This window comes from Oryza sativa, chromosome 3 (assembly GCF_034140825.1).
Source record: "Oryza sativa Japonica Group chromosome 3, ASM3414082v1".
Lineage (NCBI taxonomy): Eukaryota > Viridiplantae > Streptophyta > Magnoliopsida > Poales > Poaceae > Oryza > Oryza sativa.
The window spans coordinates 8193391-8334459 of record NC_089037.1 but is presented as its reverse complement, the minus strand read 5'-3'; the positions used below and the strand labels follow the sequence as shown (position 1 = coordinate 8334459).

General features: G+C 45.2%; 11 protein-coding genes and 2 long non-coding RNA genes across 16 annotated transcripts; 9 read left to right on the top strand and 4 right to left on the bottom strand.

The window, feature by feature from the left end:
- The first annotated feature begins 23564 nt into the window (after positions 1–23564).
- On the top strand, positions 23565–28906 carry LOC4332296 (imidazole glycerol phosphate synthase hisHF, chloroplastic). Its single transcript, XM_015772739.3, has 17 exons — positions 23565–23741; positions 23872–24153; positions 24321–24490; positions 24573–24687; positions 24894–24949; positions 25037–25075; positions 25154–25252; positions 25484–25546; positions 25625–25687; positions 25769–25851; positions 26213–26321; positions 26390–26443; positions 26867–26954; positions 27026–27063; positions 27360–27465; positions 28127–28293; positions 28578–28906. The coding sequence occupies exons 1-17, from the start codon at positions 23627–23629 to the stop codon at positions 28635–28637; spliced, it is 1707 nt and encodes a 568-aa protein (XP_015628225.1). The 5' UTR covers positions 23565–23626; the 3' UTR covers positions 28638–28906.
- A 2038-nt stretch (positions 28907–30944) lies between these two features.
- On the top strand, positions 30945–33231 carry LOC4332295 (uncharacterized). 3 transcript variants are annotated; one of them, XR_010740220.1, is made up of 4 exons: positions 30945–31305; positions 31588–31680; positions 32531–32637; positions 33006–33231. It is a non-coding gene; the product is annotated as an uncharacterized lncRNA (long non-coding RNA). The 3 variants fall into 3 exon arrangements; XR_010740219.1 differs by having other exon boundaries at positions 32999–33231; XR_001544080.3 differs by lacking the exon at positions 33006–33231 and having other exon boundaries at positions 32531–32779.
- An 8588-nt stretch (positions 33232–41819) lies between these two features.
- On the top strand, positions 41820–42747 carry LOC4332294 (uncharacterized). Its single transcript, XM_015773583.3, has 2 exons — positions 41820–42270; positions 42361–42747. Exons 1-2 carry the CDS (start codon positions 41975–41977, stop codon positions 42647–42649), a joined length of 585 nt encoding a protein of 194 aa, XP_015629069.1. The 5' UTR covers positions 41820–41974; the 3' UTR covers positions 42650–42747.
- A 17486-nt stretch (positions 42748–60233) lies between these two features.
- Positions 60234–65464, top strand: LOC4332293 (phosphoenolpyruvate carboxykinase (ATP)). Its single transcript, XM_015775203.3, has 13 exons — positions 60234–60306; positions 60461–60728; positions 62145–62350; positions 62451–62604; positions 62719–62803; positions 62895–62995; positions 63240–63538; positions 63787–63960; positions 64052–64117; positions 64216–64394; positions 64506–64675; positions 64760–64928; positions 65032–65464. Exons 2-13 carry the CDS (start codon positions 60484–60486, stop codon positions 65173–65175), a joined length of 1992 nt encoding a protein of 663 aa, XP_015630689.1. The 5' UTR covers positions 60234–60306; positions 60461–60483; the 3' UTR covers positions 65176–65464.
- Positions 65465–66629: 1165 nt separating this feature from the next.
- On the bottom strand, positions 66630–71990 carry LOC4332292 (uncharacterized). The gene is made up of 5 exons (XM_015775201.3): positions 71514–71990; positions 68869–70400; positions 68679–68755; positions 68211–68322; positions 66630–67428 (listed from the first exon to the last, which is right to left on the bottom strand). Exons 2-5 carry the CDS (start codon positions 70259–70261, stop codon positions 66914–66916), a joined length of 2097 nt encoding a protein of 698 aa, XP_015630687.1. The 5' UTR covers positions 70262–70400; positions 71514–71990; the 3' UTR covers positions 66630–66913.
- A 457-nt stretch (positions 71991–72447) lies between these two features.
- On the top strand, positions 72448–76648 carry LOC4332290 (protein CHAPERONE-LIKE PROTEIN OF POR1, chloroplastic). The gene is made up of 5 exons (XM_015772765.3): positions 72448–72607; positions 73055–73249; positions 73346–73446; positions 73884–74328; positions 76198–76648. Exons 2-5 carry the CDS (start codon positions 73098–73100, stop codon positions 76346–76348), a joined length of 849 nt encoding a protein of 282 aa, XP_015628251.1. The 5' UTR covers positions 72448–72607; positions 73055–73097; the 3' UTR covers positions 76349–76648.
- Positions 76649–82194: 5546 nt separating this feature from the next.
- LOC4332289 (beta-galactosidase 6-like) lies at positions 82195–88291 on the top strand. The gene is made up of 16 exons (NM_001402125.1): positions 82195–82848; positions 82998–83093; positions 83656–83768; positions 83860–84163; positions 84282–84476; positions 84606–84693; positions 84980–85098; positions 85290–85457; positions 85565–85782; positions 85903–86009; positions 86138–86247; positions 86348–86455; positions 86605–86712; positions 86889–87100; positions 87398–87734; positions 87813–88291. The coding sequence occupies exons 1-16, from the start codon at positions 82369–82371 to the stop codon at positions 87918–87920; spliced, it is 2871 nt and encodes a 956-aa protein (NP_001389054.1). The 5' UTR covers positions 82195–82368; the 3' UTR covers positions 87921–88291.
- Positions 88292–89188: 897 nt separating this feature from the next.
- On the bottom strand, positions 89189–92499 carry LOC4332288 (protein FAR1-RELATED SEQUENCE 6). Its single transcript, XM_015776772.3, has one exon. It carries the CDS (start codon positions 92465–92467, stop codon positions 89441–89443), a length of 3027 nt encoding a protein of 1008 aa, XP_015632258.1. The 5' UTR covers positions 92468–92499; the 3' UTR covers positions 89189–89440.
- A 2925-nt stretch (positions 92500–95424) lies between these two features.
- On the bottom strand, positions 95425–97350 carry LOC136355758 (uncharacterized). The gene is made up of 2 exons (XR_010740101.1): positions 97175–97350; positions 95425–96170 (listed from the first exon to the last, which is right to left on the bottom strand). It is a non-coding gene; the product is annotated as an uncharacterized lncRNA (long non-coding RNA).
- Positions 97351–97669: 319 nt separating this feature from the next.
- Positions 97670–102048, top strand: LOC4332287 (probable E3 ubiquitin-protein ligase LOG2). The gene is made up of 3 exons (XM_015776899.3): positions 97670–98594; positions 100714–101215; positions 101462–102048. Exons 1-3 carry the CDS (start codon positions 98026–98028, stop codon positions 101681–101683), a joined length of 1293 nt encoding a protein of 430 aa, XP_015632385.1. The 5' UTR covers positions 97670–98025; the 3' UTR covers positions 101684–102048.
- Positions 102049–102636: 588 nt separating this feature from the next.
- Positions 102637–106608, top strand: LOC4332286 (chorismate synthase 2, chloroplastic). The gene is made up of 13 exons (XM_015777592.3): positions 102637–102829; positions 103342–103492; positions 103650–103726; positions 103831–103889; positions 104070–104153; positions 104310–104402; positions 104604–104684; positions 104773–104904; positions 105118–105220; positions 105329–105423; positions 105564–105629; positions 105896–105980; positions 106219–106608. Exons 1-13 carry the CDS (start codon positions 102694–102696, stop codon positions 106371–106373), a joined length of 1317 nt encoding a protein of 438 aa, XP_015633078.1. The 5' UTR covers positions 102637–102693; the 3' UTR covers positions 106374–106608.
- A 2847-nt stretch (positions 106609–109455) lies between these two features.
- On the top strand, positions 109456–118521 carry TPR3 (protein TPR3-like). 2 transcript variants are annotated; one of them, NM_001402124.1, is given in 27 exon segments: positions 109456–109744; positions 109832–110034; positions 110132–110311; positions 110400–110513; positions 110643–110801; positions 111491–111668; positions 111753–111873; positions 111977–112092; positions 112226–112379; positions 112467–112576; positions 112670–112739; positions 112807–112880; positions 113020–113115; positions 113204–113299; positions 113387–113514; positions 113605–113839; positions 113946–114110; positions 114187–114288; positions 114394–114540; positions 115766–115876; positions 116009–116185; positions 116258–116386; positions 116477–116572; positions 116655–116843; positions 116919–117085; positions 117642–117910; positions 118241–118521. In NM_001402124.1, coding segments are annotated over 25 exon segments (3402 nt in total). In that variant the 5' UTR covers positions 109456–109744; positions 109832–109954; the 3' UTR covers positions 117850–117910; positions 118241–118521.
- An 11111-nt stretch (positions 118522–129632) lies between these two features.
- On the bottom strand, positions 129633–131744 carry LOC4332284 (patatin-like protein 6). Its single transcript, XM_015772654.2, has 2 exons — positions 130270–131744; positions 129633–130184 (listed from the first exon to the last, which is right to left on the bottom strand). Exons 1-2 carry the CDS (start codon positions 131380–131382, stop codon positions 129888–129890), a joined length of 1410 nt encoding a protein of 469 aa, XP_015628140.1. The 5' UTR covers positions 131383–131744; the 3' UTR covers positions 129633–129887.
- Positions 131745–141069: the final 9325 nt, after the last annotated feature.

Sequence of the window (141069 nt, the reverse complement as noted above, 5' to 3'; positions counted from 1 at the left end):
ACCCCGAATGACATCCTTCCCGCCGTTGTTGGAGCGGGGAGGCGCTTGGCCTTGCTGACGCCTTGGCTTTGGGCATTTATCCGCAAAGTGTCCGGGCTCGAAGCAGTTGAAGCACAGCCGCTGCGGACCTGAAGCGTCCCTGCGGCCTTGAACGGGCTGCCCAGCTGGCGTAGGAGGACGGGGCGCACGAGTCCCTTGCTGATTCTGCTGTTGCTGCGGCTGTGGGACGCGCACCACGAATTGAGGTCGGGGCGCTGGGCGAGGTTGCTGCTGCTGTTGTTGCTGCTGCGAGGAGGATCCCCCTGGGTAGGGATTGGTGTAGCGGACCCTCTGGTTAGCACCCTGCTGATTGCGGAAATTCGCCAAGCGGCGCTTGTGCGATTCCAGCTCCTTGTGCTTGGCTTCCAAGCGGATGCTCTTGTCCACCAGTCGTTGAAAATCAGGATAGTCCCCAGAGACTAGACGAACGGACAGCTCAGGGTCCATTCCTGCCAAGAACTTCTCTTGCTTCTCCTCATCTTCCCGCACATCCTCCGGAGCGTACCGGGCCAGATTGTTGAACTCGTGCAAATACTCCATCACGGAGCGGTTGCCTTGCTTCAACTCTCGGAATTCCCTTTTCTTAAGAGCCACGACTCCGGCGGGCACATGGGTTCTCCGGAAAGCGGCGGTGAAGTGGGCCCAAGTGATCGGCTGTCCCGCTGGCTGCGTAGCCTGGAAGTGGTCCCACCATAGGGATGCGGGCCCCTGCAGCTGATGGGCGGCGAAGATGACTTTCTCTTCATCACTGCACTGCACAGTGTCCAGCTTCTTCCCCACGGCATGCAACCAATCCAACGCATCCACAGGGTTGTTGGAGCTAGAAAAGGTGGGTGGGCGGATGCGGAGGAATTCGGCGAGTTTGGAGTGTTGGGGAGGGGGTGGTGGAGCATTCTGTTGTGGTGGATTTTGGAGGTGGTGGAGGAAAGCAGTCATCATGTTGGCTTGTTGGGCGAGGATCTGGGTGAGAATGGCGTTGGTGTCTGGTGGTGGTGGTGGAGGTGGATTGCCTTGGTGGTTGGGGTTGCTGCCTTCGGGTTGGTTGCCTTCACCGGTGTTAACATTTCTCCTGGTCGTCACCATCTGAAAACCCCACACAGCACCAGCAAACAGAGAAGGAGCTAACAATTAAAACTAACCACCCACGACTACCATTATTCTTAAATTTATCACTGCTATTAAATTGGTTCATTAAAGTTCAAGTTGCTTAGGCAAATAAAATAAGACAGGCTCCGACATAGTTACACCACACACCGGCGTAACCATGCCCCACACGACTCAAAAAGACAAACGAGGAAAAACACACGCGCAAGCCTACTAACTGCTCGTCTACCGCTGCGACGGGCCAGGACGGAAGGTGAGCAACAGCGCACCCTCCGAGCTACCAACGCCGGAGGCTTCCCCCTCCTGGGGAACCACGGGCGCAGGCTCGGCACGAGGGGTCTCGACGAAACAAGTCCACGCCAGGGACTGACGAACAAGCTCGGGCCTGGAGGTGCTCTTGCGGGCGGTGATCTTCTGGCTGCGGCAGACGCGGCGACGCTTGGGACGGCTGTCCTCTCCCTGGGCGATCTTGAGCTGATGCAGCTGCGCCTCCAACGCGTCGAGGTCCTTCTTGAGCTGCAGATTCTCCTGACGCAGCTCCAGGATCTTCAGGTTGTTCTCCACCATGCCACGACGCACCATCTGATGGAAGTCGATACGAGCCGCGTCGTACGCCTCCACCATGCGTGCCAGATGCACGACGGTAGCGTCATCCTCCGAGCTGGCGTCTCGGAAGGTGGCGTAGTCGCGGGCTCCTCCGCGACGAGGGTGGTAGCGGTAGGGCGAGTGCTGCAACTCGTCCGGGTAGCGCTGGTGAAGAGTGCCGATGGCGAGGAGAGCGGCGTTCTGGCAAGCGGCGGGGAAGGAATCCCCACCCGCGGTGACTGCCAGCGAAGTCCGCTCGGGAGAGCCGGAGAGGATCACTGCAGTGACCTCCCAACCAGCGTGAGGCTCTGCATCCTCACCCTCCTGCTCCGGGAGCGGCCTGGCCTGGTAATCCACTCCATGTGGATACCCCAAGACCACGCACATGCCTCGCAGCTCCAAGACGAAGCCAGTCATGTCCACACCACGACGGGTGACGCTGCCGGCCATCTACAAACAAAAACAAAAAGGAAAACAACATTTAAAAGATCAGATTTTGACGATAAATGAAGCAGCAAGACAAAGAGAGAATAGCGGGTTTTCACAAATAATAAAGGATTTTTATTTTTTTGAAAATATAGCTAAGGCTTGGGATCTACGGCTCGTCCTAGGGTCAAGGGAGGCTCTGATACCAACTTGTCACGACCGGAAATCACCCAACAGGCGTTCCCGACGTGCGTGTATTATTCCTTGTCCCAGGAGGCAAGGTACACCAAAAGTTGATACAATACAGAGTTTAACAAGCGGAAGCGTATATAAAATTATTACACGGGCAACGAAGGCCCAGCACACTCAAAGACAACGAAAGACAGCGGAAGACTAGGGCGACGACCACAGGCGCTTGACGGCAGGCACGAGCTAGACACCAAAGCCTTCATCTTCCAGGAACTCCTCATCTGGGCTTGGGAAAATTAAGCAAGACTGAGTACAACCACCGTACTCAACAAGACACACCCACAAATGCAGAATAAATGCAAGGGAGTACAAGGGAATTATAATATAAAGGGTTAGGGTTGCAGTAAACAGCATTTAAAGACATTTAGTTGCTCAAAGCTACTTTGTAAACACGATCCTAGAACTATCCAATATTATTAATCAAGGCCGTGAACCCACACGAACCTGCCTTAACCCAAGGCCTATGATGATTCAGACCGAACTGGCAACCCGACCCTGGGTCCCAGCTCGTCCTAAGCCAACCCAGGCCAACCATTCCACATTTTAGTTGTTAAGCAAGTTTTAAGAATTAAAACACTAACTTGGGTACATTGCTCGGCTTGCCCATAACCGAGGGCTCGGCTATTCGAATAGATTATACTCTGATCAGAGGTGTACATCTTTACCCACAAGACACATCTTCCTCACGTGTAACCACGTGCCACATACCACCACGGTATACGGACGGAAGACGTGACATAGTTTCCAACCCATCCTAGCCTTAGACAAGAGTACCGACCCAATCCCGCCTACGGCCGGAACCCCCGGGACAGGCAGACGGAACTGAGCCCCTCGCAGCAGGGCACCAACCCTGTGCTTTTTGACATCTCGACTACCGGGCCGCAGCTCGTGTAGCCTTCATTTGCCCTGGAGAATGTCCATCGACCCCCGACTTCATCCATCTCCAATCCGTGTACTTTTGTTTATGACTAGACTGAGCCACAAACTAAGCCTTACCCACTAGACATGTGGAAGTACGGTAGTGCTTTGCAACAGAGGCCCGAAGACCGGTCCTTATACGGCCGAGGTGCTACCATCAAAACCATGCACCCCGAGCCCAGCCTAAAACCATTTTAGGGGATTTTGAATAGAGGGGGCGGTGTGAAGCCAATTCCACAGTAAGCCAACAATTCCAGAGTGTCCAGGTGATATGAATATTTCCCAAGTCTAAAGTTATAAAACCACCTAAGGTTACCTAATTAAAGCGAAGCATCTACCTAAAATTATACTAGGGATACCATGAGTAGAGTGTCCACTAGTTGAGGTTTTGTTTGTCTAGGGTGAACAAGGTAGTAATAACAACAATAACAATAATAATATGGTCATAACAAAGGTAAATAGGCATGGCTAAATAAAACAGTGATAACGCGGGAATTTAAATAAAGCGATAATGCAATAATTTAAATCAACATAATTTTATAAAATGGGATTCAATATGATCAAGATGATGTGTCTTGCCTTGCTCGTTTTCCCAATCGACGGCTTCGACTTCCACGAAGAGCGGATCTTCCGAAGCTGCAGCGTCTACACGACCAACGGAAAAGAAAAAGGCTTTAACACTAAATAACTCCACATAACAGCAGAAACAAAGCACAAAAATGGGTTCTTTACATCTTAAGGAAAAATTAGAGACTTGAACGGTCCAATTCCGAGTTCAAATGGCCAAGATATGGCCATTTGAAGTTTATATGCTCTTTAAATGGATATTTGCGAATTTCTTCATTTAATTTTCAATTAAAAATCCTATTTATTGCGTCAGCCGAGGGAGCGGGGCGCGCTGTCGCGACCGGGAAAATTGCCTTTTCCCGAACGCTAGTGTATTAATCCCCGTCCCAGGAAAAGCCGGGGTACACCACACAAACATGATATAAAAGACACATCTTTATTATATCGACAATATTTACATTATTACAAAGGCGCTTCAGGCCTGACAATCAAAAATAAACAGCAGCGGACTAGCGGGCCTACGGCTCCATCTTCACAGGCGCTCAACTGGGGTATAAGCCAGGACTCCACCTAAGACATCTTCTCCAAAGCTTCTCTTACTGAAGAGGGGAAGGATTGAGCAAGAATGAGTACAACCACAGTACTCAGCAAGCCACACCGGCGGATGCATAATTAATGCAAGGGAGGTACAAGGGAATAATAATATAGGGATTAAGTTTTGCAGTAAACAGCATTTAAAAGTCACTTAGTTGCCCAAAGCCATTTTGTAAAGACGATCCTAGAGCTACACAGTATTATTAAACAAGGCCGTGAACCCTCACGAACCTGCCTTAACCCAAGGCCTACGATGATTTGGACCGAACTGGCAACCCGACCTGGGTCCCAGCTCGTCCCAAGCCAACCCAGGCCAACCATTCCATATTTTAGTTGTTGAGCAAATTTTAAGAATTAAAACACTGACTTGGGTACATTGCTAGGCTTGCCCATATCCGAGGGCTCGGCTATTCGAATAGATTTACTCTGATCAGAGGTGTACATCTTTACCCACAAGACACATCTTCCTCACGTGCAAACACGTGCCACATACCACCACGGTATACGGACGGAAGACGTGACATAGTTCCCAACCCATCCTAGCCATAAACAAGAGTACCGACCCAATCCCACCTACGGCCGGGATACCCGGGACAGGCAGGCAGAACTGAGCCCCTAGCAGCAGGGCACCAACCCTCTGCCATATGACATCTCGACTACCGGGCCGCAGCTCGTGTAGCCTTCATTTGTCCTGGAGAATGTCCATCGACACCCGACTTCATCCATCTCCAATCCGTGTACTTTTGTTTATGACTAGACTGAGCCACAAACTAAGCCTTACCCATTAGACATGTGGAAGTACGGTAGTGCTTTGCAACAGAGGCCCGAGCTTAATCCTTATAGTGGCCGGGGTGCTACTTCCCACAACTGGCATGCACCCAAACCCCACCGAAAACAGGTTTTAGGGGTTTTGAAAGAGGAAGAGAGGTGTGTGTCCAATTCCAACATAAGCCAACCATTCCATAGTGTCCAAATGATATGAGAATTCCCAAAGTCTAAAGTTGTAAAACCACCTAATGTTGTCCTATTAATCAGCGAAGCATCTACCTAAATTCATACTAGTGGAACCATAAATAGAGTGTCCACTAGTTGGGGTTTTGTTTATTCTAGGGTGAACAAGGTAATAATAACAATAGCAATAATAATGTCATAACAAAGGTAAATAGGCATGGCTAAATAAAACAGTGATAACGCGGGAATTTAAATAAAGCGATAATGCAATAATTTAAATCAACATAATTTTACAAACTGGGATTCAATATGTTCAAGGATGATGTGACTTGCCTTGCTCGCTTTCCCAAACACCGGCTTCAACTTCCACGAAGAGCGGATCTTCCGAAGCTGCAGCGTCTACACGACCAACGGAAAAGAAAAGGCTTTTACTCTAATAAACTCCATACAACAAGCAGGAACAAAGCACAAAAATGGGTTCTTGACTTCTTAAGGAAAAATTAGAGACTTGAACGGTCCAATTCCGAGTTCAAATGGCCAAGATAAAGCCATTTGAAGTTTATATGCTCTTTAAATGGATATTTACGAATTTCTTCATTTAAATTTTAATTAAAAACCCATTTATTGCGTCAGCCGAGGGAGGGGGCGCGCGGACCGGGTCCACGGGAGTGGGGCCCACGCGTCAGCCCCACGGTCCACGGTGGACCGGGTGCACGCGGCCGGGCGCGGGCGGCTGACGGCCGGGCCCACTTGGCAGCCGCGAGGGCGCGCCGAAGGCGGCCTCGCCGGCACGGCCGACGGGAGGAGGACGCGCACCCGCGCCCCGATGGTCGCCGCCGGCGACCACCGGTGCGGCGGAGCGGCGCCCGAGAGAGCGGAGAGAAGGGGGAAAGCGAACGGCGGTCTTCGGCTCACCCCGGGACAACGACGACGACGAGAACGGCGGCCGGAGCGGAGGAAAGCGGCGGCGCGGTTCGGGATGACGAGGGCGACGGTGCTCCGGCGGTCGGCGGGCGAAGCGGAGCGGCGGACGGGGTCGGCAACCACTCGGCGAAGCCGAAGGAGGTGGCGCCGAGTCGGGAGGAGGACCGGAGCGACGACGGCGGCGAAACGGAGCTCGGCGGCGACGGCGGAGAGAGAGGAGCACGGCGCGGGCACGAAACCGACGGCGAGAGCGAGCGGCGAGCGGCGGAAACGGAAGAGCGAAGCACGAGGGACGATTTTATAGCAACGGGAGGGGGAGAGCGCGGCCGGGGAGAGAGGAAACCGCGCGCGGAGATCTCGGGCGCCATTGAAGACGCCGGCGAACTTCGCGGGATGAATCCGGACGAATCCGAGGGAGAGAGAGAGGGAAAAGAGGGGGAAACGGGAGAGGGAAACGCGGGGAGTGATTCCCCTCTCTTTAATGCGCGCGGGGACGGCGGGATGCGGCGCAATCCGCGGCGGCGGCGGCGCTAGGGCACGGGCGCGGCGGCGGGCGCGGCGGGAGGAAGGCGATGACAGGTGGGCCCCACCCGTCAGCGAGAGTGGCGGGCGGGCCCGCCTGTCAGCGGCGCGCGCGCGCGGGGGAGCTGATGGGCCGCGGGGGAAGAGAGAGAGAGGGAGGGACTGGGCCGAGCCGGCCCAAGAAGGAAGGGGGGGAAAAGAGGACTTCTTTTAGGGTTTTTCTTTTTATAAAACCTTTTCAACTTTGTTTATTTCTTCTCAATTATTATTTGTGCTCTGAAAATTCCACTAAAATTTGAGGGCTCCTTTTAGACCAAGGAGAATTTAACAAAAATTCTCCGGGTCACATTTGAATTTTTCTTGTACGTATTTTAGTGTTTGCCAATTTCTTTTCGAATTTTAATTAATTCTATTATTCCTTTTAGAAGATGATTTTTATTTCGGGATGAATTTATCAGGACGTGACACGCGCGGACCGGGTCCACGGGAAGTGGGGCCCACGCGTCAGCCGCTCGGTCCACGGTGGACCGGGCGCACGCGGCTGGCGGCGGTCGGCGCCGTGGGTCCCGCGCGTCAGCCGCACCCGCGGGCGCGGGCGGCTGACGGCCGGGCCCACTTGGCAGCCGCGAGGGCGCGCCCGAGGGCGGCCTCGCCGGCGCGGCCGACGGGAGCGGCGCGCCCGCGCCCCGATGGTCACCGCCGGCGACCACCGGCGCGGCGGAGCGGCGCCCGAGAGAGAGGAGGGAAGGGGGAAGGCGAACGGCGGTCTTCGGCTCACCCCGGGACAACGACGACGACGAGAACGGCGGCCGGAGCGGAGGAAGACGGCGGCGCGGGTCGGGATGACGATGATGACGGTGCTCCGGCGGTCGGCGGACGGAGCGGAGCGGCGGACGGGGTCGGCGGCAACACGGCGAAGCGGACGGAGGTGGCGCCGAGTCAGGAGGAGGACCGGAGCGACGACGGCGGCGGAACGGAGCTCGGCGGCGATGGCGGAGAGAGCGGAGCACGGCGCGAGCACGACTCCGACGGCGAGAGCGAGCGGCGAGCGGCGGAAACGGAAGAGCGGAGCTCGGGCAACGATTTTATAGCGTCGGAAGGGAGAGAAGGCGGCCGGGGAGGAAGGAAACCGGCCGCGGAGATTTCGGCCGCCATAGATGCGCCGGCGATGAATGCGGGAAGGAAATCGGACGAATCCGAGGGAGAGAGAGAGGGGAAAACGGGGGAAACGGGAGAGGGAATCACGGGGAGTGATTCCCCCCTCATTAAGGCGCGCGGGGAAGGCGGGATGCGGCGCAATCCGCGGCGGCGGCGGCGCTAGGGCACGGGCGCGGCGGCGGGCGCGGCGGGAGGAAGGCGATGACAGGTGGGCCCCACCCGTCAGCGAGAGCGGCGGGCGGGCCCGCCTGTCAGCGGCGCGCGCGCGCGGGGAGGCCGATGGGCCGCGGGGGAGGAGAGAGAGAGAGGGAGGGAGAAGTGGGCCGAGCCGGCCCAAGAAGGAAAAAGGGGGGAAAAAAGAACTTCTTTTAGGATTTTCTTTTTATAAAACCTTTTTCCACTTTGTTTATTTCTTTTCAATTATTATTTGTGCTCTGAAAATTCCACTAAAATTTGTTTAAGCATTTTAGGCTTTTAGGAAATATACAAAAATCCTCCAAGCCTCATTTGACTTTTATCTTTGCACATTTTAATTGTTGGAGGCTTTCTCATGAATTTTAATTATTCTTTGCACTATTTCGAGGATAGATTTTAGAGTCGTTTTGGGACGCGACATCAATCCACTTCATCTCAACCACTGGATTTTCTCTAGCCATAATCACCGAGTTATACCAATCCAATTGAGTGAAAGTCCTGAAGCGAGGATTCTGTGACTCCTCAGGCTGTGTCTCTGGATCAATCAAACAATCTCTTCTACACTTGGCAAGTTGATGAAGGTAGTTGGACTTGGGTCTTCTAATGTGGTGCAAAGGAGTGGTGTCAAAACCAAGAGTCTTGTAGAGCCGAACGGGATTCTCACGAGATCCTACAGGGAAATCATGAGATGCCCTTCCAGCCCCAGAACTGCGACCACCACCTCTCCCCCGTCCTCTTGTATTAGGTGCATCACTTCCTTGACTACTGTCAACATCCCTAATCTGAACAGTTAGGTTGCTTGATTGCCTTGTAAACCTGGGAGAAGTACGAGTGCCACTGCCACTGCCGCCCTCAACAACTTTCTCTTTACCCAAACGACCACGAGGGAACCGAATAGGAGGACTCTCATCACCGGACACATCTTGAGAGGCTTTCTGTCTTTTCTCACGAGTCATAGTGCTTACTGCAACAGGAATCAACAATTTGGAGTGCAGTAGTTAGGCAAAAATTAAGAGAAGTAAGAATGACAGGCTGGCTGGACAGCGCCCAGAGGTTCCGGGTGCAAGAACACCGGAACTTCCGGCCGGCAAAAAAGAAGAACAGAGGACTCAAAAAAAAGCCAGTGCATGTGAACAAATCCTATAGATCGGTGATCTACAAGGTAGCAGAAACAAGACTATCCAAGTGGTTTTCTCCCTAGGTTCACAGATTTAGAGATCGGGATAAAAACACAATGAACCGAGAGAGGGAATCAAGAAGTGCTACCTTGAGAGAAGAAACTGCGAATCGATCACAGAAAGAACCTCCCAGCCACCAATGTGGATGAATCCACGAAGAAGAAACGAATTTGATTGGATGAAAGTGAAAATCGCCACTAGAAGCACTGTGGCGGCGGCTAGGGCTGGCGTCGGGGAGAGAGAAGAAATGAGGAGAGAGAATAGGGCTTCTAACTCCCCTTGAGTATATATATTCCCCGACACCCGGAGGTTCCGGACAGGGAGGCCCGGAACTTCCGGCCTGACAGATAAAGGGCAGTCAGGCCCAAAAACAAGGAAAAGATGAGATTTCAACGAGGGGAAATAGGGAACTATGGACAAGCAGAGACTTATGATGCATATGACCAGCCAACAATCAACATTACATAACAATGGTCAATATACACCACAAGAAGGGGATAAAAACCAAATTTTCGCAATAAAAGGCACACAAAGGATTTTGCAAAAATTTTCACAAAAGGGTTTTTGGATAAAGGGGGGAATGTTTGAGCTTTATTCCTGGTATCAAGACCATCTTCAACCAAGAAGTGATCTCAAGACATAAAAGCTCATTGTTTTTTAATTTACATTTTAGTGACACTTTGGCTATGAATTAGCCAACTACCCATCACTTAATGTTGTGAGAATCTAAGATATTGAGCTCACTCCTAAGCTCGCAAAATCTTTTCTCATCTAAAGGCTTGGTGAAAATGTCGGCTAATTGACTCTCGGTTCTCACATGGGTAAGGCATATGTCTCCTTTGGTTTCATGATCTCTCAAGAAGTGGTGGCGAATATCTATGCGCTTGGTTCTTGAGTGTTGAACGAGATTGTTGGCTATTTTGATGGCACTCTTATTATCACATAGGAGTGGGATCTTCGTGAAGTTGTAGCCAAAGTCTTTTAGGGTTTGTTTCATCCAAAGGAGTTGGGCACAACAAGAACCGGCGGCGACATATTCGGCTTCGGCGGTGGATAATGCAATGGAATTTTACTTCTTGGAGGACCAGGAAACAAGGGACCGCCCAAGAAATTGGCAAGTCCCGGTTGTGCTTTTTCTATCAACCTTACACCCGGCGTAATCCGAATCGGAATAGCCCAAAAGCTCAAAGTCACAACCCTTAGGATACCACAAGCCAAGATTAGGAGTATGAACTAAATATCTTAGAATTCTCTTGACGGCAATCAAATGGCACTCTTTAGGCTCCGCTTGAAAGCGAGCACACATGCAAACACTAAGCATGATATCGGGACGAGATGCACATAAGTAAAGCAAGGATCCTATTATGGAGCGATATACCTTTTGGTCCACACATTTACCATTTTCATCAAGATCAAGGTGACCATTGGTAGGCATGGGAGTCTTGATGGGTTTGGCATCTTCCATCCCAAACTTCTTAACAATGTCCTTCACGTACTTGGTTTGAGAGATGAAGGTACCTTCTTGTGCTTGCTTGACTTGTAGCCCGAGAAAGAAGGTTAGCTCACCCATCATAGACATCTCGAACCTTTTAGTCATGATACTACTAAATTCTTCACAAAAAGAGGCATTAGTAGAACCAAATATTATGTCATCGACATAAATTTGGCAAATGAATAAATTATTTTCAAACTTTTTAGTGAAGAGAGTAGTGTCCGCCTTCCCAATTTCAAAACCATTTTTCAAAAGAAAATCTCGGAGACATTCATACCAAGCTCTAGGGGCTTGTTTGAGCCCGTAGAGCGCCTTGTGGAGCTTGTACACATGGTTTGGCAACTTTGGATCCTCGAACCCCGGTGGTTGCTCCACAAAGACTAACTCCGAGATGGGTCCATTGAGAAAGGCGCTTTTGACATCCATTTGATATAACCTGAAATCATGGTGAGCGGCATAGGCTAAAAGCATTCAGATTGACTCAAGACGAGCAACAAGTGCGAAGGTTTCACCAAAATCGAGACCCTCGACTTGGGTGAACCCTTGCGCAACTAACCGGGCTTTGTTCCTTACAACCACTCCATGTTCATCTTGCTTGTTGCGGAAGATCCACTTGGTGCCGATGACATTTTGGTCGGGTCTCTCCACCAACGTCCATACTTGGTTGCGAATGAAGTTATTCAACTCCTCTTGCATAGCCATCACCCAATCCGGATCACCAAGTTCATCTTCAACCCTGGTTGGTTCCAAAGAAGAGACAAACGAATAGTGTTGACAAAAGTTAGCGACACAAGAACGAGTAGTTACCCCCTTTCTTATGTCACCAAGTATGTTGTCGACGGGATGATCTCTTTGGACAGTGTGATATATTCTTGGATGGTGCACTGGGGGGACCTAAGCCTGATCAGTATACTCTAAAGTGCCCGCAGCATCGATCCCATCCACTTGTGCCGTTGGCACGTCTTCACTGCCACTGGTCCGGAGGTTCCGGACTGTAGAACCCGGAACTTCCGGGCCTGGAGATGTCCGGAGGTTCCGGTCAATAGGACCCGGAACTTCTGGCTCAGCAGACACAACACTTGTAGGGCTATTGGATGTCGATGACGGAGGTTGATCCCTATCCTCTTGGTCATCCTGCGTCTCGACTGGTCGTATGTCTCCAATAGCCTTAGTGCCTATAGCTTGACTTGGATCCACATCACCTACAACATGTACAACAACTTGCTCTCCTTGGGAGCCATTAGATTCATCAAATATCACATCCCTAGTGACTTCAACAATACCGGAGGTTTTGTTGAAGACACGATAGGCATGTGCATTTGATTCATAGCCAAGTAAGAATCCCTCATCCACCTTAGGTGAGAATTTAGATGAGCAAGGCCTCTTACTTAAAATAAAACATTTGCTCCCAAAGACACGAAAATATGAAACATTAGGCTTCTTACCACTCAAGAGTTCATATGAAGTTTTCTTTAGGATCTTGTGGAGGTACAAGCGGTTGATGGCATGACATGCGGTACTCACGGCCTCCGCCCAAAAGACATCCGAAGTCTTGTACTCATCAAGCATTGCCCTTGCGGCTTCAATGAGGGTTCGGTTCTTCCTCTCAACAATGCCATTTTGGGGAGGATCATAGGGGGCGGAGAACTCGTGCTTGATTCCTTCTTCATCAAGAAATTCCTCCACTTGAGTGTTCTTGAATTCTCCTCCATTGTCGCTTCGCACCCTCTTGATAGTGAGATCATAGAGGTTTTGGGCTTGCTTTGCAAAGCGCTTGAAGACATCTTGAGCTTTGCTTTTGTCATGGAGAAAGTACACCCAAGTGAAGCGTGAAAAATCATCAACAATGACAAAAACATACTTGTTACCTCCAATACTTATGTAAGCCACGGGCCCAAATAAATCCATATGTAGAAGCTCAAGAGGGCGTGTTGTAGTCATGATGTTCTTGATAGGATGTGGATTCCCAACTTGTTTCCCTGCTTGGCAAGCACTACACACACGATCTTTCTCAAATGTGACATTAGTGAGCCCGAGGATGTGTTCCCCCTTTAGAAGAGTTGCCAAATTCTGCATTCCAACATGGGCTAGTCTATGATGCCATAGCCAACCCATGGAGGATTTAGCAATCAAACAAGCTTCTGGATTCACTCTATCCACATCGAAATCGACAAGATAGAGATCACCCTTTAACTTGCCTTTGAATGCTACAGAGGAGTCATCCCTTCAAAAGACGGTCACATCCTCATCGGTAAACAAGCAATTGTAACCCAACTTACATAATTGAGAAACGGATAATAAATTGTAGCTTAATGAATTGACAAGAAGAACATTAGAGAGAGATTGATTATTGGAGATGGCAATTTTACCTAGACCAATTACCTTTCCTTTACCATCATCTCCAAATACAATATTCTCACGAGTTCCGTTCTCCTCATCAAGACTTGTAAACATACTCCTCTCTCCAGTCATATGATTGGTGCAACCACTGTCCACAACCCAACTTGAACCACCGGAGGAGTATGCCTACAAAAGAAATCAAGCTTGGGATTTAGGAACCCAAACTTGTCTAAGTTTGGGTCCCTTGATGTTAGTTACCAAAGCCTTTGGCACCCACACACAAGTGCGGTACTCATCATTGTAATTCCCATTAAAATAAGCAACCACTTTTCCCTCTAAATTTTTGGAAATTACATATGAATCATAGTAAAGACCATCTGGCCGGAACCTCCTGGCATTATGCCCGGAACTTCCGGTCATGTCTTGTGCACGGCCATTGGCCCGGAACTTCTTGGCAAACCGGCCGGAACTTTCTGGTGGGAATTTTTGAGAGACAGAGACTCCCACCCGGAGGTTTCGCCCGGTTTGTCCGGATGTTCCGGGTCCCTGGCAGCTCACAAGACCAGTCACCTCACTTGCTTGTGGAGCTTTACCTTCTCGCACAAACATCAAGCATTCTTTCCCATTTACCATCACACGCTTAGACACAGGACTTCTACCCGAAAACCCGAACCCGTGTCCATCCTTGTTAGGATGAGCGGTGATGGTCTTGTAAAGGGCATCTTTTGAATGGTATGTCTTGATGCATCCATATTTCACCAAAGTGCACAACTTTTCATTCTCTTTCTTAAGAGCTTGCATAGCATCAATATTAGTAGCATAAGAGTTCAAATCAATATTGTAACACCTAGCACACCATTGCTAGTAGAAGGGTTAGAAGAATTAGAAACCACATTTGGTTGAGAGGTGCTATTCCAAAGAGTGTCAAATTGAACTTCAAGATCTTTATGACTTTTGTCTAAATTAGCAAATTTTTCTTGAAGAGTTTCATTAACATCCCTAAGGCTAGCTAAAGAACCATTAGCCAAATTAAGCTCATTAGCAAGTTGTTTATTTTTAGCACATTCTTTAGCTAAGCTCTCCTCTAAGACAAGGTTTCTTTTCTTCTCAAGAATAAGCAATTCTTCTTGCCTTTCGAGTGATTGTTCTTTACTATCCAAAGCTCTCATTAACTTAGCCAAATGTTGCATAGCGGGTTTGCTAAAGCTCTTAAGCACATCATCTAATTCATTATCACTTTCCTCATCACTAGAATCAACATCAAGAGAAGTTTGAGAGGGCTTTTGAGTCATCACCTTGCGGCCTTGGGCCATGAAGCAAGAGTAGTGGTAGGAGTCGTCGTCGTCATCACTCAAGTTGTTGAAGAGACGCTCCTTGCTTGAAGAGGATGATTTGAAGGCGACGGTAGCAACACCACCTTCTCCTTCAACCTTGTCTTTTGACTTGGGCTTGGGCTTGACCTCGGGATCTTCTTCATCTCCGAAGTACCACACTTCCGCCATGTGTGCCTCCGCCACATGAGCACGCTCCGGCTTCTTCTTGCCTCCCTTAGCGTTAGCTTCATTTGACTTGGGACAATCGGCAATGAAGTGGCCATATTCGCCACAATTGAAGCACGCTCTCTTTGATTGCCTCTTTCCCTTGTCATCGTCCTTCCTCCCTTTGCCATAGCCACTCTTGTAAAGAAAGTGCTTGAACCTCTTGACAATAAAAGCCATTTCTTCATCTTCACTTTCTTCACAACTTGACTCTTCTTCTTGTTTTGCCTTCAAAGCAACTTCTTGATTTTTGATCATGGCGGCATTCTTCATCATTTGTCTCACTTCACGAGCTTCCTCTTCTTGCATCTCATGAGACACTATTCTTCCAAGAATGTCACTTGGGGTGAGTCTCTTGAAGTCTTTCCTTTCCCGTATCATTGATACAAGAGTGGGATTTCATGGACCAAATGCACGGAGAAGTCTCTTGACCACAAAGTGATTTGTCATGTCCTCACTCCCAAGTCCTTTAATCTTGTTGACAAGAATCATCATCCTATCATACATCTCTTGTGCTGTCTCCTTGTCATCCATTACAAATCTTCCAAGCCTTCCTTCCAATAATTCAATCTTGGCCTCACGAACGGCGGGACATCCCTCATGAGCCAATTGCAAAGTATCCCATATCTCCTTGGCCTCCTCTAGTCCATCAACCTTGTTGAACTCCTCCGGATTCAAGGCGGAGAGAATTGCATTGGAAGCTTGAGCATTGCGGTAGATGAGTTGTTCTTGCTCCGAAGTGAGCTCCATGTCATCATGGGGTATACAATACCTGTACAAACAATTTTCCAAATACTTGGATGCAAAGAGATTAGATGCAACTTCATCTTGTGCTTCCAAGCGGCATAATATGTCCCATCAAATTGAGGAGCACGCCTAGAAGGCATGGAGACGAAGTTGTGAGAGGGAATAGTAAGTTTGCTGTAATCAAAAGGTATAGTAGCTCCCTTGGGTGGTGGAGTTCCCTTGCTGCTTGCTTCATCTTCATTTCCATTTTCCCCGTTCTTTCCCCCTAAGTCTGACATCGTGGATCACTCAAAGCGGTGAAGCTTGAATCAAGAGCACCTTGCTCTGATACCAATTGAATGATCAGAGATGTAGCCTAGAGGGGGGGTGAATAGGCTTTCCTGAAATTTTCTCAACAATCGTAGCGGTTAAATTGACAGGGCCCGGAACCTCCTGGTGATGAACACCGGAACTTCCGGGCAGGATGAGTAGCCTGGAACTTCCGGAGTTCTTGAGCCAGGAACTTCCGGGCAGCAGAGATAAATTAAAACAGAGATGAAAAACAGGTCCTAGCAAGAGAAGTTTAGGCACACAGAGGAACAAGATGAAGATTGCAGAATATCAGCAGATTCACACAAAGATCATGCACAAGAGAGACAAAGACGATTTTTTCCCGAAGTTCGGATCACATGAATCCTACTCTCTGTTGAGGTGCTCCAAAGAGCCGGGTCTCGATTAACCCCTTGCCTCACTTATGCAAAGATCCCAGAAGAGGTCCACAACCTTCAACTCAACACTTCTAGGTCATTTTCTAGAATTGAGTGACCACCAAGATCCAACTCAAAATTTCTTCTACAAAAGACCACAAGTGCAAGTTGCTCTACCTAGGACAACCTCTGAAAACTCAGCACAAGAATCTTTACTCACTTACCTTGTTTCCTTGCGGAGGTGAGGAAAACCTTCACAAACTTTCCCGGGACATCCACAAGATCTTTAGAAGCTCACGGGCGACACCTAACCGTCTAGGAGAAGATCTCCAAGAGTAATAAGCCCAAGTGACAACCCACAAGGTATCCAAAGTGCTCAATCAGACCTAATCTTCAAGCCATCTCCAAAACACTCCTACTCTCTCATCTAATCTCTCAATCTCACAAGATAGGCTCTAGATTTGAGTGGAGGAAGTAAAGGAAGCTTGGGAGTGGCTAGAAAACCCTAGAACAAGAATGAACAGAAGTGGAATGGCCAAAGGGTGACCTGGGGATGAAATCCATATATATAACGACTAGGTGACGTCATCTAGCCGTTACTCACAAGTTTGAACTGGAAACCTGCCAGGAGGTTCCGGGCAAAAGTGCCAGGAACTTCTGGGCAGTACTTAGGAAATTTTTTGCAAATAAACGGCGCCCGGAAGTTTCGGCCAGAACCTCCGGGTAGCCCTCTCTGTCCCGAGGAGAAAATCATTTTTCAAAAATGATTCCAAAAATATTTTGACTCATGGATATGACTAAGAGCACTTTGTATACCCTAGAACCACACTTGAAACCCCTCTTAATAGTACGGTTTTTTCTAAACTCAATTTCAAAAGTGAAAAACCTAGTCTAATCACCTTCGTTGTTTTTTGCACTTAGGAACATTCAAATTGGGGGGTCTCCTTGCATTCTTAGCCATCACAACTAGCTTTGGGACTAAACTCCTGTGAATAAACTTGATAAACACGTTAGTCCGCTTTAACCACCTTGTCATTAATCACCAAAACCCACTAGGGGGTTTAAGTGCATCTTCAAAGTCCATTCCACTAAAAAAATTAACCAGTTGAGTTACACTCACTTCGTTGCTTCGGTGTATCATGATAATCTCAATTCAACTTTTAGACATTTTCATGTTTGCCTTGGTGGTTTCCAGAAAAGTGAAAAAGTTCTTAGCTTTTTATTATGATCTTTTACCAAACAATCTGTAGAACTTTTTCAAGATCATTTTTCGGTATCTGATTTACCTTTGGCAAAATTTGCTAAAGGACACTAAAAGTTTATGGTCTTTGCTATGAGACATTCAAAGCACGCGTATCTTTTTATGGACACCGTAAAAACATGGTAATTAGCTGTTGGACACCCAACATATTATATTTTATTATATCCGGTCAAGATGGAGAGCGAAAAGAGTGTTGGAAGTACCATTTTCCCCCTCGGGTCGATCGGCTTCTGAAGGTGATTGTGACTATCTCGAATCAGACCAAATTCGATCCCCTCTCCTCGAACCCTAAGTTTTGGGGCAATGATGATGGTGCGGCGGCGAGTTGCGTCGACAACGGTGAGCTCTGGTGAGAGCGGTGGCCGATTGAAGCAACACGGTGTTGGCATCGATGGAGCTATGAGCTCAGATCACATACGACGATGGCTGGAATTAATGTGGCCCCCCAACGAAAGTCACCCGGGAAGGGGTCACCCAAGGTGAAGAAGGTGGCGGTGAAGAAAATGGCAAGCACTATATCTCTTTTGAATCAACCGCCACTCCCCACTGCTTGAATCTGCCATCACCGCAACTTGCTGATGCACCGTCCTCACCATCATTGACCGCTTGTCACTGCACCATTCTCGGGAGATTGAGAGTGGAATGGGTCTAGTTCGAACCGGTCCCAATCAGATTAAACAAAGATAGCCCCAAGGGCAAACTTGCCTTTTATTTAAGTTTCTCTCACCTTCTTGACTGAATATAATAAAATAATTCATCGGGTGTCCAGCAATACCAAGTTTTTGTGGTGTCCACGAAAAGATACGTGCTCTTTCTGTGTCTCATGTCTCAGTAAATACCACAAACTTTTCAGTGTAATTGTCCTTACCTTTTTCACCCAATGCTCAAGCTTGCAATTGACATTTGGAATGCAACGTGCAAGGGCTTTTACTCAAGAGTGGAAAAAGTATACTTTGACTCCCTTAACTATGACCCGAGTATGATTCATAACCTTCAACCATAAAACCGGATATATCAACTCCTCCAACTATCGAAACCAGTGCAAAATATATCCCTGAGTGGTTTTGGAAGCGGTTTTGGCTGATGTGGCACCTACGTGGCATTGTTGACCCGGTCTTCATCCCACGTGGCGTTGATGTGTCGCTTATGTGTCATTTTATAATAAAAACAAAAAAACAAAAATATGTGGGACTGACCTGTCATTCACATAAAAAATAGTGGGACCCACCGACATGTGGGCCCCACATGTCATCCCCTTCCTCCTCCTTCCTCTCCCCTCTTCTCTCTCCTTCCTCTTCCTCCTTCCTCCTCTTGCGCCATGGCAATGCTTGTCGCTGCCTCCAGTGTCGGGATGGCGCTCCGATATCGGTCACACGTCGTCTCTGCCGCCGACGGAGTCAAACCACTTGCGCACGGCGAAGTCGTCCCGCGATGGCTTGAGGACGAGCGAGAAAGAGACGACGCCGGCTGTGTTGGCCTTGATGGCCATGGCCATGGCTGAGGCGGTGGCGAGTGAGAAGCTCGGCGGCGGCCGGCTCTAGGAGGAGGCGGCGGACAACGGCGGCTGGGGCGGACACGACGGTCTCGGGGGCAACGGTGGTCCCCTCCCCTTCTTTTCATGCTGATCTTGGTGTGTCCTTCTTCCTTTTATTAAAAATGTGTTTCTCTCTCTTTTATTGGCTTTCTGGGCGCATATGTTGCTTTTTTTCTTTGAGATTAGTTTCATTGGTTTACCCTGCCAAGTATACAGGTTCTTCCATCTGTTCAGTTCTTGTTCTTCCCTCCCCTTCTGATTCGGCTCCTGGGAATTTTCTCATCCCTGTGAATTTTTTTTACCATTTGCTTGCACATCATCACAAGGCTCTAAATTAATATGTTTTTGTTTAATCGTTTGGTCTTAAGGTGGTTGGACGGTTAGCATTGTAACGCCCCGATTTTCGTTCGGGATTAAAAATCATTTAATAATGCATTTCCTAGAAATTAAATAAAAGTTAAATCAATTTAATCAAGTGAAATAATGGGAGAATTAAAATTTTCCTTTAAAAATCATTGGCCGGGAATATTTTGTAATATTCTTTGTGCCCTAATGTACTCTCCGGAATTTTCCGTGAATTTTCGGAGCTCGAGAAATAGTTTTAAAGTCACAAAGTTCATTAAACTAATTTAAATAAAAAGAAAACAAATTAAATTTCCCCTTCCTCCCTTTCGGGCTCGGCCCAAAACCCTCCCTCCTTCCCCTCCCGCGGCCCGGCTTGCCTCCCCTTATAGCGCAAGTCTGTTTTTCCTCCCTCCCGGCCTCCCCTCTCACTCAGGCCGACAGGTGGGACCCGTGGACCCCACCTGTCATCCCCAACCTCCAGCCCGGGCCGGCAACTGCCATGGTCGCCCGAGCCGCCCCATGACGCCGCCGTTTCCGCCCACCTCCTCCACCCCGCGCGCGCGCGCTCGTCCGTGGGACCTCGCCACCCACGTCCGCGCCGTTTTCCCCCACCTCTCCCCTCCAAAACCGCCACCCACACCCCACGATGCCGCCCACGCCACCGGCGGTTGCCGCCCCGACTCCGCCTCTCCCGGGCTCGATCCCGCCTCCCCTCCCCTATAAAAACAATCCCCGGCCTCCCCTCATCCATTTCCCCAATTTTCCCCAAGCCGCCGCGCCCTCTACCGAGCTCTCCACGCCGATCCCCTTCGCCGCCGCTCGCCAGCGATCTCCAGCCGCCCGCCACCGCCGCTCCCGTCGCTGCCGCGCTGCGCCGCCGCCACCTATAGCATCACGGCACCCCGCCGCACCCCGGCATCCACTCCATCTCCCTCCTCCACCGCCGGAACCACCTTCCCATCGCGAGGCCGAGCCCCTACCGCCACACACCGCCTTCAGCCGGCCGCTGCCGCCGCGTTAGTCGTCGCCGCACCTCACCGCTTGCGCCGTCGGCAACGTCGTGCCAAGCTCTACCCCGGCCCCTACTCCATCTCCCCTCTCCGCCTCCGGAAAATCGCCGCCTCGCGCACCACCTCTCTCGCGCTGCCGCCATCTCGCCTCCCTCCGTCGGCCGCCTCTCTCCGGCGTCGCCCCATGGTGAGCACCCCGGTTTCCTCTTCCTCTCCCTCCTGGCGCCGTGCGCTGCCGCTTCCGTGCGTGCGTCGCCGCCGTGCCGTGTGCTCGACCGGCCGGCTGCCGCTGCCCTGCTCGCCCGGGCCGATCGGTCCCCTTTACCGCGCCTCCCTCGCATGCGCCGCCGCTCCCTCCGTCGCCGGCGCCCCTCGGTGAGGACCCCCTCCATCTCCTCTCCCTTTCCCCTCTTTTCGTCGCCTCCCGCGCGTGCCGTCGCGCCGGTGGTCGTCGCCGGCGACCATCGGGCCGTGCGCCGTCGCTCCCGGCCGGCCGACCGGTGAGCCGGCTCCCGCTCGCCCGTGGCCGCCCGATCCCCCTTCGGGGCGATCTGGGCCGTCCACGTGGCCTTCCCGTGCCGCCCGCGTCGGTGCCTCTGTGGCGCCACGTCGGCGCCACCTCCGCTAGCCGTCCGTCGTGGCCGCCACGTGTCTGCCACGTGGTGCGCCCGCGGACCAGCGCGTGCGTGGACTCGGTCCACGGTGCGCCCGCCACCCGTGAGTCACCGACAGGTGGGGCCCGCTTGCCGGCGCCATCTCTCCCCGTCGGATGACGTCATAATTGATTTAAATTGCGCAATAAATCGAGTTTAATTCTAGAAATTCATTTAAATGGCTCAAAACTTCTAAAATTCATATCTAATTCATTCGAACTCCGAATTGAGCCATTCAACTTGCAAAATTCATCTAAAATTGAGCTCTACATGTTTGTTTACTTTTTATGTACTGTTTCCTTGGTTTTTATTAGAGTTTTTCCTTGTTTTGCGTGCCAGCGTGTAGTTTCCGTCGTTTCGGAAGTCCGCGGTCGCGAGGAAAAGAGTTCGGAAGATCAATGTGAAGAAGCAAGGCAAGTCACACATTCCCCTTGAGCATGTTGATCCTAATTTACAAATGTTTTACCGTTTGCAAACAAATATGCATGTTTTGCTAATTACATGGGATCAGGGTTTTACCTATCTGCTCGCTTGTGCCATGTTTACTTGATATCTATCCTTTGTCAACCTTGGGTAATGAATCGACTAGCTCATGTTACTTATGTGACCTAGCTAGAACTATATGCTTAGCCATGCTTAATTACCACTAGCTCAGTTGATGGGATAATTACAATATTAGACCTTTTTAGTATCAGAGTGAGCTGCGTGCTCGAGACACCTGGCCATGCTTCATGGTCGTAATTATCCAACTAAAATGCGACTGAATGGTGGGCTGTGGGTGCATGGTTTTGCTGGTCGCACCCATGGCAGTTAAGGACCGGTTCGCGGGATGCCCTGGAAGAACTTATCGTACTTACCACAAGCCAGCGTGGGCAACGGCTGGGCTTGTAGTGTAGCTTTTCTCTAGCCGACGTACCCAGGCGAGGGTGGGCGTGATGGAGTTGGGTCGGCCGGGGTGTCCGGTTGATCGGCTTCCGGATTCACCGCGGCACGAAAGGGGGGCTGCCCGTTGCCTGCTGGGGACGGGGGCGAACCCTAAGGTGTGGTGCGATCGGTTAGAGGGGGTTATGCGAAGGGTCCTGTCACGGCCTCTTTCCGGTATGTCGTGGTGGCATGTCGGCGCACGGAAACGTGTCGTGGGGCTGTGTCTTGTGGGTACAGTTGTACACCTCTGATCAGAGTAAAACTATTCGAATAGCCGTGCCCACGGTTATGGGCGGTCGACCAGATTCACCGTGATTAGTCCCACCTCAATAAATCGACCTAATACACTGTAGTTTAGGTGGGTTGGTTGGGCCTGTTCAACGTGGTGTAGCGTTGATCAGTGGAGATTTAATGTTACTTTAATTACTCAACGGTTTTACTGTTTTGCTCAATAAAATGTTTTACAACCGCCTTTATGCAAATAGCCACAAACCGTCCTTGTGTTCCCCTTGCACGTCTGCATCGTTGGTGTGGCTTGCTGAGTACGGTGGTTGTACTCAGCCTTGCTATTATTTCCCCCTTTTCAGAAGTGTAGTGCTTCTGAGCTGAAGATGGAGTTAGAGGACCAAGGCTCAGACCCCAGTTGAGTTTTGCCTGTGGAGTGGAGCTGAAGCCCCGCTAGGATCGCCTTTTTCCGCTGCTGCTGCTTTTGTTTCGGTGTGAGGACTAAGTGCCTCTTCTGTAAGTATTTTACGCTTTATTTACGTTCGGAACTGTTTATTACTTGTCGTTTTGTGTACCCTGGCTGGTCCTGGACAGGGATTTAATACACAAAATAGTCTGGAAATTTGGGCTAAATTTCTGGGCGTGACAAGCATCTTCCTCAAGCTGAAATCTGGGAGGGGTCGTTACCGGCGGGGTCCCGGATGCGACGACAGTGGGAAGTCGAACCCTGTGCGCGGCGGTGCTCCAGGACAGGCGGCGGCGTTAAGACCGAAGTGGTTTTCGGCGGCGTCGCGGATAGGAGGTGAGGCGGGCAGCTCCGGAGCTCGGCGGTCAGGCATAAACCGGTGCGACGCAGCAGGTGGGCGGCGGCGCTTGGGCCGAGAGAAAGGAGAGCGAGGGGAGCGAGGAGGACGCAGAAAGAGGAAGAGGAAGGGGAAAAGGAGAGAGGAGAGGGGAGAGGAAGGAGAAAGGATGAAGATGATGACATGTGGGGCCCCACTATTTTTATGTGTGAATTACATGTTGGTCCCACGTATTTTTGTTTTTGTTTTTATTCTAAAATGCCACATAAGTGACACGTCAACGACACGTAGGACGGAGACCGGGTCAACACTACCACGTAAGCGCTACGTAAGCCAAAACCGCTTCCAAAACCACCTGGGATATATTTTGTACCGGTTTTGATAGTTGGAGGTGTCGATATACCCGGTTTTGTGGTTGGAGGTCATGAATCATACTCGTGCCATAGTTAAGGGAGTCAAAGTATACTTTCGCGGTCACGAAAAGTTTGGGCCGCAGGGCCCACAATAGAGGATGACACGGTTTATCTGTGGGCTGAATTGGGCCTTTTTGGTTGACTCGAATCTGCCTTTCCCCGTCTCCCTTCCTGTAGCAGAGTAGGGAGAGCGCAGACACACACCCCCCATACTGCCACAAGGGCCGCCGCCGCCGCCGGGAGCGATGGCCGCCGCCACCTCCATCAACGCCGTCCCCTGCTCCGCTGGTCGGCCGAAGCGGAGGAGCCAGCGCCGCGGCGCCTCTACGGTCGCCGTGCGCGCGTCCGGCGACGCTAGCAGTAAGCCCCACTCGGACCACTCTCCCCTTCAATTCCGGAGCTCGAAGGCGTTTCACTTCACCCATGGCCTCACCGCCGCGTTCGCTTTGCTTTTGCTTCGCTTCGCTTCGCCGTCGGTTCGACGCGACAGCCGTGACGCTGCTGGACTACGGCGCGGGCAACGTGCGCAGCGTGCGCAATGCCATCCGCCACCTCGGCTTCGGCATCCGCGACGTGCGCAGCCCGGAGGACATCCTCGCCGCCGACCGCCTCGTCTTCCCGGGGGTCGGCGCCTTCGGCTCAGCCATGGACGTCCTCACCCGCTCCGGGATGGCCGACGCGCTCCGCGAGTACATCCGCAGGGACCGCCCCTTCCTCGGCATCTGCCTCGGCCTCCAGCTTCTCTTCGACTCTAGCGAGGAGAATGGCCCGAGTAAAGCTCCTTCTCGCTCTCGCCTCATCGTTTGCTTGATTGCTATTTGTTCCATTGCTAGCCTGCGAATGAACGATGGCCTCATCGTTTGCTGGATTACTAATCTGTTCCATTGCTAACCTGTGATTGAATGAACCGGAATTGATGGTATTTATTGTCCAATGCAGTAAGCGGCCTTGGTGTGATACCTGGAGTTGTCAGGCGATTTGACTCTTCGAAGGGTCTCATTGTGCCTCACATTGGCTGGAATGCTTTGGAGATCACCAAAGACACGCAGCTGCTCAAGGGAGCTGAAGGCCACCATGTGTACTTTGTTCACTCCTATCATGCTCTGCCTGTAAGGAACAGCTCTTTTTTAGATGCTCTTTCGTTAGTGGACTTATGGAATGTGAGTTATTTCTTTCTTTTCACATGCTTAGTCAGATGAAAACAAAGAGTGGATTTCTTCTGTGTGCAACTATGGCGAGAGTTTCATATCATCCATCTCAATGGGCAACATTCAGGCAGTTCAGTTTCACCCAGAAAAGAGCGGAGGTAAAATGCAGTTTGATATTGAATGTGTTATGATATGCCATAGCCAAGTATGTACAATGTATTTTAAGACAGGATTGAAACATGTAGATTCTTGAGTTCTGATAACTTGACTGGTCTTGATCACCAAGGTCTGTTAATACTTAATAATGCAGAATATATAGATACTTCAGATTTTTCTAAGCATACCCATTATTGTTTTACTGCAGCTACTGGGCTTTCAATTTTGAAAAATTTTCTCAGTCCAAACACTTCAGGATCAAAGGTAGCTGCTATATGTATGCTTATTGTTGCTAGTTCCTTTTCATTAACTTCTTCGATGTAAAAGTTCATACTTGCATTTATAACACAGGTCCCATCTCGTAGGAAAGCATCGAACCTTGCAAAGAGAGTAAGCTTTGTATCGCCAAATGTTTTAGCGTCAATGCAACTTCCATTCTCGCCCTTCTTATTGCCTTAAAATTTCCAGGTCATTGCATGTCTTGATGTTCGGTCAAATGATAGTGGGGATCTTGTGGTAACAAAAGGTGACCAGTATGATGTAAGAGACCATAGTAGTAGCAAAGAGGTACCAAGCTCTATTCATTTCCCCTAAGAATTGTTCAACTTTTTACACTTAAGGGTTAGATCTAAGTTCGTGATCTTGAGTAGTTTGTGGTACTTTAGGGATAATTCATCTCCCAAGAATCTGATGAGCCAATGTAATAGTTTTATATTATAAATGCTTGGTATGACTGACTAGTTGTGTAGAAACGTTATTTGCCTGGTGCTTGAATATCTTTGCGTTCTATATCTGTAGGTAAGAAACCTCGGGAAGCCAGTGGATTTAGCAAGCCAGTACTACATAGATGGTGCTGATGAGGTATTTCTCTACATAATGCTTTATTGTTTTCTGTATGTGAACTTATGATCTGATGTTGTGAAAAAAATTCTCCTTTAGGTTAGCTTCTTGAATATAACTGGTTTCCGTGACTTTCCGTTGGGAGATTTGCCAATGCTAGAGGTTTGTTCAAGACGTAAAACCTCCAAATGTTTTCATCATTTCCCTTATCCAGCGAGGTGACATGTTGATATTTATTTCTAGGTATTACGTTGTGCATCTGAGAAAGTATTTGTGCCACTTACAGTTGGTGGAGGTATAAGAGACTTCACAGATGCAAATGGGAGGTCAGTTCCATTTATGTTCATGAGTACCATGGATCGAAATGTTTTTCTGCCAAGCAATCCCTTCTCTTACTGACTTGATGAGATAGTTTTTTCTGCAAATGATTCCCAAAGTACCTTTTCCTTCTCTAGGCAGACTTTTTTTTTTTTGTATTCGATCTTTCTTAGGAATTAAGATAGCCTGTTATTTTATTTCTTTTTCGTTTTTTTCCCTGCAACTCTGCATATTTATGTTCTGATGTTCAATCTTACAACCTTAAGTGCCTCTCCCCCATCTTTTTGAGGTGTTATTTGTTGTTTGTCAATAGTCAATACTGAGAAGGAAAAGGACAGACAGAGTAATTATGTATTCTTCCCTTGTCAGATACTACTCAAGTTTGGAAGTAGCGTCAGAGTACTTCAGGTCTGGTGCTGACAAGATTTCAATTGGTAGTGATGCCGTTTTTGCTGCTGAAGCCTATTTGCAGACTGGTGTATGTATTTTATTTTTCCATACAATCTTCATCTATTTCCCAATTATACAGTTCTTTTTGTGTATCAGGTAAAGACAGGAAAAAGCAGCTTGGAGCAAATCTCTAGAGTATATGGCAACCAGGTTTTCCACGAGAAATCCAGTTACAATTTGTTTATTACCGTATACAACCAAAACATTATTTTTAGTATTCATGTTAGCAGCTAATCTTCATAATATATGGAAAACATTCCTCCTTTTTTTCTTCCTAAAAAATATCACAAAAAAGTTTTTGTTCTTCCATCCATGTGCCACTAATTTCAGAGGTGTATCCATTGTTGGGAACTCTGCTATTTATATTGAATTGGTGACTGATAAGTTTTTTGAATAAAAACATATAATGTATCTTCTGCATTTGCTCAAGATACTTGGTGTGATTACTTATGTTCAACCTTGTTATATAGCATTCACCTTAGTCATTGGTATACCATATATCTATTCATGTCCTACTATTATAGTTATTAACCTGTCAATCACTAATTGCAGTGATGATATTTCTCTTATTAGGCAGTTGTTGTAAGTATTGACCCTCGAAGAGTATATGTCAAGAATCCGGAAGAGGTGCAATTCAAAACTGTAAAGGTGTCCAATAAAGGTGCAATTCAACCACTCATCCTGAATCTCCATTTGCATTTCAAGCATTAAGATCTCATGTACTTTTTTCAGGTCCATTAGGAGAAGAATATGCATGGTACCAGTGCACAGTAAGCCATTTGTTTTCCATTTACTGCTAATTTCGCGTTACTCTCTTATCCATGCACATAAGGGGTATTTTTGTATATTCATATGAAAAGTTTTTCCCAGTACGCAGGAATATTATTACCCAAAACGCCCATACCAAATTTCAGACTGATTAAAACATGTGCTTTCTTCAGATATTTGGTGTACTACCTTTTAGGCAACATTAAATGACTTTATGCTGGCATAATCTACTGTGGCATGCTGTCCTTTAATAAGATTGCTCTTTTGTTCCAACAAGTGTTGTTTATGTCTTTTCCAGGTAAGTGGTGGGCGTGACAGCCGTCCTATAGGAGCATATGAACTAGCCAAAGCAGTTGAAGAATTGGGTGCTGGAGAAATACTTCTTAATTGCATTGATTGTGATGGTATGTTCATGGTTTTGAACAGTTCAATATTATGCTTTGCCTGATTTTTATTTACGCAATATTTGTAGATTTTCTGCTAAGTAATAGCAAAGTGGAACCCACTAACAATAACCAGAACATTCTAGTTATGTTTTTCTTTCAAGAATCCAAGTTTTCCTTTGAGGCGTACAATCACAGTAAACTTTGTCGTCATTAATAGACCAGTGGTAATCACACATGCATTATTGACTATTGGTAGCAGTTTGACCATGTATGTAACACCTTAAAAGTTTCGGTTAGGGTGGTTTTTGCCAGTTGACTTTAATTTTCACTGTCTCCATTACTCATGTTAAGAGGTACTCCCTCCATCCCATAATATAAGGCATGGTCAAACTTGGCACAGTCTTCAAAACTAATCTTTGACTTATAATTTATCATATGCTATAACATTTATTGCAGCAACATTATAACCATCTTAAAGTAAATTTAAATGTCAATCCAATGATATTAATTTTAACAAATAAAATTTAATTTATATTATAATAATTGTTGGTCAAATGTTTTTAAAGTTGAATCTTGGAATATGTGCACGTCTTATATTATGGGATAGAGGGAGTATAAAAAACAGGTGAATAAAGACAAGACGAATGCCAATATGCCATGATGTTGTTTTATTTTTCAGGCCAGGGCTGCGGATTTGACATAGATCTGGTAAAAATGGTGTCAGATGCTGTGACTATCCCTGTCATTGCAAGCAGTGGTGCTGGTACTGTCGAACATTTTTCTGAGGTCTTTGAGAAAACAAATGCTTCTGCTGCCCTTGCTGCTGGCATTTTCCATCGGAAAGAGGTATTGTCCCGCCTTGTACTTTTTATTCAGCATGCTATGCCTGGAGCTCTACATGATAATCCTTTATTCCTTTTCTTGCAAGTTCTGGAAAACTTTGACCTAGCTTACGTTATTTGCATTTGCTCAGCAGTGTTAGTCTGTTCTATATGATCAACAGAGCTACGTGCTCAGTTAATAATACTTGCCCACGTTATGTTAGAATCTTTGTTCACGTTCCATAGTACCTGTATAGTAAGATTATTTAGGGTTGTTGGACGTAACTGAGCGCTTCTGCTTTATCACAGGTTCCGATTTCAGCAGTGAAAGAGCATCTGGTAGATGCTGGCGTGGAGGTCAGAGTGTAGGATGGAAATCCTTTGATCTATTGGGAAAATAAATCAGGGCTTTGTAACAGTTGTGTGTTCTATTTTGGGAATAAGATGGTAATTCATAGGCCATGGATTGGAAATGCAATTTCGTAATAAATTGTTTGAAATCTTCTGTTTGATTTTTTTTCTGCCTGTATATTACTTTTTGTCTTTTCTTATATCAGACAAAGCTAGAAAAACTAATTCAGTCCCAATTAGTTGCTACTCATGCAAACAAATTTGGATTCTGTTTGGTTTACTGCAAATATTGACAAGATAGTCTGGTAACATCAATATTGTGTGACGAAGCAAAGTGGACGAAATGATCCATTTCAATAATCCGGTGAATGATCTGAAAAGGAAAACGCTCGAGAACCCCAACCTTTAACCAGTAGTCCACAATGTGGAATTTGCACGAGCCTTTGAAAATACTGGCAGTGCCAAGGGCCACAATAAAGAAACATAATTAAATCAGAACAACCAGTCTATCAGGACCTGACCAAGGATAATAATACAGCTAGCTGCTTTGTATAGATTTTTATAGCCTATCTCTCAATTCACTTGTACAGTGGTTAACTCTTCACTATAAATATATGGTCTACCTATCTGTTTTACAGATTTTCTTGGTTCATGTGTCTAAGCCAGCTGTAAACTTACAACCCGCTTTTTATCTCTCCTCTCCTCTCTCATCCACCTCAGCATTCAGCCTTTTTATAGCCCTCTATTATACTTGCTCTTAGGCTGTGTTCGAGAGGCCTCACCTCCCGCACACGCAAAACGGAGAGACGTATTTTCTTATGATTAATTAAATATTTACTTTTTTGAAAAATGGATTTATATGATTTTTTAAAGCAACTTTTGTATAGAATTTTTTGCAAAAAAAAACCGTTTAGCAGTTTGAAAAGCGTGCGCGCGGAAAACGAAGGAGGTGAGTTGGGAAATTTGGTGAAAGAACTTGAGTCTCAAAAGTTTCCTGCTAACAATAGTAAAATTTGAAGTTTCTTGCTGACTGTAGTAAAGTTTGAGCTAAACCAGAACTTTTAGAGGCAATTCGTTTCGAAGAGAGTATGAAACGGGCGATCGGAATTCTTGCTTACGATGTTTTATGCAATATCCCACTCCCCCGAGCCGCCGCTGCCGTCATCGTCATCATCGTCGCTGTCGTCCCCGTGCACCAGCGCGTCGACCAGCCGCGCCCGGGCCGTGCGGATCACCGCGCTGTGGCGGGACGTACGTGTGCGGCTCCTCCTCGCGGAACACCACCACCGCCGTCCCGTCGCCGGCGGCATCGGCGTCGTCGTCAGCTCAGCCGCGGCCAGTCCCACCCAACGGCGCGCGCGCTGTCCACTCCGGTACGCTGCGCGGCGCCTTGACGGGCAGGCAGCCCCAGCCGACCATCTCGTCGCTGAGGTTCGGGGAAGGATAACCGTCGCCCGGCCTGGCGCCCCTCGTACCCACCCGCTCATCACCGGCTGCGTGAGGACGATGTACAGGGTGCAGCACCCGGTGCGGGTGGCCACGCCAGCCGAGCCTCTGCTTCCGTACCATCTCCTTGCTCAGCCTCCCCTACTGTCCAATATGAGTACTTCATGCAGTAAAAAAAGTTAATGTACAGTACATAATGTAAAATTGCATGTATCAATATTAGTAGACCAACCGCATAGCACACATTTCTCTCTTTTTTTAAGACTGAAGACTTTATTAAAAAATAAAGATAAAGAGTCCCCGGATATGAAATCCCATTCTTTCAAAAGGGAAAGGACAGTCTGGGCGACCGGGGTTTGACTCCAGTGGACCATCAACCAAAACAAGACATATATGTGTGTGTAAATTCATTAACATCTATATAAATGTGGACAATGCTAGAAAGTCTTATAATATAAAACGGAGGGAGTAATATTTTATTTTCATAAACCTCAATGTCTATTCAACATCGATACATATGAGCATGGTTTCACAATTCACACTAAAAAAAAACCACATAACTCGCACTACACCATGACATGGAATTACCAACAGACATCTGTTGGCAAAAATAAACAATTAGTGATAACATATCTGTCGGTAAAGGTTTTTGGCAAACTATATGTCAGCAATAGTGCATAATGAGACATGGTATATGTCAGTAATTCTAAATATATTTTTGGTCAAAATATCTGTCAGTAATTGTAAGAGTACGAGCTAATTATATGTCAGCAAAACTTAGAGGGTGTATATTAGACTATTAATAATACTATATTGCAAGCCCAAAAAGCCCATCTAGCCTATCATATATAAACCAAACCCTAATTTCCCCACAACCTTATCCTTTTCTTCCCTACCCAGCCGTCACGCACTCACGCTTCCTCCGGCGGCGGCAAGGCGACGGCATCGGCGGCCAAGGCGCGGGCGGCGGCGGCGAGCAAGGTGCGGGCGACGGCGGCGGCGGCGAGCAAGGTGCAGGCGACGTCATCGGCAACCAAGGCGCGGGCGGCGGCGGCGGCGGAAGCGGGAGGCGGAGGAGTGGGAGAGGCGGAAGAGGGGGAGGAGGAGGAGGAGGCGGCAGAGACGAGAGGACCCCGTGGATGTGCTCGGGGAGGAGGTGATGGGGCGGGTGATGGAGCTCCTGGACGCACGCAGCACCTGGCGCTGGGTCGCCGCCGACGACCGCCTCTGGGCACCCAAGGTCCCCCCCCCCCTCTCTCTCTCTCATTACAGCCTGCACGGCTCCTGTTCGACGAATTGCCTGCGAGGGGCACTCGATTCCCCCTCACGAGCGGTTAATCGAGCAGTGGCTACTCTCGTGTCTTCTGTTAGGATCGAGCATACCGTATTCGGGAGTGGTGTTGATTAGGAGCTTTTATAGAATTCTCATTTATTGATTGTCCAATCATGGTTGCCAAAAGAGAAAGAGCGCACATTCGGTTAGTGTGTTCTAAACTGTCTAATTTTCATTGGTATTTTGCAGGCTTATTTGATGAGAGCTGGGGCTGTCATTCATAGCCATGGGATGGAAACTTGCATTGCAACCATGCTTAATACTGGTGCAAAAGAGTTTAGGGTGAACCTACTTGTCTCTTTTCCCCATGAATCTTAGCTAATGCTCCAGTTCTGCTTTATATTTCTCATGAAGTTAGCTGTAATGTTTACAGAAATGTGGTAGTACTAAGAAAATGCACTATTTCTCATGTAGTGTACCACATTATGGACATTTTCTGTCTGATCTAATGTATCAAATTGAAAAACGGATAATTGTTCATATTTTTAGATTTCCGCTTACTTTTCCATTACAAGAACTTCAATGGTATTAACAATTAAGTGCTAATCTTCTATATGATGCACTATTCAATAAATTGGAGATTATGTTTGCTCCATTTCCTTTTCATTTCATGGCAGACATTATTATATATGTACTAGAAAGAGTGGTGAACATTTTTTTTAAGATTTGATCTATTATTGATTTCACACAGACATGCATCAGCTATCAGGACCAGTTGGAATAATTGAAATGCTAATTGAGAACTTTGCATGCACCACATAGTACAGCAACTACTCAAGCCAAGTTCTATTTACTAGTGAAGCCATTTCCAACTTATATCAATCCATTTATTAGAAATATGCATGTACATTGTGTGTTTACTGAGTTTTTACTTGTAGAATGTACCATCCTAGTATAATTATTTTAAATAAAACTCCCTTAGTTGATCTCTGCAAATTAGGTGGCTAGCTGTCCTTGCAGTGAGTTGTCGTAGTACAAATTTGAAACAGTCTTCGGGCTTCAGATTTTCCATCTACATTAATTATGAAAATGTCACCTACATACATCTCAATTCTAATATAAGTTAACATTTGCAAGTGGGAGCCAATTAAACTGTACTTCAGCACTTATCTTCTTTTTATTTATTTACTAGCTATGATTTGCGACCTGTGGGTGAGCAATCAACTTCTTGCTGAAGTGTCAGAGAAGGGTACCTGAAGGAACAGAAGATCAACACTAACTTAAAGGCTCATACATCATGTAAGCTAAAATCAGTTTGTTCCCATAGTTTGTGAGATAAATTGCAATCCTTGCTGCTTGTAAATTGTAATTGAATCTGTTACGATTGCAATTATACTGCTTCAACATAAATTTCTCATAAAATGGAACTGGTAATTTAATATTGGTGGATTGTGAGAATATCGAAGCTATGCTACAGATTGAATTAAATGGAACTACATCAGTTATGTTATTGACACTTATCCTGCACATTTGACACTGATCTTCAATTCTGTATTGAAATAGTAGGTGTTGCATAGATTACTTATCATTGAATGGAGTATTATTATAATCTATATATCTGACCCTTAATACTTTTGTCTTTCTGATAATCTGATTCAAGTTTTTAGATGCTCAACTTATCATGGCGGTCACAAGATATTTTGGAGTGGCATTTCTCTTCAAGGGAAATGCCTTGCCTGTTGTAGATTTGCCATCGTTTTGTCTCATTTTGTAGATTGTATAGGAGAATTTCTCTTTTTGTACAACTAACCTATGTACATGGCATTTGTAATTAAATGGAATTGGTATATTCAGTACTAGTGGAATGTGGATGCATGAGAACTGTTGGTGGTATATTCAATTCTAGATCAGTAGGATTTGATTCCATGAACTATATTTTTTTTAACCCAATGCAGGGCACACTAACAGAATATCTGTCAGAAAAACTGATATATGCAAACTGCGTATCTGTCAGTAATCCGTTAACTGTCGGTAAAGGACCATCTGTCGGTAACTTCCGTCTGTCGGTAATTCATTTGTAGGACTGTCGAGTTATCTGTCAGCAAACATTTATCTGTTGGAAAAGACCTTTGCCGGCAGCACTTGGCCTGACAGACCCTATCTGTCGGGAAAAGTTATGCTGACAAATAATTTGACAGCATATAGGTCCTTTCCTGACAGATATGTAGTAAGCAAACTTGGGGCATGGTGTAGTGTCGGGGAACATATTTTGCTAAATTTTTCTATATTCAAGAGTAATAGCCTAATGGGTGTTGCCATTTGTTCAATCTCTCAAATAGTATTTGGGTCCACATGTATGTGAGATAATTCGGTGGCATGTGTGAATAAGAAGATGAATGCAAAATACGATGCATGCCACAAGTTATTAGTGGTAAAAACATTTTTTCCCTTGTCTTTCATTTACATGTTTAAGTGTTACATGCACAAGGTTTTGGGGTTGATACTTGACACCTATAGCCCGTTTCTTTCTTAATTAGTTTGTTTATTCTACTTTTGGAATGAAAGATGATATGCTTTGAATAAATTGGGGGAAGCTCTAATCTTCTTGTGCTAGTAGGAAAACATAACTATACTTCTTGTAAAAATATTCTTCCATTTAAATAAGAGAAATTTATAGTTGGAGTTATGAATTATAGGGACAGAAATAAATTTAAAATAATAGTGGTGGTAGTGGTGAATCTCCTGCCATGCCACCACCTCTGCTACTATTCTTTCTACAGAATTCTCCCTAAGCATGCATTTTCATATTATTTATAGGTGTTTTACGCCATTCCCTTCTTATTTCGTTTATTAGAACCACAATGTAACAAGAAAAAAAATCTAAGATGTTCCAAGTATTGTGTATATGTGGAATTACTCTATGGAAAAAAGAGCGAACAATAGATTTGATGCAAAACTAGATGCAGCGGCTAAAAGATATACATTTGGTTATTGATGAAAATATAGGCACTTATATTCTTGAGATCTTGGGCATAATACTAAAATTATATTGTTTATACATGGGAATATTTCATCAACGGCTATAAAAAAATTGTGTCGCATAATTAGATATTTTTGTTGGCATTGGTCACACTACTTCATAAAAAAATATAAATTTTTCATTACTTCAATGTTTCTTCAACATCGATACATATGAGGACAGTTTCACACCAAAGAAAAGAAATCACATAACTCGGAAATCAAACTCTACCAAAAATTGTCTATATACATACCCTTGAGGGGTGAGACAGCACGACAACGCCCTCAGGAGGGGGAATGAACCATCGTTGTCGGTCCGGCCAAGGCCGGACTGAGTTTTCACCCGCCGCTCACCACCTGCAAATCCACGGCTGACGCACCAATGCTCTACCACCACACAAGCTCTGCCGACATGTGGGACCCCTGCACCGGCGTCCCCCGCCGGCCAACCTTCGTGCGCCGAAGACCGCACCAAAACCACCGGCAGCTCCTCCTCACACCTAGGTCGCCTCCTCCACCATTGGCCACGCCTCTCGCGCCAAGCCGGCCTCCATCTCTGCCGCCCGCGCCTCTCGCGCCGAGCCGGCCTCCGCTGCCATCGGCTACGCCTCTCTGCGCCAAAGCCGGTCTCCGATCCCTCCACCAAACGATGCCGCGCCGGCCAAATGCAGCCGTCTCCCACACCCTCGGCTAGCCGTCCGAGGCCGCCATGCCTCCGGTGACCACAGTCGCGGCCACCACCACCGCAGCCGCTGCTGTTGAACGCCCAGCCACCTCGCCGTCGTCATCCTCACCTCGCACCCGACTCCTTCCCCGCCTCCACTTGCTTCCGCCAGCGACCCGCTTCCACCGACGTCGCCACCGTCTCCACAGTCACGGCCACCGCAAGTCGGACGCCGTCGTCGCTGCCACCGATGCCAGCCACCGCCTCTGCGAACCGCCGCCACTGCCAACGGCCACTTCGCTGTCGCCCTCCGCCGCGCCGCCGCCAAGTCCTCCACCGGCATCGTCAGCCGACGCCGCCGCCGCCAACTGCCGCGACTACCACTGCCGCCGCCGTCGCAAGCCGTCGCAAGTCGACCACCACCGCGGGCCACCCTCCAGATCCGGCCGAGAGGCACAGATCTAGGGGACACCGCCACCGTCGCCGCCGAGCACCGAGCCGTCGCCGCGCAGGGACCACCGCCGTCGCCTTCACGCCCTCGGCCGACGCCATCCCCGCCGCCTTCAACCACCACTGCCTTCGCAGCCGTCACCCCGCCAGATCCGGCCGGAGCAGCCCGGAACTGGCGGTCACCACCGCCCCGTCGTGGACGCTCCCTTGTCCGCCTGAAGCGAGGTCGGTGAGACGCCCCGCCACCGCCGTCCTTGCGGCTGGCCGGCTTTGCGTTCGGGCGGTGGCGAGACGGAGGGGGAGGAAGGGAGGGGCGGCCGGGTTCGTCGCCTCCCATGCCGCCCCAGGGGAGAGCGACGCAAGAGTCGACAGTATAATTCCATGACTTGCTTACAAACTACTTGCAGTCACATGATCCTATGTAGTTTTCTGTAGCAGTGACTATTTGTTCACCATCATCCCGAATATATATATGATCTCTAATTAATATATTATATTGTGTCATAGTAATTGATTTGAATTGCAAAGCAGTAAAAGAAAATAAGTCGAAGTAATTCGTTTTCAGAGAGAACAATGACAAATCCTTAATTCTTGCTACGCTGTCACCAATCAAAATACTCCTACGTTCTTCCTCTTCATCTTCAAACCACGAACGCACCTCTTCCTCTCCGCGCCTCCAATGACATGTGCACGGCCAACCGGCCGCGCACGACGTTGGCCGGCGGCCCCCGCGCCGGGAACCTCCAGCCCTGCAGCTTCACCCATTCACCGAACTCCCGGGTCCCCTTGACCAGGGCCGGCAGGCCGTCCTTCTCCCTCCTCTTCCTCCCGCGGTCCTCGTCCTCGTCCTCGTCGCCGTCGCGCAGCAGCGCGTCGACCAGCGCCACCCGCGCCCTGCCGATCACCGCGGTCCGGCTGGACGTCTGCGGGTCCTCCCTGTGGAACACCCTGACCACGCCGTCGTCCTCGTCGTAGTAGACGTCGCGGCGCTCCACCTCGAGGTCCAGGGACAGGCGCCCCCAGTGCTCCCGCTGCAACGGGAGCTCGAAGGCGAAGCTCCAGCCTTCTACGCGGAGAGGGTGGTCGCGGCCCTCGGGAAGCCTGCACCATCCCAGGTGCTCGCCGCCGACGTACGCGTGCAGCACGCAGCGCGACGGCCAGACGTCGCTAGAAACACGGATTTCAGAGCCTTCGTAGATCGGGCGCTCGTACTTCGGACGCTCGATGCGGACGTGCAGGTTGAAGCTCCTCGCGCCGTCGTCCTCGACCTGCGCCATTGTTGTTGCGGGTATCGATCTTGCGCATGCAGTGCAGGCGGATATATATATAGCAGATTCGTATATATAATATATGAAGTCGGATGTAGATCTCCTTTAATAAATAAGAAGAGGTATAACCATGTACGGTGCTCTTAGTAGTATATGGTTTCCAAGATGAGATGAGAGCTTATCACCAAGTACGGTAGTTTATCTCCAAACTTTAAATGGTTTGGTAGAGATGTATATAGATATGCGTATAGCAGTAGAAGAGGCGAGCGCCCCAGCGTTCACGTGATTGGTACTCCCTGTTTAGTTAAGAGAATATATATTAGGTATGTGCAGGTGCAAAATATGATTATAAGAATATAAATTAAGTATGTGCGTCCAGTTTTCGATCGTATATATTCTTTTGGCCTTCGAAAGTGAAAGAGAGAATATATTAAGTCCCTATTTATTAGTTAAGAGTGGGACTATCTATATTTATATTGTGTCAAAATTCTTATAAAAATTAATTAAATTTCCGGCATGTATTTACACGGTAAACTATATATCTTGTACAATAAATATCATGCATTTATTTAACACACAAGAAAAATAAGAAATAATGTCAATAAGTAGGAGATACATATGAGAGACGCAATATACTTAAATATAGAAATTGGATTTTCTAAATATCATTTCATGCACTTGAAGCCTACAATTATATTGTAGGGCTATGCACTGCAACTTTGTTCGGACGCGCCTACGGATCGGTCACCCGATCCGGGGCCGGGGAAATCGGGCGCTGACATCAGCATTACGTCAGCGCCCGATTTACGTGCAAAATTACTTTAAACTAATTTTTCTCTTAAATTACTTATTCAAATCATGATCCGATTGCACCATTAAATTCGTTGCAATTAAATCTTTAAAACAAGACCACACATGGATATATTCCGACGGAAGTTTTTTTTAGCTTATTACTGAATTATTTTTAAATATTGCACGATGTTTCACCAGGTATATCGGAATTGTTTCACTAAGTAGATAAAAAATGTTTCACTCATTTAAATCGGGTGTTGTTTCACCTTATATAAAAACAATTTTCAACAAATAGCGAAAGAATGTTTCAGTTCACTGCAACATTTGATCCATACATAGAAAAACATTATAAGTACACTAGGTGAAACATTTTTCAGTGGAACAAAAAAATAAAACGAATTCCCTTAATAGGGGGTTTCCAAAATATGCGGATTTTTGGTTGCAATGGAATATTTCAGTTCACTGCAATATTAGATCTATACATAGTGAAACATTGTGAGTACACTAGGTGAAACATTTTTGGTGGAACAAAAAAATAAACCAAATACCCTTAATAAAGGTTTCCAAAATATGTGGTTAATTTGTTGCAATTGCAGGTGGGGCAGGCACTATGGTGGGGCCCAGCAGCATGCATGCAGGCGCCTCGGGGGGAGGGCTGCGTGTGGGGAGCGCCCGATCCGGCTCCCCCGGCGCCGGTCGCCCGGATAGTATCATTTTCCACTTTGTTTCTATGAAAAAAGGATTTTGTATTTATTAATTAATAGTAGGAGCGATGAAAACCATTGGAATGACATCCATTGGATGAGGAAAATGACTAAAATTTTAGTCATACGAAATTTAGACGCCTCTAAAGAATATTTAGCAATCACATGCATGGTGAAAAAAATAGTGATTGCAGTAAAAAAAAAACATGGGCGTCACATTTTTAGAAAAATGTTTTTTCAACTAGTCATCCCTTATTACAAGTTGTAGAGAACGAATGAAGCATCGGGATATTGAGTCAAACTTTTCCGGTACATGAAAACATACGAAAATAAACAATGGTCAATAATAGAACTCATAGCTATGCTAATTAGAAATATTTGTTGACATGAAAAAAAAAAAGAAGAGAAATATCATTACTTCGGTTAACACAATGACTTAATAACGACTCTTAGCCTATGAAAAAATGAAAAGAGTAGCAATAAAAATTATCTTTTGGACTAATGGTTAGAATACCTTATAAATGAATATGTATCGTCTAATAGTTTATACCGAGCTCTACCTTTAAATGTTACTTAAAATAGGACATGGGAATCCCCAAAGATAATACTCCATAAAAGACTTGTGCCCACTCCATATGTTAATATGTACGTACATCAGAACATCGGCGGAACATAGTCCAATAAAGAACATAATGTTCCTTCGACAAATAAACTATTGTGACCGTTGTACATATACAAATGAGACGGCTACGCTTGTTCGTGTTTACCTATCGTGTCATCTCTTTCTATCTCTATACTAGGGCATTATCAATCGAAAAAAATTACGGGTGAGCGTTCACCCCGCACGAACGTCCTGATCATTTCCATTTTTTTTACTACTACGTAGTTTCTATTTTAAAAGTTTATATACCCAAACTTTTATACATGTAAAGTTTATATACACAATTTTGATTCAGGTTTCGGATTTAAATGTTTATACATAGGATGCTTTTATGTATAAAATCCTATATATACAGTTATAGTTATATTTATATGTATAAATTTTTGTTTAAAACATATATGTGAGTCTCAAAATTATGTGGATGAACTTACATGTGAATTGAAAGCCAAAAATCTAAGTAAAAATATATATAGTTTCTGGATTTTGATTTTTTTTAATAATAAGGTTTTAAATACATATTTGTGAATAGAAATATGCAGGATCCACATGAGGTTGGCTATCCGCGCCCACTGTCAACGGGCAGATGCATGTTAAGAAACTATCGTCCATCGGATATCACTTGTATTAATATTGTGGAACCAACATTACGTGCGAATATTAAAAACAATAATTTATATATAAGGTAGTCCGGAAAAACTAGACCGGACTAGCTCCATCCATTAGAGTTCTTGTCAAATATATGTATACAAAGTTAGTTATAAAGTACTCCCTCCGTCCCATTTTAAATACAACCATGAGTTTCCATGCCCAACTTAAGTCGTCCGTTTTATTTGAAAATTTTTATAATTAGTATTTTTGTTGCTATGAGATGATAAAACGCGAATAGTACTTTATGTGTGACTTATGTTTTTAATTTTTTCAAAAAAAATTCAAATAAGACAGAAGATAAAAGTTGGGCAGGCTTCACTCAAATGGGACGAAGGGAGTAGGACTTAGGCCGTGTTTAGTTCCTCCTCCAAATCTTTTTTTGATGTATACGGACGCACATTTAAAGTATTAAACGTAGACTAATAATAAAACAAATTACAGATTCTGTTTAGAAACTGCGAGACGAATTTATTAAACCTAATTAATCCGTTATTAGCAAATGTTTACTGTAGCACCACATTGTCAAATCATGGCGTAATTTAGCTCAAAAGATTCATCTCGCACTTTACATGCAAACTGTGCAAATGGTTTTTTTTCGTCCATATTAATTGCTCCATACATATGTCCAAACATTTGATGTGACGGAATTTGTGGAAGTTTGAAGGAAACTAAACACAGCCTTAGGTTTCGTTTGTTTGTGCTGTTGAGGGGAGCTTCTCTCGTTTATCGTGGGCACACGCTTTTCAAACTATTAAATGGTACGGTTTTTCAAACACTTTCTACGTTGTTTTCTTTTAAGAATCGAATATCTCAATTTTCACGTTTATATTTGTTAATATTTAATTAATCATGTGCTAATCACTATTGTGTTTTCCGTGCTACTGATTATCTCAATCAATTAATAATCTTTATTGAGTGGCGTCTCAGTAAACTTATAATATGCATAGTGCAAAGTAAAATTAGTGTCGGATTCTATTCTGGACACACTCTTAAATATAGAGGCACACCCATCGGCCTAGCTAGTTGAGGATTATTGATAACATTGATATGTAATATACACTTCGGTTGAGCCTCCTTTTTAAATATCGTGTTTAGATGTCGTGATTAAATTTAGATCTATTGTTTATTCGCGTTTGATTACGGATTACCGATGATCTTATTGGTGCCATTTTTTATATAAGACCACCCAAAGAGTGTTTCCACACCACCTCTGCCTTCCACACCCTTCTGCCATCTCTCATCTCTGCCTCACGGCTCAGACGACGCACTTCCTTCCTCGTATTGCCGCCTCATACTCAGCTAGCTGCACAAGGCTGGTTGTTTAGTGTAATTAACAATCCCCAACTTGGGTCGATTACCGGCGGTGGACTTGATCAGGCCATCAGAATAGTTTTGGGATCGAAGGAGATGGATTCATTATTCGTGTGTAGTATAGTTCTTCATCTTGTATCAGCTGTCAGCATCTTGATTGCAATTGTAGGTAGCCATGTGTAGCCCAAAAAAGAAGATGTCTGGCTCAGATCCCCGTGCAAGTAACAAGTTGACTAAGCTAATTGCAATAAGGTAATGAGACACTAATGAATTTTTCACGATTGATGAACATAGATCTTACGACCTTAGCTTAATTCTTAAGTCGAACTAAACTTATAGCATTTTTTATATATTGGAAATGGATTATATCTTCAGCCTCTGTCCGTAGGTACACAGCTAAAAAAAAATTTAGAAGTGAACAGAAAAAAGCATAAAATGGACGAGATGGAACAAAGCCCCAACTTCTACCAATAATATGATCTACTAAAATAATATTTCTAAAACATATGGTATTGATGAACAAAATCCTATGATCCTGCCATCTCGTCCAACAGGCAACAGGAGGAAAGCAAAGAGAGAGTATGTGTGGCAGCGAAGGAACTATGGCGTTGCATTGAACATATGTTAGCTCAACAAAAGCAAGATTGGAATTTGCAGGTGTCACATCAGAAACTGTAGTGATGTTGAGATCTTACTTACTCCGTATTTAGCAACCGGTTTTCTGAATCCCAGGTTGAGAAGTACAGGTTTGTGGACCTGTAGTTTGTACGTACTCCGTTGAACGTTTCAACGGAACGCACATTTGCAGTGTACTGTCTGGGCCTACATAATCATAGAGCAAATTGCTCGTGGTAAAACGCGGTTTAGACTTGGCAGCAGACACAGGCAATGCTGGGGGAGAACGGCATGACAGTTGACTTGACCCGGACGGGATACCCGAGCGATCCAATCTATATAACCGGCTCCGCCAGGCGCCAGCATCTCCTCCACTTCCACGGTAATCACAAGCTCCATCCCTCGCAACACGCACCCAACGGGTCAGAGCCATCTGCCAATCAATGTTCACTTGTGAATTGTGAGCTGACCTGGTTGAGAAGCTAAGCAAAGGCCGTGTGGCGCCATGGCACAGCAACATCCGTGCGCGCACCGGGACCCGGGCGGCGTGGAGATGGGCGTCCCGGCCGTGTACCCGCCGCTGCCGAACCCGAACGAGCAGGCCATGGACCAGGAGCGGCTCGGCGGGGGAGGCCCCAACCACTGGGTGGGCAACGACGCCAACACGCTGCTGGTTGTGGCCACGCTGATCACCACGCTCACGTACCAGCTCGGCACCAACATCCCCGGCGGCTACTGGCAGGACACCAAGGACGACCACCGCGCCGGCGACCCCATCATGCGCGACCTGCACCGTCCCAGGTACACGTACTGTCCACAGCTACGTACATGCATCGGAAGGGCTCGACGACAACGATCGAATTGAACGGCACGCGGCTGTGTAATGGTCAGGTACTGGGTGTTCATGGGGGCGAGCTGGATGGGGTTCGCGAGCTCGATGGTGATGACGCTGAGCCTGCTGGTGCGGATGCCCGTGGACTCGCGCAACGTCCGGTGGTCGTTCGCGGTGGCGTACTCCACGCTGGTGCTCACGTTCATCGTGTCGCAGCCCAGGACGCACCTGTCGCTGGACATCCTCGTCTGGGTCGCCGTCCTCGCCTTCCTCTGGTTCACCATCAGCCTCCGCCCGGAGCGCCGCGCGAAAATCGCCCAGGCGATCTGCTGCGGCCACAACAGCTGAAGAAACCGCGCGCACGGCGCACCACCACTGATTCCTTCATTAGCCTGTTGCGATTTTCTCTCTCACTAATCGACGATTCGTGAACGCTCCTGTGCTTACTTGATGGAGATGGTTGGCAAATTGGATGAATTGATGTCTCTCGTCCCTCGATTCCCGTTCCTGTGCAAATTACAAGTTTACAACCGGGAGAGCCTGTTTGAGAAAAGCCAATATCCTGTGCTCCTGGGCCAACTGCAATGAACTCAGCGTCTCGGCTGGCAGGATGGGCCAGGGCTCCAAATTATGAAAGAGGTAACCAACAGTACAGTAGTTTTTTAAAAAAAGAAAAAAGAATAAAAAAAAAACTCCACATGACATGGTTACACTGACCTTGCGGGCTGCGGCACGTGAATATGCACGTCAGCACGAGTACTTTTCATTGCACGATTTATTCACGAAAAGAAAAGGATAAAAGGTTAGAGGGAAATGGAAAAATGGTTAAGAGGAAAATGGAGAAAAATATAAGGGATTCAAACAAGAGAAAACAAACCAGCTGAAAATATCAACTGACAAAAAATTTGGTTACCTACAGTGCAAATGGTCTCATCGGTGACTTCAATTTTTCGATTCAGCCACTACCACTTTTGATTCCAACCCTCATATTTTTCTCAATTTATAACGAAGGCCAAATTTTACAGTGAACACCTTACAATGGAGAAAAAAAATACAAATCTAACCCACCAACCACCACCACCGGGTCACAACCCTCTCTACTTCACCGGCGCTGCCGCTGCCTTCGGCCTCTCCCCACTCCCCGCGCCGAGGCGACGAACTCTGCCGCCGTCGGCCTCTCCTCCCTCCCCATCGGCGCTTCTCCACTCCCGACACCGCTCAAGCCCAACCCACATGGGGACACAGTGGCGGTCGAGGAGGCCGAGCGAATCGACGACGATGAGCTCCTCAAAGTGCGAGAGGGCGACAACTTGATGAGCTCCTCGGTGCGCGAACGGGGGACGACGGTGAGCGCGAGAGGGTGATGACTCGACAATGGCGGCATGGATCTGGAGGGCGACGAACCGACGACTCGACGACCAGATACAACAGGTACCTCAACTGTCAAAACCGATACAAAATGAGTCCCAAGGCAGTTTGGACAGCTTTTTCAACTGACGTGGTGCCTACGTGGGTAATTTGACTTGATCTTCATATGACGTGGCACATGAAGCAAAATTTAACAATTTAAAAAAATAAAACAAAATATGCGTGCCCACATGTCAGTCAAATATTAATATTGAAAAATAATGGGACCCACATGTCAGTGGGCCCCACTTCTTCCCCCTCTGTATCCTATCCCCTCTCTCCCACCATGGAAGTCCCATGGGAGCAGGCGGAGCGGTGGTGCAGGAAGTCGACGGGGCGGCGGCAGGCAGAGTGGGGTGACGGCAGCCGGAGCAACGACGGCGCGCGAAGCCGAAGGGGCGAAGCAGGGCGGCGGCGAGCGAAGCAGCAGCAATCCACTGTCGGCGCCGATCTCCACAATGGAAGTTTGTGTCCTCCTCTTCCTCCTTCTCGAACCCATCGCCATCGTCTTCGTCATCTTCAACGGCCACAATGGCGGGGAAGCAGGTGGGAAGCGGGAGCTCACCCGTTGTCGCCCACGGCAAGGACGCTGTCAAGGTCAGAGAGCAGCTCGGAGGATGGCGAATGTGGCGGCGAGGGCCGCGATGGTGATGGTGAGGTGCGCGTCCTCCTCCTCCTCGAACTCGTTGTTGTTGTCTTCGGCGGCAGCTATGATAGGGAAGCAGGTGGGGAAGCGAGAGCTTGCCCTCTGTTGCCCCTTTCCTCCGCCGGCGGCCTGCTCCAGCCGCCGCCACTCCGCTACGCCCGTCGCTCGCTCCACTCAGCTGGCCGTCGCCACTCCAATCGGCCCGTCGCCCTTCCCACTCCGCCGCCCGAGCGCTCCTGTGTTTTCGTTGTAGGGAGAGAGAGGAGATTGAGAGGAGGGGTAGGGAGGATGGCATGCGAGCCACATGGGCCCCATCATTTTTTTTTGTGTGTAACTAACATGTGGGCCCTACGGGTTGTATTATTTCTCAAGATTGAATTGACATGTAAGCGTCACAGCAATGCCACGTGGAACGAAGACTTAGTTAAACGATCCATATAAACGCCACGTCAGCTAAACCCGAGATCAATACTATCGAGGGACCTCGTTTGCATGGTTTTGTAAGTTAGGAGATACGTTCTATCCAGTTTTTTGGACCGAGGATGAAGATCAGACTCGATGACAAATTAGGGATTCCACGATTTATTCAAAGTACTCGGTGGATTCCACGATTTATTCAGGAATAGAAAAAGGATAAAGGATAGAGGAAAATGGAGGAAAACAGAAGGATTCAAAGCAAAGAAGACAAGTCAGGTGAAAATATCAAGTGACAAACAGCAAAACTGGTAATATTTGTTACGAAACGTGATTAAAAAAGTGCACATCTTTTCAGATTTATAATTACGACACATACTCCCGGCAGTCCCGGCAGAGAAGGCCACGCAGGTGAAGGAAGGACCATGTGGTCGCGTCTGGGGCAGCTAGACTTTGAGGAGCGCTGTCGTCGGCTCGAGCAGTGTGCTGAGAGGGCAAGAGGAGAGAGAGAAAGAGGTGGGGTCACGTGGGTCTATTTTGCTGATTGACATATGGAGCTCAATTTTTTTTCCATTATTTTTTATTTATCTGGCTGACCATATTGCCACGTAACCACCCGTTTAAACTCAACGTAGGAATTGTTTAATTTTGGACACAAGGAACATGCGACCCGAAAGCAACAAAACAGAAAGGACTCAGAACTCTCTTCTTGCTCATTGCTTGGGAAATCTGGAAGGAACGAAATGCAAGAATCTTTAGAGCAAAGGAGGCGACCGTACACCAGATGATTAGTCGCATTTAAGAGGAATTAGGTTGGTGGAGTATGGCCGGCGCTAAACACATTGGGAGAATGTTGTCACGAGGAGCTAGGAAGTCTACGTGCAAGCTTGTTTGCATGTTGTCATATATAGTTTTTCTCTTTCTTAGCCCTTTGGCTATCTGTACTTTTTCTCCTTCTATCAATATAACGCCAATCAATTCTGACCGGCTGTTAAAAAAAAAAAACTCAACGTAGGACAGAGTGACAGACTATCAATGTGCCATGTGAGTGTTATGTAGTTGGACAAAACCGCTCAGGGACGTAAAATGAGCCAGTTTTAATGGATGAGGCTGGCTGAGGGGTGAAAATCATCTTGGGCGTTAGTTGAAGAAGGAAAAATTAACTTATTCCTTTTGGACGTTGGGCCGTGTTGCAATGGGATGGGTTGGATGCAACCGCTATGGTGCAGAGGGACTCCAGCAGGACCGTCACGACTCGTCCCAAAGTCGTCGGACTCGTCCGCACTCAGCGGGCCCTTGTTCAGATTTTCATGTTGAAAGACCCGATGGTAATTTGTTGGCCCAACTGTCCAAGAAAATCCCATACGTCTGCAATGCACGATAGCAGACAACTAGGAAAGTCATTAGTTGCCCATATTTCCTAATAAGTCATTTTAACTTATTAAAAATAAAAATTAACTTATAAGTAAATTTTACAAAACTACGAATATTTTGATCGAACTATCGCAAAACTATATATTTAAAAATTTATATCACAAACTACAGATTCAGCGCTAAACTTATCACAAAGCAACAGATATAGAACATCATATCACAAAACTACAGATTTAGTGATAAAATTATAAAAAAACTACAAACTTTAGAGTTTATATCCGTAGCACTATTGAATTGCAAAAGTTATTGTTTTGTGATAAATATGATAAATTTATTTTTTTTATATTATACCTTAAATATGTAGTTTTAGGAAAAAAATACGATGATAAATTTGTAGTTTTATGATACACTTTTTTAAATCTGTAGTTTTGTGATAGATTGATCAAAGTATATGTAGTTTCGTGAAATTTTCTCTTAATGTATAGGTAAAATTTTTATATATGTGTTCCTAGCGACTTAAAAGGTGACAATAAAAATAGAACTACATTAAAAATATATTAAAATCAACTTCAAATTGAAATTTCAAAATTTATCTTTTGTCTTTGACTTATCAGGGCAACCGATGGAGCTCTAGGTTAAAATCAGGTGCAATTACAACTATAAAATCTGTATGTAATTTTCTCAACAATTTTTGTAGTGTGGGGGTACTTCACGATGTTCAGATTTATCGCTATAGTAATATTGTGGAGTACCCCCACACTACATCACATTGCTACAGTATAACAAACTGTGAACTGTGCTAGTCTGGACAGTTTTATTTGCATCCGATAGCGAGAGCTGATACTACCTACTTCTTCTGTCCCATACAAAATCAGCCTAGTACTGGATGTGATATATTTCTATTACTATAAATTTCGATATACATCTGTTTAGATTCCTAGTATAGAATGTGTCATATCCAAGGTGTGTTTAAGGTGTGTTTAGTTCACACCAAAATTGGAAGTTTGATTGAAATTAGAATAATGTGATGGAAAAGTTGAAAGTTTTTGTGTGTAGGAAAGTTTTGATGTGATGGAAAAGTTAGAAGTTTGAAGAAAAAGTTAGAAACTAAACCAAGTCCCAATTCTAGATTAATTTATTTTGAGATAGAGTCAGTTACTACAGCTGATCTGGATGACAACCACTCGGCAGGTGTTGATTTGGAGTAACCATCGTTCCATCGTAGGTGGTAGGCCTGCATAGTTAACTGATGGCATCCCAATCCAAGCTCAACAGTTGGTGCGGGGTGTTTGGATGGGGCTAAATTTTTTTTAGTCTGTGTCACATCAGATGTGTAGACACTAATTTGGAGTATTAAATATAGATTAATAAAAAATAATAATTTCATAAATGAGAGCTAATCCGTGAGACGAATTTTTTAAGCCTAATTAATTCATAATTAGCAAATGTTTAATGTAGCATCACATAGACTAATCATGGATTAATTAGACTCAATAGATTTGTCTAGCGAATTAGTCCAAGGTTATAGATTATGTTTTATAATTAATTCATATTTAATACTCTAAATTAATATTTAAACATCTTATGATACGAACTAAATTTTAGTCCATCTAAACCACAAACTTGCGGAGGGCCTGTTTGTTTCACGGCGACTGGGGAGGCAAGCTTGACCAGCAATATATAGCTGCTCATTTCGGTCATGGAGTGGAGACTGCGAGGTGCGAACAGTGAGACAGGGCAAACGTGAGAACCCGTGTGAAACAGTGAAGTTCTGTCGGAGAAACACGGCCTCCCCCGGGCAACGCCTTCTCCGCTGCAGAGTCCAGCCCAAACAGCGATGAATTAATCACACGAAACCAAACACGACAATGAGCTCGCGTGAGGCCGGTGAGGCGGTGACACGCTAGTACTCAACTCAAATATCCACAAGGATAGATGCCCACTGCCCCCACGGTTCTCATACATTATCCAGGCAGGGCCCTAGTTTTTGTTATTCTGTAGCAGCACCACAAGCCGTCAAAAAAAGACGATAAATACAGAGCAAACCTCGCTTTAGTATCTCGGCGTTTGGCAATTAGGCAGCATCATCTGGATTTGATGGGAACCGAAGAATATTCATTTACGCTAAGCTCGACGCAGACCAGCGAGCAAGTCAGCAAAGCAGTTACGCATTTCACCTCCCCCCGGTACGCCTCTGCTACGCAACGCCGGCGAGCCTCCGGCTTTTGTTTCGAGCGTTTTTCCTCTCTTCCTCTTCCGGATACAAGCGGCTAGGCGGCTAGCTTGTTCAAAGTTTTTTTAACATGTTCAGCGCAGGGTGCCGGTGTTCGAGTTGCTCTATTGGCACGTTGCGTTGTGCACCTTCCATTCAAGGAAAAAAAAAACAGCTTCTAAGGATGAATTTAGATATACTGATATGCATTTATCGAGATTCATATGCTTATTTTTTTGGACAGCGGGTGTAGGTCATATCTATTTTTTTAGTTTTGATATATATTTATCGATAATTTTTTCCTTGAAATTTGACAAATTTAAATATATTGTAACTTACATATAACTACAATATAATTTGTATGCAACTTTACATAATTTTGAACTGTCATATTTACTTAAAGATTCGTGCAAACGAAAAAAGTAAAAAATTCATAGTGTGCGCACCAGTGGCGGTGAGGGGATTCGGTCCCGCAACCTCCATTTTGCGAAAATATTGTGTTACCATATGTTTTTTTGAAAGTTGCATGCAACTTACATTGTAAATATAACAAGTTACGATACAATTGCACTATATCATCAAATGATTGATTGATTCAAGTTACAACAAATATAGGTTTTCCCTTTTTTTAATGCAATAAGACATTATATTAATCGATAAATGTTGTTACATACTATTATTACTTGTTACATAGAACACCAACACAGTCTGCAATGCACATATTTCATCGTTACTTTTAGTAAATATATTTATTAAAGCTATTACAATATAACAACGTAAAATTTATTTTCATGACAAATTTAATAATATTATTTTCTCACAAATTCTGATATTTGTTTCATAAATTAATCATTTAATGTTTTAAGGTTTGACTGTACATGTTTTCAGATGACATCAATTCAGGAACGGAGGTAGTAAAAAAATAGAATTGACTCCTAGCCATCCTAACATCATTAATAACGATATGAAAGACAACCCTAAACTATCTTATTACTCCATCTGTTTCAAAAACAGTAACTTAGACATAGATTAGACATATCTTAAGACAATGAAGTTGGATAGATCCTCTATCTATACATATTCATTATCCTAAGATATATCTAATCTTTGCATAAGTTGATACTCCATATTTTAAGATAAAGGAAATAGGTAGATACAAATATTTGAAATTTTGTTCATAAAAGGTTTAGATCCCCTTACCCTTGTGACCTTGCAACAATGTCAGGACTTATTCGGCTTGAAGAAAAATAAATGATTTGGATTCTTAAGGATTAATTTCTACGAGTGTCATTCGGTTTGTAGGTATAAGGTATAGAAAAATCAAAGGAAATTTTCTTTTTCTTCAAGTTGTTTTTGAGAAATCATAGGATAATTTCCATACACTCAAATATCTTAGAAAAAATCTTATGAATTGATGTGTGCATACCTTTCTATTCCATCATTTTTTTTTCTATTTTTATGGGCTAAAATTCCTTCAAACCGAATAAGCCGTCAGCAGTGAGAACACTGGAGTTGAAGCGCGAGTCCACATATTTTTTTATCATCGAGAGATTACAGGTTTTTTCTGATGTTACTTACTGTTTTTTGACCGGACTGGTGTTAGTACTTACTGTTGACTTCTACTGTAGAATTTCTTTTTCGAAGTTATTGAAGACTAGAACGGTACTAGAAGTAATCCTCGTTGTGCGGATCGAAAGTTAGCTGTCATTTCTACGAAGAACCACACCTTGCAAGGCTAAAAACCATAACAAGATTAAAAAAAAGGCTTAAAAATCATAACAGAGAAAAAACATGGAGAGTATATCTTGCTTTTGGTAAATCCGGGAAAATAAACCATGTCCGTGTGCTTTACTTTAGTGCTGAATGGTCAGGTTACAAGTTCCAGCCATTTTTTTCTCAGCGTGAGCGTTATTATTCTCCCTTTTCCTCTGGAATCGTTGTCTATTATCCGTCCTCACTCGGTTACGCCCTCCTGCATCTTCAAGTCAGCATGCACACGTAGCTTTCATCGAGATCACTGACTCACTCACTGACCCCTGCCTGGTTGGTGCAAGCACCTTGCGTCCATTGAATTTGATCAATGTGAACGAATTGATTCGGCCTGAATAACTTGTGAGTGGCAGGCTCAAAGGTCCTGCCCGGGGGAGGCACCACCGGACCAGACCGGCTATAGAAAAGAAAGCTGGCCTAATCCTGGCGTCTCTGCAGTTCACCACTGCTTGATGTGCCCCTGCAAAAGTCGACTCAAGACAAGTAGCCAACACGCTCTTGCAGGGAAAATATGTTTGCCCCTTTTGCACTTTAATCAAGCGGCTGTCGTTACTCGTCTGGTCGATTTACTGTACTGCTCTTACTCGGTTAAAATGCCAAAAAAAAAATTCCATTCGCTCTAGAATTAGAACTTCTACCGGTGATTTTTTTAAAAAAAAAATCTGAAGTCTGAACAGCTACTATTTGAGATTGTTTAGCATGGCATCGTTCGGAGACGTGCAATCACTCGATGCTCCAACGAAAACCACGAGGCCACAGTTGCCGTCAGCCGTCCCAAAGGCACCCCGCACTAGCACCTGATCCACCCCTTACCTGAGACAGCGAGCCTTGTGGAGGGGGAAAAAACAAGAAGATCGCGCATAGTACTTCTCTAGCAATATCTCTACACTACTTTTTAGTAAATTAATCCCCGATTTGGCAGCGAAACGGCGAGTCCACGAGGGCTGTGTTTAGATAAAAGTTTGGATCCAAACTTCAATTCTTTTTCATCACATCAACCTTTCATACACACATAATTCTTTAGTCACATCATCTCCAATTTTAACTAAAATTTAAACTTTGCGTTGAACTAAACACAGCCAAAAACGCATTTCCCCCCATAAAAAGCTGCCCCTTTTATGGCCCGTCGAAAAACATACCAACAAAGTAACTGACGGACTAGGACTGAAGCTGCACGTACGTACAAGCGTCGTTACGCCGAGTTTAACAGGTAGCGCGAGGGTTTCCAAAAATAAAAAAATAAAAAAAAAACAGGTAGCGTGAGCGCGAGCAACTTCCCCGGTTGAACCTGTGTCACACCCCAATCTGATACCGCCGTACAACGGCACCTGACAGGAGCGTGTCGTAGGGAAAACGGCGTGAACCGCTTCCTACGAAACCGCGATCTCGGTACCAGTCCCAGGACATAGTGCTGGTACCCACGGTGACAAATATGAATCATAGCAATCCTTAAAATAAATAGAGGACTTATTTACCTTAACTTAGGTTGTAGCTCAGACAGCCCGAGAATACAACCGACGACACGGACGAGGCGAACACCAACAGCAGCAGCGGAACCAACGGTCTAACACCCAACACCACAGGCGACGGCTGGGAACCAGGACGAAACCCTAATCTTCACTTCACTTTGTCTTCTCTTCAGGGCGGAGGAACTATATATATATATTTATATAGAGCAAGGGTGAGTACTTTCGTACTCAGCAAGTCACGGGAACTTAGGTGTTTAATGCAAGCTTGGAAGAGAGGCAAGGTTGTTTTGCAAATCTTTTATTTGAAGACATTTTGAAATCACTAAGTGATTTATTTCTTTTTAAGTTTGGGCCGAAAAGAGACTTGCGTCTCGATTCGTCTTTAAGAGATGTTTTTCAACAGCTCGATCAGTAATGTACCGACCTCCCGGGTCAGATCATTACTTCTCGGCTCCCAGAGCCATTCCACTTGATTAATCGGCTCCCAGAGCCTTTTTCATTTTCTCGGACTCCCAGAGTCCTGCTGCCCGGCAGCACAACAATCCGCTTACACTCGGGAAGCCTAGTCTATGATGCCCACAGACATCCCGAATCACACAGATTCGTTTCTGACCACTCAGGTCATCCATCTGCCACATAGGCTGATTCTGGTTACGATTCCCACACCACAACAACTTTTCACAAAGCACAGGCAAACAAATCTACGCAACGGGAACCACCTCACATCCGCCCATGACCGTGGGCACGGCTGTTCGAACAGTTAGTTAACCTCTGCAGAGGGGTACACTTTACCCACAAGACACGAACTTACTCCAGACACTGGCCGGTGTCAGAGGTTCGCGACAAAGCCTTTCCCAAGCCGACCCAGGGATACCTCATGCCACATAGAAGGATCAAATCCTCACATAAACATAGGCCATTTTAGGCGTTCACAAATCCAACTCCAACCACCTCGATCGGTAATTCAACAAGCTTCTCGTTCTTGCATTACCAGGAACCCGGTTTGGCTCCAACCGACCCCGCCCCGGTGTTCCCAACTATTGGCATGCGAGGTTTCCCTGAACCGACTAGTTACTTAGCCATGGTGTCCCATTCCACCTTGTGGTTGCACTTTGATTATGTTCGATGAGTTTCCCACAGGAATCGGTCCTTATATGCGAATACGGGACAGTGCCACATAGGCACAACCCCCGCATCGCGAGTTTTCACAATTCATTTTATTTTCAAACACACCGACACCACATGTCGGGTTTTGAAGGCTTCACAAACCCATTTCCCAAGTTTTCGACAAACAACGGTGTATGTGGGATATTTGGTATACGCGCTCAGAGAGCACGAATACCGAGGTACCACAAGGGTGGAGCGACAAGGAATCAGGGTAGTACGACCTACGGAAATTAGTGCGACTACTGGGTAGGTCCGTCGGTTTGGCACGCAAACCGAGGCCAAGCAAGTTAAGTGTGTGATTCTAATAATGCAAGTTGCAAACAAAATAATAATGACTTTTCAATTATAGGGGCAATTGATCAAAGGGTGACTTGCCTTGCTCAAGGTCTTCACGAAGCTTCACGAATCTTCGAGAGAACCCGCGATCAACGAAAACCGATAACCGCAACTATACGCAAACAATCGAAAACCTAAACAAAAGACCAAAAGAAATATCCTATTTAGACCTATTAGTAGTGCCATTAAATAGATCTCAATTTTACGGAATTACTGGAAGTGGAACGGAGGCGATCGGAGCTACGGATCGAGGGATATGAATTTTGGAGGTCTAAATGGATTTCCTGGACAAGGAAAAGGAATTATTAATTCCCTTGGAAAAGAAAAGGAAGGAGGGATCGGATTTAGACTTCCTCGGGCGACTTAGGCGCGGCCCGAGGGATTCTCAAGGCTTGGCCGGCCATTGGGCCGAGCGCGGCCACGGGGAAGCGGCCCATTAGGGCGCGCGGGGAGAGGGGGAGGCCCGACGGGGTGGGCGCGGTCCTCCGCGCGGGGTCCCGAGATGGGCCCACATGGCGGCGGTCGGGTGTATGGTGGGGAGGGCGCACGCGGGGACGAGCGAGACGGACCGGTGGATTGGGTGCGGATGCGGTGCGCTGGTCGACAAGGAGGCGGCGGGCCCACGTGCAGCCTCATGGCTCACCGGGGTCTGCGCGCACGGGGATGAAGGGGCGAGGGCGAGCGGCTGACCGGCTTGACCGGGTCAAGCCGACGTGGCACCTATGCCAGGCCACGTGGGCGGCGAGAGGAGGAAGAAGGGGGATGCCGAGATGGACGGCGGACGGTGGCCGAGTTCACCGGAGTTTGATGCGGAGGTCTAGGGCCAAGGGGAGCACACCGGAACGATGGCTAGGATAAGAGGGAGTGAGCCTCCGGCTCGGATTCGCCGGGGGGATTCGACGGCGACGGATTTCGACGGTGGCGGCCGGCGGCGATCAAAAGGGGAAATCGCGGCGGGGCGACGAGAGGTCGATTCAAGGAGGAGGGAGCATCTCCGGGGCGCGGGGAACTCATTTCCGGCACCGGATGGGGCGGAGGACTGCCGAGGAGGGCTGGCGACGGCGGCGGCCTCCGGGAGCGGGCGGCAACGGCAGCAAGCCTATGGCGGGCGGCGGCGAGACCTGGGGCAGCGTCCATGCGTGTTCGGGGGGGCTAGCCGAGCTACCACGCGAGCTAGGGAGGGAGAGGACGAGCGAGAAGGGGGAACGGAGGGTGGCACTACCAAGCCGAGACGGGCGCAGTGACGAGCGGCCGACGGCTCGGGAGCGAGCTCTCCGGCCTCGGGCCGGGGAAGGGGAAGAAGAGGGATGGCCGGAGTCCTCGTCTCGCGTCCACGCACGCACCGGCCTCCGACGCGTGTGACGGCGAAGAGACGAAGGCAAGAGGTGGGAGCGGCGGCAAGGCGTCAACAATGGCGCGGTGAGTGTGTGGCGAGCGAAAACGAGAGAAGAAGGGGTTTGGGGCGGCTTGGGTTTTATAGTGGAGGCGATGTCGGTTTGGGGAGGGAGGGAAACCGACTTTGGTGGCGGTCAAGGAGAGCGAGCTGGTGGTGAGCTGGTGCAGTCGCACGACCAGCGTCCGCGCTTTGGCCGCAAGCGGCTGGGACCATGGATGACATCGGCGGTGGTCGGGAAAAAGGGGAAAGGAAGAGGGAAAGGAGGGCTTGACCCTTGCCGAAACGGGAAAAGGAGGAGGGAGAGGGGAGTGAGACAGGGGATGCCTCTCTCGGCCTTGGAAGCTAGCGGCGTGGAGCGGCGGGGCGGCAGCGCGGCAGGGCACGACGCAGGCGGCGCCAGGGCTTGACGCGGCGGCAACCGGGCGGCTGCGCGGCGCAGGCGCGGCAGGGCTGACGGCGGCAACGACCGGCCGGTCGGCCACGCGCGAGCGCGGGAAAGAGCGAAGGCGGTGGCGGGTTTTGGGCGGCGACGGCGGGAAGCGGCGTCGGCGCGAGAGAGAGAAAACGAGAGAGAGAGAGAGAGACAGCGAAAGAGAGGAAGAGGACGAGAGAGCGAGAGAACGTCCGAGAGAGGGAAGGGAGAGAGAGACAGCGCTCTCTCTCTCTCTCTCGGTGGTCACGTGCGGCGCACGTGGAGTTGGAGGGAGCTGAGAAGAGATGGGCCAGCGGCAGGTTTCGGCCCAAATCATCACGAGGGAGGTAAAATAGACTTTTGTAGAGAAGACTGATTTGGAGTGGATTCGAATTGGGGTTTTGGATTCGAATTCAAATTTGACATTCGAACTCGATGGTTTAGGGAGGAATCAAGGGAGACTCGAGGAGAAGTCAAGGAAGAGATTCAAAACGGAAACTTGGATATTTATTTTTTTTTTTTAGTCGGAGCGAATATTCGGCAAGGATTCAAAGGAAGGGATTGACTTTCGGAATTTGATTTTGGAGACTCGAATCGGAAGAGGAATTTTCGAGGTGGAGGATTCTGATTTCGATGAGAGGGAACAACGGGATTAAATTGAGATCCTTGGCACAACTTAGACTCTCACACAAAGAACGAAAATTTTCGCAATTAGGATTTTGCCGAGTTAGTTTTTTTTTAACGACTCACGAAAAGCGGAGCGTTACAACCTGCCCCGGGCGTTTGAAAACAGAGAGGCTCACCGCGCTTGCCTAGGCACGTGCCACAAGTCCGCATCTCACAGCCTCACGCCGTCACGCGCAGCCACGCCACGCAAAAGCGGAGATAGATAGATAGATATGCGCGCGTGGAGAGGATAGCGGGGGACGACGTGACGACGAGCCAGACGCCGGGCGGTTGGTGTGTATAACTGCCCAGATTACGTGCATGACGTCGAGCGCGCAAGGGCCACGGTTCATGTGTTTGCGAGATCGCGAAGCCTTCGATTCGCCCGACGCGCGCGGCCATAAAACCCCGCCAGCGCGAGTAGGCGTACGCAACAATCGACGTACGCAACCGCTCCCCGCCGCGCGTGTGGCGCAACCTTGTCACTGCCGCCTGCCTCCCGTTTCCCATTTCCCCATTGCGCGCGGCGCCTGTCACCGACGCGTGTGTGCACCGATCTCATGGGATGGCCGGATGGAGGGGGTGAATCCCCATTCAATTTTGCTATATATTTGTTGACAAATTTCCCCGAAAAATTTGACAGATGTAATTACAGTACAATCGTAGTGTAATTACACTGTAACTTGCATGTAATTACACAATCGTAGTGTAATTACACTGTAACTATAATGTAACTTGTATGTAACTTTCAAAAATCTCTCCGTAACATGTTATTTCGGTAAAATGGAGGTTGTGGGAACAAATTCTTTCACATATATGTGTGCTGTGATTGTTTTTTCTTCCTCACCAAAACAAATCTTGTAATAGATCTAACGATTCAAAATTACGTGAAACTTATATACAAGTTACACTGTAGTTATATGCAAATTACAGTGTAATTACATACAAATTACAGTGTAATTACACTACGATTATACTATAATTACATCTGTCAAATTTTTAGGAGAAAATTTATCGATAAATATATAGGTGTTCCCATCGCCATTTGGTTTTAGCCCCATCTATAACGCATTAACGCGCGTCCCATGAACAATACGATGTCTTCTTTCGATCGCGTTTCGTGCTACGTCGTCCAAGCTCAACAGGCACGTCTACTTTCAGAATTAGCCTAGCGGTGCATTGTGCACAACCTGGTGTAGGCGCCGTAGCATATGAACTACTAACTCGTACTATTTCTCAAATCTTGTTTCCTGTTTGGTTGGTCGACGGCGATTGTTTTGAGGCCCTCTTTTGCTTAGGCTTATAAGCCAATTTATAAGTCGAAAAGTCTAAGCCAAAACAAACAAGCAGTTTTTTATTTGACTTTTTTAAAGCCATAAGCCACTCTAATACTATTAAGCCAAAAGTTAGGTTAGAGAAGCTTTTTTTTCTTATATGAGATAGATGTATAACTCCACCACTAAACTTAGGACATTAAATCCACTGGCTTATAAATCATATAAGTCAATAAGTTGACTTAAAAAATCTAGGCCAATAAGTCTAAGCCTAAACAAAGAAGGTCTGACTAACTAACTGACCCAGTGATTTTTTTTTTATAAAAAAAGGAGCAAACTGACCCAGTGATGAATGATCAAAGACATTGTCCACTCGTGCGTGCAGTCGTTAGTCGGCTCGATCAATAACTTCGGCGAAACATCGTCCTCCCGTTACTGCCCCAAGAGCAAGGGGCAAGGGCACGCTGCTGCTACTAGGCCATCACGCTCGTGCTTGGAGAGTTGGAGACTCGTTCAAGTCCTGGAGCTTGAAGCCGCCGAGGGCATCCAACTAGGAACACGTTGAGTTTCAAAAAAAAAAAGTAGGAACACGTCTAAATACACGAAGAAAAATCCAGAGGATAATGTTGTGCATAGCCAATGCCATGTAGATGAGGATTGAGGAGTGTGACCCGGATTCGCGTCGGATATACACCGTGGCAATTGACTTCCTTTTTTATGAAGATAACCAGAAATGTATCTGCACATGGACAGCAAAGACAAACTCATGTATACACACAGGAAGAAGGTAGAATAATCAATAATAAAACGAGTCAAACGCTTACACTTGCATTACGGAGGGATGTAGTACACGCATCAAGCTCCACGTTTCCCTCTGTTCCTCATGTCACCTCCTATACAACAGGGATGCATAGTCACCACTACTACTACTTCCAAGCATTATCAAGAGTCATTAATTGACGGAAGAAAAATAAAAGCTTACAAGAAAATTCACCATACTTTTCACAATTCCATTTCGCTTCTGAGTGCAAAATGCACTACTACTAAAATGATCAGGAAAATTAATATTTCCCCGATTTCATGGCATCTGATCCACTACGCTTAACTGGGTTCACGGAACCAACTTGGTTACATGCACCCTAACGTGAATGGATTAACCATTAATTAATTACTCCCTCAGCTTCCCGGCAGTATCCCCTTCATTCACCAAAATCTCGAGAAATCTCATGGTTGAGGAGTTAGCGGTGAGTAGTAAATTGGGGGAGCGATAATGAAAAGGACAGATACACATCAGAAAAGTAGGAAAAAAATGACTAGGCTAAGTAGTTAATGTCTGTCATTAATCGACTGGTGAAGTAGACTCGCTTGAGTTGAATTATGCACAGCAAATTCGTTGCTTTTAGACTAGTATAGTGCAAGTGTTTGAAGACTTGTACTAGTACTACTTTTTTATTTGAGATGGAATACTTATTCACAGAACAAATGTTGAAAAGGGTGTTTCAACTTAAGCAGCGTAGGAGCAATAAGTTGTCGTCCCTATCCAATCCATCTCACGTACACATCTGCATGACTGCAAATCTGCAATTGCATGTTTGCGACGCACACAGACACATTAGCTGGGAGCCTGGGAGTTAGGATCAGGTTCACCAAATCATTTTAGGTAAGTTTACAATGATAAGACTGTTATCACACAAATCATCATGAGATTTATTGTGGTTTTAAAAATTAAGAAGATCACCATACGTGATAACCGTAAAATGACCGTACTGTGTTGCCCCTGGTTGGGACTGGATCAAATGTCAACACTGCTCTCTGTTCTTATTACGTATTTTTTAGAGGGCACGTCGGGCTGCTCAGCTGTGCACACCCTTTTTTGTTGGATTATCTTTGTGAGAGATTATTTTTTGTTGGATTTATCTTGAGAGGTTGGATAACGGCTAGATAGATGAACAGGTGAAGGCCGACCTGCGCCGACCCAGGATGGTCAGATTATCTGCGAATGATAATGGCGACCACAAAGGACTTGCATAATCGCACCAGTGATCTAGCTGGATGATTGGCGGTGCAGATGATAAGCATGCATAATAATCCTATTTGTAAATTACTCTACTTTGTAGTACTAATGCCTTTTCCACATACTTGGCCAATTTGTTTACTTATATATCTTAGGCAATCCAGTTCTCACTGCTACGGGTGTTAATCCTATTCCTATCAATGAATTTACAGCTACATCTCGTCATCTCCTGCTCCGTTTATAAAAGCTAACCACATGAATAATGTTAATCACATTGTTCTATTTGCAATTGAGATTAGTGATGGTCCTTTTCTTTCTGCTTCTACGTATCTCTACTAATACTGCAAAATCTATTAAAATCAGATAGTCGTCTACATCTTCTCGCACATCTTCATCCGCCACATGAAAAAACCATATTGCCTAAAAGACAAAATAAAAGAGTGTTTCTGCACGAGAATCAACCCATAAAAAAGTGGATAGATAAAATTCAACCCCATCAAACTAATTGTTAGTATTTCTTTTAGTCCTGTTGAAAAGCAGGAGCATAGTACCAGTTGGTGTAAAAGATAAGTTTTGTAAAAATTAATTAATATAAATATATAGATATACTCTTTTGAGAAGGAAACAACGGTGGTGACTACTGTGAATCACTGAATCTACTGAGCCAAATTTGCTAATTAGGAAAACAAGTTACCACGAATTTGTTTTTGTTGATTTCAAAGGAAAAAAATTATAAGTGTATATGTGGAACGTTTCGATGGATAACTACTGTAAACTATAATTTACTCTGAGCATCTATACAAAAGGAAAAGCGTGTGACAAATCCATTTCGTAGCTTAGCTAATCCAACCAATTTCCAGTTAACCGCCGTCTGAATTCATTTATCCAAGTCCCAAACCTGGTGCAACCGTGCAAAGTGTGCATGCAGCGAATTTGGTGGTGATTCCTCTCGCTCCGAGCCTCCGACGTTAACCACAACCTCCCGTGGGACAGAAAGTCCGACAAATATACGGTGCAAATCATATATATTAGAAACTCAAAAATTACCATTAAATTGAAAATTAAATGTACGAGAATCGTCCATGTCAATATAAGTCTCAATAAAATTTTTACTCATAAGTAAACTTACGAGTAAAATTTTTACCCGTGATAACGTAGATGAATCTTAGACGTTTATTTTTCGATTTAATGGTAGGTTTTAAGTTTTCACCGTATACATAGTTTTCACCGTATATTTTCCCATTTCTCAATCCTGATCGACGACGTCGGTATTTGGGCCTCGTAACTCAGGTTGGAACACCTACTCATGGTTAGAGCACCTAACCATGGTTAACTCGCTGCCCCTTTAAAAGCGCACCCGGACTCCGCCCAATACGCCCCACACCTCTCCACTCCTGTCCTGTCATCTTGTACACTATCGCGTTGCTGATCTCCTCCTCGACTGCCTCGTACGTGTTCATCATCTCTTTTAATTTCTCCGTGGTTTTTGCACCGGCATTTGGATGCTGCAAGCATCAATGGCAGAACCGGGTCGTAAATCGTAACTAGCGCTGTTATGTTGGCGTTGCTAATTAACGTGACTGTTTACTTTTTTTTTTGAAGGTTTCGCGCGACCGGAGACGGCCATGGCGAGCACGCCGAACGGGCTGGCGCGGATCGAGACGCACGGGGCGAAGACGAAGAAGCACGAGAACGGGATATGCCACGACGACAGCTCGGCGCCGGTGCGGGCGCAGACCATCGACGAGCTCCACTCGCTGCAGCGGAAGCGGTCGGCGCCCACCACGCCCATCAAGGACGGCGCCTCCTCGCCCTTCGCCGCCGCCCTCTCCGAGGAGGAGCGCCAGCGCCAGCAGCTCCAGTCCATCAGGTGACTCCTCGGCTCTCTCTCTCTCTCTCTCTTTTTTTTTGAGAACGCTCGTATAATAATAGGCTTTGCCTTTTGCTTCCTAACGAGCAATCTGAATTGGAAATGGCCACTGGCCAATGCATTTGTTAAGAAAACTAACAAGGGAATGACAAATGAAAATGGGAAATTTTAGCCGGGAGAAATGGAAATGGAAAATGAAGAGGAGGAATCGAACAATCCCCTTTTAGATAGGACGAAAGTAAAAAAAAATAAAATGACGTTGTTGCTGGATAATTTTACTCCCACATGGAAGAGAACGAAAGGATGGACCATGGTAATGGTAGTTGTGCACCTGTTCTGCCACGTGGACATTGGAGGACGGGCGTGTCAACCATATCCAGCAACCTAAATTCGTAACAGACACGTAGAGTTCAGAGCGTAAATGAAACGAATAAAGATAAACCAAAAGTAACTCACGGGGCCAAACCAAGTAATGTGTTTCTAAAAAAAAAAAGAAGTAATGTTGGGACTAGGATTACCGTGGGTTAATCGGCTAATACGCACAAAAAGTTGGACAAAAAAAAAAGTAGGTCCGGATTACAATCCCAGGTCGTTTTCCAGCAGAAAGGACAATCATCACAAGATGTCCGCACCGTGCCATGCACGCCCGCTGCCCGCAGGCCGCAGCCTTTCACGTGACATCCCCCGTGCACCGCACCGCACCGCATCACAAAATTGCCCAGAACATCCACCCGCTTGCACGCACCGCACAAGTTCGCATTCCCCCTCGCATCGCACCGAATCCACGCAAACCCCCAAAAATCCCAATACGATTTCGCAGTCATGCTGGGGAGCGAGCGAAGAACCTTGGCGTGACAGAATTCGATTGGGCGGTAGAGACAACAGAGGCGTTGATTTTAGCTGTATTTTTGGGAGAGCAATACATGCTTCCGTCATGCACGCTGCCGTTTGTGTCGATCGGCAACGTCGACGGTATCGCGATAGGGCTTGTTGGGGGATACGATACGACACGCACCAGCCGCCGATGCGGTGTCTCAGACGTAACGAACGCGAGCGCAATTTGGGGCGGCAACTTGCGCCGCGGGGATACCCGATAATCTCCTCATCAGCCTGACGCGGCGGCGTCGGTAGCTGTTGCCGTCGCGTAACTTGCGCCTGAATTTCCCCCAAGAAATTAGAGGAAACCTCGTATCGTTCTACACAAGCCGCTCGACACAGTATTCTATTCGGACTAACTAGACACAATGAGTTCATTGAGACATGGTCTTACTTTTATTTAGGAGTAAGTTTAGCAGTGGTAGCAAGCAACTGAGCAAGTGCTGATTTTCTTTGGATGTTCTTATTATTATTATTTTGACCTGATAAAGTGGTAATTAACTGATGGAACGATCCCTGTCACGATGACGTCTGATGCAGCGCGTCGTTGGCGTCGCTGACGCGTGAGACCGGGCCGAAGGTCGTCAGGGGAGATCCGGCGAGGAAGGGCGAGGCCGCGGCGAAGGGCGCGCCGTCGCCGCACCCGCAGCCGGTGCACCACCACCACCCGCACGTCACCCCGACCATCGCCGTCAGCGACAGCTCCCTCAAGTTCACCCATGTGCTCTACAACCTCTCGCCTGCTGGTACGCGACGCGACGCCAGAACGGCTGTAATTTTTGTTCAGGGATTATAACTCGTGACATGTGTAAGTGACGTGTTTTCTGGTGGGATGTGGGCGAGCAGAGCTGTACGAGCAGGCGATCAAGTACGAGAAGGGGTCGTTCATCACGTCCACCGGCGCGCTGGCGACGCTGTCCGGCGCCAAGACCGGCCGGTCGCCGAGGGACAAGCGCATCGTCAAGGATGAGGCCTCCGCGCAGGAGCTTTGGTGGGGCAAGTGAGTTCACCGCCTACTCTACTTGTGCATGTCAAAGCTCTGTTTCTGCAGGCTCTGCTTGCTGATTTGCAGCTGACTGATCACTCTGTTTTGCCTGTGTCTCTCCTACTGCAGGGGTTCGCCCAACATCGAGATGGACGAGCACACTTTCCTCACCAACAGGGAGAGGGCCGTCGACTACCTCAACTCCCTTGACAAGGTGATATACGACTCTCAAGTTCAGTGACCGTGTCAGTAATTTTTACATCAGCAGTTGATAACAAACTATATTTTGTTCTGTATTTCTGTAGGTGTTTGTGAACGACCAGTTCCTGAACTGGGACACGGAGAACCGGATCAAAGTCCGTATCATCTCGGCCAGGGCGTACCACTCGCTCTTCATGCACAACATGTAAGTGAAGCCGTCACTTTGCACTATCTTTAGGTCGCTCGTTCGTGTCGCCACCAGATAAGTTCACCTTGACGTATACTGCTCCATGATTATGAGATATATGTGACTATATGTTGTGTGTGTGTGCTGGAATCCTATTGCATGCCTACCAAGACATGGGGGATCATCTCACATCAGCGGCGTACTAAGTAGTAGAATTGCAGTAGTAACCGGAATGGATATGTGGGGGAAATGGGCTTGGCAGGTGCATCCGGCCGACGGAGGAGGAGCTGGAGGAGTTCGGCACGCCGGACTTCACCATATACAACGCCGGGCAGTTCCCCTGCAACCGGTACACGCACTACATGACGTCGTCGACGAGCGTAGACATCAACCTCGCTAGGAGGGAGATGGTGATCCTCGGCACGCAGTACGCCGGGGAGATGAAGAAGGGGCTCTTCGGGGTGATGCACTACCTCATGCCCAGGAGGGGCATCCTCTCCCTGCACTCCGGCTGCAACATGGGCAAGCAGGGCGACGTCGCCCTCTTCTTTGGACTGTCAGGTAATAAGATGGCTCTCCACGGTGGATGAAATGAAAAAACACCCGTGGTGCCGTCACCTGCTCAGTCTCATCTGACGCGTTCCCCTTGATCACCATATATATAATAACTGAATACATCATATCTGTTTGAGATCTTTGTTGCTGTGTGCATGATGCCTGTTTCACTGAAGAATTTGTGTTGTTAGTGCCCTTGTTGTTTACTGTCATCTTTTTGGCTGATTTTGTGTATGTGTTATTTTAATCGGCAGGTACTGGAAAGACTACTCTGTCAACTGACCACAACAGGCTGCTGATCGGCGACGATGAGCACTGCTGGAGTGACACTGGCGTGTCCAACATCGAGGGTGGTTGCTATGCCAAGTGCATAGACTTGTCACAGGAGAAAGAGCCTGATATTTGGAATGCCATCAAGTTTGGGACCGGTAGTTGCCTGAACCTTCAGTTTAATTTAGTCGATCATTCTAGTTTCTCCCGCTTGCCATTTCATTGATCGAAAATGTTTGGCGTCTGCAGTGTTGGAGAATGTCGTCTTTGATGAGCACACCCGTGAAGTTGATTACACCGACAAATCTGTCACCGGTAAGTTATCTCCAAAGCGCAATCCGGTTTCAGTCAGTCACAAAAGTTACAGCAAAAAACAAAAAATGGAAATCTCACAACTCTGAACTTTTCTGCAGAGAACACGCGCGCTGCTTACCCTATCGAGTACATCCCCAACGCCAAGATACCGTGCGTCGGGCCACACCCGAAGAACGTCATTCTCCTGGCATGCGACGCTTTCGGCGTCCTCCCTCCTGTCAGCAAGCTAAACCTTCCACAGACCATGTACCACTTCATCAGTGGCTACACTGCTCTGGTAAACAATTTTTGTTCAGAAGCAGAGTCACCTGCCTTACCTTCCTATCACCTTGATGATCAACAAAGGAATTTAGCCTGAATCTTCGTTATTGCATTGCCATTTCAACAGGTTGCCGGCACGGAGGATGGCATCAAGGAGCCGCAGGCTACGTTCTCTGCTTGCTTCGGTGCAGCGTTCATCATGCTCCACCCGACCAAGTACGCCGCCATGCTCGCCGAGAAGATGCAGAAGTATGGCGCCACCGGGTGGCTCGTCAACACCGGTTGGTCCGGTGGAAGGTATCTGCTACTGTCCACTGTAACAGCGTCCACACCATTGCACATTTACCTGTGGCATGAACTAACTCTGAATTCACTGTTCAGGTACGGAGTTGGCAAGCGGATCAGGCTGCCGTATACCAGGAAGATCATCGACGCCATCCACTCCGGTGAGCTCCTCACCGCCAACTACAAGAAGACGGAGGTGTTTGGCCTGGAGATCCCCACTGAAATCGACGGCATCCCGTCTGAAATCCTCGACCCGATCAACACCGTAAGCTCCGTAGCATCACGCATCAGTTCATGCCATTTCTGCTATACATGTAAAAAATGCAGAGTCTGAGTTGTTCTTCGTCGGAAATGTGGCCTCTGTGCAGTGGACGGACAAGGGCGCGTACAAGGAGACGCTCCTGAAGCTGGCTGGCCTGTTCAAGAAGAACTTCGAGGTGTTCGCCAACTACAAGATCGGGGGAGACAGCAGCCTGACAGACAAGATCCTCGCTGCTGGACCAAACTTTTGAGTTACTGAAGAATAAAAAATATGCAGATAAAGAACGCGATGAAGCTAGTCAGTTGGTTACAATAAAGAAGTGGGTCTATGCGTGTTTGCCAATGATGATGACGAAAATGTTGGATCGATGTGCAGCTACCGGTAGAGTTTAGCTAGCTTCCTATAAGTTTCATGCGTGTCTGTTAGGTTCTGTCAGTTTGTCTAGCTTGACGGTGTGTATGCAGTATGCTCCATTCCCCCTTCCCCTGTACACATCTCTATTTTCTGAATTGGAATTTGAAAGCATCTTGATTTGATCATATGTCCAGTGCTTGCTCCTCTGTTACTATACCATCAGACACCTCCATTCTGCCCTGCTTGTTCCATTTTGATGAATGGATTAATGAGTATGCTTCTTGAACTGTTATACAGTATGATTTTTTATAGGAAAAAAAACTAATTACATATGAATTTCTTACAATACTGTTCTATATTCATTTTCTAACTTTATAATAATTATTCATTTGTTTGTACCTTCAAAAAAATTATTCTCACACATTCAACACAAAAGGAATACACATATTTTTTTACGATAATACAAGTACAACTTACGATAAGGAGGTTCGTTCCCTTCGTTAAACTGAGAAGATCAGAACTGCACGGCATACAAATATCCCAGAGAAATTGATCGTGTCAGCATTAAGGGAATCACTTAAAAGATTTCCAAGAAATGTTGTTAGTCAGAACTATGACTTTTGAACCTCTCTCCCGAGAAAAAAGTAAACGAGAATCTTGTTCACCCACCGTACACTGGTACAGCACTGCTGCTCTGGTACGACAGCCGTTTGACATAGGGGTGATTTCCTTTTCATGGCGACGCCATGGATTAGTGCAATATTTGCTCTGCCAATTCGTTGTCGAAAGGTCAGCGATAATGTTGATTAAACGAGTGATAACCTTTTCAACATAGTGCCGGATCGTGCACGAGTGGCAAACTACCATGGCTTCTTCCTGACATTTTCTCTTTGATTAGGATTATTCAGGCATAACCGCATAAAAGAGTAATGAAGAAGGGGGCTGTTTTTCAAAGAAATGAACGACACCAGGTAAACGTTGTGGTGCTCGACATCATCCCGCACGCTTTATATTGCAGTATCAAAATTGAGCTTCAGCTTCAAGAAACTAAACTAGCTTGAGAAAAAAATTGAGAAAATTTATTTGAGAAAATTCTAGCTTTCAAGAATGGAGATGTTAGCATGGAAGGAACCATTTGCAACCATATCTATTGTCTATATTTCAGCTTGCAGGAGTTTTGGTGAGACCATTCAAATGAAAGCAAAAGTGATATTAGGAATTGTCAAAAAAAAACAAGCGATTTTTCCCTAATTATTGCACACGAATTGGACCTTCGTCTGTGAAATTCTTAAACCGTGAAATGTGGTCATATAACATGGCTAAATGTTTTCTCCAGACATATGGACCCAATTTCAATATAAGATACTGTGACATTAGTTTTCTTTCTATAAAAGTGCATGTATACATTATCCACAAATATTGTAACAGCAAGGCGACCCTCTTTACAAGTCCTTTATTGAAGTAAATTATTTGAGTTATCACAATTAGAATCTATAATTCAAGTGAGACAAGCTGTTAGAATCCTAAATCCAATCTTATGTAAATGCTCAAAATTTACAGTATATATATAATCACTACCTTGTGGGGCTTTGATTTCAGAAAGCTTCAATACTTCAGTTCTCACTTCTCAGTTGTCAGCAATGAGTAGGACCGTTGTTTTCATTTTCTGGCTGCGCAGAACAATTCTCAGCTTCAGTTTCCAACTCTGATGGTGGATCAGCCTCCAACTTCATTTCCTCAGAGCTCTGATCATGGCAGTTGTGTTCAACACTCGCCATCAGTGGCTCACTGTGGTCATTTTCCTCATCATCTTCACTAGAAGATGACATAGAGGCGACCTCAGGAATTAGAGGTGTCAAGCTGCTTGAAGGCAATTTTGCTATTGTGGCTCCTCCAGATCTGATCTTGGACTCAATAGCCTTGATCAGCGAGGCAGCCTCCTCAGGAGGCACGACACGAGCACCACAAGCAAGAGCAGTAGCATGCACCAGCGAGTTTGGACCTTTTCCTCGTTTGTACAGTTTAGGTAGAAAACCGGGTAGTGGCCCTGAATTAGGAAAACTTCCGTGTGGTTGTTGGATGGGTTCTGCAGGACGGTATGAAATTGGAACTGCTTCAATAGGAGCGGCCAACAACCTGTATTGGCCATCTGCATTCCAGGAAAATGGGAAGATGTCAGGAGAGCATTCTAACGGCAGGTAGCAATCAATCAAGATCCACTGGTAGATAGTTATCAAGTAGGGAAATCGACTAAATGATGAAAAGCTTTATGATGATGAGTAAGCACTCATGTGATCGCTGGGGAATTGAAAACAAATAATACTAGTAAATGTTTTAACAAGTACAGTGCAAATGCTTTATGATAGTAAATACTCACAGTGATTCACTAGAAATGATATAACCTCTTTTTGAAAGCTACCAGCAATGGTATGAATTATAACCATATTTGCACAACTATACAAGCTTTATTAAGTATCCTAAATGACTTATGTTCTTGGATTGCAAAAAAGAAAAAAAGTAACCCAGATAAACACAATGCTCCAAGCCACCTATCATTCCAAAGAAACAAAGAAATGCCAAACTGAAGAGTTTCAAGATCTATCGAACTAAATTGTCAGGCAAACTACTATAGTAGGCAAAACAATTGGTAAATTTTTGCAGATGAGGACAACAGACCACACACGAATATTCTTGTTCCTTCAAAAGAAAATGGTGTCAAGAGGCATTACTAAACATATAATTATTGGGTCATTTCTAAAATTTTAGTGTTGTAAACTTACTATCTTATCTTGCCACATATGATGAAGAAAACAATTGACAGGCATAAATATCTAATAGATTTCTAAACTGATGCATCTGTAATTTCTATCTAGAATTTTAAATATTACTTTTACACTTATTTCCTGTAAACAGCAGAAGGAAATGGATTACCTGCAGAATCTCCAGTTGGATTCTTCATTATAGGCATGTACAGCGTGAGAGGTATCGCAGGAATAGCAACCGTAGTTTCTTTAGAAAGTACATGAAACCTTTCATCCTTTCCCTGTAAGGCTTGATTACAAGTGGAATCCGCGGTCAGAACTACGCATAAGATCTTTCTAGTCCAATACAGAATACACAAATCGTCTAGGTATATTAGGGCCTGTTTGGTATAGCTCCAACTCCTAAATTTAACTCCAGGAGTTGAGTCTGGAGTGGAGTTGTGGAGCTGCCTAAACCCAGCTCCACAACTCTAGTTCATTTTGTGAGAGAGCTCCACTCAGCTCCACTCCCAGTTTTGGTGGAGCCGAAACTGTTTGGCTGAGCTCCAGCTCCAGAAGGGGTGAAGCTGGAGCTGGAGCTGTGCCAAACAGGCCCTTAGTAACAGTATGACATATAAGCAAGCAGGTAATTTGTAACCTGGGATTTCTGCGAAGAGTCTTCCTTTCTGTTCGCAGCCAAACAAGAACTTTCTGATACATGCTTGACTTCCCCCGCTGTTGATACAAAAGCAACAGTTACAAATAAAACAATTATCCCAACATCATTCGGTGTGGAGAAAGCACTAACAAAGCAATGGATTAGCTTATCATTATCATAACATAGTTACCATTTATAGTTAAATCACATGAGAGTGGAATATTGTCAGCACAATTCGAGCTTGAATGAGTCAAAAGGTTGGTTGGTATTAGCACAAGACTGGGACTGGGCTCTTGCAAAAACTTGAGCTGTGGTGTCATTGTTTTCTGTTTGTCATCATTTGAACATTGCGAAGCACTCATAGTTTCCATTTGCATAACTTCATGTTTACTCTGTGACATTGTCGGGTGACTCCTTTTGACTTCAGAAACCTTCTCTGCAGCCTCTTTCAAGGCATTCATTGCCACATGGTAAATTTCTTCTGTAACTGACCCTTCTTTTGCAAATTTTATGGCTTCCTGACATAGATGGTTGTAAAGGACAGTTAGTGAATCTGTAGAATTACATTGAATTCCTGTGCTACATCCTTCAGCCTTTACTTCATTAGGATCATTACTCGTTGCAGCAAAATCAATAACTTCTCTAGAAGAATCATTTGATGTAATAGGGACTGCTCTAGAAGATAACAAAGAATGGTTATGCTCCTTCTCAAATTTAGAAACCATCCATTTTCCAGAGTTCATCCTTTTCACTACAATCATAGCTTTGCATCCAACTCTTGTTATCATTCTAGGGCGCTTCGTTGTTTTGCCTCCATCTGTAATATCTTTTCTGGCTCGAACCTCACGGAAGCCTTCCTTGGAACACACGATCTGGCGTGAAATGATTGAATTATCACGTCTTGAACGGCAGTACCTGCTAATACGTGCACGGAAACCATTAACCCTCGCATAGTTAATATAGAATAATTTAGCAGCTTCTTCAGATTCAAATTCCATACCCTCGACTGGCTCATCAATAGGGTCCACCTCAATAGAATGTGGATTTTCCATTAGATCACAATCATGATGTTCTCCAGCATGAGGTTTTCTTGGTGGAACCGGTCCATGATTATGGATTTTTATGAATTTGGTAACAACCCATTTGTCAGGCCCAAACTTTTTAATCATTAACATGGCCTTGCAACCAACTCTAGTTCCTACCCTTGCTTGCTGTTTCTGGTCCACATGGAGGTTTTCACAATCACGAGTTTCATGAAACCCCTCTTTTGAGCAGACAATACGACGAGAAATTATTGAATTATCACGTCTAGAACGAGTGTACCTGCTGATTCGAATTCTAAAACCTGCATGTCTTGCATATTTGCTGTAGAAATCCCTCGCAGCATCTTCAGACTCAAATTCCATTCCTTCATAAGGCGTTAATTCAGTATCAGCTTCATGTCCAATTAGCTTTTGAGCTTCAGGATCATGCATGGCTGAAGTCTCCATGTCAGTAATGACTCTGGGAAGTTCTATTGAAGAATCCCTTGGCTCATTGTCTTGATTTGGTTCACCAACTGAACTGGTTACCACACCTTCCATGACTCCTATCCACGTTACAGCACAAATGCAACAACACCCAAGAGAATCAATTACCCATCAAGTCACTAAGCTCAAAGTTAGCAAAGACTTCAGAAACCATCCTGATTGCAGACTTGTTCCTGTGAAGAACTTAGGAGAACTGGTCCAAAATCCGAAGGTAATGATTAGATATTGCCATATTGGGGGAAAAATCATCATATCTTGTAAAGGAAAACTGTAATGACTCGACAGTTATAAGCCCAAAACCTTAGCTTAGCAAAAACATATGAAATTACCGAGAAAAAGTACTCAGTTACTCAGGCAGTAAGTAAATATGGACATATGGATACCGAAAAGGTATCTGGAACAACTATTTGGATAATGCAAAAACAAAAAACAGATCGTATTTACCTGAATTATTTATTGATTTTCCATAAAGTACATAATTTAAGGATCTTAACAAAGTTAGATTGGGAAGTTAAAGGTATATGGTGACTAAAAACTTTAATATCAAACTGGAACTGCTAATTTATGAGCATCAAGAGAAGTACTCTGTGGTGTGAATATTCTTAAACATCTTGAAGATGAAGTTCATAAAAGATATTTAAATGATAATCAAGTGCAATATGCGGACGATTAGTCGGATGATTAAACAAAAAGTGGCTGATTAATCCCTAAAAATGGAGATGAACGGTGCACTGGTCGGAGGTTAAAGCACCTAGTTGTGAGCTCTAGGAGATAAAACAAGAAATTGTCTAAAAAATCCCTTAAGTTTAATGGCTTTAGTATAAGGTAAGATAAGTGTGAAGGGCGTTTTTTTAGCGTGTCCAGGAAACTATAGGGGCTAAAGTGCAGAGCAAACATCCTAGTCATATTGAAAGTGCACCTTTGTTGTTCCTTTTCTAAAACTTACTATTGTTGAATGTGCACTAGTCCCATCAATGAAATTAACAAGATCTTAGAAAGAAAGTTTCCAACAATAAACCTTATTCCGCTGCAAGCCTAGAAATAACACATATAATCCCCAGGGATCCACTTCTCACACACATAAAACGGTCAAACACTCCAAAACTGTTCGAGCGCTTAGCCCTGTCCATGCACGATGACAAAAAAGAAACCTTCCATTTATAGCATGCAGAACACTCTACTCCCACACGCATATTAAGCAAAGACAGAAGTGAACTTTAGCCCAGGTCAACAAAACTCCAAAAGGCAAGATGAAATGGTCAAGAAAAGAATTCTTTTGGAGGGAAGAACTTATTATCATGGGTACCTGGAAGAGTAGGATTCCAATACTCCCAATCCCCCAAACGGCCACAGAATAACGCCGAGGAGAGAGCCAGCCAAACAGTCAATAGCTCGAACAGTTGCACCGCAACCAACTACGCCACAGGTGCGTGGGAGCGGTCAAATCGCATACAAACTCAACGACCAGACCCACATCGACCGGCGCCAAGACGAAGACGAAGAAGAAGAACCGCCCCTGCAGCAATTCGTCGCCGGAGAATCGCCGCCGCGGCCGTTCATCGTGAGAGGGATTACCGGGTGGGATTAGTGGGGGGGAGAGGACTGCAATTGGGAGAAGAGAGAGAAGCAATTAAAGAAAGGAGACGCGACGCGAGTGGGGGAGGAGGAGAGGAGACGACGAGGCGGATGAGGCCGGATCTCCGAGGCGGAGCCCAGCGGACGGCGGAGGATCGCCCGCGCGGGGTGAAGCGGACGGCGGAGGATCGCGTGCGTGCGTGTATCCACCCCCACTGTCCAAGTGGATAAACTTAGGCTCTGTTCGGTGATAGGGGAGATTGAGTCTTGTTTTCCGCGCGCACGCTTTTCAAATTACTAAACGGTGCGTTTTTTTAAAATAAATTAAATAGGAAAATTGTTTTAAAAAATCATATTAATTCATTTTTGAAATTTAAAATAGTTAATACTTAATTAATCATGAGCTAATGGCTCATCTTATTTTACGTATCTTCTCAATCTACTCAATCCCATTCTCCTCCTCAGACACACATTAAAGTACACTTGGAGTGATGCTGACGTGGGAGAGCAGGGCCCACCTGCAGGAGAAGGGGGACGACCTTGACCGTGGCCATTGCATTTGCATTCCGTTCCCAGGTGGGGCCCACTCCTTTTTTGGGATCGCGGTTGGGCTGGGCCCAATTAGGCCCTGAGAGTATAGGGCCATCTAGGACGAGGAGGAAATCGGAAGGAAATTACGGAAGTACCACCACCACCCTGCGCAGCGTTCTCCTGTACCCTCACCGACGCGACACCACCCCGCCCCCCCTTATCCACGGAGGCGGCCTCCTCCTCCGCCCAGCGCCGCCGCTCTTGGTCCGCCGGACGCGCGGGTCACCTCCCACGGTAAGGCTCCTCGTCTTCGCCTTCTTGACCCCGCTCGATTCCGGTGCGGCGCCGGTGCACCGATGGTTAGGTTAGGACAGGTTAGGTTAGACGCCGGGATGGATGCTGATGCAGGTGCAGGGTCCGTGGGTTGTAGGGTTGGTAATGGCATGTAGGGTTCCGGTGGCACTGTGTGGTGAATGGTGTGAATTTTTCAGGCTACACACCCCTTGATTTCTGAGGGTGACGGTCGGTTGGCTGCTAATCGCTCGATATGTTCCTCCTTGTCTGAATTAATTGCTTTCTTATCCAGGTTCCTAAGTTGTATATTGTGATGATTGTACTTTTTTTAATTAATGGGTGTGGGTAATCTGCTAGCGTTCGGTTGTGTATCTTTGTGCATGGCATTGGTTTTCCTTTGCTAAATTTGTTCTAGGTGATTGATGAATTTACTGTTGTTGTGCTTAGGAGGGGAAAGGCCTCAATTTAGGCTGTTCAACTATTCCTTGAGATGTTGGCACATAGTCTAGCAATCAATCCTTCAAGGGCTGCTCGATGTCCGGTTACTTCGAGGGCGTCGAGTGCACCCTTGGGACTTGTCTCTTCGTTGGCCTTCAGCAGGGGACGTAAGGAAAGTGTTAAACTTTTCATCAATGTGGATAGGTATTGTATCTTGTGCTTCTTCTGGCCTCATCAACTCTCTGCCAAAGATTTCTTTAGTTTATGCAGTGGGAAATCTTATTGCGATCCTTCATGCAGATACACAAAGTATAGTACTCCTTTCTGTTATGCACCGCGAAACACCAGAATCACACCGCTTGCTACTGCATCATTTGGTGACACAGCTGACTCGTCAACTCGTAAGTATTTAACTTCCTAGGGCTATGTAAGAAAAAAATGTAACATAGTAAGTACATATATGTACTTTTACCAACCAAATTTGTCATGTTGAATTATAGTAACGAGCAGTATGGTTTACTAGGAACCACTTGGTATACCTCTGTAACAAATTGTGTAGTTTGCTGTAAGGCATGCTTGATATTAAATTGTAAAAGTATAAATACCTAACTATACCATGGCCAAAGCATTGGACATTATATCAAAATCACGCCATTTAGTCTCACAATCTGTTCCTCTAATGTTTTATTTGAGATCACATATACTTTTTCTCACAATCTGTTCCTCTCATGTTTTATTTGAGATCACATATACTTTTTATTGTCCTGTCGGTTTTGTTGTTTGGATTAGTTCTTTTTTGTAATTATCACCTCACTTTTTAACCGCTTAATTTCTTCAGCCATCTTTCCTAGAATCCATGTGAAGGATCCCTATCAGCGACTTGGAATCAGCAGGGAAGCATCTGAAGAAGAAATTCGAGCTGCCAGGAATTTTCTGATAAACAAGTATGCAGGGCATAAGCCAAGTGTTGATGCAATTGAGTCTGCCCATGACAGAATCATCATGCAGAGTTTCTCTGATAGAAAAAAACCAAAAGTGGATCTCAAGAAAAAGTATAGGGAACTTACTCAGTCACGTCCAGTCAAGGCTATTCAGGGAAGATTTCAAACACCTTCTAGTAAAGTGATTTGGCAGACAGCAATAACTTTTGTATTGCTTGGAGTGCTTACCCTTGTTTTCCCTACTGAAGAAGGGCCAACTCTCCAGGTGGCCATCTCTTGTGCAGCAAATATCTATTTCATTTATCAGAGGCTGAAAAGTGGATGGCGAACATTCTTTTATGGGTATGTTTTCTTCCTCTTTGCAGTTTTTTTGTGTGTTTTAGCCTTTAGCTAATGGTATATCCGAGTAATCTATGGTTAGTTCCATACACTATAGTGTTTACACAGCACATGATCACTCCTCTGCTCAAAGCATAACTCTGCATAGTTTCCGAGGACAAATATGTAAAATGCACACAAGAACATGTTCTCACCTCATGAAAGCGAGGACATCTTATTTCTCTCTGTCTTCCACACCTGGCGTGTTGTAAACTTCGTGCTGCATCGTTCAAAATATTCTGGGAGCTTTTTTTATGTTGTGCAGATCATGCTGCACTGGGCAGTTCTAGAACTTCAAGCCCGTAATACAAGGACTGGATTGTAGTACTTGGCTTGGGATTCAATTTTGGATTGCTTTTTGAATCCTAAATATTTTCTACTTTTTTCACTTGACAATTTAATATCTGCCGGTCTGCACTCTATGGTAGCTTTTGATATTTAGGACTTAAAAGTAAAAGGGTTTGCCTCTGAAATACATAATAGAATGTATCATTCTTGTCATATTATGATATCTACTGTAATTAGGCCAGCTTTCTTATCAAAATAATGTTGGGAGCCTGTTTCCACTATTTGATGTATATAATAGAATATATCACTATCATTTTATATTGTCAACTGATAATGCAACCAGTTTCCTTAATCCAGAATATTCTTCAAATTTTGTTTTTCATTGGATCCATGATCCGATTTACCCCACGAGTTATGAACTCATTCATCAGCCTTCACAATACAAAGTGTCTGTCTATTCAGTGCCAGGTGCTCATCAAATGTTTTGAGAACCTATCAAATAAATAATAGAGTGAAATACATGGCCGGTCTCTAAACTTGTGTGGTGGTGTCATTTAGGTCCGTGAACTTGAAAATTGCATGTTTAGGTCCGTGAATTTGGTTTAATGTACCACCCCGGTCCAAACATCCTTTGACTGCGTTTGACCGCCAACGTGGCATTGCCACGTAGGCAACACTTTTGCTCTCAGCCCCCTCCACATCACAACATGTTGCATAAACGTGCCACCGCTAACCCCGCTGCACTGCGCTTCCTCCTGCCACTTATCGCACCGCCGAGGCCGCCACAGCCGCTACCTCTCGGCCTCTTTCCGCTAACCTCACCGTTGAAACCCTAGCCGATTTAGGGATATTTTGGGGGATTTGGGTTGAAATGCTCTAGTCAAGGCAAGTTATGTGCGAAGGTATATGTGGAGGGGGCTGAGCACAAAAGTGTTGCCTACGTGGCATGCCACGTTGGCGGTCAAACGTGGTCAAATGACAATTGGACTAGGTGTGGTACATTAAACCAAGTTCACGGACCTAAACATGTAATTTTCAAGTTCACGGACCTAAGTGACACCACCCCACAAGTTTAAGGACCGGCCATGTATTTCACTCTATGCCTATTCATTCTTCTATCAATCTCATTGTTCTTATTATGTGCAAGTGCAACCTAGGCGCCACCTATTATGGCATGTCAATCTCATTGCTTTTTTAGAACTTTTCTTCAATGGGAATGGTGCAAAATGTGTGAATCTTGTTTATTCTACAAAAGTTCTATATTTTGAGGCAACTATCATGAATTCGTGATGGATCAGAGAGTAGTTGTTTTGTGATGGCATACTGCAGTTGTGTGTAATAGACATGTCAATACTAGTAACACTTTAAACTTGCTTTCATAGGATTCATTTATTAAGGATTGGATGATTTGAAGTTTATCATTTAGGTGACTTTAATGTGTTGTCAACCTTTCATGTATAATTTGTGTAATAGGCAAAAGGATATAGTCTCTGGCTATGCATAGGTGTGGTCAATTCCTGATGCTAAGTTTGTCTGATTTTTCAGGTTCGGATCCTTCTTTGCTTCCTGGTTCCTTGCCACATTCTTGATGGTTTCTGTAATTCCGCCTATACTGCCTGGTCCAAGAAACTTGGAAGTGAGCACTGCATGTGTTACTTATGCACTCCTTTTTGTATCATCGGCCTTCCTGAAGTAGGAAATCTCCATGTTGTCATTTTCTTGTTAGCCACTAGTCTTTCAACAATCAAAATGATTCCCACTTATAATAGCTTGTACAATCCATCGGCATCTTCCTTTTTTCAGAGTTTTTTTCAGAAGTGGAAATGTAGTCCTTTGCTGGGTTGCTAATAGTTAATATAAGGTTGTAGTGTGAGGTGTAGAACATTTTTTTGCCCTGGCCCTTGAGAGAGTTTGATACCTCCTCTAGATATTCTCAATGCTGTATTAAATACAGTTGGTTTTGAGATAGATAATATGAGATACTACCTCCGTTTCATGTTATAAGACTTTCTAGCATTACCCACATTCATATAAATGCTGTCTAGATTCATTTACATATATATGAATGTGGGCAATGCTAGAAAATCTTATAATATGAAACGGAGGAAGTAACATTTATGTGGATTAAAATGTGAGACTAAGTTCAATCCAGTAATCGTCTTTTTGGATTTTATTTCAATCATTTTCCTGGAGTGCGGCTTCTCAACAGTAATGATTGAGCTTGCAAGACCGGAACTGAAGGAGTATCTTAGGTTGTTATGCCTGCTCTGATCAGATCTTGGCAGCTCTGAGTTGTTGTGCCTGCTTTGTCGTTTCGTCGTCAGCTGTTGCAGCTCCAGACTCCAGAGCTGTGAATCCGTGACCCAAAAGCCAGCAATGCATTGGCAGGAAGAATTCAGAGGAACAGTCATCACATTGATAGGTTAGTGACATTCCTGTTGGTGGGGGGGCCTTGCTAGTAGATTAGTAAATCACTTGATCCGATCTCCACATTGCTTCACAATTGCTAATAATCTAAAGGGTTCCTGTGTCGGGCAGGCTTGTTGCATGTGTAGTATGTCCTCATGTGATGAATGGTGATGATGTTGATGCACTAGCCTTTTGTGGTGGATTTGGCAAGGCGTCAACTGACACGGAAGGATGGCCTCAAACCTTCACATATCTTTTGAGAGCACCCTAGAGGATAGAGTAGCTAATGCATAGTGGCTACGCTTATCAGTTATCAGCAACTTTTCTCACCTACCCACTAATTATGGTCAAACTAAGGTATCCAAAAGAAAAGAAGAGAAGAGGATTGGAAAGGATATTTGGTGTGGCAGTGTAATTAATGGTGTTTAAATCTTGGTGGGTGTAACCTTAAGCGTGTGTTAAAACGGACACAAAAGTACGTGATACATATTTGGTTATATATCTATCCGTTGATAGATATAGAGACGGGATTTCTATTCACTATCTTAAAAAAAAAGGGTGTATGAACAACTCTTTATGTAATTAGAAAAGTACAAAGAGTATGGACAACTCTCAACTCTCGTCTGCCTTGTTTTAAACCATTGGCTAATTTATTTTCCATGAAATTAGCAAAATTGTTGGTTCCTTTTTCCTTTCTGTTTTAGTCCTTTGTTCTGGGTTGACTCGCCGCTAGGTGGGTTGCCGCCATTGTCCTCTCAAATCTCCATCACTTCGTCGATGACAGATTAGCATCTTACACAAATCTTATCCTGCAACCGCGTGATATTATTATTGTTCACCTGTATCAGGTTGATTGATTCTCTGGTGATGCTTGATGTTATTATACTAGCTGTACATCTGAAGCGCGGTTGTGTGCACTCCATAACTGCAGGTAACTTGCATAATTGCGCAAGGGGAGCTAGTACGTGAACGTGCAAAACGCAGGACGTCAGATCTAATCCTTTTTTCTCCTTTATTTCTCTCCGTTTCTTTTGGCTTCAGATACCGTACTGATCCCTTCTGCTACATTACATGGTCATCAAAGCTGTCGCGTTCAATGATTTGGCCCCGTCCTTTGCTGCTATGACCATTCTCCTATCAGATGGATCTTGACAAGATAATGTTACGACATCCAGCGATAATAGCCTTTGGCCCTTTCGCCTTTCGGCATTCCATTTCCAGAACATGTTTCAGATTTTTAGTGCCAGTGCACCTTGGATCAGGCCCTGCCTGGCTGCCTGCCTCTCCCATTTTTTTGCCTTGTGTTGTACGGTAGATTTCATCGATTAATTCATCATTGTCCTTGTCGATCTCGCTGAGAAACTCTCTCGTGCCAGAAGCTGCGCTGGCGATCGTTTCACGTAGTCTGCTCCTGTCGCGCTGCCTCGAAGTTATTACTAGTAGTATCCTGAGACGTGCCGTGCCGTGCCGCTCTTCGACGACGCTGCCGTGTTGCACGGCAGCGGTGCTCCGTGCATCTTATCTGCTCCGTAGTATCCCTGTCAGCGTGTCACTCTCCCCCTCGCCGAGCTCATCTTTCTCCTTGCTTGCCGCGGCATCATCTACGCTGCAATCGCATCCGTGCAGAAAATGGAGGCTTCAAGCCGGTGAACTCTCCCAGTTCTTTGCTGACTCTTCCAAGCAAAACTCTCCTCATCAATGGCATCACTTGGCTCACCTTGTACGCCCCAAACCCCATACCAGATAGATTTAAAAAAAAACATCTTAGAATATAGTGAAGATGAAGACGAAGGTAGGGTACGCAAAACGAAAAAGTTATTAACATGTGATTAATTATTTTTTTAATTAATATAAATTTGAAAAATAGGTTTATTTAATATTTTAATGCAACTTTTATATAAATTGTTTTTTAAGAAACACGCCGTTTTATAGTTTGAAAAGTATATATCTTATTAACGAGAGAGGAACACCACCGAGCAAAGAAAAGGAAAGTTAAGGTAACCAAGAATCAAAAAGAATAATCCGATGAGTTCCCATTACACTGGGAAGTCTTGGACACATCGATCGGCGAAAAATTCTCTCGTTTCGGCACACAAACGCAGCGTGCACATCGCCCACATCCACATCGGCGTGACCGGCCCGGCCGGCTCTCCCGCACGCTGCTCCAAAAACCCCGACGCGAGATGACGACAAGGAATCGAGTGGAGAAGGAAGGCGCCGTTTGCCCGTTTTGTTACGTTCTCGCGCATTGGTGGCAGTGGCAGTGCCGGTGGTGCCGCACGCGCGCGCCGGTAGCACACCTACGCACGGAGAGCCCGGACGAATCCGCCGCAAAGGACGAGGAGAGTTACATCAGATTCGCACGTCGAGACGTAGAGCGATCTCGCGCCGATGTGCTGCTATTGCTACAAGGATGCCGCAACGAACCGCGGCAACAGTGACGCCGCACCTGCAGCCTCCCGACTGCGAGTTCAATTAAAGGCCTGGACGCTCTGATGATGATGATGATGAAGAAGCCCTGGACGCTCTGCTTCACCCGTTTCACTTCTCATTTTCGCTCCCCTCTTATCCGGTTTTTTATGTATTGGAATGGTTGAGGTGGCGAATGGAGCAGCACAAGATTTTGTTTTTGGTAGTCAACAATTTTCAGAAAATATGGATTTGTTCTTTTGAATCCATGTGCCTCCTTTCTTGCACAGCATTCGGATGACACTTCTGGATTTTCCTTGTGTTAACAGATGACAGGACACTATGGTACATCTGTGTCAAAAAAAAAGGGTTTAAAGATTGTCAAGGTGGCGTAGGTAATTTCGTTACTACTAAAAGTGAATCGAGAAATGGTCGCCTTCTACATTGACGTGCAAGATGTGTGGTTTGCCCACTGTAAGTAGCAAATCAGCACCAAATACGATTGACTTGAGCTGAGCCACACCTAAGCCGAGCACCTGCTCTGGAGAAGAACCAGATGTTCAATTCGATTCAGGAGCCTCTGTAGTGGGTTAGGTTCAGGATTCGGCATCGCCATTCTCGGTTTTGTGGTTACTATGTGTTCTAATTTCAGACGCTAGTCAATGTGATAGACGGCAATTAGACGCGCCACTGATCGATAAATGGTGAGGTTTGACTCTACAATATCAAGCTAGTGACTGCTTGCTTATCTTCAGTTAATTTGGCTTATCTTCAGCAAAAGTTTTTACTAGAAAACCGTTCTTCGTACGGGAATTTTACAGCGTTCCAAACATCCCAGCTTATGACAGTCCAAACAATAGGCTTCTGCACTACCATAGGTCTTTATATATGCTTGTGACTTGTGAAGAGTACTAATTGCATAGCCCGGGCAAATATGCTGTGAATGCAATCAGGTGGGTCACCCAACTAGGTTAACAATGGCGTGTGCCATGTCGATTTCACATTGAACTACATTATATTCGAGCATCCAGAGAAAGATTATGCAGTCAGTTTCTTCAGTAGCCAAAAAAGAAATATCTACCTCTTAGAAATCCAAGTACTTGAGTGTAGCAGTTGCCTCACGTGGTTCTCATGCCACAAAAACTTGGTTAGCTCTATTAGCTTTTTCTTCAAACAAAAAGGGCGCGTGTATCTTTGGTAGATTTTGTAGAGTTGAGCGTAATGCTTTGGTACAAATTCCATATGTAGAGCAGTTTGGTTTGATATCAAATTTAACCATGCTAAATTTTGGTTGGATACGGAGGCCGTTTAGTTTGTTACCCCTACCTTATTGAATCTTGATAAGATAAAATGGCAAACACGAAAGCTTGTAAGCTTTCGTAGTACAAGCCTTGTAAGCTTGTAACACGAAAAATGGCAAACAAACACAATATATAAAAGTCACTCTCTTGCATCAGCAGTAAAGCTTTGCATACAATTTTCCATGTCCTTTCACTTGCTCCCCTGTGGACGAGTCCGACCCGAGCCCCTTTCCCCTCCCCATGAACCGACGCCACAGGTCAGTGCAGACTGCAGAGACAACTCGCTCTCCCGCTTTCGCACGATTTTTGTCGTCGCCGCGCACCATCATTTTCCACCGCCCCAAAGGATGAAAGAAAGAGGGAGAAATGCTTAGCCTTTTTTTCACGGTCTGACCACCGCCACCGTTTTTTTCAAACCTCCCCCAAACAAAAAGAAGACGAGCAGTACAGACGTACTCCCTCCGTTCAAAAAAAAAAAGATAAACCTTGGTTTCCGTGTCCAACGTTTGACCGTCCGTCTTATTTAAAAAAATTATGAAAAAAATTAAAAAGACAAGTCACACATAAAATATTAATCATGTTTTATCAATTAACAACAATGAAAATACGAATTATAAAAAAATTTCATATAAAACGTACAGTCAAAATTGGAAACGAAAACTCAGGTTTTACTTTTTTATAGGATGGAGGGAGTACAGTCCATGACACTACCACTATCTACTGCTAGATTGGTAGTGGCAACCGTGTGCTAGTGCAGCATATCATACGCCATCACGGTCGAAGTAGCTATTCCCTCCGTACTAAAATAAGTGTAGTTTTACACTATTCACGTTTAACGTTTGACCGTTCTTCTTATTTGAAATTTTCTTATGATTAGCATTTCTATTGCTATTAGATGATAAAATATGAATAGTACTTTATGTGTGACTAAATATTTTTATTTTTTTCATAAAATTTTCAAATAAGACGGACGGTCAAACATTGAACACAGATATCCACAGCTGCACTTATTTTGGGACGGAGGTACTATAGGCGAGCGAGACCGGAAGCGACAAGGGCCGCTTAGCTCTTGGCCCGAGCAGACGCAGTGCTAGTAGTACTAGCATCACTGATAAAGAAATCGAGCGGCAATGAACGGCGGGTCGGGTCGGGCACGACCCCTGCCATGCCGTGTCTGTCGGTCGGTCACACCGGCACCTTTTGTTTACTGGTCCGTCCTAGCTGTGAGCCCGTGCGGCCAATGCCAAGGGCACATGCAGCAGCGGAAGCAAAAGGGTGGACGGGAGAGAGATCAGATGCGGCATGGCGTGGCCGTGGCGTTTGCTCACCCCCCCCCCCCCCCCACCCACGCCGTGTGCGCCACCGAACCATCACGTAGTACGCCTCCATTAACTAGCCAAGCCGAGCAGTAATTATGTTTTGCTCGATCCATCCATCAATTCGATCCTACCGCTAGACGCACGGCGCCGGGGCTTTTGCCGTTGCTTGCAAGCAGCCGCGAACTCAACTCCACACCCACCCACCCCATCGCTCGCCGCGCGGGCGAACGATCAGCGCTTTTTTATTAGCCGCGGAGGGAGGCAGCACAGCACAGCAGATGCACCACCACCCGCATCCGCGGGAAAGAGACACAGCCGCTTTCGCTCCCGCTGCTCCGCTAGCGAGCCTCGTCGCTGCCGCTGAGTGCGTGCCATTTATTTCCGTCCCGCCGCGCCACTCCAACCAGCAACTCCTCTTCTTCTTCTTCTTCTTCTTCTTCTTCTTCTTCTTCTTTTCTTTTGCCTCTCCCACCGAGCAACTCTGTTCTTCCTTCCTCCTGCTGCTCCTCGTCATCGTCCGCACTAGCGCCGGTGATAATAGAACGACACCGAACGGGGCGGCGGCGGCAGTAATGGCGGCAGCCACGGTGGGTGTGCTGCTGCGGCTGCTGCTCCTCCCCGTGGTGGTGGTGGTAAGCCTCCTCGTCGGCGCGTCGCGGGCGGCGAACGTGACGTACGACCACCGCGCGGTGGTCATCGACGGCGTGCGACGCGTGCTCGTCTCCGGGTCCATCCACTACCCGCGGAGCACCCCCGACGTACGTCGCCGTCTCTTGCCTTTCTCTCTTTTGCCCCATGCACCGCTCGTTCGGCCTCCTCTGTTCTTGATGAGCAGACAGATTGCTAGTTACAAAAGCTGACATTATGTTGCCATGGCGGCGGCGGCGGTGGCGGTCGCCGGTTGCAGATGTGGCCGGGGCTGATCCAGAAGTCCAAGGACGGCGGCCTGGACGTCATCGAGACGTACGTCTTCTGGGACATTCACGAGGCCGTCCGGGGACAGGCACGTACTCCTCTCTCAACTGCTACTTAGTACCACTACTAGTAGTAGTAGTATTCTCCATTAATAGTGTACCACAATGAAATTATCAAATTAATGACCTGTGTATATCTTTTCTCTCCTTTTTTTTTCCGTCATCATCTCCTCTCCCTCCTGGCCGTCATGTGTCAAAGGGCGGTGTTTGCTTCCTCTGCACCCTATGCTTTATTCTCTCACTCACTTCTAGGCTTTCTGCCTCCCGTGAACTGGTGATTTACAATTACAACGGTGTAAACATTAACCTTTACTATAATGACATTGGATCCACATTTTATAGATACAGATGGACCCATTTGTCATTCACTCAGAGTGTCAAAACAGCGAAGCCTCTATGTTTGCAATCCCAATATTACAATTTTCTCCCCATTTTCTCCCCGTGAACTGCTACTGCTACTAGTATTAGTAATATCATTATCTGGAAATTCTAAAGCGGCATTATCACACTACTCCGCTTCTGCTACACGGACGTTTAACGATCAACTAACTGACTGACTCAAATGAATTTGCAACGAAAAAAAAAGAACAGTACGACTTCGAGGGCAGGAAGGACCTCGTCAGGTTCGTGAAGGCCGTCGCCGACGCCGGCCTCTACGTGCACCTCAGGATCGGGCCGTACGTCTGCGCCGAGTGGAACTACGGGTTCGCATTCACATCTCTCTCATGCTCTCGCACTGGCTATCGCTGGGCGAATTGATCGATAGATTGGTAAGAAACGCAAGTATTACTGCAGAGGGTTTCCGGTATGGCTGCACTTCGTGCCGGGGATCAAGTTCCGGACGGACAACGAGGCGTTCAAGGCGGAGATGCAGCGGTTCACGGAGAAGGTGGTGGACACGATGAAGGGCGCGGGGCTGTACGCGTCGCAGGGCGGGCCGATCATCCTGTCGCAGATCGAGAACGAGTACGGCAACATCGACTCGGCGTACGGCGCCGCCGGGAAGGCCTACATGCGGTGGGCCGCCGGGATGGCCGTCTCCCTCGACACCGGCGTGCCGTGGGTCATGTGCCAGCAGTCCGACGCCCCCGACCCCCTCGTAAGTCTTTCTTCCCCCTGCTTCGCCAATCGCCATCGATCACCGGTGCCGTGAACGAACCACCGACACGGCGACACTGAAGTGACGTGGCACCGTTTCTCCGTGCTTGCGCATGCAGATCAACACGTGCAACGGGTTCTACTGCGACCAGTTCACGCCGAACTCCAAGAGCAAGCCCAAGATGTGGACGGAGAACTGGAGCGGGTGGTTCCTCTCCTTCGGCGGCGCCGTGCCGTACCGGCCGGCCGAGGACCTCGCCTTCGCCGTCGCGCGATTCTACCAGCGCGGCGGCACGTTCCAGAACTATTACATGGTAAGCAGCTCGCGCGCGAAGACGAGACGTTTTCTTTTTTGTTTTCCTTTTTTACCGCCGTTTTGCCAATTCGCTTGGGTAAACAGAGGCGCTCTGCGATTCTAACACTGGTTTTTTGTTGGCTTGCAGTACCACGGGGGGACCAACTTCGGACGAAGCACGGGAGGGCCATTCATCGCCACGAGCTACGACTACGATGCTCCTATTGATGAGTATGGTGAGTGTACTGTCAGCAGCTAGCTGTACTTATTTACTGCCACATGTATGCCTGTCAATGGCAGCTATGTTAAATTGAAGTATGTTTGCCGTCTGGGAATACTAGTATTGACTAGTCACAGTTAAAAAAAGAACATGAATATCCATGAGGAACCGTGTGTCTTTTATAAGAAAGATATGAACCAAAAAAATTGAGCCCAAACGGCTCCCCTATGTGTTGGGGGTGTACCGGTACAACCACACATCTCACTAACCGAATCACTATCTTTTGCAATATTGTGGTTCAGGGATGGTCAGGCAGCCAAAGTGGGGCCACTTAAGGGATGTGCACAAGGCAATAAAGCTGTGCGAACCAGCACTCATAGCAGCTGAGCCATCATATAGTTCTTTGGGTCAAAATACTGAGGTATGTGATCCTCTCTTTCGAAAAGTGACTAACCCGTGTATTAATTAACGAAAAAGAAAGATGAGTCAATCAAAATTGCTGGAGCAGCTAGAGATGTATAGCTAATCTTGTTCAGAGATAAAATATTTGTTTACCTTGATGATCTGTTCCGGTACACATGATGATGGGTGTTTGTACTCTTCTGGCTTCAGGCAACCGTATATCAGACTGCTGACAATTCAATATGCGCAGCATTCCTTGCCAACGTGGATGCTCAGTCTGATAAAACTGTCAAATTCAACGGAAACACGTATAAGCTCCCTGCCTGGTCTGTAAGCATCCTTCCTGACTGCAAAAATGTGGTATTGAACACAGCCCAGGTATGTGCATTCCTTGCCCTCACTTTGCTAGACAATGATCTGCATTTGAGAAAGAACATTGGTGAGAACTGATTCTGATGCATGTGGATGTGGTTGCCCCCTTGCAGATCAATTCTCAGGTAACAACTTCAGAAATGAGAAGCCTGGGATCAAGTATCCAAGATACTGATGATTCATTAATCACACCGGAACTTGCTACAGCTGGCTGGAGTTATGCCATAGAGCCTGTTGGTATTACAAAGGAGAACGCCTTGACGAAACCTGGACTGATGGAGCAGATAAACACCACAGCCGATGCCAGTGATTTCCTGTGGTACTCAACAAGGTACAGGGTTCGCACTCACACGCCTCAGGTGTAATTGTCCATATACTCCTATATATATATATAAGAAAACTGGCAGTCACAAGGTTACTCACCAGTTTCAATTAATCGTGCTTTCTGCAGCATCGTTGTCAAAGGTGATGAACCATATCTAAACGGCAGCCAGTCCAATCTGCTTGTCAACTCACTTGGACATGTTCTTCAGATCTACATCAATGGCAAACTAGCAGGTAAAGCTTGAGGTCACAATGCAAAGACCTTTCAAATGACATTCGAATTGTGATGTTAATTATGAACATTGGTCTTACACGCACAAGTAGTATTTGTGTGCTGAAATGTAATTGTTGACACATGCCAGGAAGTGCTAAGGGCAGTGCTAGCAGCTCGCTCATCTCATTGCAGACACCAGTTACACTTGTACCTGGGAAGAACAAAATAGATCTTCTGAGCACAACAGTTGGGCTATCGGTAATTTATTCTTCACTTACTCTAGAAGAGATGCACCAAAACTAATATCCTATTTTACTTCTTTCTATTTAATAAACAACTATGTATTCTGTAACATCAGAATTATGGTGCATTCTTTGACCTGGTTGGCGCTGGAGTCACTGGTCCAGTAAAGTTGAGTGGACCAAATGGTGCCCTTAATCTATCTTCTACAGATTGGACATACCAGGTATTCTACTATCTATTCATATACTGTTTCAGATTTTTTTTGTAAGGAAACTATTGGCTAATGCTGTTTTGAGAATGCCTTCGGTACAGTAGGTCAACCGTAAACATAACATGGTTTGTTTTCCCTCATCATAATTTTCACCGCTTCAGATTGGACTCAGAGGAGAAGACTTGCATCTGTATAATCCTTCAGAAGCCTCACCAGAATGGGTTTCAGACAACGCATACCCGACCAACCAACCATTGATATGGTACAAGGTCAGTATGATCCTCTGACCCAGTAATTAAGCTGTGTTTGACGTTTGTGTACATGTAAAATGGCTTTGGGCTCAATAAGCTATATCTATACACTCCATTGTTTGATCAATCCTTTTTGTTCAATTATTACCTTGGGATAATGTGCAAAGTTGCTAAATGAAATGCTCCAATTGCAGACCAAGTTTACGGCTCCTGCAGGTGATGACCCTGTTGCCATAGACTTCACAGGAATGGGGAAAGGGGAGGCATGGGTGAATGGCCAGAGCATTGGTCGCTACTGGCCAACAAATTTGGCTCCACAAAGTGGCTGTGTAAACTCATGCAACTACAGAGGAGCTTATAGTTCGAACAAGTGCCTAAAGAAATGTGGGCAGCCATCACAAACTCTGTAAGAGTTCTGCTAAAGCTCAGTGGCACGAGAATATGATCTTCAGTTTTTTTTCATATCTACAATCTGTTTCCTAATGCAGAGCCAGCTCCAATTTATTCTCATGTTCCAATATGAAAACTTTTTAGTGATAATATCATTTAGCTGTGCATGAAAATTCACTTATATTTCAGCACTTACTAAGCATTGATGTATTTAATATACTACAAAATATGAAGGCACACTCTCAAAATTGTATCTATGGTCACCATGAAATCCATTATGCTGACTGATTGAATGCCTTACCTTGTTAAACAGGTACCACGTGCCCAGGTCATTTCTCCAACCTGGTAGCAATGATCTAGTCCTCTTTGAGCAGTTTGGTGGTGATCCAAGCATGATATCCTTCACAACAAGGCAGACAAGTAGTATATGTGCACATGTTTCAGAGATGCATCCAGCCCAAATCGATAGCTGGATCTCTCCCCAACAGACGTCTCAGACGCAGGGACCAGCACTTCGCCTGGAGTGCCCTAGAGAAGGTCAGGTCATCAGCAACATCAAGTTTGCAAGCTTTGGGACACCGAGTGGCACCTGTGGGAACTACAACCATGGTGAATGCAGCAGCTCTCAGGCTCTTGCAGTTGTTCAAGAGGTAATCTGAGCTTATCCTCTTCCATACTTGTCATGCTTCAATGCCAGTGGTGTTTTTCTTACTCGTTGAACTCTGCAGGCCTGTGTTGGAATGACCAATTGCAGTGTTCCAGTGTCATCGAATAACTTTGGAGATCCATGCAGTGGGGTCACAAAAAGTCTAGTGGTGGAAGCTGCATGCTCCTGACAGGTTTGATAGTGCTCGTTAGTAGGAAACAAAAGTAGTTTGAGGGGGTGAAGCAAGAAAACCTTCTGTGTAGAAAGCAGGCAACAACCAACAAGGAATAAATGTTCCCAAATGCAGGTGGAAAAGGAATAAATAATACCAAATTGCTTTGGAGCCTTGCAAGCTGTTAGATCGTACGTTTAGATTGAGTTGTACTTGTTAACATGGTGAATCTCTACAATTGTACAAGGCAATGAATCTTTTGTAATTCTTTTGAGATATACTTTGTATTTCAATCAAATATAAAGCACACCTTCATCTGTTGAATTGTAAGTTTGCTATCTAGAAATGCACCTGAAACTCTGATGCACTTGTGTGAAGAAAAGCATCTGAAACTCTTGAAGTCTGAACAGAGGTATCTTGCACGCAGCGCCACCTTAAGGAAGTCCATAAGATTGCTGTTCTGTTGCTGCATAAATAACAAAATGCAAAAGTTTTTACTCATTGAATAGATATACCCCTTGACCCCTTGTGTGAACAGCTGAAGAATGCACTTTGCTGAAAGTCGAAAACTTTCGTACCCCGTGATGTTTGCAGCATTATTGTTTATTGTGAAACACTTGCTTCAGCCTGTAAAGGTGACTTTCTTTGGTTCCCTGCAGGACCAGAATGATCCATCTTTCATCACTTTCCAGATTGCAATGTTCTAAGAACTGGTTGGTTTGGACACAGAAGTTGCTAATAATAGTAGCTACGGAGAAGCCAAGGATAACGTTAGTGTTCAATGACCATTGATCTGCAATGTTAGCTTTTAGGCATGTGTAAAATAGGAAGCTAGCAGCCAGCACAACTGCACAAGCAATAACAAGACCTGTGTTCACTGAAAGGTGAGGATGTGAAGCATATATCTACAAAAAAGATACATCTAACATTGTCTATAAACAATAAATTAACTTGTTCCCTTTAGCATCAGCTAGGAGTCCTACAACCAATACCCTTTGTTGACCGAACAAAAGCAAGGTGCCTCTGCTAACTTATAATATACTTCTACCTTGCAAACACATATGACCAAGTTGCGTCATCATCAAAATGAGTTTTAAACATGAAACGGCATTTGACCTACCAATAAGTGAGCCGCTAAAAAAAGCGCCCTTCACACTAAAGTACTAGTGCATCTAAACCATATGACAAGACACAAAGATGTACGACAGGTGTAAACCAAACATCAGTCAACACTCATGAACATGCATCAGCTAACCTGTGAAGCTAGAGATATCACACTTTTGATGTACCGGGTGACAAGAAAAGGTTGTTGCATTCTACTATCTTATGTACAAGACAATAGCAAGTAATTGCTACAGCTGCCGAACAGAGAAGGATACAACAACAAAGCTACCAGCACTGCAAGATTAATCTGCAATTACTACAACCTAATTGATTAGTTGCTGCCTGCTGTAGGAACATACATATCAATATAAAATAAGGAAAGGCATCTCCTTTCCAAACAGAAAAGATTACATAGTGGGTCTCTAGACAAGAAACTATCCCACATGCATTCCACCTCCCATAAAGTATGTGTTTGTTTCCATATTGGGCCTCTTATTTGTGTCCATCACCTGATCTCTCATATTGAGGAGTTGTTTTGGATGGTAAACGGGTGGGTGCTGATGCATTTGCATGAAATCAGTTGCAGCCATTGGCAAAGGACCACTTTCTAGGTTCACATTCACCAAATCAAAAGAGTGCATTCCATTCTGAGCAGTAGATACCATATTCATATCCACTCTGGTGTCACCTTGTATCAAGTGAGGGGATGTCATATTCATATCAACTCTTCTGTCCCCTTGTATCAGATGCGAAGATGCCAGGTTCATATCAACCCTTCTGTCGCTTTGTATAAAGTGTGGTGATGCCAAGTTCATATCAACTCTTCTGTCCCCCTGTATCATGTGTGGGGAGGCCATGTTCATGTCAACTCTTCTGTCCCTCTGCATCAAGAGAGGGGATGCCATGTTCATGTCAATTCTTCCGTCTCCATGAATAAGGTGGGGCGTTGGGATCTTCATCTCAACTCTTCTATCCCCACGAATCATAGCTGTGGTGTTTGATGTCATGGAATCCCCATGACCATGAACCATGGCTGTGGTGTTTGAGGTCACATTTGTATCAACCCTTCTGTCTCCCTGAATCAGGGATGTGCTATTTGATGAAATGTTCACATCTACTCCTCTATCTGCGGACACTTGGCCAGTCACTGACATATTTACATCAACCCGCTGATCAGCTTGATGAATATGGTCAGGCCTAACTAGTTTGTCCTTCGCTTCCTTCATAACTGTCAACACAAACTCTTTGAGCTCAGGTTCTCTGGCTCCAATGTCAATGACATCTTCTAAATACTCGTGGCCACGGACATAGAGATCATTGAAAATGCTCAAATCTCTATCAGATGATATAGAACTGGAACTTGCAGTTGCATGAAGTACTCTAAAATCCTTTCTCCAACGATTGAGGATATACTTTGATGGCAGCATTAACACATTCTCTTGCTTAAGAACGGAGAGAGCATGGCTGCAAAGGATGCCTCGTGACGGAAAGGAGCGACAAATGCACCAGACATCCTTGTCAGCACTGTTGTAGACAACTGTATAGTTGACCTTCTTTCCCTGTATCAACTCACTAGCCATGTAGGTAATTGAATTTCCACTCCTGTCTACCTCTTTACAAATCACGTGTATTAATTGTTTGATCTCGTCTTGGAATGCTTGGAACATAGGTACTGTGTAGAGCTCCATGAGTTGTTCCTCAAAGGGTAATCCCGACAGCGAAGTGAGCCTAGAGTAATAGGAGCGCAAATCATCATATGCCTCCCTTTCCAGCTTCCCTCTCAGAGTAGTCTCGTATTGCTCAAGGAAAACTGGTAGGGTAGTTTTAGTTGTCACCACGCCATCAAAGTATGGATCTGGTTTCTCGACCTTCCTAATAGCAGAAGTGCCAGCCCAAAATGAATGGTTGACATAACCAGGTGCCCATTGTTTCCGGCAGCTGTACAAAGCAGAGAACCAGTCATTGTCTTTGAGCTTGTACTGCTCAACCATGGGCCCCCACTCTCTCTCAAAGTCTGTAAGTGTGACTGTGTCATAAACAACCTCCTTGAATCTCAAGGAAATTGCCTCTTTCTCATTTGTGCGTCCGACATTCTCTTGGAGTTTTTTCAAGATATGCCAAAAACAGAAACGGTGCCTCGCATTTGGCAACACCTCAGCCACAGCTTCTGCAACGGCATCTGAATAGGTGGTTGTGATCGCCTCTGGTGGCTTGCCATTCATACAGCCCAACCACCTCTTCAACAGCCAAACATAGTTTTCCTTCTTGTCACTGCAAAGCAGACCACAACCAAGCAGAACAAGGTGACCATGGTTGTTCACCCCAAGGATTGTGGCCAATGGAAGGCTAGCACGCGAATGCTGTAAATACATCACGTCAAGTGTAATGACGTCACCAAAATAACGGTATTGTGCCTGGGACCTCGAGTCAGTCCAGAAAAAATTCTTCACATGAGTTTCCTGATCAAGATCCCAGTAGTGGATAAAGTTTGGCTTCTTGCGCTGCATCGCCTCAATAAACTTCTTCAGTGCAATAAGGTCATCATCCCCAAACCGCTGCACAAAACTGTCGCTTCTACTAAACCTGAACCCACCAACAGAGGCTCCACCACCAACACTCCGCTTGGGCCGAGTTGGGAACTTCCTGGTCTCAGCAATCTCGCTCAGCGATTTCTCCACCCTATCATCCATCTCATCAGAAATCTTGGCCTTCTTCTTAGCTGAGTCAGGCATTTCCCTGTAAGCCTTCAAGAACCTCACCATGTCAGGTGTACACGGATGGTTATGCTCCAACTCAACGAACTCCACCTTCCACTTATCATCCGCCCGCCTGTCACGGATGATCAACATCGCCTTGCATCCTGTCTTCTCAGCCGCACCGCGACGAGCCCTCTTCTCCTGGGCGTTGGCCGCACGCTTGCTGCTGCGGAGTGGGTAGCGGGCGCCTGAGCCATCAGACGGGCTGGCGTCAGCCCGGGCCTTGCCACCATGAGTGCAGGTAAAGGTAGAGCGGTAGCGGAGCCCCTCGTAGTTGTGGCAGGTCCGGCGCACCGCGTGGAAGCCTGTGCGGTAGGCGTAGGTCTTGTAGAGCGAGAAGGCCTCGTCCACAGAGTCGAACACCGCACCCACGCGCGGAACGAGGGCCTCCTCCAGCGTGCGCGGCTCGAAGGCCACAGCCACTTCGCCGCCGCCGTCCGCCTCCCCGTCGCCGCCCTCCTCGTCGGAGGCGACAACCACCTCCTCGTCCTCCTCCACCACCACCTCCTCCTCGTCGTCATCCTCCTCCTCCGCGGGCTCCCCGTTCAGGTCATCCGCGACCTCCCTCTTGACACGCCTAGCCGCAGCCACAGCCGCTTCCTCCTCATCCTCCTCCTCCTCCTCCACCACCACCTCCACCTCAAAGCTAGGGTTTCGCGCACGCGCGGCGCGGGAGGAGCGAGGCCTCTCCGAACCCTCCCCCATGGCTCTCTTCCCCCCCTCCCTCCTATTTACGCGCCCACGCGCTCACCACCACCACCACCACAACGCCACACGCCTCCCAAAAGCATTAACACTAGAGGTACAGGGGGGCGGATACCTCGCGGGGAGAAATGGCGAGGGTTCGGCGCGGGCAGCGGTACGGTGGCGAGGGGGAGGGGGCCGCGGGCGCCGTGGGAGCGGCGGGGGCGCGCCGGAGGCCGCCGATCTGGGCGGGGCCGGCGAGCTTGGGGACGTCGCCGGGGGAGAGGAGGGAAATTGGGGGAGGAGGTGGGGGAGACTGTGGGGGGTGTGGAGGGCTGGAAGAGGAGGTGGAGAGTTTGGGTCGCTGCCTTTCCGGGTGAGTCTAAGGATTTGCGACTAGAGACATGGCTGGGGATGTGGCGGATAGGGGGACGGACGACGGGGATCGGCGCGCGGTGGAGGCTGACGCGTGGGCCCGGGCTGCTCTCTTTCTGTGTCTGAGGGGAATTGTGTATGCTTCTTTGTGTGGATCCAGTTGTTTTAGTTGTAGGGTTTACTAGATTACAAGCAGCAAGTTTATTTTTCTAGACTCTATAACTATTTTTTTTAGAATATGATCGAAAACGTATATTTTTTGTGAGTTATTGATTTTGCAAGAAATTACCAAGAATTTTAGTCTCTTAGGATCAGGTTGACATCTTTAGTATTTTTGAGGGTATTAAATGTGTCTTGATTTTCTAGGTATTTGTTGAAGAAAAAGAATATGAATTTTTCATATTTGTATAGGGGTTAATGTAGTTATCTTTTCAAGCAACTCTTGGTGTTTTTGATACAGTTTTTTTACTTATTGTTCGTGCACATGGCTTTAATTAAAAACATAATGATTTCGTAATAACATGTCCAATTTTTATGGAAATAGGGAAAGTTGCTTGCATTCAAAATAAGGCCTAAAATTTGGATATTATGGTATGCAGTGGTGTATTTTATTCGTAAAACCCACGTGCATGTAAGTGCATAAAAAGGCGGGAACATTTAAAATCTCGGGTATTACTATATTTAGTACCCTTATCTTTTTTACATAACTCATACAAAATAAATATTCTCTTCCATAACTCATACAAAATATAGTAGATGTATTTTCTCTTACATAATCCATGCAAATATAATAGATGTGTTTTGTCACTTAAGTTCACAATGGCCATATAACATACTGGATGAACATATTGGGTTTAACAGTAACAGTGAGGTAGGGTTGGTGTTTAGCGCTGGTACAAACGCGTACAAGCATATATATCTCACACCCTTACTTAGGATTAGCACTACTCGAAGTGTGAATATGAGAAAATATATGGAGCAACTTTATTAAAAGATAAATGCTCCATGACACTTACGAACAATTGGTGAGGTTGAAATTTGGTTATTTTGAAGCTTAATAGATGAGATAACCACAGCACTCGTACTAATCATATGTAAGTATGATCTTGAGTATCACTATCTCAAAACACTCAAACGAAAGATTACAGCTCGAACACGGTACCATTTTACAGTACAGCGCAAAAGAATCCCCCCTCCTTGAAAACTTATTTGGACTCATATTTTTATTTATACTTATACTTATCAGCCAAAATTTAAATTTTTAATTTTTAATTTGGAGCTTATTTTGAGGTTTTCTCATCAAAGTTTATTTTTCGGTTTTTACTTTTAGATCGCTAAAACAAGTATATAAAAGTTTTATTCACAAATTACTTTTTGTTTGTAAATATGCCGCGAATAAGCAAAACGATGGGTCCGGTAGATGACATCACTGTTTCTTTTATTGCGGTATGTCCCAAGATTTGAACTTTTTATTTATATGATCAAGTTACTTGGTAAAGATAACAACCTCTTTTAAGGCATAAAAGCATTGGAAGGTTTTCTAAATAAAAGGCAGAAGGCATTAATAAAAATATCCATGGCTTCAGAGAGAATTAGGCCATGTTAGCCTAAGAGATTTTTATTAAATTATACTACTCCCAGAGATCGGTTAGTGTTGTAGCTTGAGAAAACCACAGTTTATATATCCAATCGTCCTCATGCTCCGAAAAACGGCTGCATCTGATCCTTTTTCCAGAGACAATATAGGAGACGGAGAGATGTGATGTGGCCGTAGCTGCTATTGATACAACCATTACTTACATTATAGCTCAATCAGGAGACAAGTCGCACAAGTTCTGGAGACAAGTTCGGCCATTTGCAGCAGCGTTGACTTGAAACGGATGCCAGATGTGCACGACCTCCGTTTTATATCCATGAGTACTTGATGGAAAGCTATGGAAGTTCTCTTCCAACAGATCCAGGCTCATCTCCAAACTCCATCTCAGTCGGCCACAATTCAAGAAACAATGTGTTGCGTCACCTATAATGACCTTCGGGCTTGTAACTTCGTTTCAGACCTCGACCCAAGTTGAGCTCATGTGGGGTGCGTCCCAATCTAGTGGAGCACGACCCTAGTGACCCCTTGGTTATCCTCCCACCTCCATTAATAAATAGGTACCCCTTCAGAGTTTTTCAGGTTTTGTTTAGATTAAAGTTTAGCCCTTGTATTTACACGTGTCGGCTAGACCGCCTAATTAGGTTGTCTTCAGAACTGCTGGTTCCTAGCTCCTCCGCCTCATTTTCCATGTGCACGCTTTTCAAACTGCTAAATGGTGCGTTTTTTGCAAAAAAAAAATTCTATAGGAAAGTTGCTTTAAAAATCATATTGATCCATTTTTGAAAAAAAATACCTAATACTCCTACTTAATTAATCACGCGCTAATGGACTGCTCTGTTTTTCGTGCACACTGTGCTTGTTGGGAACCCATGGTTCCGAACATAGCCTTACTCGTCTTCGGAACTCCACCTTATCGTGAGCTTTAATTCATATTGCTTTTATTTTGTCCGTACTTGTTTCTTCGATTTATACTTGCAAAAAAAATGTTGATATTGCACCGACAAGATGAACAACCCACAGAGAGATGTATCAATCACTAAGGCGTAACATAGCAGCGTCTTGTATGATTGAACATTTCTTCTAAATTTTAGTTATTATCAACTCAACAAAAGATCGGGCGAACTAAAACCGCGAGCGTATCAAGTGGAGCTCAAACTTTATCAAAGATGCTGCATGAATTAGCTCAGCTATTTCTTCGGGTTCTGTCCTGATTGATCGCTTCAAGATCTAGGGACTCGTTGTAAAGCCATTGCTCGTCAAAGACTCGGGAATCAGGATAGTGTTTATCTAGTCAAGTAGAGCCATAAATCGATTTTGGATGATGACCGAGCCAGCCAGCCAGCTATAGAGGGTGTTTGGGAGAGAGACCCCTCTCAAAAACATAAGCCCGAGAGGGGCCTCTCTCCCAAACACCCCATAGTACATCCACAAAATTGTTGATCCTGCTTCCTGCCACATCAAAGGTGCATAAATTTGAGCATCCACAGTTTCAGGTTAAATCTCCCATCCCATCCATCACCTCGCAGACCTATGCAGTATGGCAACAGTGTCCTCGATTCCGTCCAATTATTGGCACCTCTACTGCAATTTGTGCACTTGTGTCTGTGCTTTGTTCTAGTCCTCCAGACCAAAGATGGTGAATTGGCTTAATTCTTAATCTGAATTCCACTAGGCAAAAGCTGAATAAGGACGCCTCTGGTTGAGCTCCTCTCGAACCACTTCCCACTACAAAACCCCTCTTTTTCCAAAAAGCTGAGAAAGGAAGAAAAAAAAAATGAAAACGTGGCCAGTTAGCAAATAGCCCCTCCAGGTTTCAGGGTTAGCAAATAGCAATACCTACAAAAGGGATCAGTGCAGGCTGATGGAACCATATGGTCATTTTAGATGTGCATTTTGGAGCTTGATCAGAGTGTTCTAAACTTCGTAGTGCTAGTAGTTTCCACTTTCCAGTGTTCTTGGTAGTGCCAAAGATATTGTGCATAAAATGAAGAGACAAACTTACCATCTTTTAGTAAAAATATATTTTTTACAGGATGCATTTCACCTTTCTTCAGCTCCTGTATTGTTTTATTTTGTATTTTAAACCTAACTATTTCAATACACCAATCGTCGGTTGGTAAGAAAATTATATAGAAATCAATATGGTAGAGTTAAAGCCAAAACAAGCGACAATCATCACAAACAATAGACACTAGGCCATTTGTCTATCGACCTAAGTGTGTACAATAAAACATCACAATCGCATAATTTTTCATTCGCCTCTTTGAAACTACAAGTTTCAAAACACAGGCAATTCTATAATATGTTACTTATATGTCACATTACCGTATATTGTTCAAGGATCTAGGCTGAGGAGTAGGAGTAACTTCTAGTTTATTTACGAGTGCAAACAATAGATCCCATGAGTTATTTCCAGCAATCATGGCTACTAAATAAAAACATTAAATTGAAGGGACAAAATGAGAACATAAGGAAGAAAAAAAATATCACAGGTAGATAGTGAAGAAACCATAAGACAATTACGGGCCTGTTCACTTTGATGCCAAAAAAAACCTTAACAAATTTTGGCATAGTTGTCAAAATTTTGGTAACTTGCCAAAATTTTGGGAGGATTTTTTATATAGTTACCAAAATTTGGCAGCAAACTAAATGTAGCCACTTGGCAACTTTATCAAAATTTGATAAGGTTGAAAATGTCATCAAAATGAATAGGCCCTACATATCACTGAAGATCTATAAAGATAAAGCCATCTTACCAGTATAGTCAATTTGCATATGAGCGTTTGATGGAACTCATCACATATTCGAAACCTTTGTGTCCGTCTCACAATGTTTTTCGGAGTGAAATATGCAAATATGAAGTTGAAAAGCATGCATCGATACAACATTTTTGGAGATTAAAAAAAACAAGTGCACGCTTTACTAGCCGCAAAATCATGGGTAGGCTAACCAACGTGGTTCTCCAACCTCGTTAAAAATAGACAGTGGGCGATTCCAGGATAGAACGCCATGGATCAACGACCGCATATACTCCTTTCTATTCAAAGATTTTTCACCTCCTGTTTCGCAAGCATAAAAAAAAACGAGAATCACATGCGGCAAAAACCAAGAACATGAGGACCTGGTGATAAATATGCGTATTTGCGAGCGCCAACGCTTAACCCACCGAAAAAGCACAGGACAGTAGTGGTGCTTTACGCGCAACCTTCCATTATAGCCCCAAAAATACAGACACACACAAAAAAAAAAGCAGAGAATTTGTGTGCAAGCATCCCCTTATCGCCTCCCCCCTTGTGTCTCCTATCCTTCGCCGATCGAATCATTTGAGCTTGTGGGTCTCCTCAACCATATTCGATTCGTGAGGGAGGGGATCGAGCTCTGTTGCGGTGTTGTAGATCATTATCACTCTTGGTTTGTGATTCTCGGAAGTCGGAAGTGTTCTTCGCAAGCTCGATTTTCTTTTTTTTGCGATATTTTTTTGTATCGTTAAATCTCGAATCCCGACGGGGGAGGTGGTTGAGTCCGAGTTCGATGCTCCGGGGCCTCAAGATCCAGTCTCGACGCCGTTCTTGAGCTCTCCGTGTTGATCTCTGCGCCGCGAAGGGAGATGGGCAACGCCGGTAGCAACGGCGGAGGGGGTTCCCCTGGTCACCGCCGACGAGGCTCCGCCGCCCAGGGCCACGGCCACCATCAGGTCCACGGCCACCACCACCAGCCGTCCTCGCCTCCCCCGCCTCCGCCGCCGGAGTCGTCCCCGAGCCACTACGTGTTCGCCGCCGCCACGCCGTACCCTCCGCCGCAGTACACCAACCCCAACCTGCCGCGGTACTACCCTCAGTACGGGAACTACTACCCGCCGCCGCCGTCCCTGCAGGTGCCCCTCCCGGCGCCGTACGACCACCACCACAGGGGCGGCGGCGCGGGGGTGCCCGCCGGAGGGGAGTTCCCGCCGTCGGCGCACCCGCAACACTACCCGGGGTGGCCTGGGGTCTCTGGGCGGCCGCACCCCTGCGGATTGCAGCCGGCCATGCCGACGCCGTACGTCGAGCACCAGAAGGCTATCACAATCCGCAACGACGTCAACCTCAAGAAGGAGACTCTTCGGATTGAGCCTGATGAGGAGTGCCCGGGCCGCTTCCTCGTCGCCTTCACCTTTGACGCCACCCTTGCTGGAAGGTGAATCTTTTGTTCTTTTGTACAATCAAACTTATGTGCTATATTTCATTTATGTGCCGAAAGAATTTTGCTGTTTAGTTGCATACTTAAGATTTCACTGAGAATTGGTTTGGTTTGTATCGAGTGGCTTGATTCACTGAAGTTTGATGCTAATATGGAATTGGCATCTTGTGACTGACGCCTTCGTGTGCTTTAAGTGGCAATTTTCATTTCAATGATCTTTGATTTATGTTTGTTTATCAGCTGATAATTTCCTCTCTAGATTGTATATAGTAGAAGAATATAAAGAAAAGGAATGTAGAGGCACTCCTCCTACAAGCTAATTTGTTTTGTGAACATTGAAGCTACTAATAGGACCTGGTTTGACCTTGTATTTCGATAGTCTTTTGCAGTATCCTTGCTAGTTGCTACCTTTCTGTCATCCTTGGCTCCTTGCAATTTATGCTTCTTTAGTAGCTTTAATTTATTGGTTGCCAAATTTAGTTGAAAGCCAGCTATTGTTTTGTTCTTGTGTACTCATTGTTCTTGGGCCCTTTGCAAATTAACTATGACTGATGACACTGCAATGAGCCAATGGTTCATTGAGAACCTTCTTGATGAATTCCAATGGTCTCCCCTTGGTAGTGGTTTAACCTAAACAGCTGCCTGTCCGGAGGCAGAACAGTGAACACTGGACCTGATGAAAGTACAATGTTCATGAAAATTGCAAGGGCTTTACTAGAGGCTCTTTGTACATTGTAGGTGATAGATATATATTTTCTCTATTGTCCAAACCTCATTCTTCTCCTTCGTGGCCACATCATTGCCTTAGTAACTTGATTGATTGGAAAGTCCCTCATTAATGTGGCGCATCCACAACACCCATTTGAACCATTTTTTTTATTGCTATTCCTATTACCATATTGTTCGCATCAGTTATATACTTCACTACAATATACTTGATCTCTAGTGTTAATTCGTATAATATTTGTTACTGTACGATCGATAGTTTATTTTATACCTTATATCAACATGTTGTTCTTGGAAGTCTATATTTTAGTTTATAATCACTCTTCATTTAACCTTGTTGACTATTTCATCACCATCTTTACAACTCTTACAATTCTAGGTTAGAAGTCTATATGTTATCACAAGACGTTGATTACGGCAAATTAAGTTAGTGTGTGTGGTTTGAGCCCACACTTTGAACGACCTTTGAGGCTTTGATAAGTATGTTTGTCCAACTCTGGCAGGCTTGCTTTCAACTTTTTGTGCACCACAAGACTTTAGTCTAGCAGTCCACTTATCACATTTCAAACTTCTGTTTGCAACTTTTGTGTGATTTATGGCAAACAATCTTTTAGCAACAGAATCTCTCTTATATCAGAGAGAAGCATAACTACTTTGGCAAGTTGCAGTTTGCAACCAAACATTCTTTCTGAGTTGTAGTGTATGAGTAGTTGGAAATGATGAGTACAAATACCTTTTTTCCCTTATCAAGCATTTATGTTCCAGAAGCTGTAATAACGTTCTGTTATATCCTGCTTCTTGCTACAGTTTTCTCACAAATAGTTTGAAATGCGATAGGGTGTTAAATATTTGAATGTGTTAGAATTTTTCTCCATTGAATTGTCCGTGGTAGTGGGAATCACATTACCCAGCACAATTTGGCTCATCCTTCCTCGGAATGTGGTACTGATATTCTTATAGAGAATTCCTACTGTTTTGTACTAAAGCCGTGTTATTGTTAATTAGAGCAAGTTTAATAGTATAGCCTACTACTAGCTCCACTTCATCTATAGCCAATCTAATAGCCAATTCATACAATAGTTACTTAATATACTATTAATATATGGTCCCACCTGTCATACACACATTACGTCTTGGAGTCCGTGCTGCAGCTGGCTACAGATCTGTAGCCCGTTGCTCTTCTCTCTCATCTTTTATCTCATTAAAATATGTTTATAGCTGGCTAATAGTATGCTATTGTACCTGCTCTTATGGCTTGTGTCATCATTACTATTCATGTTGTATGTGTCAAGCATTGTGAATATCTTACTACAAACAAAGTAAATCTTTATTTTTAATACGAACAAACAAAGTGTTTAAACAATTCTTGTTGTTCTACTTCTTTGGACAGCATGACTGTTTACTTCTTTGCAAAAGAAGAGCTCAACTGCAATCTAACGGCGGTGAAAGAAGACCTGATTAAGCCTGTTACTGTAAGCTTCAAAGAGGGTCTTGGTCAGAAGTTCAGACAGCCTTCTGGCACTGGAATCAACTTCTCCGTGTTTGAGGATTCCGAGTTATTGAAGCAGGGGGACATGGATGTATATCCACTTGCAGTTAAAGCTGAAACAACCATGCCTGTTGATCAAAAGTTGGAAGGAGAAGATCAAAAGATGAAAACTCCAAACTCACAGATCACACAGGCTCTGTTTGAAAAGAAAGAAAGCGGTGATTATCAAGTTCGAGTTGCTAGCCAGATCCTTTGGGTCAATGGAACTAGGTATGAGTTGCAGGAAATATATGGAATAGGAAACTCGGTGGAAGGCGATGCTGATGCCAATGATCCTGGGAAAGAATGTGTTATTTGCCTCTCGGAGCCAAGGGATACTACCGTTCTCCCATGTAGGCATATGGTAAGTATCCGATTTGTGTATTGACTAGTTCATGTGCAGCATTAGGGGTCCATGATCAAGTTAAATAAAGCTACAAAGTTATTCTGTTTCTAAAACCATACTTTTTATGCTTATGGCTTACCTGGTTCACATTTCGTATTCTGAAAACTATTTCAAACAAATCGGTGCTGTTTTGCTGACTGTCAGCCATTTCCATGCATTTTTAGCATCTCCAGTAAACCCTGACATTTGTATACTCTGGTACAGTGTATGTGCAGCGAGTGTGCCAAGGTCCTGAGGTACCAGACGACCCGGTGCCCGATCTGCCGACAGCCCGTTGAGCGGCTACTTGAGATCAAAGTCAACAACAAAGCTGAAGAGCAGCAGCAGCCGTCACCCGATTCACCGATCAAAGTCAACAGCAAAGCCGAAGAGCATCAGCAGCAGCCATCCCAATCGCTGCCAATCCCACACAGGGAAGAGGTGTAGCTGCGACAATGTCGGGCGCATATGATCATGATATATGATCCTAGATTGTGGCCTTCCGACCTTCCCCGTATCGCGCTCTGCGCTCTCGCCTTGAGCATGGGGAGGAGATGTAACAGATGTGTACCTTCCAGTGTATGTTAGCATGTAAGCTTCTGGCATAATGTGGCTTCCTGACCTGACCTGTGTGGGTGAAGGTCTTAGATGCCAAGAGGAGTGGAGTGGGTGTACCATATACACATCACATGGATTCATGCGTGTACTATTGCCCTAACCTGAAGAAGTGGAGAACATCTCATACTTAATGGGATTTCCCTCCATCAGGAGTAAAAAGAGTTACAGCAGATGGACTCCAGATTTGTACAAAATTTCCTCATGATTCTCATTATATTTTTGCCTTGATGAGATGAGATGACACCATATATGTTCTGCTCTGATTGCTCTTACCTTTTGCATGGAAATAAACTTGCAACATGGCCAGATAGCTAATTGCAATGGTCAAGCTGCCGTTGCCGTTGGGATCACGCTTCAAACTTTGTTCTTTTTTGCTAGTGGTAAAATCAAAGTAAACGTGTGATCCCAAACCTTTGGTTACCTGGCTGCTGCTGGGAGTTGGAATAGGCGACCACTTTAGAATGGCCGATGGCGTCCTCGGTTGGTAGGTGTTACCAGATTCGATCACTCCATCAGAATGGCGAGGTCAGATTACAAGTCAAAATCTGACAACGTCTGTCCGGTTCAAACACCGGATCAGTGAATCGGCCGGGCGGTTCAAGCTAGTTCGGCTGGTGAACCGGGCGGTTTTTTTATTGAAAAAGAATCCCATTCCGGTCGGACTGACCGGACCGGTGGTCGTAGGTGAAGAGCCGGGCGGCCGGAGTGGGGAGAGGGGTAGGTGGCGAGGCGACACCCCCGTCGCGTATTAAACCGGCGGCTTCCTTCCTCCTCCCCTCCCCACCTCGCGTCCTCGCCTCGCTTCGGCTCTCACCAACCAAACCAACAACCTCGCTCCGATGGCCGCGCCAACGTCGTCGCAGCCGGTGGCGCGCGTCCTCCCCCGCGGCGGCGGCGGCGGGTTCCGCGCCTTCCCGGAGTCCGCCCCGGCTTCCCTCCGCTTCTCCGTCGGCCGCCGCCGCGCCGCTCGCCTAGGTCCGCCTATTGGAATCGTTTCGCCCCCCCTTGTCTGGGTCCGTTCGGTGGAATTCGGGTAGAGTTTGCTTCCTGCGCGGCTACGGGGCAGCTGGGAATTGCTTGGCTGGCCTCTCTCGGCTTTGAGTTTTGTCTGGTCATCTACTCGTGGGTGAAGAGGGTTGCCACTCGTTGTCTGGCTAAGAAAGAATCTTACCATTTTTTAGCATTTTTTTATGCCATGATTGTGTCTATTGTATAGGGTAATTTGAAAGGAGAGAAAAACGGCTGCTTCGTTCTATCCTAGCATCAAGAGTTTGTTTAGTATCATTGAGAATTTAGATCTTGGGGATTAGGATGACAACTAGCTTTAATGTTGCCGTGTTTGGATTTTGAGTGTCATCGTGGATACTGATCACGTATCTTAGTTAGAAATAGAGTATTTAAATCTGCTACTTTGCATTACTTTTGTTCTATTAGAAGGATGGCGAAAGGACTTAATTAAATCCGTTGCTCCTGAAATTTGAAAACAGAGGTGAAGGCGTCTGCAAATGTATTTGGGAACTACTTCCAGGTTGCAACTTATGGAGAGTCTCATGGAGGCGGTGTTGGTTGCGTAATCAGTGGATGCCCACCCAGAATCCCACTTACTGAAGCAGATATGCAAGTAGAACTCGACCGGAGGTTTGTCTCTTGAAAAATCCATTATTTCTGTGCTGACAGCTGGCTTCTGTCAAAAACAGGATTATGCAAATGCAATCCTGCTAACCTCTTGCAGAATATGATTGTTATGTTACATTACACCATAATGTTAACTGACATAAAATTTTGATTATCACAGACGGCCAGGCCAGAGCAGAATAACCACCCCAAGAAAGGAGACTGACACTTGCAAAATTCTTTCAGGGACACATGAAGGTATGGTGTCTTTCAGGACATGGGATAAACTTGGAAAAAATATTTTTGAATTTAGAGTATTAGCTTGTCTCATATTCACGATAGCATTGATGGGTTTTCTGCAGGAATGACCACTGGGACACCAATTCATGTTTTTGTCCCGAACACAGATCAGAGAGGGGGTGTAAGTACCTAAGTTTTTTCGCATTAATGTATTGAAATACTACCTCCGTCCCAAAATATAACAACTTTTGGCTACGAATCTGGACACACAATTGCCCAGATTCATAGCTAAAAATGCTTATATTTTGGGACAGAGGGAGTAACATATTAAAGCTGGAAATAACCATATTCATTCCCACAGGATTACAGTGAAATGGCTAAGGCCTACAGACCTTCACATGCAGATGCAACTTATGACTTCAAATACGGTGTTAGAGCAGTGCAGGTACTTTTTTTCATGTTTTATAATGTGTAATATAGCCATTCATTGAACCATCAACTGTAGTACCTAAACTTCTCTTATTTGAATGTCTAAAACTGTGGTACCTAAACTTCTCTTACTTGAATGCCTAACCAACATCTTCTATCAACCGAATGATAGGGAGGTGGAAGATCATCAGCAAGAGAGACCATTGGAAGGGTGGCTGCAGGAGCTCTTGCAAAGAAAATTCTTAAGCTCAAATCTGGAGTAGAGGTGTGATCCTACTTGGCAACCTTTTACTCTTAACTGATCAAGATTTGTATCAAGCATCGCAATTGACATGTTTACTTATCCATGAACAATTGGACGCTGAAGAAAAATGAATCAGCATTCGAATATACATCCTAAATATGCTGAAGCCATGCAACAAATTCTGTCCAATGTCTCATAGCAGCAAAATATTTTCAATTGCAGATCTTGGCGTTTGTGTCCAAGGTGCATCAAGTTGTACTACCAGAAGATGCCGTTGATTATGACACTGTAACAATGGAACAGGTCTGTGGTTCCCACCATTTTCAAGTTTAACACTTCTGGACAGTCTCTGAAGGCATTTGCTGAATATTATATTTATTTTATTTTCCAGATAGAAAGCAACATTGTTAGATGTCCTGATCCAGAATATGCACAGAAGATGATTGATGCAATCGATAAAGTACGAGTTAGAGGTGATTCGATTGGTGGTGTGGTCACATGCATTGCAAGAAATGTTCCTCGTGTAAGTATTTAAACCCTGCAGTTATGTTTATTTTGATATATGTCCTCCAGCTAAAATAAACTAAATAAGCTCATCGTTTGCACTCTCTGCTTATGACCGCCCTGCTTTGGAATTTGCACAAAATCTGTTTGAACATTGAAGCTTGATCATTCATTAGAAAAATATTTTTTCTCTGTTGAGCTACTGATATGATAGAGCAACGACAATTTGTAGGGGATTGGCTCTCCTGTATTTGACAAACTTGAGGCTGAATTGGCGAAAGCTATGCTTTCTCTTCCTGCAAGCAAGGGGTTTGAGATCGGCAGTGGATTTGCAGGTAATTGAATTAATCTGCACATAATTAGTTGATTTATTTTTTGCAAATAGCTGTGCATGCCAACTACTTTGCTACTGGCCTCAATACTAACTAATAACTTGTGCCCAGGTACTGACTACACTGGAAGTGAGCATAATGATGAGTTCTATATGGATGAGGCTGGAAATGTGAGAACAAGAACTAATCGTTCAGGCGGTGTGCAGGTTTTATCCTAGTCCCCTGTTGTTTTACAGTTATATTATTTATTGTTTTCGCTACATCTAGCTGCATTCTAGATTAAAAAAATACTAGTAAATAGTATAACACCGTTGTCTTAGTATTTATAATGTGTATGTCCATGCAGGGAGGGATATCAAATGGTGAAATTATATACTTCAAAGTAGCTTTCAAGCCAACCGCGACTATTGGGGTGAGATATTCCGGTTCAAGTAACTCATTTTTTCATCAGTATATTAAAAAAAAATCTATCCTTAGAAATAGTGCTATGTCATGTTTTTTAAATGGCAAGCACTATGGTGTTGTAGTCTTGTGGATGCAGCTAAAACCAGTGTTTTCTCATAGTACATTTTGTGTCTTTTACGGTGTATCATATATTCATATGTAACATTTGAGGATTTCTATTTCTTAAAAGGCTATATTGCTACTTATTTGAGATATTGGATTTCGCTTTTCCAGAAGAAACAACATACTGTTTCAAGGGAGCATGAGGATGTTGAACTTTTAGCAAGGGGCCGCCACGACCCATGTGTTGTCCCTCGCGGTAATGGATCTACGGCTCTACTACCTCCGTCCTAGAATAAGTTAATATAGTACGGGATGTGATATATCCAGTATAACGAATTTGGTCAAACACCTATCCAGATTCGTAGTAGGATATGTTACATCCCGTACTAGATTAACTTATTCTGGAACGGAGGGAGTACCTAAATTTTCCTTCCCTTAACCACTCACTCATGATAGTATAATCTGACATTTTCTCAATCAATTAACTCTTGTAGCTGTGCCGATGGTGGAGTCCATGGCCGCATTAGTCCTCATGGACCAGCTGATGGCGCACATTGCTCAATGTGAGATGTTTCCACTGAACCTTGCTCTACAAGAACCAGTTGGCTCTGCCAGCAGCGTACCTGCATTTGCACCAGATCTATCATAATGCCCCCTCCCCCCCCCCCAGCTTGTTTATCATCTATCATATTTCTGGGTTTTCTAAGGGGTTCGCAGTTTTGCCACAAAGCCTGTATCCTAGTTTATATCTCGAGTTATTGTACCCAAGGAATCCGTTATACAGTGAGCATGAAGATAGAAATGCGTTCATGCGTGTTTTGTGATATGGACAATCTGTGCTTACATCAGGTTATTTTGAGCAATAAAAATCTCCATTTATGAAAGAGACTGCCTCCTGTATCACTGAAGACGTATTCATGAAACTTCATTACAAAAGCCAAGTGGAGAGCATCCATCAATCATGAGATGGAGGTTTTACATGTCAAGCCTATCTATCCCAGGTTGATCAGAGAGTCAAGAAAGATTATGGAGAAAACCTCAAGCGTTGGCATAAAAAATACGGCAATTAGGCCCTTCCTACTGAGAGATGTAATTTTTACGTTTTCAAGAGTATCGCATAAGTAGCAAGGTAGTTTACGTACTCCCTCAGTTCCAAAATAAATGCAGTTTTATCACTGTTCATGTCCAACGTTTGACTGTTCGTCTTATTTGAAAAAATATTATAATTAGTAATTTTATTGTTACTAGATGATAAAATATGAATAGTACTTAACGTGTGACTAATTTTTTAAATATTTTTCTTAAAATTTTCAAATAAGACGGATGGTCAAAACGATAAATTCGGATATCTATGGCTGCACTTATTTTGAGACGGAGGTAATACCCTATAAAGAATCCGTCACTGCCCAAAATTTAAATTTAAAAATTAATTAGGAGTTAGTTTTCTTTTCCAAAAGCCCATGCAATTTGGATACATGGTCCTTTAGAGAAAAAGATAAATTCTACATGTTGTCGCTACCAAAGAGTTTGGTTCTACAAACTGGACAAAGTTACGGTCTACAAATGCCACCTTACAAGCGTATTTATAGTCCCCTTTTTTTTTCACTCCCGTTAGAATTACTATGTCACTTGACATCCGATAACCCCGCCAAAAGACCATTTTGTCCATACAATGGAATTTTGCAAATAATTGAATGGTAAAAAGTTTTGCATATTTTGATATGCCATTCTGAAGATAATTTTGCACGTGCAAATTTGGTAGAAATATAATTTATGAGGCTATGGCCAAATATGTTATTATTTTAAGGACAAAATGATCTTTTTAGAGGGGCTAGCAAATATCAAATGACAATAGAAACGTGAAAGAAAAGGCTTGTACGATGATTTTTTTAAGTTCTATCAGGGCTTTGCCTAGCAGTTATTTATTAAGAGCAGAAATATATGTACAAAGAAAGAACAGAAAAACAAAAACAAAATCCCTAGAAATTACAAACTTTGTAACTAGCTAAGAATGGGAGAGCTAAGAGTATCCTTCATTTTGCAAGCATGCAGAAGAATTTCATTCTTGAAAGCATCAACCACCTATAATGGTATTTTTGTACAATTCAACTTCGTTGATACCAAAAATAAATTTTCTCACGGCATAATTATCTTTCCAAACTACTTCCTTCCATCCTAAAATAAAGCAAATTTTGTAGTTCTTTCGTACCATAATAAGTTCATTATTAGCATCTTCCATTAATATAAGTTCATTTTTAGAATAATTGTTGCATCAAAGTTTGTGAAAGTACAAAATAATTGTACTGTGAGTAGATAAATTGAGAAATAGTTGCATTGAGATTTGATAACGTAGGAATATTTTAGTTTTTTTCAATTTTATATTGGTACGTGTGGGATGGGTGAAAAATTAATTTATTTTGAGACAGAGGCAGTAATACCTATCCATAAATATAGACATAGGTTATGTCTAGATTCCATGTATAAATGTTGGTCTATTTTGAGACAGGTTATTTATAGGTTCCATGTATAAATGTTGATATGTTTTGAGACATTAAGTGCTACATTAGGCATCACATTTTGTTAAGAAATCTTGCTAATAATGGTCAGTTTTGTTTCTTAACCATCAGGTCATTAAACAAAAGGCATTTTTTTGGGTTGTTGAAAGGTCATCAAAAAGCAAATCCACTCCACCCAGCCACACCGGATTCCTTTGCGTTAATGGCTCCAGCGGACCCCCACCACCTTCTCTCCAGCGGATTTATCACCTATCACATCCAGTGGCTTATCACAGTCAATAAGTGCATGAGCTGATTGATATGTTGATAAGCAGATGATAAGTACACGTACTTATCACTCCTAGGGTAAGGTGTTCCATCTATAAATAAGAGCATCCCTGAATAATTTTCTCATCCCCTTGGTCTCCATATGCTAGCTCGCATACGCGGATCTGCGCCGTCAGCCGCTTTGATTTACATGTAAGGGTTTGCAAATGTTTTTTTTATTCCATTTGGTTTTGTATCCATGAAGATGGTTGAAGATTTGATTTAGAGGGGAAAGCATATGTGATTTTTTATCAGACAAAAAAATCTCTAGCCTTGCAAGTATATTAAGATGGACTAAAAGATTTAGATTTTTGTCATGTTTATTTCAAAAATATTAACTTACAGATTTATTGGTTTCTTCTCTAAAGATATGTGGTTATCTCAGGGTTCATGGTATCTTCAATCGTTTACTTTTTTATCTTATACTTTATATCAATTATGTTATTTCTCATCATCGTACTTTAAGATCTATAATCATTCCTGACATACTCTTCACGTTTACAAGGTGATACTACTACGTTTTATAGATCTTGTGATTTCTCTTCTTTCTAGGCGCTATAATAAATTTCGTGTTCGAGACAAATAAGGTTTTCGGACACACGTAGGGTATAAGTATAATAACGAGTACAACGTCACGTGTAACGCATTAATACTACCAGAGTGTCGGATCGCTTCGTCCGCTTTCAATTTTTGGAAACGTTTAATTTCGCATCATTGTACCACTTGTTTTAAAAAGGCACATGTACAATAGCCATCCACCACATTTATTAAGGTTTTCAAGTGATCCGTTCATTCTTCGCTGCGCCTGCGATTTGTCCGTTCTCTATCTGGGCGTGTATTACTGTTTCCTTTCCCGATAAGAAAATTTTCCCCCGCCTATTATAAATAGGAAAATTCAGGGCTCCCCCATTTCTAAATTGTTGACTTACCATACTACCCCTCGCTCAGTCTCATCCTCCTCCAGGCTCGCCCTCGTTCCTCTCTCTCTCTCCTCGCAAAGCGATCGAGGCAAATCCGGAGCCGCCGCCGGGCCCTCGATCTTCGCCGGCGGCCGCCCCCACCTCCGTCGACGAGCGAAGCGGCGCCGCCTCTCCCTTCTACCGGGCCGACGTGGAGCTGAGCGGAGCGGCGGGGAGGGGGGGGGGGGGTGGGGAGGGGGGTGAGGGGAGATCCACGCGAGCTGATCTCTTCCGTGGTGGTAAAGCCCTAACTCGCTCGGATCCATTTCGCGCTGATTCGTGTCGCTGAAGCCCTAACCGGCCTTCTTGTTCTCCTTCTTCCGCAGTGTGCGCCGTGCGGGACGGGGTCGGGTCGTTTTCTGTGACCTGTAGAATAGGGTAGGGTTTGAGGCTTTTGAGCAGAGGCGCATCCGCCGCGTGGGTGGGTGGGTGCGGCGGTGGAGGGGAGGATGTCGTCGCTGAGCCGGGAGCTGGTATTCCTCATCCTGCAGTTCCTCGATGAGGAGAAGTTCAAGGAGACTGTTCACAAGTGAGTGTTTCAATCTAGGCTGAAAAAAAGGGTGAAATTATCACATGTCTGTCTAGCGTTTGTTTAACTCAGTTGGGGTTCCGGCGCTGTTGTTCAGGCTTGAGCAGGAGTCTGGGTTCTACTTCAACATGAAGTACTTCGAAGACGAGGTGATCAATGGGAATTGGGATGAGGTTGAGCGCTACCTCGGTGGCTTTACCAAGGTTGATGACAACCGCTACTCGATGAAGATATTCTTTGAGATCCGCAAACAGAAGTATCTTGAGGCCCTTGATAAGTAAGTATGGGAGGGAACATGTCCCTACAGGAATTTTAGGTGCTGGAGTGGAAAGCGTTGCTAACTGGGTTTGTTTGCTGCTCTGCAGGCATGATCGTTCGAAGGCGGTTGAAATCTTGGTCAAGGACCTGAAGGTCTTCGCGTCCTTTAACGAGGAGTTGTTTAAGGAGATCACACAGCTTTTGACGTTGGAAAACTTTAGGTATGAATGTAATGTACCAAAATGGTGGTCTGACACTTTATTTATGTACATTAGAGCATGGCCATTAATTTTGTGGCTGTAACTATTACTTGGTTGCTCAGTCTATGGTTTTTTATTTTGTCTTGATAGGGAAAATGAGCAACTCTCCAAATACGGTGATACAAAATCTGCCAGAGCAATAATGCTTGTTGAACTAAAGAAGCTGATTGAAGCTAATCCCTTGTTCCGTGACAAGCTTCAGTTTCCAAATCTGAAGAGCTCCAGATTGCGGACACTTATAAACCAGAGGTAGCACATGATGGAGAAACACGGCTTCCCCTTACATTCAATCATCTGGAATTTTGTTTCTTGCAATACAGCTGGTTACATAAGTACATCTCATGAGAGGACTTTAACTCATGTCAGCTCCTGACAGTTCCAGTGATAATGTTATAGTTTATAAGCCAACTACTTTGTTCCACAGGACCCACAATTTTTTTCTCAAGTTTATTTAAATCACTGCTTCTTGTTTAGCAAAGATAACCTGCTATATTTAGCTTGAACTAAATGAGCAATACGGCTCATTTATGACACTCATCCTAATGAAGATTTCTTTTTATGACATATGTGGTATAAATACCAAGTTTTAAATCTTCTGTTGCATTATTCATTTTCTGGGATATTGGATAGACATATAGAGCTTGAAGTTGAAAACGGAAAATTATCTAATGATTTACTCACGTCACACACCATTGTGTGGTTTATCTGTACTGTTTTCTTTATATGTTGCGAATTACTTATCACTATTTATTATCTGTAAGATTTGGCTGTCTACTTGGTAGGTTGTCAGAACTCAGAATTAGTGCTTGCTGATTCTAAGTTCTAGGGATAACTTCACAGCACCATGCTGTATACTTTTGATTTATCATATGTTTAAAATTTTTAATGTGGAGGAGGGATAATGCATGGACCTTTGACTTTTTTATAATATGTTGCAGCTTAAACTGGCAGCACCAGCTTTGCAAAAATCCTAGACCTAACCCTGATATCAAGACTCTGTTTGTTGATCATTCTTGTGGACAACCAAATGGTGCTCGTGCTCCATCGCCAGCAAACAATCCATTACTTGGATCTATACCAAAACCTGGAGGTTTCCCCCCATTGGGTGCTCACGCGGTAAGTCCTTTTAGCATATTTGGATGCTTCATGTTTATGTGAAGGACACGGTTGTTTTGAAATCGGTTCCATTCCCTTTTTCAGCCATTTCAACCTGCACCTACACCTGTCCCACCTCTGGCTGGCTGGATGTCAAACCCTCCAGCAGTAACACATCCTGCTGTGTCTGGTGGAGCTATTGGATTTGGTACTCCTACAAATCCTGGTACCTGTTCTAATTACTGTTACAAACTATTATTAAGTGGTCTAAATTGGAAACAGCACACATAGTCTGTTGATTCATGGCATTCTTCTTTTAAATCTTGTAGCTGCTATATTAAAACATCCTAGAACACCAACAACTGCCAATCCTTCTATGGATTATCCATCAGGAGATTCTGATCACGTCTCCAAGAGAACGAGACCAGTTGGGATGTCTGAGGAGGTATTTGTCACATCTCTTTGAAATACATTTTGCTATTTCTAGTGTACGCTGACACTTTATAATACCATTGCATTTTGCCTAATCATTATTGACATATATACTTGATTGTAACTATAATGATCTAATTTTGCAGGTGAATCTTCCAGTGAATATGTTACCTGTGACATATCCACAGAGTCATAGTTACCCGCAAGATGATTTTCATAAAAATGTTGCACGGACATTGAGCCAAGGATCAACTCCAATGAGCATGGACTTCCATCCAGTTCAGCAAACTCTCCTTCTTGGTCAGTTCTTAAATTCTTGTTGCTTTCTCATGATAAATCAAATTTTGCCCCTTCCATAGCTTCTCATATACACTGCTTATATTTTAGTTGGTACCAATGTTGGTGACATTGGATTATGGGATGTCGGTACCAAGGAACGACTTGTTTTAAGAAACTTCAAGGTTTGGGATCTTACAAAATGCTCAATGGCCCTCCAGGTTTGTCCGTTATACTATGTTATTTGAGTTTTTGTTGCTCTTTATTAGCCTCAATCTAACTATGACCATGTAAAATTGTAAATTCTTCAATAGGCATCACTTGTCAAAGACCCTACTGTCTCAGTTAACCGCATAATATGGAGTCCTGATGGAACCTTGTTTGGTAAGATGATGTGGACTTGTGCCTTTTCTATCCTCTACCCACAGTTTCTAATGTCTCTTTTTAACAGGTGTTGCTTATTCAAGGCATATTGTACAGATCTATTCATACCATGGCGGTGATGATATCAGGCAGCACTTGGAGGTATGAATGCATATTCGTTGTTCTTCTTTCCTTTTTTGTTTTGACAGGAAGTTCTTCCTTCCTAATTGGTATTAGTTTCTTATTGTATAATCGTCTAATCTGATTCCTGAATTTGATTAATCCCTCCTTTCTTAACTAGATTGATGCGCATGTCGGTGGTGTAAATGACATTGCATTTGCCCATCCAAATAAGCAGCTATGTATAATAACCTGCGGAGATGACAAGACAATTAAGGTGAGTTTCTGTGATTGCATGAGTTCTGGGACTGAAAGTCTCTTTGTTTAACCCAGAAGTGCTAAGTTTTATGGGCACCATATTCTAGGTCTGGGAGGCCACTAGTGGAGCAAAGCAATTTACATTTGAAGGTCATGAAGCTCCTGTTTACTCTGTTTGTCCACATTATAAGGAAAATATTCAGGTGCACCTGCAGTTTTTATGCTATAACGATCAATATTAACTATTGGAGGCTACTTTTCCTTACCTGTTGTTATTTTTCTTCGTGCAGTTCATCTTCTCAACTGCTTTGGATGGAAAGATAAAGGCTTGGCTATATGATAATTTGGGATCCAGAGTTGACTATGATGCGCCAGGACATTGGTGCACAACAATGGCATATAGTGCAGATGGTTCAAGGTTCATAATTATTTCTTTGTTAGCATGATTCATGTGGGTAACTGGGTTTTTGTCTTTGTTTTCACTGATTCTTTTTGCCCTTGTGAGTAGGTTATTTTCTTGTGGGACTAGCAAGGATGGCGAATCACATCTAGTGGAATGGAATGAAAGTGAAGGAGCTGTCAAGAGAACTTACCAGGGATTTCGCAAGCGATCGATGGGTGTTGTCCAATTTGATACCACACGGAACAGGTTTTTGGCTGCTGGAGATGAATTCTTGATTAAGATATGGGACATGGACAACACAAGTCTTCTGACTACCATTGATGCCGATGGTGGTCTTCCTGTGAGTGTTTTCCTTTATCTGTAGATACTTTGGTAAATGGTGATTGGTTCAAATGAAATGAGTAAGGAAATTTCCATCTTAATCTAACCTAGCATGCAATTATTAGGCAAGTCCACGGGTCCGATTCAACAAGGAAGGTACTCTGCTGGCTGTTTCTACCCATGAAAATGGTATCAAGATCTTAGCAAATGCTGATGGAGTACGGTTGCTGCGCACATTGGAAAATCGTTCATTTGATGCTTCTCGGAGTGCGTCTGAGACTGTAACAAAGGTAAGTTCTTGTGACCATTTAAAATTACAACTAAATATTTTTGCAAGCTTGACCCAATAGATCCATCTTGGTGCAGCCCCTAATGAATCCATTGACTGCTGCTGCTGCTGCGGCGGCGTCAGCTGCTGCTGCCGGGACTAGTTCAGGAAATGCTGCTCCACCGGCAATAACTGCACTGGTTTGACCATATTCACAATTCCTTTTCTATTGATCTTTCTCTTTCTATCAGAAAACCTTCTATAGTGACCCAACTAACTTGTACATTCTTGGAAAAATTCTACAGAATGGGGATAGCCGAAGCTTGGTTGATGTAAAGCCTAGAATAGCTGATGAGCCATTGGATAAATCAAAAGTCTGGAAACTTATGGAGATAACCGAGTCAAGTCAGTGCAGATCATTGAAATTAACAGATAATATGAGGACAAGCAAGGTGATATTTTATCCCTCTTGTTGCAATCTGCAGTATAACTGTCTCAGTGGTTCTATAAAATTAATACTTTGTAGTACATTATTAAGTAATTTTTTAGGCTGAGTTCTTTCCTCTCCTTTCCCAACTCATCTCCCTCTTTTTCCGTGCACACGCTTTTCAAACTATTAAACGGTGCATTTTTTTTACAAAAGTTTTCAATAGGAAAGTTGCTTCAAAAAATCATATTAATCCATTTTTTTTAAAAAGCTAATACTTAATTAATCATACGCTAATGAGCTGCTTTGTTTTGCGTGCACCAAGGATTAGTTCCCAACTGTGTCTGCCGAACACAGCCTTAGTGTGTATAGAACAAACACCATATGTTTTGACAAGTTTCCATAGCTAATATTATTTGATTTATTGCAGAGTAGGGGTGGGCATAAAAACACCGAAAACCGTAGACCGAACCGAACCGAGCCGAATTGGTGGTTTCTTCGGTCTTCGGCTGCTTGCTTGCTCGGTTTGATTTTTTACATCATTTGGTGTGCGGTTTTTTCTTCAGTCTTCATCTGCCATAAACCGAACTACCGAGAAAACCGATCTGTGTGTGTCTCCCTCCTGGCCCAACTACACAAGGCCCATTAACTTTTCCCCATATCCCTAATTTGTGCGTGGGGTCGTGTGGGATTCGTGTGGTCGTGCTGCTCGCCGTCGCGGCCGAGTGCAGCAGGGGTTGGCGACTAGCGCTCCTGGAGCTTGTGCTGGACGATTAAGCAGCTTTGGTGATTAGTGGTTGGACGGTGGAAGATCAGAGGCATGTCGTCATCATCGAGCGAGCTCCATGGCTGCGTGTGCGTAGGTCCTCGTTGAGCGCGGCATTCTTCGGTAAAAACCGAAAGCTGATAAACCCGAACTGACATTAATCAGTTTTGGAAAGCTCAGTTTTTATTTTTCCATAGCTACCGTCGGTTAGTATTTTACATAAACCGAGTTATATAAAAAACCTAAAAGACCGACCCTATTAAACCGAAAAACCGAGTGCCCACCCCTATTGCAGAGTATGATTGTTAATTGAACTAAAGCCACTGACTGTTTCCGTGAATGATGCTTGCCCAATAGAATGAAATGTTTTGTCACCTCATATTTTGACTAGCATTCTTGAGATTCTTCTGATCCACATCCAAGTACCAACTGCTGGTTTTTATCTGTAAGGGTTTCCATAGATCTTATTTGTTTTGAACTGCAGATTTCAAGACTTATTTACACAAATTCTGGTGTCGCTATCTTGGCTTTAGCTTCAAATGCTGTTCATCTGCTCTGGAAATGGCCTCGCAATGACCGAAACTCAAGTGGAAAGGTTAAATCTGGATTATTTACGCACATAAATATGCTCAGTTTTACCTACCTGCTCTGTATACCAGGTCCAGGGGCAAGCAATTTGTGCATATGATTGTTACTAACTTTTTATGTTTGCTATTGACTCTTCTAGGCTACTGCAAGTGTTTCTCCTCAATTATGGCAACCTCCAAGCGGCATCCTCATGACTAATGACATAACTGACAACCCTGAAGAAGCTGTCCATTGCTTTGCTTTGTCAAAGAATGATTCATATGTCATGTCTGCATCTGGAGGGAAAATATCTCTGTTCAACATGATGACTTTTAAGGTTAGTTACAAGTTTATTTCTATTGTTTGTCTCTTATGTAGAAATTGAACTTTAATCATATGGTGACTGCAGACGATGACAACTTTTATGCCTCCGCCGCCGGCGGCAACGTTTCTTGCTTTCCATCCTCAAGATAACAACATTATAGCAATTGGAATGGATGACTCAACCATCCAAATCTACAATGTTCGAATTGATGAGGTATTAGCACATCTAATGGCATTGCTCTGCGTTATTCTTATAAAAAATGGAACAAGATTCAATCAATTTTTTTTTTGATTCTTTGCACAGGTCAAAAGCAAACTTCGAGGGCACTCTAAGAAAATTACTGGACTTGCTTTTTCAAATGTATTAAATGTGTTAGTCTCTTCTGGAGCTGATGCGCAGGTTATTTACTGAACTATCAACTCACACCATAGAGCAAGCCACTTCTGTTTGTCTTTACTGTTTATACTTTTCCTCCTTGTAGATATGTGTGTGGAGCACAGATGGGTGGGATAAATTAAAGAGCAGAATGTTACAGATACCATCAAGTCGTCCATCATCTATAATCTTAGACACACGTGTTCAGTTCCATCAGGATCAATTGCACTTTCTTGTTGTGCATGAGACCCAGATTGCCATATATGAAACTACAAAATTAGAACCCGTGAAGCAGGTAAATTCTCTCTTCACGTGCAGTTCAAGTTAACTACAAAGGCTATTTCATTACTCACCTTAACTTTACTTTCAGTGGCCTGTCCGGGAGAACTCTTCTCCAATAACGCATGCCATGTTCTCCTGCGATAGTCAATTGATTTATGCAAGCTTTCTGGATGCCACTGTTTGCATATTTAATGCATCGAGTTTGAGACTCCAATGTCGAATTCTTCCAGCATCCTATCTTCCTCAGAATATCAGGTATTCTACAAAAACTCAACAGGACACAATATATCCTTTATATATTCTAACTTACTGGATTAAATTGGTACTCTTGCTTCTGAAAACATTTTGTCTTGCTGTTCTCAATCAATCTCATTAGTTTAGTCAGTGCACTAGCATATTATGCTAAGAAACTAAGAAAATATAGAGTCGAGGTAATTGAAAACAGTACTTGGGGTATCAACTACGAACACACATAGACAGAATAGCTGCAATAAATCACTAAGACTAATTGGACTTTGATGAAATTTACCTTAAGCAACCAGATCTTTACAATAAATAGTTGTGTCAACCAATCCTAGGGGATGAGAGATGTCGTAATTATCTTTCAATTTTTTTGGCTTATTTTTCACATTTGATTGGCTAATATATTTATTGAGTGCATTAATACATGTCCAATGGGACTGCTGAACTGAAAAAGAAGTTTTTGGAGGAAAAGTGCATATTATCTTTGTTTGCTCAGCCAATGTTTCTTTTGTTCAAACTTATTTTTAACAGACAAGTTATTAACCATTATATGTTCCTTGTTTCCTAGCTCAAATGTTTATCCTGTCGTTGTGGCGGCACATCCTTCGGAAGCAAATCAGTTTGCTCTAGGCCTGACTGATGGTGGTGTTTATGTATTGGAACCCTTGGAATCTGAGAGAAAATGGGGAAATCCTCCACCAGCAGAGAATGGATCAACCAGCGCTTTGTCCACACCTCCTAATGGAGCATCAAGTTCTGATCAACCAGAAAGATAATGATGAGGAGTTTGAAGTGTTACATTTTTTGTACTTGCACGGTACAAATTCACTAACCAAGGTATCCTTCTTACAAGTTAATTCACCGGGCCTTCTTACAAAGTTAACAAAAGCAACAAAAGTCACATATTCGCTGCTCTGTTGAGACATGATATATAGAACAATCATAATGCATCACTTGCAATGATTAGTGTGATAAATTTACCACTCCATGATTAGTTTGATTAATTTACCACAAAAATATCTACTGGATTCCTGAGAAGTGTTTTTGCACGCATGAAGAATAATATATGTTCTCCTTTTCTTTAGTTGAGGATGCACACATTTTGGTTGACATTAGCTGATATCCAAACCTCACCTTTTTCAGCCTGACCCCTCTTTTATTATGCAGACGATGCACTTCACTCTTACAGCTTCCCTTCCGTAGAGCTGGTTCCAAGGGGTAGTCGATGAACGGACGGAATAAAAAGACAAGCTTAACAGCAGTTCATTTGTTGCTTATATGTCTCACTGTTATCTGTATTAAGTGAGGGAAGAGTTAGTCCTAGTATTTAATTTTGCTGTCTGTCGTGCTGTGAAAAAAGATGTTTGCAAGTAGCTTAAGCTGTAGCAACAATTTGTCTGAACTTATTATCACCTTTTATTCACAACTAGAAAGTAAATTGCTGCTCCTATCGTTTGTGTTCATCTCTGTTCTCTTGATGCATGTCTTGCGCTGTTTCATCCAGTCGTGCCACCCGCGTAGCACGGTGTCACAATGCAGCTCGACCTTTACATATCCACTTTGCTAGATTCAATTGCTATTTGAGCCTTTGCCTTAAAATTGCTGGGGGGAGATTTTACGCGCATGGGTTATGGTTTCTCTATGCTGCAGTACATGTTGACATACTGCCGTGCCATGCCAGCGAAACAACGGAGCATCAGCCGCTTTTGCAGCGTGCCGTTTCATCGCCGGCCAAAGCAGGAAACTCTGACAAAGCTATCACTACCATATGTACCTTCACGTACTACTCCTTGTCACTTAGGTTTGCTGCGTGCTAGCTGCCGCCCTTCAATTCTTGCACAGCTTTCGGCAGCAAAGGATAAGGCCGTGGCCTGCGTAGTACGTTCGTACCACGTATGTATCGCCGGAAATATGTACATCGGCGAACAAAAGGAGAGGCGATCGCTAGGCAGGCATGGAAAGATTTGAAAGCGATCGAGCCCACTGCCGCGTCGGCGTCGGGGTCGTCGTTGCACGCACGCACGCACTGGGGCGGGCAGGGCAGCCAGATCAGAGACGCTCTCGCTGGGGAAAGGGATGCAAAGGACTGGATGGTGTTTTGGCATGCATGGCTGAATGCCAGGGAGAGACATGGTCGGTGGATCGCCATAGCTGGGGGCAGCTAGCCCAGCTGCTGCACTGCACTGCACTGGTTGGATCAGTACATGTGACCAGTGTGGTACAGCGTACTAGTACGTGCAGTGGTAGTACTGGTACTTGGGCGTCGCGTTCTGTTTATCGCCCTCGTACACGCACTACTACGCAGCAAATGCGAAGCTGCCCAGGTGGTCATGTGGCCATCCGCTAGATGACCGTACGTTCACGGGGGACAGTCCTGTGTACGGTCGACGCAGGAGAGGTGGAGTTAGGCTGTGTTTAGTTCAGCGTAAAATTTGTATTTTGGTTGAAATTGGAGATGATGTGATCGAAAAGTTGTGTGTGTATGACAGGTTGATATGATGGAAAAGGACTGAATTTGGATCCAAACTTTAGATCTAAACACAGCCTTAGAGAGGAGTTGGCGTGAGTACGGCTGAGTTCAGTACTTTACTCCTACCATCACATAAAAACCAACATAGTAACCAATATTATAACACATTATAATACTGCGAATCTTTTGTTTAAATTTATGGTATTAAGATGTGTTACATCTGATATTAGATTAGTTTTTTTTATGAGACGAAGGAGTAGAATGTTAGCAGCTGATTAGTTAAGTACTACTCCTTCCATCCCATTTTGGGTGAGACGGTGGTATAATTGTTATAAATTTTCAAAACAGTTTTGTTTATTTAAAATATATATATATAGAAAGCATTTGCACTAAATATAGCTTTAGCAATTTGGAAGTATGAAGACAACCGGGTCCATCAACTCAATATCTTGAAATTAATCATCCACGGCTGGGAGAATCAAGATAATTTGATGCAGTACTTCAAAAAAAAAGTTAGGTCACTTTCAAACTGAATGATGGATAGATTATGGATAAAATAAAATTGAACATATAGATGGATTAAATACATACTCCCTCAACAGGAGCATGTCCAGACTCGTATTATTAGAATATATTATAGTATTAGAATATATCACATCCAGTATTAGATTTGTTTTTATAGGACGGAGGGAGTATAACCTAGAAAAGGTTATCTAAACTATGCTGATGTAGCAAGTTCTTAAGGAAATCATATTTTTGAAAGTGTGCCACGGATACCATGTAGTATGTATCTCAATCGACTACTTAGAACAATCCTACTATACATTTTGACTCACTCATCCGATCGACGAACGACTGAAACAGTGGAACACTGAAGTGCGGATGGCGTGAGGCTACACTATGACTTGGTCCGACGCAATACTACTTCCACATCATAGGCAAGCCCATATATACAGTAAGTTTAAACTTAGAGAGACAATGTTTGACATGACCGCACGCCGCTTCTATTTTTAGGGGGGGGGGGGGGGGGTTATATTAATGGAGTTATTCATCAGGCCTAGAAATTCAGAACCTAAAATACTAGGAACAAATAAATATGCGGCTTTCTTATACCTTTTGTTATGTCATGAACGTGTATATTATGCCATGTGTGTAGCATTTAGAAACAAGGGGAGTATCATTTTATTTCTCAGTCTATTTCTCCATCCCACCTGTAACAAAATATAAGGATTTCATTGAATTTTAACTTTAACCTTAATTTCTGCTAAAATTCTTACTCTAGTACTAGTACTTTCGAGGTGGGGGGAGTACTCCACCCATTACCTACAGTAATTCTCCTCATTGATGATTCGTCCATCGTGGAGGACAAAAATTGCAGTGGCAGGATCTGGCTGCTCTACTCCCACTTTGGATGAATAACAATTGCAGCAGTGGCTGCTGCTGCTGCTGCTGGAGCAGCAAGTTTTCCGCTTTTACAGTCCGGCACCTGGGGAAGCTTTCACGGCTGCCTCGCGATCATGACGGAGAGGAACGTTGCGTTTCAACGAAAACAGAGGAATTGACATGTAAAGATTCACAAAACTGGTGGCCAGTGAGCTGGAGTACGAATTAATTTTCCGGTCGCAAACACGCTCGCAAGGAGCCTTAATCGCAAGGCGGCGACGTGTTAAGCAACGAGATAGTCAGAAAAAAATAAAAAAAATGAAAAAAAACGGAATGGTTAGGGTAATTATCAACTGATTATGGGCCTGTTCACTTTGATGCCATTTTCAACCATACCATTTTTTTGGCAAAGTTGCTAAAAAAATATCTACGTTTAGTTCGTGGCCAAATCTTGGTAAATACAAATTTGATAAGATTTATTTTGGCTACAATCTGAACAAGTCCTATGTGCTGGAAATGGCTTGAGATCTCAGGGTCATGGCCCAAACTTCTATGCCGGCGTTAAGTTCTGTGATGTACTTCCTCCGTCCTATAAAATACCTAATTCAGTGTGTGTCCAGATTCAAATCTAGAATTGGGTTTTTATGGGATGGAGATAGTACGGTTGGTTTGGTCAAAATAGGTGGGCAATTTTGGCGCGCCAAGTTGTAAAAATGTTCATCGGAATCGCCGTCGTTTTGTTCTAAGGTGAGGTGCTTGTATTTACTTCTACAAAAAAATTATGCATCGTGTTGTTTGATCAAACTTAGAACAATCGTCTATGTGAACTTGATTGCTGACACCAGCACGTGGCACTCTCTCAGACGATAACGTCACACCATTGTTGATGGATTGACAATCTCAATTGGCATAAGTTTACTTGTTGACGCTTGAGATCCCCCCCCCCCCCCCCCTCAATTTTTGGCAGCAATCACACATCTCAGAGGAAGGAATCTGCTTCAATTTCTAGCCTCCTGGAATTGTTGCATTGGATGGAAATTTGGGCAGTCGTCTACTGTCGAGAATCTCTGCGCATCACTGTGCTAGCTAAAATACGTAGGAGTAGAAAACAAACAAGGTAATGTAACCACTCAGGAGCAGAGTGTATTTTGGACATATGAATGCAGAAACATATCATGCACTATACACATGTGACTGTAACAGGCTATCCGATGGCATGAAATCACCCTCCATCAATCGATTTCCGTGGTGTAATGTAACTTTTGCCGGACACATCAACCGGCAGGTTGAGCTTTAGTCATCTCTTGTCTGTCGCCGAAAGACGCCTCATCCACTCAAAATTAGTCTTGACTTTTTGCCAATGGGTCTCCGTTTCATCAGTTGAAATCGACGTTTACTAATGCAACGTAGTTTATTATCAATTTTTTTTAACGAATCGGGCAGGGTGCCAATTTCATTGAGTATAGTAGAAGAAAAATATTTCTGTACTAAGTATAATGGAAAAATTGTACAAGGGTGTTCACGCTATGGTATCATCAATGAGAGGTGCTTACTGATCAAGTTATGGGCTCTTCGGCAACTTGCCGGTGGTCCGTGTCGCTCCCGTCCCAGGGGCGACCCGGACGACGAAAAATCCTCCGCCGCCGCCCCCTCCCTCCTCCTCCCCTTCGTCTTGCCGCCGCCCGAGCGGCTCGTCGGCAATGCCGGACGGCCACAAGGACGGCGGCGGCGGCGGGGCGTTCTCCCCACAAGGATGCCCAGCGGCGGGGAACACCGGGGGCTTCTCCACGGTGGCGGGTCACAGGAGGTGGTGGCTGGACGGTCGGCGCGGCGGATTAGGCCACGCCGGTTGCGAATCCACCTTCCTCGACGCCGGATCTAGCCTCGCCACGGCCAGATCGGGTCTAGGCGACCCCGACGATGGCGGCCGGAGGAGGCGCGACGTCTCGGCTATGCTGGGGGTGGTCTTCGAGCGGTGGCAGGCGGCGAGGCTAGCCCCAGCTCGTCTCTTCCCCCTCTAGCTCCCAGTGGCTAGGACGGCGGAGGAGGGGAGGTGGAAAGGCGTTGGCGACGGAGTCCCTTCGGACGGCGCGCTAGTACAAAAAGGCTTTTTCCATACGGGCAAAAGGCATCTTTGCATGCGGTTGGGGCAACCGCATGGGAGAGAAGGTCTGTAAAAATCACCCTTTTCGCATGCGGCCGGCCCAACCGCATGCGAAAATCCCATTTTCGCATGCGGCTGCTTATACCAGCCGCATGCGAAAATAAATTCAGCAAACAAAAAAAAATAAAAATCCAAAATATCCTAAACCCTAGCCCGCCGCCGCATGGTGCCGGATTCATCGCCCCCGCCGCCCGCCGTCGTCGCCGGCACCGGATCCATCGCTCACGCCGCCCGCCATCGTCGCCGGCACTAGATCCGTCTCCCCCACCGCCCGCCGTCGTCGCCGGCTCCGGATCCGTCGCCCCCGCCGCCTGCCGTCGTCGCCGGCACCGGATCGGCCGCCCCCGCCGCCCTTGGCGCTGGATCCGCTCGAGGCGGCAGAGCCGCCCCCGCCGCCGCGGCGGTGAGGAGGGGGGAGGGGCGGTGAGGAGGGGATGGCGGTGGCGCCGCCGCCCGAGGTCGTCGTCGCCGCGGGGGTGGGCGCCGCCGCCGGATCCGCGTTGGAGGAGGGCGAGGGAGTTGCCGGCGACGACGAAGGGAGGTAGAGGAGGCAGATCCACGCGGGCGGTCGCTCCCGCCGACCGCCGCCGCGTGCCACTGCGTGCCGCCCTCGGCCGCCGCCTCGCACCGTGCTGCCCTCGGCCCCCGCCCCCGCGTGCCTCCTTGCCGCCGCCGCCTCGCGCCGCGCCGCCCTCGGCCGCCGCCACCGCGTGCCTCCTCGGTGTCGCCGACGCCCGCCCGTCTTGCTGTGTGTGAGGGGGAGAGAAAGAGAGGGGGAGAGGGAGTTGAGGAGAAGTAATGGTGGAGAGGAGATAAGAGAAGATAAGGTTGGAGATAAGGTTGCTGAAATTTTGAAGTGGTGGAGAGGGAGAGGAGGCAAATCAGACTTCTAGATAAAAATGAACATTAAATCTAATTTTGTGGTATTAAATGAACTAATGTGAAAAGGTTGTCAAAAACAAAGTTGTAGAGATCATTGAGATCTACCAATTTTCTTTTGGTCATTTCTCCATCCAAGTTTGATTGAGCTATATAAAATTTGAATTTTAAAATATAAGAAATTCAAATAATATTTTGAATCAATAAATGATTTCAAATTGAAAAGTTGTGATCAACAAAGTTGTATAACTTATCAAGATCTATAACTTTTGTTTTGGTCATTTTTCTATATGACTTTGTTTGAACAATTTGAATTTGAATTTAAAATTATAACAACTTCAAACAACATTTTAAAATACTATATAGTTTATAAAACTATAAGAGAGATGTACATTTTGTGATCAATCTTACAAAAATCTTTGTCGGATGAAAAAAATGACCAAAATAAAAGTTATATATCTTGATGTGTTATACAACTTTGTTGTTGATGACTTTTTCAGCTGAAATCAATTACTGCTTCAAAATATTATTTGAAGTTTTGAAATTCAAAGTTTTAATTGATAAAATAAAGTCACAAGAAAAAATGGCCAAAATAATAGCAGTAAGAACACAATAACATGATAGAGGATGATTTTAGAAACATTTAGAAAAAAGAATCATCTAATTTGGAGTGCATATGAGTGAGATACACTAGTTTCAAATTTTTTAAATTTTATTTTTGTATATGCCTCCTTAAGTGGCCCGTATGGAAAAATCGATTTTCCCATACGGGCGCTTAAGTGAGCCGCATGCAAAAATGAGCTCATTTTTGCATGCGGCCGTCTTAAGAGGCCCGTATGGGAAAATCGATTTTTCCATACGGGCCACTAAAGGGGCCGCATGCAAAAATGACCCTCGATTTTTGCAGACGCCACTAGTTATGGTCCGTTTGCAAAAATCAAGGGGCCTCGTACAGAAAATACACTTTTGTAGTAGTGGCGGTGGGGGCGGCAGAGGACTGCGGAGGTTGGCGGCGGCCCGACTGCTCCCGTCGGCGGAGGCGGCCTTAGGGGCTGCTGCGGAGGACGGTGATGGCTCTCGTCGACACTAGCGGCCCTAGGGGTTGTGGCGACGGCGGTTCCAGGTGGTGGCGGCGGACTAGAGGTTGCGATGGAGGACGGGGGTGGCTCCCGATGGCGTTGGCGGCCCTAGGGGCTGTGCTGGTGGCTCCCATCGGCACCAACAACCTTAGAGGTTGCGGCGGAGGACAGCGGCGTCTCCCATTGGCGCTAGCAGCCCTAGGGGCTGCGGCGGCTATCGTCGGCGCCGGTGGCCCTAGGGGCTGCGGTCGTCCAGGACAGCGGCGGTTCCTATCGGCACCAGCGGCCCTAGGGGCTGCGGCGGAGCATAGCGGCAGCACTTTGAATAGTGGATGTCTAGGAATTCGGTGAGGTCAAAGTCGATCCCGTCGGTTTGTGTCTGGTTGGCTAGTTCCGACTATACGACAAATGACGACGATTGAGAGTGGGCTAACAAGCTGCGTGTGACGTCAGCTCACCTGAAATTGATGAAGATTGCACCAATGGAGGTTTGCATCGACGGTGCACTAGGGGCGAAGGCGACTGGTAGACTTCCACTAGTCAAATCTGGCCGTTTCAAGAGACTATGGCAGGATGCAGAGAAGCAGGATGTGCCGAGGTCATTTGGTTTTGTTTTCTTTTTTGGTTGTGTTCTTCTTCTTGTTGAGGTGTGAGCCTAAGTACTTTTGTATCATTTTGGCTGTATATATCCTTCGTGGATATAGAGGCTAGATTAATGGAAATCTATTATCTAAAAAAAAAAGTTATGGGCTCTTCTTTTGCTCCCAGTGAAATACCGGAAAGCTCCTTGTGCAAATTTTGGTCTCTGTTCTGCATGACAAGCCAGACGAGCATTTTGCATTTTTTTTCAGGCCCCATGGTTTACATATATATGAAGATGTTGAAGTTTGGATTGATTGACCCCATAAACGTGGTAAAAGTTTTGTAGCAATTTGATTGGATTGAAATTGAATTGCCCCAGGAGCCATGAAAAAAAAAGTTTCAGCATACAACATACTAGGTGCAATTTTGAAGGGCTCTTGGAGGAATTAAACAAAATTCTATGAAAATTCTGTAAAATTTATACTGTGTTTTACGGAGCCCAAACATTAGTCCGTTAAGACGACATTATGCATCAAGCTAGACAATATATTGCCACGAGCCTTTTTCTAACCTACTGGCTACAAACCCACAGAACCCCTTGTTATGTGCTCTGCACGTCGCGGGAAAGAATTGTCATTGTTTGCTGGGACAGCATTTCTCGTCTTTCGATGCAAAGAGAGCACAAAAATTTGGGAAAAGCAGGGCGCAGATTAAGGGGAACCAGATAACCTATCCGTGCCAGTACTAACGACCAAACGGTCGGTTCTGAAACGTGCACTTTGACCTGTCAAATCTCAAGCAAAGGTGAATTTACCCGGTGGAGTTCATGTTTAACCGTGAGGGAGAGAATGCCTCTGTGGATATAGGCTGCGTTTAGTTCAGCGTAAAGTTTAAATTTTGGTTGAAATTGGATATGATGTGACTGCAAAGTTGTGTGTATAACAGATTAATGTGATAGAAAAGAACTGAAGTTTGGATCCAAACACAACCATATTATGGATATATGGAGCATAGCGAAATGGAACCCACGCGGCACAACGTGCTAAACTGCTACTCTATGGCATTTGGATATGGAGTAGAATCAGGCCTATATTTAGTAGGAAAAAAAAAACTAGTACTATATCCGTATCGGTACAACTCTGCAGATCATTTCAAAGTTTAGCCACAGAGGTACAGTCAAACAAGTCTACAAAGACCGTGTTTAATTCACCCTAACTACCCCCAACTTCCAACTTTTCATCACATTACATCACATCTAAAACTTTTCTACACATATAAACTTTCAACTTTTTTCAAACTTCTAACTTTTTTCAGGAACTAAACACAGCCGAAGGGTGTGTTTAGGGCCCGTTTAGTTCCCCAAATTTTTTTCCCAAAAACATCACATCAAATCTTTAGACACATGCATGAAGCATTAAATATAGATAAAAAGAAAAACTAATTGCATAGTTATGGGGGAAATCGCGAGACGAATCTTTTAAGCCTAATTAGTCCGTGATTAGCCATAAGTGCTACAGTAACCCACATGTGCTAATGACGGCTTAATTAGTCTCAAAAGATTAGTCTCGCGGTTTTCAGGCGAGTTCTGAAATTAGTTTTTTCATTCGTGTCTGAAAACCCCTTCCGACATCCGGTCAAACGTCCGATGTGACACAAAAAATTTCATTTTCCCCAACTAAACACACCCTTAGTTCACGCCAAAATTGAAAATTTGATTGAAATTAAAACGATGTGATGGAAAAGTTGAAAATTTATGTGTATAGTAAAGTTTTGATGTGATGAAAAAGTTAAAAGTTTGAAAAAAAAATTTGGAACTAAACAAGCTCAAAAGGTGAATGATGTCCGAATCAAAATTTGGAACTAAACAAGCTCAAAAGGTGAATGATGTCCGAATCAACCGTGATAAAAATGTGGCTGCTACTAACTAAACGCACCTAATAAAAACCCTCATTTCATAACAAGAATGATATAATATGACAAAAGTTATCGAAACCTGCTTCCCAGCCCTAGTTCTTAAAAATAAAAGTTATCGAAACCGAAAAAAGTTCAGCATTTTTTCAGATCCAGCTAATAACAGAGACGCTATATAGTGAAGGATCATGAAGTGGTTGTTGGTTGTGTTGTGTCGGGCATTTCACCCAAGCTGTAACACCTTGACGCCGACGCGAAAGTGATGGTGAGCACTGACGCATACAGAAAGAAATAGTAGAACTTTAACCCCTTTTAGTTTGGCAAAAAGAATTTTAAAGGAGAGTCTGTTTTCATAATTCCGCGGTAATGAGGGTTTGAGCCTTTTCGTCTTCATGTTAGATCCGCCCCTCGGGACGAGCAACGGAGGGAGGAGATGTGATCGCGACGTGGTGTTCAGCGACAGCAACAGCGATGCCATGCCCCGCTCGGTCGCGAGCGGTAGTAGCTCCGTGCGTTGCATGCCGTGCTCCTCCCGCTGCCGCCTCCGGGCGATAACACCAAAAAATACGACCTGATCCAACAAAGGCGGTGCACCAAACACCGTGCAAAACCTCAATTACTACTGCCACTGATCGGTGTACCACTAAACCTCCACTGTTCCGTCTCCACAACCTCAAATCTGCACCGGTACGACGTTTCCGGGTTGCAGTTTTTGACGACCAATCCTTGCATTCCAGACAGTACGTCGAACGCAAATTCTAGTAGGAGTATATATACCTATTAAGTATTAACGGCTGTGATGAATCACTCTTCTTTTATCTGTTTTTGACATGAATTCAGAACGAGGAGATAAGAAGACTGAAAAAAAAGGAGGGGCAAAGGTTCAGGGTTAGTAGCAGGGTGCTGTAACAACTAACAACCGAGTGGCACTAATGATCTCTGTCGGTTGACAAAGTTACGGACGGGCGCCCTATTCCGGCATCTTGGCGTTTGATGTGATCCTCTCTTCGGACAGCGAAATATGCTGCAAACTCCCAAACCCAACAACCAGCAATCATGGGGCAGCCACCGCCCGATTCCCATCACGGTCTCCAAACACGACGTGTTCATCTCCAAACCAAAACCAAACCAAACCAAACCCAAAACCAAAACCAAAACCAGAACCAAACCTGCTTCGACAAGAAAGATGATTACAACATCCAAGAACAGCCGAGATGTGGCCTCCAATCAGATCATGGGCGTTGCAATCAACAAGTGCTGCGAGAGCTTAGTGACAGCGACCACGCGTGTCAGCTAATGGGGCGTTGCACAAACAGTAGCGCGACTATGCAACTGAGCTAAGCCGAAGAAACAGCTCAAAGTGACAAAGCTCATTATTGTCATGAAAGGTTTGCTTAATTGTTTCTATGTGGCTGCCGACGGTTTGAGAAGAGCTGAAGAGTGAAGAGTTGTGTGTGTTTGTTGCTGTAAAAACAAAGGTTACTTGATTTAGTGTACTTGGAGGAATCTTTAGACGCTTTAAACAACACGGTGTACGTTGTGATCAGGATCAGGATGGCGATGGGACATGCATGTACAGTTCTCTCCTTTTTCTTATCGCAGACAAAGATCTGAAATATGTCTTCCCTTTTTTGTTTGCATAGGGTTGCTTCTGAAGAAAATACAGTGCAGCAACATGGCTGAAATGCTGAACGTTAATGTTCATGACCGTGTTTAGTTTTTTCATGAACAAGAAGAAGAGGTTCCCAGACATAATTGCAGGTATTAGGTAGGTTCATCCAGATGTCTGTAGGAACTGATGAATGCTCAAATGGAAGTATATGCAAGTAGCAGAAGCAAGAGTTGACATGGTTGATGGGTCATCTAGTCATCAAGCAAAGGTAGTGGAAATGACAAAGATATTCAGATATTCAGTACTGGAAATGAGAAGTACTTTGAACTGGAAATGCATTCAGATATTCAGTACACCACACCACTGACCACTTGGTAGGTAGACCCATGAAAATTGATCTTCTGAAGATCACCATCAGATATCGCCGTTGCATCCACTTACCAAAGAAGATTAATACTGAACACCAACATCAAAGTATGTGAAGAGAAAACAAAGAAGCATATGATTCTGAAGAAAGATGATACTAGTACAATTCTATGCTAAATTGAAATGAAGCTGAAATTATATATCACAGATGTTCTTTCATATTTTCTCCAAGTCGAATTTCCCATTGGCAAAATGCTTCTTGGAGCAATGCCACTCTGCCACGTAAAAAATGCAGCAGGATTCCAGCGAAAGCAAGAAGAAAGAGAGGGCCTACATGTCCTTACTCCACAGTGCACGCGGCCACCGGCTCAGCCCATCGCCGCCACCGCCGCCGCCGGCGGCTGCTTCCGCGGCGCCTGCTTGAACGCCACGGTGGGGCCAATACGGGAGCCCCTGCTGCGATGCTCGGCGACGAGCTCGGCGGCGAAGCAGTCCAGCCTCTCCGCGTTCGTCTGCTCGCCGACACGCCTCCCTTCGAACAGCACCGACTCCACGTTCCGGTGCTTCAGCATCTCGTCCGCCGCCGCGAGCAGCGCGTGCACGTTCGCCGGGGTTGGGTCGTACTCCCCGTCCGGCCCGCACGGCGGCATGCTCTCCCGTTTCGCCTGATCATGGCGGAGAATTTGTACCAGGGTTAATCCGAGGGAACGTTCGTTCGAAATGCGCAATGCAGTGGGAGAATTTGCTCACCTGAATGCGCAGGTAGTTGGACGAGCGGCACTGCCCGAAGGCGCGCGCCACGGCGTGGTCGACGAGGTCGGCGGCGCCGTCGGCGGCGATGCGCGCGATGGGGCGCGCCCAATCCTTGGGACCCCAGCGGCGCAAGCGTCGGAGGTCGGCGTCGGCCGCGGCCCCCGTGCCACCGGCGGAGCATCCCCCGATGGAGAGCACGAGGAGGTCCTCGACGCCGCGCACGAACGGGAACTCGTGCTTGTTGTGAAGCACGTGCGTGATTGCGGCGGCGGCGGGGCTGCCCATGATCGGCCCGCCGTCCACGGCGGCGCAGGACGTGGCGCCGTCGACCGACGCGACCTCGGCGGGCTCGAATCGGCCGGCCTCCGACCACGCCGCGCGGCCGACCTCGCAGAGGCGGAAGTCGTAGCTCTCGCTCTCCAGGGCGTCGGCGCGCGAGAACACGAGCGGCGCGGACGACTTGAGGTCGTAGCAGGAGATGAGCACGGGCTTGATGGTATCCCGCAGGGTGAGCTCCTCGCCGAACGCCGTCTTCATGGCCGCGTCCAGCGCCGCCGTCGGCGCCGCGAGGGGCCGCTTCTTGGGTCGGCAGAAGAGCGACGTCGAGCCGCCGACGGCCTTGCGGAAGAGCCGGGGAGCGTGGTCAGCCACGAGGCGCCATGTGTCATCGGCGTGGAACAGAGGCGCGCCGCGCGAGTGCGTCGAGAACAGCATCGCGGCGAACACGCCGCCGGCGCCCGTACCGGCGACGAGGTCGAAGTAGTCCGCGACGCGGGCGTCCGGGTCGCCCGACGCGCGCCGGAGCGCGGCCTCCAGGTGCGCCAGCGCGCGGCCGGAGAGCAGCGCCCGCAGCCCGCCGCCGCCGCCATCCACGCACAGCACGCACACCTTCCCACGCTGCGCCGCCTTCCCCGACGGCACGGCCGTCGCCGCCGACGCCTGCGCCGCCGGCGCCTTGGGCAGCCACAGCTGGTGCGGGTCCGTGTACCCGAACAGGAACTTGCTCTCGAGGATGGAGAAAATCTCGTAGCTGAGCTTATCCGTATCCGCGCCGCCTCCCTCCACCTCCTCCTGCATCCTCTCCACCTGCATCTCCTCCGCCTCCTCCATGCCAATTGCCAAAACCCCCCCCCCCCCTCCTCTCTCCCTTCCCCCTACAAAGAAACAATCGAATCGCACCAAAGAAAAGACAGAATCCCTTGATGATTCGCAAGGATTGCCGCCCAAGTCTGCCCACTTCGCTTTGCCCCTCTCTCTCTTTTGAGATCACAGCCGATGGTCGATTGGTCTCTCAACTCTCAACTCAAGCCACACACACACAAACACACACTCTCTCTAGTGGCCGGCGCCTTTTGATTCTTGCGCAGCGGCAGAGCACGCGAGGAAAGAGACGACCAACACAGAAAGGCGCGCGCCCGATAGAGAGAGAGAGAGAGAGACGGCGAGCGCGAGAGGAAGCTAAAGAGGAGGATGAGGAGAAGAGAAGAGAAAGAAGGAAACAACAACAAAGGTCGTCGTCGTCTTCCTCTCTCTCTCTCTCTCTCCTTTGATCGTGTCTTGCTGCTGCGCCGTAACCGATGGAAGAAATGCTCCCGCTTGTCCTCCAGCGCGTGGACGCTCCGCACCAGGTCGGGAGACGTGGAGGAATCTCCTCCGTCCGCCGCTGCCTCGAGATCCGCGGGTAGACCCCCGCGCCGTGCACCAGGTCCACGAGTAGCCGCGGCCGCCGCGCGCGCGGTCGTCACCTGGGGTTCGGCGGGGTGATTAAACATACAAAAAGTAATTAAAAGCGAAGGAAGGAGGTGATTAATCCGGATTAAAGATGCGTGGTCAAGTGAAAATCATCTCGGAGGCAGCGTAAGTGGCGAGTTAATAATGATGGCTGCCGTTGGCTGGGTGAGGTGACGACGTGGACGCCAGTTCATCAGCTGGGGAGCGGGGTACCTACCTTGCATGCACCCGGTCCACAGCTAAGCCGCGAGGATGATCTGTCGGGAGCAGAAGCAATGGACATGTCAGCGTGTAGGCTCTGCTTTGTTGGTGTGGAAACAGTAGAGCTTTTTAGCCGAAGGCTGCAACCTCAGGTAGGATTAGACGGACCTGCGCCTGCGTGTCCCCGTGTCGCGTACGATCCGTTTTGCTGCTGTGGTGTACCGAAGGCTCGGTCCACGTCCACCCCCGGGGCAGGCGGTTTCGCGGCGGAGACAAGAGGAGGATATGGGGTCGGGTCAAACAGTGTGTGTAGTGTATCGGCGCAGCGGCGGTCCGTGAGCCCAGAAAAGCCTCTTTGGCCCGATCCGCCGGGTCCACGACTCGCGCGCGGCGCTTTCGGTTACGGTCAAACGCGAGCGGCGGTGGAGTCGCGCGGCCCGGGCGTGCGTGCGGGCGGCGCGGGGGATATGGCCGCGCCGCGCCGACCAAGCAGGCAAGGCAAGCACGGCACGGTGCGTGCACGGCAGCGAAGGCGCCGCGGCCGGTCGCGGAGGCTGGAGAGGGGGAGGCGGCACGTACGATCCGATCCCCTGTCCCCGTTGGTGGCACGAGGGCAGGCAGCCGGCCGCACGCTATTCTTTTGGCCTATTTAGTTTGATGCTATTTTCAAACTTATCAAATTTTGGTAAAGTTGCTAAAAAAGTGGCTATATTTAGATTGCTGCCAAATTTTGGTAGCTATATAGAAAATCCTGCTAAAATTTTGGCAACTATGCCAAAATTTTTGTAATGCCAAAATTTGGTAAGGTTTTTTTGGCATCAAAGTGAACAGGCCATTTTTCTTGTCACCGCTGCTTCCACGATCGGGAGCGTGGGGGGGAAGGCGGTGTGGACATCCCGCTGCGCGTCGTAGATCTTGTTTGGAAGCTTCTAATGGCTATAGGTTCTCCTATAATCTTCAGCTATCAGAAGTTTCTTCTAACAATTTAGTTTGTCGTACAGATTCTAAGAAATCTAAAAAAGTAAATTAGGCCCTGTTTAATACAGCTTAGGATTATTATAATATGGATTATTAGGAGTAAGCTGAAAAACCAGATAGCTTATTATGATATATTATTATAATTTATAAGCCAAGTTACTATAATCTGGTAAGCCACTCTAAAGGTGCTTATTTTAGATTATTGGGTGACTAACAACTAACAAACAGATTATAATCTAACTTATGGTAATCTAGTTCTATAATCTAGATTACAATAATTTTAAACTGAAACAAACATGGCCCAAGATAGAGGTTGTATAATTATTATTTTTTTAAGATTTCCACAAACTGAACAGAACCGTCTCGTCCGCGCCTCTCCCGGTCGTCGGTGTGGGACTGCATCGTGAGACTAGCACACGCGTGTGCCGGTGTGAGCGGCGGCGGTGATGGATGGAATGACTTCCTCGTTGTCAACGAGCTGAGGCAATGATCAACGTCAGGGCGGCGTACAGACGAGATTGACGAGCTGAATGCACGGTGACATACAAATTTAATTTCACGATAAGCTAGCTAATTTCTCATCAAATAGGCCTTGGTTTCTTTTCTCTTTTTTTTTTTTGACAACTGCTCGATGGGGAATTGGGGATCGTGTGCATTTACGGGGTACGCAATAGCTACCGTACCGATGCATTCCGGAATGATTTGGTTTGCTATAATTAATGTTTTGTACTATGTGGTTCATGTCTTGCTTGATGTCGAAGTTGCCTGATACTATGAGTGAGAGTAACCGTGGAGGTACGGGGAGACGGATAGAGAGATGTCAGTGATAAATGCATGGTGCAGTCAATTGTAGAGGATCCTGATCGCAGGAAAACAGCTACAAGTAGGAGAGTATACTACATTGGGTGCATGGTGGTGGTACTCAAATCAAGTATTGTTCATCTTTTTTACTACCTCCGTTCTAAAGTAAATTCATTTGTCATCCATTTAATACATACCAATACAAAACTAAAAACCTAAAATATCTCTGCTTTATCAAATCCCAATATATAACCATTCCTCATTTTATCTACTTCAAACACAACTATTTTCTACTTTCATAAACTCGAATACAATGACCACTCTAAATATTTTGGGACAAATGAAATGAGCTAAAATAAATTTATTATAGGACGAAGGAAGTAAGTATACTTCTATTTTACCAAAATAACTGTTATTATACGGGTTGCAGAATTGATATGCTTATTATGTAATCGTCTAGGTCTATCGGGTGTTAATTTACGACCCTGGGCGACTTAGGTGAGAGTTGTTTCCTTCTGATTACAAAAGGCGTATACACACAACTGTGACTTATTCAAGAGTATTGCATTATTGTAAGTGCTGTTATTAATAGTCTGAAGCTTAGGTGCTGTTATTAATAGTCTGAAGCTTAGGTGGCCCTATTGGAAAATACTGCAGCTCGTGCAGTTTTTGTATGGTTATGTATCACCAAACGTGTTAAGGTGTTGATCCACGCACGTTTACGTATAGATTAACTCAATTTCGTTTAACTATCATTGGAATTAAAAAAAAAGAACCTGTGCGTCTTTAAATTAAGAAACAAGATAAGCAGACAAGAAAAGGAACAGCTGCTCCTCAGCACATAGAAGTTAGAGAACAACACGAGACCAACTTTACATAAACAACTACAGTATCAAGGGCCAGATCACATTAACAAAAAAAAAAAAAAAACCTTATCGATACACTGCACCTGCAAGAGACACCACTGCTGCTAGTACTAATTTCTTCCTGTTATTGCTGAACAGAGCCAAACGGAAGTTCCCGATTTCCCGGTTCATATGGAATCTGGTATAAGAACATTGTCCTACCTGACAAGCTTGCCAAGTGATTGCATCCTATTATATGGCGAAGGAATGATGGGAGTAGACGGTGATAAAAGTAGAGCAACCAACAAAGATAATTAAGTAATTAACTACACCTCTAATCATCTTGGCGACAAAAAAAAAAGGGAATAAGACTATAAGAGGAGTTCTCCAGCATGCATATTGCTCAATTCGCGTCTAATTTTGATCATGTCGCCAACACGATTCGGATTCACCTAAAAAATTTAGGAAAAATTGAAACCATGCCATTATAATTTTACAAAATTTGATATATGACATCCTTACAAGTCATTGAGATACCGATGACATATCTCAAACTTTGCAAAATTATAATGACATGGTTCCAAATTACCCAAAAATTTACGGCGAGTCACTAACAATCCTAATCTTGAGAAAAATCCTCAAGTCAAGTTTAGAAGATCAAATTCAGGTAGCGGAGCTCATTTACATAAATTGAGACAAACTCCCGTCTTATAGATGTAACGGAAGATTCACAAGACAAATGTTTAAAGAGGATTCGCACTCTCACATGGAGGATGGATGTCTTACAACGCAAACAGGTGAAGATGAACGAATTACATAAAAAGTATATACAAAACTGATTGAATGATTCTCAATTAGCTAATGCGTTGAGTGCAGCTTATCTCTTAATTAAACTAGCCATGAACGTTATAAAAGGGTTGGTCTTGCCTTTCATTGATCCATCTCCATGTCTTACTAGGACAATAAACCAATTATGACTCGAGAGAACTCAAACCCAAGCAAGAAAGTATGAGAACCGGCAAATTAAACTCAGAGTCGACTCTACCGGTCAAATGTTATTGGTTCGACCAGCCATCTGCCGTCGGTCGAACCGGTCCTAAGCCGACTGTTAGATCAGCTTCACTCACGCAACACACCCTGAATCTTTTTCAAACTTTAGCCGTGTTTCCTTTTTTATTTTGGACGTCAAATTTGAGGTTTAATACAGATATTTACACAACATCTCTATTTCAAAATATTTAAGAAAGCAGACGCACGGATAGCAACTGGAGCATCGTCTAGAATCACATGGTAGCTAACCTTTTATTTTGAAATAAAGTTTAAACTCTATAAGTTAATTTATTTTGCCACAAAGGGAACATATATAAATAGTGCGTACCATATGCTTATGAGATGAGCCGACCACATATGAAAAAGTACCACATTAATTTGATCTAAAATATAGAAGTAATCAAAATTTGTTTAAAAATCAGGCATTTTCTCTATCAATATTCTCTTCTTAACCAAACAAAATATTCTCCTATTTAATTTTGCGATCTATATATTTTATCTTCGTAACCATTTGTAACATTCTTTGAATTAATTTCATGTATTATCTTCGTTGTAGAATATAGCTACGTAGAAGTAAGCGTAGCTCAACTGATTATGTTCCTATGGTGTAACCATCCCACCTGGACTCAGGTGCTAGACTTAACATGGGTAGTTGGGTACTCATATTTACGGCTAAATTATTATCTATTATATTATTAAATGAATAGAAAAAGGAGCCTCTATGTTCGCTCTCATGGCCTAGAAATTCTCACATTAATCAGAGAAAAAGAAAAAGCAGAGTCCATATAGAAATACAATTTAGAAATAGCTAAAATTCGGAATTAAAAAATAAGGAATATTAGAAGAGGAGACTAGAGTCCATATATAAATACAATTTAGAAATAGTTGAAATTCGGAATTAAAAAATAAGGAATATTAGAAGAGGAGACTAGAGTCCATATAGAAATACAATTAGGAAATAACTGAAATTCGGAATTAAAAATAAGGAATATTAGAAGAGGAGAATAGAGTCCATATAGAAATACAATTAGGAAATAACTAAAATTCGGAATTAAAAAATAAGGAATATTAGAAGAGGAGAATAGAGTCCATATAGAAATGCAATTAGGAAATAACTGAAATTCTAAATTAAAAATAAAGAATATTAGAAGAGGAGACTAGAGTCCATATAGAAATGCAATTAGGAAATAACTGAAATTCGAAATTAAAAATAAGGAATATTAGAATTGGAGTATAGAGTCCATATAGAAATACAATTAGGAAATAATAAAAATTTGGAATTAAAAATAAGGAATATTAGAAGTATAGTATAGAGTCCATATAGGAATTTAAAACTAACTAAAATTTGAAATAATAAACATAATAAAATTAAAAGTAGAGTTTAGAGTCCGTATAAAAATACAATTTACAAATAACTAAAATTATAAATTAAGAAAAACATGGGAAGAAGAGTTTAAGGTCAATATATGAATACAAATATAGGAATACAATTTAGAAGTAACTGAAATTCGAAATTAAAAATTAAAGAATATTGAAAAATAAGTTTAGAGTCCACATAGAAATAAAATTAGAAATAATAAAAATTTAGAAATAAAAATAAATAATATTAGAAGAAGAGCATAGAGTCTATATAGAAATACAGTTTACAGAAAATTCGGAATTAAAAAAAAGAAATATTAAAAGACGAGTCTAAAGTCCATAAAGGAATATATATAATTTACAAATAACTAAAATTTGATATTAAAAATAATTAATAACTAACACGTATATAAAATATAATATGAAAATTCAGAAATAAAAATAAATAATATTGGAAGAAGAGCATAGTGTCTATATAGAAATACAATTTACAGAAAATTCGGAATTAAAAAAGAAAGGAATATTAAAAGACGAGTCTAGAGTCCATATAAGAATATATATAATTACAAATAACTAAAATTTGATATTAAAAATAATTAATAACTAACACGTATATAAAATATAATATGAATATTACACATTAGTAGTTTTGTAAAGTTATTGCAAAATTTAAAATTATGTTGTCATTTTAATATATTTGAATAATATAATGAGAAAACATATATGCTATTATATGAGAGAAAATATAATGATGCTAGCCGCGCAATCTGTGCGGGCCACCTTGCTAGTTCTTTTAATGGTAGTTGACGTACCCATCGACATTGATGCATCTAATGTTGACTTCGTAAATATGAAGATACGCCGGCCCAGTCTTTGGGAGATGCTAATAAGGGTAGGTTATACACACGTATTTTCATATGGGTGAATGTGCGTATGACAGTGACGGAGCGTGGGGCTCCTCACCGGGAGACCGCGCAGGCCCCCCTTTGCCGGTTCGGCCGGGGACTCAGGGTGAGATTCTAAGCTCTCTGTATGTGGAAGGTTCGCGAGAATGGAAACACACAAGACACGGGCGATGTATACAGGTTCGGGCCGCTGAGAAGCGTAATACCCTACTCCTGTGTTTTGGTGGATCTATGTATGAAGAAGCTACAAAGAGCTGGAGAACCAGAGAGCTCTTACTCTCTCCCTCTCTGATCCTTCTCCATCCGAAAAATCCAATCCCCATCTCAGTGGGCAAGGTCCTCCTTTTATATCTTAAGGGGATACCACATGCACCATTTCTCTCTTTTTTTGTGGGGACTTACCCCACCTTTTCATAAATGGACCGAGATTTGTATAGTTGCCGTCCGAGTCACCTTCTGATGAGACGGGCCACAACTACCTCCACTTTCGCCGGGAGCAGGTGCGACGTGGAATCGTGGCTGTCTGCTGACGACATGACCGGTGTCAGACCAGTCACGTCGGTCATTCTTGTCCACCACGTGTCAGCTTAGCAATCTACATGTTCGCCCTTCTTCACACAACATCTTGCCTGCAATGGTTAGGATGAAGCCTGGCATATATCTGACTAGGACTAACGTGCCATCTCTGGGAGGTAACACGCTAGCTCCAGCTGGGGACGAGCGCCTAGAAGCCCTCGTCCTGACGGGATGGGGCAAGGCGTGTGTCAGATCGCCTGTCGCCACCTAACCCGCGATCTGACCGGTCTGTGACTGGTCACTGACTGGATAAACTAGTGCACTGCACTGCGTTACATGCGGCGTGACACGCTCAGCCAAACCGCAATAAATGTGGTTAGGTGAGCCCCACTGTGCTCACCTAACCCATACACGCAGAGCAAAGACCCACGAGGGGTCGGGGCGCCTCGGCCCTCGGGGCCGAGGCGGGTGCGGCCCGACCCCCTCGGGGAGACAAAGAGGAGGGCGAACACATCACCCTCGGGCCCGACGCCCCCCGAGGGTGCCAGGCCACGTGGGCGATTGTGTCTGCCTCAAGCCTCTAGTCATGATACTCCCGGTCCCATGTCACCGACAGTAGCCCCCGGCGTTATGCCAGGGCGATCGCCCTCCCCGAGGGAAGCGGTCGGGCGTGACGCCACTTCTAAGGCCTGGTGACAGGTGGGGCCGGTTCCTACAGGTGCCGTCGAACAACATCACCCAGAGGGCGGTGTGAGGCAGCTGCGATGGGCTCGAGCTGGCCTCGGGGACGGAGACGAGCTCGGGAGCTGGGGTCCACTCCACCACAAAGTCGGCGAGGGCCTGGCTCTTGATCGCGTGGCTTGGTTCAAAGCGCAAATCGAATTCAGAGAGTTCGATTGCCCATTTCACCACCCGTCCAGTACCCTCTCGGTTATACAAGATTCGGCCGAGGGGATAAGACGTAACCACCGTGACCCGATGCGCCTGGAAATAATGGCGCAACTTCCTCGAAGCCATCAGGATAGCATAAAGCATCTTCTGGGCCTGAGGGTATCGGGTCTTGGCGTCCCGGAGGGCCTCGCTAACGAAGTAGACGGGCCGCTGCACCTTTCGGTGGGGCCGATCTTCTTCGTCAGGGGCCACATGTCCAGGGCGCTCTCCATCCGAGAGGCCACGCGGGGCGCACTCGGCTTCTGTGCCGACGACCTCGGGGTCAGAGGGCGACAGGCGCGGCCTTCCCGCAGTGGCCTCGGGGCCATCCTGGGGGTCGGGGGCGCCTGGCACCGTCGGACAAGCAGGCGGAGAGCCAGTTCCGGCCGTCGGGGGCCTTGGGCCGCCGTTCGGCTCGGGGGCCTCTCCTCCCTGCTCTCTCTCTCTCTTCGGGCAGAATCCCGGCGGTCGCAAATCGCGCGCATCAGCAAGGGAAAACCGACAGTGGCGACGAGGCTGGCGACACGGGTGCATCGGAGTGAGCCCCCAGGCCCCCGCCAATCTTTAAATAGTTTCTTCTTTTCCTTCTTCTTCCGAGGCCTTCGGGCCTCCTTCTTGTTATAGGCTGATTTAATCTGCAATCAAATAAAGAGGAAATTTTTGTGTCAATTTCATTTGTTCTGTGTATGAGACGAGGATGGTCTGTGCCACGGTCCTTCTGTGTCTTGGCTTGAACAAGGGCTCGTGCCCAGGTCCCAGCCTCAAACGGCGCGGGTCAAGGCTAGTGCCTGGGGAGATCCACATGTCGAGACTGGCCAAGCCGGGAGCGTGGTGACCGAGGGTTATGGGTGACCCGATTGTGGGTTTTTGCCGATTCCCTCCCCCCCGGAGTTCACCACGTCCCGGGGCACGGCTCGGTTCTGGGCCCCGTTTGGCGATTTTAGCTGACCCGAGCCCCCGAGGGCAGGATTGAACACGAGTGACCTATTTCAAGTCAAGATCCTTCAAAAGGAAACAACAGCACAGATACAGCCTTTAGGAAATCGAAAATGCTTTTATTGAAATACGGAAGAGAAAAAAGATAAGCCCCCGGCCAACCCTGCACGCCCGGGGGGGTGCGGGGTTGGCCCGAGCCCAAGACCTGACACCCGACCCCCACTAGGGGTAGAAGCGACGAAGGTGTTCGATGTTCCATGGGTTAGGCAGCTCTGTGCCATCGCCCGTGGCCAGCCGAACGGAGCCCGGCCGGGGGACGCCGATCACTCGATACGGACCCTCCCACATTGGTGAGAGTTTGCTCAGTCCAGCACGCGTTTGGACACGGCGTAGGACGAGGTCGTCGACGCAGAGTTATCGGGCCCGGACGTGGCGCTGATGGTAGCGCCGCAGGCTCTGCTGGTTGCGCGCGGCTCGAAGGGCCGCGCGCCACCTTCGCTCTTCCAAGTAGCCGAGGTCAGGGAGCGTCGGCTTCCTTCTTTTTG

Bases quoted from the DNA above. Each gene is read 5' to 3' on its own strand.
- LOC4332292 (XM_015775201.3), bottom strand. From the start codon at position 70,261: ATGGAAGGTGTGGTAACCAGTTCAGTTGGTGAACCAAATCAAGACAAT. The intron at 68,756-68,868 runs GTAACTATGTTA...TTGTATCAACAG, and splicing joins ATGTGATTTAACTATAAATG to CGGGGGAAGTCAAGCATGTA. The intron at 68,323-68,678 runs GTTACAAATTAC...CAAGCCTTACAG, and splicing joins ACTCTTCGCAGAAATCCCAG to GGAAAGGATGAAAGGTTTCA.
- LOC4332287 (XM_015776899.3), top strand. From the start codon at position 98,026: ATGGGCAACGCCGGTAGCAACGGCGGAGGGGGTTCCCCTGGTCACCGC. The intron at 98,595-100,713 runs GTGAATCTTTTG...TTCTTTGGACAG, and splicing joins GACGCCACCCTTGCTGGAAG to CATGACTGTTTACTTCTTTG. The intron at 101,216-101,461 runs GTAAGTATCCGA...ACTCTGGTACAG, and splicing joins TTCTCCCATGTAGGCATATG to TGTATGTGCAGCGAGTGTGC.
- LOC4332286 (XM_015777592.3), top strand. From the start codon at position 102,694: ATGGCCGCGCCAACGTCGTCGCAGCCGGTGGCGCGCGTCCTCCCCCGC. The intron at 105,424-105,563 runs GTTTTATCCTAG...ATGTCCATGCAG, and splicing joins ATCGTTCAGGCGGTGTGCAG to GGAGGGATATCAAATGGTGA. The intron at 105,630-105,895 runs GTGAGATATTCC...TCGCTTTTCCAG, and splicing joins AGCCAACCGCGACTATTGGG to AAGAAACAACATACTGTTTC.
- LOC4332296 (XM_015772739.3), top strand. From the start codon at position 23,627: ATGGCCGCCGCCACCTCCATCAACGCCGTCCCCTGCTCCGCTGGTCGG. The intron at 26,444-26,866 runs GTTTTCCACGAG...TTCTCTTATTAG, and splicing joins CTAGAGTATATGGCAACCAG to GCAGTTGTTGTAAGTATTGA. The intron at 26,955-27,025 runs GTGCAATTCAAC...TACTTTTTTCAG, and splicing joins TGTAAAGGTGTCCAATAAAG to GTCCATTAGGAGAAGAATAT.
- LOC4332294 (XM_015773583.3), top strand. From the start codon at position 41,975: ATGGCACAGCAACATCCGTGCGCGCACCGGGACCCGGGCGGCGTGGAG. The intron at 42,271-42,360 runs GTACACGTACTG...TGTAATGGTCAG, and splicing joins CGCGACCTGCACCGTCCCAG to GTACTGGGTGTTCATGGGGG.
- TPR3 (XM_015775635.3), top strand. From the start codon at position 109,955: ATGTCGTCGCTGAGCCGGGAGCTGGTATTCCTCATCCTGCAGTTCCTC. The intron at 110,312-110,399 runs GTAAGTATGGGA...GCTGCTCTGCAG, and splicing joins TATCTTGAGGCCCTTGATAA to GCATGATCGTTCGAAGGCGG. The intron at 110,802-111,490 runs GTAGCACATGAT...AATATGTTGCAG, and splicing joins CGGACACTTATAAACCAGAG to CTTAAACTGGCAGCACCAGC.
- LOC4332289 (NM_001402125.1), top strand. From the start codon at position 82,369: ATGCACCACCACCCGCATCCGCGGGAAAGAGACACAGCCGCTTTCGCT. The intron at 82,849-82,997 runs GTACGTCGCCGT...CGCCGGTTGCAG, and splicing joins ACCCGCGGAGCACCCCCGAC to ATGTGGCCGGGGCTGATCCA. The intron at 86,456-86,604 runs GTATTCTACTAT...TCACCGCTTCAG, and splicing joins CTACAGATTGGACATACCAG to ATTGGACTCAGAGGAGAAGA.
- LOC4332288 (XM_015776772.3), bottom strand. From the start codon at position 92,467: ATGGGGGAGGGTTCGGAGAGGCCTCGCTCCTCCCGCGCCGCGCGTGCG.
- LOC4332293 (XM_015775203.3), top strand. From the start codon at position 60,484: ATGGCGAGCACGCCGAACGGGCTGGCGCGGATCGAGACGCACGGGGCG. The intron at 62,351-62,450 runs GTACGCGACGCG...GTGGGCGAGCAG, and splicing joins CTACAACCTCTCGCCTGCTG to AGCTGTACGAGCAGGCGATC. The intron at 64,395-64,505 runs GTAAACAATTTT...CCATTTCAACAG, and splicing joins TCAGTGGCTACACTGCTCTG to GTTGCCGGCACGGAGGATGG.
- LOC4332284 (XM_015772654.2), bottom strand. From the start codon at position 131,382: ATGGAGGAGGCGGAGGAGATGCAGGTGGAGAGGATGCAGGAGGAGGTG. The intron at 130,185-130,269 runs GTGAGCAAATTC...CGCCATGATCAG, and splicing joins CCAACTACCTGCGCATTCAG to GCGAAACGGGAGAGCATGCC.
- LOC4332290 (XM_015772765.3), top strand. From the start codon at position 73,098: ATGTTGGCACATAGTCTAGCAATCAATCCTTCAAGGGCTGCTCGATGT. The intron at 73,250-73,345 runs GTATTGTATCTT...TCCTTCATGCAG, and splicing joins CTTTTCATCAATGTGGATAG to ATACACAAAGTATAGTACTC. The intron at 74,329-76,197 runs GTATGTTTTCTT...CTGATTTTTCAG, and splicing joins TGGCGAACATTCTTTTATGG to GTTCGGATCCTTCTTTGCTT.